Consider the following 144,179-nt stretch of genomic DNA (forward strand, 5'->3'; position numbering starts at 1 on the left):
AGTAATCCATGGGACAAATAAAAAAATGACAGGGGAAATTGAAAAATATTTCAAACTGAATGACAATGAAAGTACAAGATATTCATTTGGGGGCAGGAGGCAATAAGGCAGTACTCAGAATAATTTTTAGCTTTAAATTCTTATATTAAATAGGAGAAAAGTCTAAGATAGACAATGTAAGAATTCACCTTAAAAAGCTTTAAAAGAGAAGAGCAAAGTAAATCCCAAAATTGTAGAAGGCAGAACATAAAACTAAGAGCAGAAATCAATGTAATAGGAAACACTGAATAATAGAGAAAATTAATAGATGTAAAAGCTGATTTTTCATTATTCACTAATTATACTAAAAACATTAGCATTAATTAGTCAAATCTAAGAAAAAATAAATAATACAGATTACCAATAACAGGAATGATAAAAGTTATCACCACAGATCCTACAGAAATTAAAATAAGAAGATATTATTAAAACATATTCTAATAATTTGAAAAATCAGATGAAATGGAAGTTTCTAGAAAAATGTAACTTATCAAAATTGGCAAAGATGAAACAATATCTGAATAGCCCTATTAAATAAATTGATTATTAAATCAAAAACCTTTCCATAAAGAAAACCCCAGTTTCAATGCTGAATCTCCAAATATTTGAGAAAGAAATAAGACCAATCTTACATAAAGTCTTTCAGAAATAGGGAAGGAAAGAACAGTTACCAATTTGTTTTATTATATTATTTAATAATATATTATAAAATATGTTATAAAAATAAAATTGTATACTGACATCCTCATGAACAAAGATGCAAAAATTCTTAATAAAATATTAGTAAATCAAATCCAACAATATATAAAAAGGATAATATATCACAATTAAGTAACATTTTACCCTGGAATGCAAACTGGGGTAACATTTGAAAATCAATCAGTATAATTCATCATATAAACTAAACAGAAAACAATAGAAATGTTATTTCAGTAGATACAGAAAAAATATTAGGCAAATTTCAATGTCCATTCATTATTCAGTTAACATCTGAATCATGAACATAATCAGTAAATACTGAATGTTTTCCTAAAGTTTAAGACTAACCGAAGGACTCCTTTTTTGATTACTTTTATTCAATTTTGTAATGGAGGTCTTAGTCATTGCAGTAAGGAAAGGAAAATAAAGCATATAAATCAGAAAAGAGTAATGCTATCTCTATTTGCAGATGATGTGATTACTTATTTATAAAATGCTAGAAAACCATGGCTGGAAATAATAAACTTTTAAGGTACAAGGTTAATATACAAAATTCAATTATATTTTTATATGCTAGTAACAAATAATTGGACATTGGGAAAAGATTTAGTTTATAATACAAAACATAAATACCTAGAATAACTTTAACAAAAGATGTGCAATAACTCATCACTAAAAAAATAGAGAATATTGCTGAGAGAAGTTAAAGACCTAAATAAATGGTGAAATACAGTATGTTTTTGGATTACAACACTAAATATTGTTAAAATTTAAAATCTCCTCACATAGACCTATAAGTGCAACACAATCCCAATCATCATTATAGTGGGATTATTTTTGTAGAAATTGTTGAGCTGAATCTAAAGATTATTTTAAAATGTGACCTAGGGTAGCCAAAGTAATTTTTAAATGTTGTTAATTCAAGAAATATTTATTGATGGGTGCTATGGAACAAAGTAATTCTAAAACAATAAAAACCAACTTGGAGTACTTAAATGATCTGATTTTAAAACTTAATATAAAGCTATAGTAATCAAGATAGTACAGTATTGGCATAAGGATAGACATAAATCAGAATAAAGAATCTAGAAATAGACCATAAGATATATGGTAAATTGATTTTCTACAAAGGTGTTAATTATTCAAATTTATTGATATGAAATAGTTCATTTTCTCATTATGTTTTTGATGTCTCTAGCATCTTTTTGTTCTCTTTTTCATGCCTGTATTTGTACCTTCGAACTTTTTTGTTGTTTAATCTTGCTAAGGGTTAATTTTATTAAAAAAAATTTTAAAATAAACATTTTGCTTTGTTAAATTATCTCTATTGTATATTTGTTTTCTCTTTCTTTGATTTCTGATCTTATCTGCATTGTTTCTTTCCTGTTTTCTTTACATTTAATTTGCTAATTTTCTTTTAGCTTCTTTAGGTTGATGCATAAATAATTAAATTTGGCATTTTTTCCTTAAATATTAACTGAAGTCTAAAAATTTCCCTCTAAGCACTACTTAGCTGAGTCCCACAACTTTGAAATATATATTTTCGTCAGCATCCAGTTCAGAATTTTTCTAACTTCATTCTGGTTTCTTAATTGGCCAAGAGTTATTTAGAATTACGATGCTTAATTTTCATGCATTTGTGGATTTTCTAGTTATCTTTCTGTTATTTATTTCTAGTTTAAATTCTTTGTAGTCAGAGAACAATCTCCATAATTGTAATTTTTGTTGGTTAGTCTTGATGTATGAGCTAACATGTGGTTGATTTGAATATTTGTACCATGTGCATTTGAAAATAATGTGTATTCTACAGTTAAGTGTACTATATTTTATATAACAATTGGGCTAATTTTATTAATTGTGTTATTTAAATATCAAATATCCTTATTGACTATCTTTTTCTGCTTGTTTTATCAATTATTAAAAAGATTTATCCTTTTTTGTTTTAATTCTTCACTTTTAGCTTGATATATTATTAGAAAACTTTATTTTTATTTTATTTCTAAATTAAATTAATTTTGATTTCATTTTAATGAACACTCAATATAAAATTTACCCTCTTAACACATTTTTAAGTATACAATGCATTATTATTGACTATAGGTACAATGTTGTACAGAGATATCAAGAGCATATTTATCTTACTTGACTGAAACTTTGTGCCCATGGATTAACAACTCCCCATTTCTTTCTCCTCTCAGCCCCTGGCAACCACCATTCCACTTTTTGATTCTACAAATTTGACAGTTTCAGATACTTCATGTAAGTGGAATCATGCAGTATTTGTCTTTCTGTGATTGGCCTATTTCACTTAGCATAATGTCCTCAAGATTCATCCATGTTGTTGCATATTGTATAATTTCTTTCTTTTTAAAGCTGAACCACATTCCATTGTATGTACATACCACATTTTCTTTACCCACTCATCTGTTAATGGACATTTAGATTGTTTTCATTTCTTGGCTATTGTGAATAGTGCTGTAATAAAATAGTGCTGTAATAAAATTAGAGTGCTAGTATTTCTTCAAGATGCTGATTTGAATTCTTTTGAATAATTTTCCAGGGTAATATGTTTGATCACATGGTAGTTCTAAATTTTTGAGGAACTTCCATATTGTTTTTTATAGTAGCTGCACCATTTTGCATTCCCACCAACAATGTACAAGGGTTCCAATTTCTCCACGTCACTGCCAACACTTGTGTTTTGTTTTCCTGATAATAACCACTTGGACAAGTGTGAGGTGTTACCTCATTGTGGTTCTAATTTGCATTTTCCTGGTGATTTATGATGTTGGGTAACTTTTCATATGCCTGTTGATCATTTGTATTTTTTTGGAGAAATGTCTATTCAAGTCCTTAGCTTATTTTATTAGTTATTTTCTATTTGATTATAGGAGTTCCTTATATACTTTTGAAATTAAGCCTTTTTCAGATAAATGGTTTGAAAATATTTTCTCACATTCTGTATGTTGCTTTTTCATTCTACTGATTGTTTCCTTTGCTGTGGAGGTTTGCAGCTGAAACTCTTTGAACATTTCAAAATAAATCTCCTTTTTCTGACTGAATCTCTGAGTGGCTATGCCTTTGTAATGATTTCTCTTCCTCTGTATTATACATTTCTCTCCTATTACCATCTCTTCCCTACTCTGCTTCACAATTCTGGGGAAAGATTACACAGGAAATATTAGTGAACTAGGCTTGTGTCTTGATGGGTTAGATGGTTCAGAACCATGGAGAGCAGCCCATATGGTTCAAATTTATAACAGTCGTGATCTGATTATGGCAGGTATTTGTTGGATCTATTTTAAATCCTATATGTTAGAGCAGAGCTTAATATATAAGAAGTAGTCAATAAATATTTGTTGAATTAAATGAAATGGCATAAATTCTTTGTAGTGGAATCAGGCCATGCAGGTCTATGAACACTTCCTCAGCTCTTGCTACGTGTCACCAAATTGCTTTTCGAAAATGGGACATTAATTTACACAGACACCAAGTAAAACTTCTTTGATTTTTATCTTTATATACTTCACTCATTTATCTTTTTTATGGTAGTTGACATATGATATTATATTAGTTTCAGGTGTACAAAATAGTGATTCAACATTAACGTTCCTTACAATATATATGATTACCACAATAATTCTAATAACTATCTGTCACCATACAGAGTTATAATAATATTGACTATTTCCCCTATGCTGTACATTACATCCAAATGACTTTTTTTTTTTTTCATAAGAGGCAGTTTGTACCTCTTATTCTCTGCCTTCTGGCAACCATCAATTTGTTCTCTGTATCTATGAGTCTGTTTTTTTTTTTTTTCTACATTTAAGTGAACAAAATGACATTCAAGGGTCTTTTTCTGTCTGACTCACTTCATTTTGTATAATACCATTTAGGTTCATCCATGTTGTCACAAATAACAAAATTTCACTTTTTTGATGACTGAGTAATATTTAATTGTATATATATCATCTCTTCTTTATCCATTCATCTATCAGTGGACACCCAGGTTGCTTCCATATCTTGGTTATTGTCAATAGTGCTACAATGAACATGGGGTGCATATATCTTTTTGAATTAATGTTTTCATTTTCTTTGGATTAATATCCAGAAGTAAAATTGCTGGTTGTATGGTAGTTCTATTTTTAATTTTTTGAGAAAACTTTATACTGTTTTCCACTTCACTTGTTTATCTTATGTGGGTAATAAGATGAGTGCTTACCTGTTCACTAAAACCTTAAAATTTAAGTGGGGGAATAGATGTGAAAACAATTATATTACAATGAGATTGATTCTATATTAAGTAAGGTATGCTATGAGACTCGTAGAGGAAAATCCTATAACTAGACTTGAAGGTCAGAGAATTTTATCTCATAAGAAAGTAAAATTTGAGCTGAATATTGAAATAATAAGAATTAATTAGCAAAAAAAGGATAATGCAGAAGTAGTGGTGGAATTAAAAGAAAGTTTTATATAAATTTCATTGCCTATCCTTACCATAATACTTTTTATAGTACATGGCATTAGAGCAACAATGAACACTTAAAACAACTAATCCTTTTACCTTTAACAGAGAGAATAATTTATTACATCATGTAGAATTGAAGTTTGTACATCTATTAAGTATGGTGCAAAATGAGTAAAGAGAGAAGTAAGTGTGTGTGTATGTGTATAAGAAAGAGAAGGAGAAGAAGAAGAAGGGGAAGGAGAAAGAGAAAGAAAGTCTTGGGAAAAAGACTAGACTCTGTAAGAGAAAAGAGGCTGAGATGAAAAGAACAATAAGAGTCCCAACTGAGGAAGGAACTTTGGTTTAACATTTCTATTTCTGTTTGCATCAAGCCAAGTTGTACTTTAATTTCTGCCCTTGGATTTTATGAGAAGTCTATATAGTAACATTTTGCTTTCCCCTGTATTATACCTGAGTTATTTGAGGGGGTCTCAATTTTTCTGTAACTAAAGCCTTAAGGAAAATGTGTTATAATTAAAGGGAGTTAATAGAGAGAATTAAGAAAATTTAAGTGGTTCAAATACGGTTTTCATATAAATGGAATCATATGTAGTTCTTTGTGACTAGCTTCTATCACTTAGCATGTTTTCAAGGTTCATTCATGTTGTAGCATGGATCAATATTTCATTTTTTGTTATTGCCAAATAATATTCTATTGCATGGCTATATCGCATTTATTTATTCCTTCATCAATTGATGAACATCTGCATTGTTTCCACTTTTTTTTAACTGTTCAAGGTTTAAAGGTTTATTTGATGTTTTAGCTGGTATGACACTTGGATAGTTGGCTTTATTATTTATATGTAGACATTTCTTTTTACATTATATGCCAATGTACCCTACTCTGATACATACAGTAAACAAAATAAGATCCTTTAGAATAGTAATGCACAGGACATGCGATGTTGGATTTATACATTGGATCCCAGGATGATTTGTTTTTTTTAAATGTTGTGACAGAAAACTAATTTGATTTTTGTTTCATGCAGATAATCAACTATTAAAGCACAATTTATTGCATAATCTGTCCTTCTACATTGCTTTGTTTATGTTTCAGGTTGGTCTATCCTGCAAATCTCTATTCTATTCCATTAGTTCCGTTTGTCTACCTCTGTCTTTTAATAACTGTATTATAACTTTAATATGTCTTGCTTGTTTGTAGATAAATCCCTGTACCTTTTAAACCATTTTCAAAATTATTTTAACTATTCTTAGAACTTTGCTCTTAAATCTGGATTTTAGGATTAGTTTATCAAATTCTGTAAAATCTCTGTGGGTATTTTAATTGGAATTGCATTGAATCTCTAGATTATGCAATTCCGATTGGAACTGAGATCTTCATGGTGCCTCTGTCACTTTCAGTTGAGGTTTTTTGCATGTCTATGTCCAGCTGATAAAATCCAAGTCAAATAATGATGACTTAGCTATAAGAGAAGTTGAAATTTTGAGTTCTACCTTCTACTTTTGGGAGGGCAATTAAAGAGAAGACAGTCACACAAATACGATGAAGGCACACTATATATTTCTTATTGTATCATTTCTTAATAAGTATACAGTAGTCCCCTCTTACCCACGGTTTTACTTTCTATGGTTTCTGTTACCTGTGGTCAACTGTGGTCCAGAAATATTAAATAGAAAATTTTAGCAATAAACAATAAGTTTTAAGTTGTACCCGTTCTGAGTAGTTTGATAAAATCTCATGCTGTCCCACTCTGTCTTGTCTTAGAAGTGAATCATCCCTCTGTCCAGTGTTAGTCACTTAGGAGCCCACTAGGTTATCAGAGCAACTGTGGAGGTGTTGCAGTGCTAGTTCAAGTAACCCTTGTAGTAGCCTAAATCTGTGTCACAACACCTGTCATTCACCTCACTTCATCTCATCATATAAGCATTGTATCATCTCACATCATCACAAGAAGAAGGGTGAGTACAGTACAGTATGATTCTGAGAGAGACCACATTCACATAACTTTAGTATAATGTTATAATTGTTCTATTTTATTACTAGTTACTGTTATTAATTTATTACAGTGCCTAATTTATAAATTGAACTTTATGTGTACAGGAAACAAAAACATAGTATATACATAGTATATAAACAAAAATATAGCATACATATAGGGTTTGGTACTAACCATGGTTTAAGGCATCCACTGGGGGATCTTGGAACATATCCCCCACCGATAATGAGGGGCTACTGTAGTTTTGTTTCTTCCTTTTGAAATTCTATAAATGTTCTTTTTTTTTTTTCCTATAGCTGCTTTTGGAAGAGCCAGAAAAGTATTAAATAGAAACGGTGATAATGGACATCCTCGACTCATTCTGATTTTAAAGGGAATAATACATTCCACTATTAGGCATAATACTGTGGATTTTTGCTACATAATCTTTATCTGGTTAAGAGTTTCCTTTTATTTATTTTTTTGAGGTATAATTAATATAACAATATTTTTGTTTCAAATGTATAAATAATAATTCAATATTTGTATATATTGTGAAATGATCACCACAATAAATCCACTTAATATTTGAAAGTTGTTAAGAGAATAGATCTTAAAAGTTCTCATCACACACAAAAAATTGCAACTCTGTATGGTAATGATGTTAACTAGACTCTGCCTATTTTTAATTGGGTTATTTGTCCTTTTTATCATTGAGTTGTAATAGTTCTTTACATTATATTAGCTTTTTTTTTTCCCTTGTATAACTACATTTTTGGTACCCAAATCCAGTTTTTGGCAGTATTTACACTATCAGATTTTTATGAGATTATATTAGATATATGATTTGCAAAAATTTTCTCCAATTCTGTGGGTTGTCTTTTCACTTACTTAATGGTGCCCTTTGAAGCAGTTTTAAAAATTTGATTATGTCCACTTTATCTCTTTTTCTGTTGTCATACCTGAGAAACCATTGCCTAATTCCAGGTCATGAAGATTTACCTTTATGTTTCCTTCTAAGAGTTTTATAGTTTTAGTTTTTACATTTAAGTTTTTGACTAATTTTGAGTTAATTTTTATATATGGTGTGAAGTAGGGGCCCAACTTTATTTTTTTACATGTAGATATCCAGTTGACCCAATATCATTTGTTGAAAAGACTATTTTTTCCTCCTCTAATTGTCTTGCTACACTTTCAAAAATCAATTGCCCTTAAATGTAAGAGTTTATTTCTGAACTTTCAATTCTATTCCATTAATCTGTATGTCTGTTATTATGCCAGTACCACTCTGTCTTGGTTATTGTAGGTTTGTAGTAAGCTTGTAGGTAGTGTGAGTCATTCAACTTTGTTCTTTTTAAAGATAGTTTTGGCCATTCTAGGTCCCTTGAATTTTGACATGTATTTTAGGATCAGCTTGTCAATTTCTACAAAGAAGCCAGCTGGGATTTTGATATCAATTTGGAAAGTATTGCCATCCTAATTACATTAAGTCTTCTTATCCACGAACATGAGATGTCATTCCATGTGTTCTTTAAGTTCTTTTAAACTGCATATATTTTTTAACTTGCATAGGAAATTAGCTTAAAAAAAATGTATATAGCTTTTGAGGACTGCTATATATTTTAGCAGCTATTCCTTTTATTTTTATATAGAGAAATAATTTTTAATGTGTTAGAATTAAAAAGTACTCATTAAAACGTCTATTGTCTTAAATAATATCTGAAAAAGGAGAGATAAATAAATAAAAATAAATTTTAGTTAATATGTAAACTGAGGAAGTATAATGAAAAGTGCTTGAGACTGGAAGTCAAGAAACTGGGAATCTTTTACTAGCTGTGTGCCTAACTCGGCATATAACCTTTGGAAAATTATGTTACCTCTCTATTTCCTCAGATATAAAATGATATTGTAATTTTTCCTAAATAGAAAATCATGTGTCTATGCTACCAACCTACAACATGGCATGTAACTGTGTATTTATTTTTAGACTAAATCTTGAAGATTAAAACATTTATAAAGTTGTTTGGAGTTGGGATGTTCAATATTTCCACCACTACCCCACCCCCCATATCTTTATTTTACATATTCAAATCCAGTTTTTGGAAGTAGTATATGTAATTTAAAACTAAGCAGTAATATTATCCCCAACCTTAGGAACATAAAGGAGAAAAATATTTATAAAAGATTTTTACTTGCTGCAGATTAAATTAGAAGATTTATATGGAGCTTAAATACCTTAGAATGCAAAATTATGGTTATGATTCATCCTTAAAATAATTGAGAAATGGATGCTATCTCTTGTAGTCAGAATTTTAATGTTAATAAGTTATTTTAAAACATTCAGTAGGAAGCTAAGCCAAGTTAGGCCTGGTTAGTACTTGGATGGGAGACCACCTAGGAAGACCAGGTGCTGTAGGCATAAAAAATAAAAAAATAAGAGATTGCAAGCTGACGAGGTCCTTGCAATCTGTAAGGTCAACCAAGGGTTGCCTTGCCTAAAACAAAAAAACAAAAAAACAAAACAAAAAATTCAGTACAGTAAATAAAATTAAAAGTGCAGGGCAATACATGGATTATATGTTTAAATCTTTATATTTTTCGTGTTTTAAAGTAATGTAACATAAAATCTTTCAGCTTAAGAAACGTTTAATGTGAAAATTTTCTGAGCATTTATTGAACTCTAATGTTCTGATATATAGGTAGTTATCTCCTATATGAGAACTATGTACTCAGGAATTAGAACTGCTTTATTCGTTTTTAAAGCCAGTACTCAATAGCACCATCTACTGTTAACATAATGAACTTTAATAATAGTAGGAAGAAGAGTAGACTTTCAGATTGCAATGAATATAAGAAATCTTTTAGTCCCAGCTTTCTAAGCTTACAGATAAAAAATGTGAGGCTCAGAAAAGGTAAGTAACTTGTAAAAATTCACAGATTTCTTGCTAAAGTGATATATATTATTGCAAAGTAAAATTTCTGTAGGCACTTTCAAAGCAAGAAAATGTATGGAAAAGCAATTTATCCTAGTGATCAAATCTCTAGGGTTAAACACTGAGCTGGTTCTGTTTCTGGCTCCAGTGCCGTGTCTTTGGGCAAGTTATTAACTGCTCTGCGCTTCAGTTTCTACATTTGAAAATTGGCGACACATGCTTTTCAGGGTTTGCGTGAGAAGCAAAAGTAGTAGACAATCTATGTAAAGCATCATGCTTGCTCCATGGTGATCAATAATGGTGACATTATTTTTATTCACAAGTGGTGGAACTGCTTTTGAATCCAGGCCTCTCTGACTTCAGTGTTTATGTTCTTTAAATTTAACCACACCAGCCATCAGAAGAGACTGGCCATATTATACATACGAAATAAAACAATCCATGAATGTTTGATAACACAATATATCAAAATGTAAGCCCATTGACGTAGCATAAGTTTTACGGGAGTCTTTGACTTGGGAGAGAAAAGGAAGCTGGGTCTCATCTTCAGTACTTGGAAAAAAGGTCCTTAGCTGCTTTTGTTATTTTGATATCTTGTCCAGCAAGCATCCTCTCTTGGATCCTATCCTATCCTCTTGGCCTTGAGGGTAGGCACATGGCTAAGGCCTGGTGGATCATAGCCCTTCATTTTTCCTGAACACCATGAATGGTTCAGAAGACATGTGATACAAAACAAAACAAAACAAAACAAAAACAGTGTCCAGAGGAGTCGTAGAAATGAGAGGTGTGATATCTTAGACTCCATGCAAATACTTTCTGCAAGGATCTCATTCTTAATAAAGTATGTTGGAGACCCTTGACTGTCATCCCATATTGACTCTCCTCCTTTTCACTTAGCAACAGAATCCAAGGACCTACATTTTCCAGTCTCATGTGGAGATAAGTGTGACCAATATACTCACTGGGGCCAGTAGGATGTGAGTAAAATTGTTGAACTCTATTTCTACCATTTGATCTTAAACCATTAGTCACATGCTTCTCAATTCTCTTTTCTCCATTCTCACAGGCTGGAAAACAAATGTGGCAATGATTCATCTTTAACCTTTAGGTGAGAACAACACCTTGGAAAATGAACACCTTAGACTAGGATAGACTAGGAAATATATTTTTACAATGAAGTCACTCACTGGAATACACTGAGTGGATGTGGTGTTAGAGTTTAAAGTAAATGCAAACTTCCATTTACTTAGAGGAAGACAAAAATTCATTTAGGATCAGCCTTAAAAAGAAATGAAGTACTGATTCATGCTATGACATAGAGGAAACTTGAACATGTTATGCTAAGCGAAGGCGTTCAGACGCAAAGTCACATATTGTATGATTCCATTTATATGAAATGCCCAGAATTGATAAATCTATAGAGATAGTAAAGCAGTGCCTGTCAGGGGCTGGTGGTGTTATAGGGGGAGGGAGTGACTGCTAATGGACACTAGGCTTCTTTTGGTGGAGATGAAAATGTTCAGAAATTAGATAGTAGTAATGGTTGCACGGCTAGCTGAATATACTAAAACTCACTGAATTGTATACTTTAAAGAAGTGAATTTAATAGTATGTGAATTATAGCTCAAAAAGTCCATTTAGGCTAAACTGCCCTTGAAAGTCCTTAAAGAGTCTAATACAGCTAGTTTTACTTTTAGTGTAATAAATATATTGCATTTTTAACATTTATTTTGAGTTGAGTACTAAAGTAGTATGCTTGCATTTAGGAGCCTTGTTACAAAAAACTTCGGTCATACTCAGTTGCATGAGATTCTCAAAATACGAAGTGCAGGGATTGAAATCAGAGGTATTCAAAAGGGAATATACATACCCCTGGAAGTACCAAAAAAATTTCCAGGTGGCGCATAGGTTCAGATAATTTTAAAGAAATGAATTTCCAGGTCCTCAACTTGTAAGTATTATACTTTCTAAACTGATTCGTGGCTAAAGCTGCCATGTCATTATATCCTACTGTCATTTCCTACTTCCCATTTCTCAATTTACAAAAGGCATACCTCTCATCTGTTAAGAATTCTTAACCATGGTAAAAACTTCATGGTGCTCAACAATCCAACAATTTCAGTTACTGATGCTGGGAAAACCTCCTTTACATTAAGGTGCGTAAACCACGATAGAGTGTTGCATTTTTCCCTGTCTTATACTTTTGGTATATAACTCAGAAGGAATTCAAACAATTGAGTGACACTATAGTAAAATTCATTTCATTCACTTCCATGTACTTAGAGGAACAATTCATAAAAATGAAAACTAGGAATAAAAGCCAGTTCAGGACTCCATACGCATATAATTACTGGTTTCCTTTACCTCCATCACTATGAAGTGAACACCATAGCAGAGGGTAAAAAGGAAGCGGCTGCGGAGAAAACGACTCGGACGTTTGCAGGTACACCCCTTCTGTATGATCAACAAAAATGCAGTAGCGTCAGTTTCCCTTTACTCGTGTTAATTGCAGGACTCACAAGAGTCCACATTTCTGTTTACTGGTTAAGTCCACATTCTTGGCAGTCCGTTACTAAAAGCATGGTTGTGTTTAAACGAAATATATGACCTGTTTAGGCCAGCTCCAGGGAACCCTCCAAGCACCGGGACTAGAGGGTGGGGGCTGCACACTGTCACCAGTGAGCAGTGCTCCTCAGCGCTCCACCGGGAGCGTCAGAAGGGCAGGACGAGGAGAGAGGGCTGGAAGCAGCGCAACAGCCACATCATTTGCCCACTGTTTCCAGGGACAGCCTTTGGGGCTCCAGACACGCCGCTTGGCGTGGAAGGAGAGTAGGCGTCTTCGCCACTGTGACAACACGGATCTCGAGCGCCGGCCGGCCGGTAACCCTTGCGCCTCGCTTGGGCCTTGCCGAATACCTGCGTGAGAACCAGGTCTAAAGTCGCGCGACTCCCCCGCATGGCCCCGCCCAACACACTCGTAGCCACACCCCAGCCCCGCCCAGTGATGGGGCCACCCATTGCACTACTTCCGGCGCTAGCCTTCCAAACGGCCTCCGTCGCTTTTCATTTCCTTCTCCTTGGCTCTCTTCTTCCGCCCCTATCGCGTTCTTTAACACCGTCACGTGAGGGGCGAGCGCGGGTGCTGTCGGGACTGGTACTGCCGGTGGGTCAGGGTTCGGTCTCAATATGGCGGTTCCGGTCGGGCAGTGACCAAGAATTTGCTGTCCGGAGGATTATCTGCTGATTGTCGGCGTTTCCACCTATAAGGGTGGAATGTGAGGACGTCGGGGAGAGCGCCTAGGAGCGGCGGTGACGGGGAGGGGTCGGTGGTGTGTGTCCCGTGAGCCGAGGCTGCGGCGTCTGTTCCTTCTCTTGGTCTCGAGGCTTCAGTGCGGGGCCCCGCCCGGCCGGGCCAGGCCGGCGGGCGGCGGCAGTAGCTGCTGCAGCCGCTGGATCAGCCTCTGAGAGTGGGCCGGAGGGCGGGCGCCGCCGTTGCCTCTCCCGCGGCGATGGCCCAGTGTGTACAATCAGTGCAAGAGCTAATCCCGGACTCTTTCGTCCCCTGTGTGGCCGCGCTGTGCAGCGACGAAGCTGAGCGGCTCACTCGTCTAAATCACCTTAGCTTCGCCGAGTTGCTTAAGCCCTTCTCTCGCCTCACTTCCGAGGGTATGTAGACTTCTCCCTTTTTCACTGAGCTCCCGCAAAGCCGGGGCCGGAAAAATAAGTTGGGGGCGGGCAAGGAAGAGAAGGGCTATGTTTACATCGCGGAGCCGGTGGAGTGGCATCTGGGGCTGGGGCTCCGCGGCGTCTTCGGTGGCGGCTGGAGGAGGGGCCGTGAGTGAGGTTGTCAAGACAGTGCTGCCCTAATCTCCAGTTTCTCTAGGTACTCTCTATCCCCGAACAAGCCGGACTGTTAGGTAATTACTGTAAAGAAAATCGTGAGCCCCAGAGAAAGGCATAGAAAGTGTTCTCAACAGCATAAGAAGGACATTAGAAAGTTGCACGACAGATAACGGTAGGAAGATGCTGCTTCTTAGACCCAAGACGAATCATCTTCCTCTGGTGTTAAACTGGGCCTTCAGAGTTGTTTTGAACATTACATGCTTCTAGCAATCTCTCTTTCTAAGCTTCTGTTTAGTTAGTTTACTTTTTTCCTTGAAAATTTAAACATTAGGTATATAATAATTAATCTCAAGAAAATAAAAAGTATTATAAAAATAATAAAACTTGCAACATCCTTTGCCTAATGGACAAGTTGTCGTTAATTTAATCTAGCTAGAGCTATCTAGATTAATCGGAGTGGAAAAGCCCTTAAATTTGGTTTTTCAGATAAAAGATAAATGAACAGAATCGTCTTTTATGGAGAGCTATCTGTTTTCTCTAGCTTTAGATTCTTTATTAGGGAAAACTAAGTGTAATAAAACCCCAAAAATGATTTAACCGAAGTCTTTATTGGTACTTTGCAAACAGAACATAGCAAAGTATAGCTAAATTTTTTCAGGTCTGTATAAAATGCAGCATTTATTAAAAAGCTTTGTCAAATGAAAGACTATGTTTATTTGGTTATGATTAATTCTCCACACAAAAAAAGTGATGTGCCATAAATGTATGTATTTATATGCTACAGGTGTGTATTCTTCTAGAGACTAGCTCCATTATAAGTTCACTTTAGCATTTAAAGGAGAGGGAGCTGTCCAAAAAAAACACGAAGTTTGGGAAGTCTTGGATTTTCTTCAGCTTGTACCATCACCAGCTCCTCCAGTGTTGTACTGTGTCGACAAGGACAGCAAAGTGCCCTACATTCTTAAAATCTTTAAACAAAAACAAAACACATGAGAGCCAGTTTGACTTTGATGTGTGTACTGTTTTGCTTTGTTAGTAATAATGCTAATACTTGATACCAGCTTTATGTAGCTTTCTCTTTTAGTCCTTATTGAAGCCTGTGAGGTAGTTACCGTTATCACCATTTTAAATTTGAAGACGTTGAGGCAAAGAGATGTTAACTTGTCCACAGTCTTAAATGTGGGAAAGATTTAAAAACAGGCAATGCGACTCAAAACAAGGTATTTTTAACCAAGTCATCTCCTGGCAATGTTTAGAATTACTTGTTCACACTAGAGAGCAGCACTGTCCAATGGAAATATAATGTGAGTTACATATATAATTTTAAATTAGTAGTCACTGTAAAAAAAAATAAACAGGTGAAATTAGTTTCATTAATATATCTTATTTAACCCAGTATTTCCAAAATTTTACCATTTCAATATGTAATCAATATGAAAAATCTTAATGAGATATTTTACATTTTTTTGTTGCTATCTGAAATTTGGTGTGCATTTACACTTATATTACATCTCACTGTGGACTATACATATTTCATGTGCTCAAAAGCTTCATGTGGCTGGTGCCTCCTGTATTGGATGGTGCAGTGAATAGAAGCTGAAATCAGTTTTCTTCTGATTTCCTTTTGCACATTGCGAAAGATTTAGAGGAGGAGTATAATGAGTTGGTGGAAAGGAAGGAGGGTCAGTGTTTCCTGATGAGGGGGATGAGGTTAGAATATTATGGACAAGAGGTATAAATTATGAATTATGAGTGGTTGAGGAACAGTGAGGAAACTGTCCCTATCAGTACAGAAGAATAAGGGAAGATCATAGATAAGAGAGGATCTTGAATTCTAGGAAAGGGATTTTGCCTTTCATTTCGAATGGTAACTATGACAATATTAGATTCTTGAGCAAGGGTATGAAATATTGTGAGAGATAAGAGTTGATATAAATTTTAAAATTTAAGATGATTAGAACATGAGCTATGGGTGATGGCATTAGAAATCTGGCAAAAAGGACTTAATTTTTCATGTGGTTTAACTTTTTGCTGGTAAGTTTGGGGCTCTTTACCATCCAAAAAAGGCTGCTTTTTTGTCTTAAACATGGGGATTCCTTGAATTATGCTGAGACTTAAAGAGTTTATATTCATTATTTTAACACAAATTTTGTGATCCTAACACTAATTGAGAAATTTACAGTGGCTGTCTATTTAAAAAAAAAATAGTGGTAGTGTTACTTATTCAAACCTTACTGTTTTTGCCATTTTAGTGATAGTTCTTTGATAATTCTAAGCTGTTCTAACATACTATTTAGACATTTATGAGATTTAAGAAAATTTCAAACGCTAACTTTTGAAAGTACTTAGCTTTCATTTTTGAAAATATTTTAAAATTCATTGTAAAATAGTTTAAGGTATTAAAAAGATAAGAATAGAATGTAATTTTAATTTAAATCTTGAATATTTTCTGAACCATCCTAAGTGGCAAATTAGACTAGAGAATGACTTTTGAAGGATATTTAATGCCTCTAGTTTTATGTTTCTTTAAAAAGTTAGAAGTATTTCATCAGTCTTAACTACCATGTTGGTGTAACTAGGTAACTAACCTCTATGTTTTTCAAGTACCAAACTTTGAGTGAAATTTAAGTCAGCTTTTCAGAATTAGATTGTTTTTGTCATTTTTGTACAAGTTTCAATTTATTCAGCAATAGAGGTTTTCTTTATATGGTAGAGTAAGAACATGAAAGATATTTCAATTTTCAAAATATATTCCCTAGAACACCAGATGTGTTATATGCTCCCTAAAGATGAAGTTTGTGATCAAATAAGTTTGCTTTAGTATAGCATGTGTTTGGGAGAATAACTGTCAATTAGCACGTTAAAGGGAAGACCTGTTATAAAGAGACTTTAAAAACTTAATTCAGTATTTCCCAAATTTATTTGAACATGGCATCAATTTTTTAGAAACAACTCTTATCCTGAGGGAATGGTAATCCATGGAGCAGCACATACTAGGAAATATTACTGCATAATAACAGTATTCAAGAAATATAAGGTAACATAAATAAAAGTAAGATAACGTAGTGTCGAATATTACTTTGAAATTGAGATGTTATATGACATAAGGTCACCTTTTGTGCTGTTATAATCTGAACAAAGCTTTAATATAATCATTTAGTTCTGAAGCTTTTGAATTTTGTGTGTGATTTAAGAGCATTTCTCTTAATCATTCTCAGCTCTTATCTTCCTCCTTATTAGATTGGTTTTGCGATTCTCCAGTGTATAATTATTGTTGTGTAACAAATAACCCCAACGCTTAGCACTTTAAAACAAAAGCTTTTATTATCTCCGTTTTTCAGGAATCCAGGAGTGACTTAGCTAGATACTTCTGGCTCAGGGTCTCTCTTGAGGTTGCAGTGGAGCTACAGTCATCTGGGGCTGGAGGATTCTCTTCCAAGCTTACTCATATGGTTGTTGGCAAGTCTCACTTACTCACTGGAATGTTGGCTGGAGACCTGGGTTCTGTGCCATGTGGGCCTTTCTATAGGCTCCCTAAATAGCCATCCCTATGGCATAGCAGTTAGCTTCTCCCAGACTGAGTGATCACAGAGAGAACCCAGGATAGAAGCTGTACTCTTTTATAACCTTATCTCAGAAGTGATATACCATTGCTTTTGTTTTGTTCTGTTGATCACATATATTAACTCTGGGATATGGGAGGGGACTACACAAGGGTGTGTATAACAGGAAATATCAGGATCATTGGGGGCCATTTCAGAGGCTGGCTGCCACACCTATTAACTAATTTCTGGATTTATTAGTCGGATTACTTAATAACTGATAACTCCATTCTGAATATAGGGCAAAACTAGAATATTCTTTTTGTGTTAACACTTATGAATACTAAAGATAATTAGCCAATTTAAAATCTTAAGAGGTTTAATATGTACATGGCTACTTATGTTATTCAACAAGTATGGACCAACTTTAAGAAGAATACTTGTATGTTTCTAAAAGGATCAAAAATGCACCATAGTATTCATGGTTTTGGTTTCTCTGTTTAATAGACCAGCTGGAAAGTTTAATTAGGGAGAGAGTCCTGTGTGTGTTTATTTAAATTAGAAAACATAAACAATTACAGAAGAATGCAGAGAATACATCCAGCTCCCTTCTACCCAGAACCAACAAATATTAACCTTGTCTTTTTTGCTTTGTATCTTTTCCTGTCAAACATCAAACATAGATGCATTTGAAAGCATCTATGAAAGATGAAAGACCTTTTTACCGTTCCTTAGTCTCATTTCCTTCCCTTCTTCATTATAATGGGATGTACATGTATTTTATCTGTACTTTCTGTACATATATTTGTAATGTAAGTACAAATATTCATTCCATATATAGTATTTAAAATATATTTTTGTTTTTTGTTTTTTAATTAAAAATTTAGAAATCAACAGAACACACAGGAAGTTTAAGAAGACAGTTTTTACAGATGTAACTTTATTTAAAATATAGGCAGTCCTGAACTTAAAACTTTGGTATAAAGCATTTTCCGGTAGGAATAAGTGTCATTTCTTTTTTAAATTGTACCCAAAGTCAGTTTTCCAGAATTGACTCTATTTGTATATGATGAAATAGTGTATATTATACCTGCTGCCTCCCATCACATCCTGAGCACGTAACTGTATAGTCAGGCATGGTGGCGTTCAGTGCTTTACACTTATTATCTCATCTAACAATATCTCACCTAAATCTTTAACCCTGCGAATTAGGTATTAGTTACATGTTATGGATGAGGAAATCGAAGAACAGAAAAGTTAAGTTATTTAGGATAACCCAGTTAATAAGTGGTGACTTGGGATTTAAAATAAAGTCTAACTCCAAAAGTTGAATCCGTAATCAATATAGTGGGCTGCTTCTAATATTATTATAGAAACTAATCATTTTATCTGATTATATTTATATGAAGAAATATGCTCAAATTTCCTACTGTGCACAGCGGATACTGTCTTCTTGCTATAATCTCCTAAGAACCTATTCCTGGGACTGAAGCTCTGAACCACTGGTTATAAATCCCATAGACAGGCAAGACCTATTGCAGGTTAGAGGCAAGAGGTATTGGGGCTGGAGAAGGGATTTGAGCATTGATTTTTTAAAACAGATTTTTGTTTTTTAGAGCAGTTTTAGGTTAACAGAAAAATTGAGTAGAAACTATGGAAAGTTTCCATACACCTTCTGTTCTAACACTCATATAGTCTCCCCCACTATCAACATCTTCACCAGAGTGGGCATTGATTTTTATGATAGTGGAATAGGGGCTGAGAATGCAAACAGCACAGTAGAGGAAGTAGAGGAATCCCAATTGTAGCATTTAATTCCCTTTTCTTCCCCTTTTACTGTTTTCAGTGTTGATACCACAGACTTCACACTGCCCTGAACCAGCCTTAGGGTGAAGTGAAAATTAGAGATCTGGTATGGATGGTGGTTGGCTGCTGGCAACTCCAAATGGGGAAAGAAAGGACCTACCGTAGCTATGTTGTGAGCAGTAACATTGAGGGAGAAGGTTACTGTCTGGCTAGCCTTTTTGGTTATAAAGGAATGTTGTAAGTCAGTTGTACTTATGGAAGATTCTTCCACTTGGAATTTCTGGTTTCTGATTTGAGCATCCTTTTTGTTTGTAAACCAGTAACCCAATTTTTTATTATTGTTGGGTTGTTATGCATTGTATGGAATTAATTTCAAGTTTTTTCTTTTTCTTTTTTAAAGTTCATATGAGAGATCCTAACAATCAGCTCCACATCATTAAAAATTTGAAGATAGCAGTAAGCAACATTATCACCCAACCACCTCAGCCTGGAGCCATTCGGAAGCTTTTGAATGATGTTGTTTCTGGCAGTCAGCCTGCAGAAGGATCAGTAGCTAATGTGATTACGGCAGGAGATTATGATCTCAACATCAGTGGTATGTAACAAGGTTTATTATTATTTTTTAAATTATTTTTTCTTTTTTAGAAAAAGTAATTCTGTGACTTGGAAATCATTCAACAAACACTTAAGTGCTTAGAGCCTGGAAATTGAATGTTTGAAATAAACAGTCTTTACCTTTAGGGAGGTTACAATCAAGTGAGTAGGCAGCCATTTAGACTATGAGTTACATGATTTTATTTTTTCATAATGAAAACATTTTTGTAGTTCTAATTGTAAAGCTAATACAAACTCGGTGAGGACAAGAACTTTATTTTATTCCCAGTACCTAAAGTAATACCTAGAACATGGGTATAATAAATATTTCCTCAGTGAAAGAACTATTCTTTTGTGACATAAGTAATACTCAAATAAATAGAATCAAGTTTATTGTATTTTTTATCTTGCTTAGTGTTAAATAGAGAGAATGTTTATAATGTATGAATAAATCTTCCGAGTGCTTCTAAATCTGACTTGAATGGTAAATATTTTCATAATAAGATTGGAAGGTGAAATGATATAATATGTAAAATGAGTTAACAGTGTTTGGTGTGACTTTCTGTATGAAAAAGACTTAGTAGAGGGACATGGGTTCAACTTTTAGAAGGATAAGATTGAAAGTACATAATCTAATTCAAGATATTTTAGCAATTAATAAAATCTTTTTAGGTCACTACAATTTATAATCTAATATTTTAACACCTCTTAAATGCGTACTTAGAGATTTTCCTCTAGATACGAAGAGAACTTAAGTGGTATGTTTTAGGTTATAAAGTTAATTGGTTGCAACTCCTATAGTTAGAAATATTTGGAGAATTATTTTATTTAAATGTTCATAATTTTTCTTTTTATGTTAATTCCAGCAAGATAAGTTAACTTGACAATTTTAAAGTTAGAATTTTTACAAATCAAAAGAATATGAATTCAGGGTACATAAATTGAGCAGTTTTTAAGATGAGGCAAAATTTGGATTTTTGGGAGAAAGTGGTGAAATTCGAACTGTTATTTTCCTGTCATCAATGGGAAATTAATGTTGAATTGTGAAGGATAGTGAATCAAATGCCAGAGTGTCCCTAGTTTTTATACTACTATAGCCATTAAGGATAACTCAAGTCACTTATTCACACTCAGTTTCATTCTTTGGAAACCAGAGAATTGGGCTAGATTCTTTCTCAAGGCCTCTCCTAGCCTTTAATCCCGTGATTCTATTTTATAGAGTCTTTCACATTTTTGTTATTCATGTAACAAATATTAATTGATTTCCTACTATATGCTTTGCATTGAGACATAGAGATGAATAAGACATGTATGAGTTCATAATTGGTGGAGAGACAAACATGTAAATCAGTAATTATAATACATTCTAATTTACAATACCTTTTAAATCACAATACATTGTAATAGAGATATGCATGCCATATCCGATATGCCAAAGTGCTGATGGTACACAGAGAGGGATTTACTATCATATTTAAAAAATAAAAAAAATTTTATACTGCAGATATCTTTCTAACCTCCAAAGCTCATAACACCTTGTATTTTTAAAACATTAATTTAGCAAAATGATTTATACACATAGACATAATGCTAAAAAGCTTACTATAAGGAAAAAACAACAGTGATCTGCTCCCTGTACTCCAACCCACAAGTTCTTTTAGCGGTTTTTATTTTGTGTTTCAAAGTAATATTTTCATATGGCTATCTATAGTTTGATCAGTTTAAAATTAATATATTGATTTCTCATTATAATTGATGAAGATTTAGCTTAATTATTTCCCTTCTTCCTTTTCCCATCTCTCTAATGTAGTTTTCAAATTTTTGGTTAATATTCATTATTCACTATATTATGATTAAATATTATTCACTTCATTGCTGCACCAAATATTGGGATTTCATTCTATTCTTATAAAGCATTTTTTTTTAGAACTTAGTAATTGCCTTTTAAAAAGTAACTTGAGCAGAGTTCTTTGTATCTCTCACTAGTCTCTCAAACTTCAGTACGTAGCCTCTTAGTAAGATTTTCTACATGGCAGAGTACAGTGGAAAATCTCAGTCTTTCACCTTCTGTAAAAGGAAAAACCCAGCTCTTCCCTACTATATCTTTCTTTCCTGTGAGTCTCCTTTACTACTCACACAAAACATTTCCCTTCTGGTCACCAAATAATTTGAGTTTTTTTTTCCCCACACCACCAAACAATTCTTGGACATCATCAGAGTGTTCAAGAATCCAATGCAATTCTAACACTACCTGGAGATAGTATCAGAAACCTTAGGTTATGGGTTCAGTCCTACAAGATGCTCCCTCCCGACACCCTACAAAAACTTCACTTGTTAGTCACAAGCCCAGGTTATCACTTGTGCTTCTGACCAAGTGGCTATAGATTGGAGGTTCCAACGACTGCCTTCTCGGGTCTGATTAATTTGCTAGAATGGCTCATAGAACTCAGAGAAACATTTTACTTACTAGATCACTAGTTTATTATAAAAGAATATAACTCAAGAACAGCCAGATGGAAGGGATGCGTAGGGGATATGGGCAGAGGATGCAGAGCTTCCATGCCCTCTTTGAGCATGTCACCTACTCTTAGCACCTCCACATGTTCACTAACTTGGAAGCTCACTGAACCTTACATTTCTGGGATTCTTTATTTTTTTAAATTTTATTTATTTTTAAAATTTCAAGTATACAGTATATTGGTTAGACATCTATATAGTTCATAAAACAATCCCCCCAATTGCACCCTCCTTCTCCTGACCCTCTACCTAGCCAACATATTAATGCTAACTGCATTCTCTATGCTGTATTCACCATCCCCAAGACCATCCATCAGCTACTAATTTGTACTTCTTTAGCCCTTCACCCCATTCTCCCAGCCCCCCAAATTCCCCTCTCTTCTGTCCAACACCAAATTGTCCACTATATTTGTGAGGCTGTTTTTGATTAGTTTGTTCTTTTTATTCCTTAGGTTCCACATATAAGTGAAATCATATAGTGTTTATCTTTCTCTGTTTGACTTAAATACCTTTTAGGTCCATCAAAGCAATATCTTTTTCCATCCCCTTCCTTTTCTTATATAGGGGTCTTGTTTTCTTGTCCTTTGCGGCCACTTTATCTTTTGGTTGGAGCACTTCATTCTTTTCCATTTAAGGAAATATAATTGATAGGAATGTAGTTGTTAACATTCTTTATTCCTGTTTTTGATACATGTTTTTTTTCTTCTTAAAGTAGTCTCTCCAACATTTACTGTAATACTGGCTTGGTGGTGACAAATTCCTTTAGCTTATTTTTGTCTGGGAAGCTCTTTATCTGTCCTTCAACTCTAAATGATGTAGCTTTGCTGGATAAAGTGTTCTTGGTTGTAGATCCTGGGTCTTCATCCTGTCGACTATTTTGTGCTAAGCCCTTCTGTCCTGCATAGTTTCTTTTGAGAAATCAGCCGCCTTGTAGGTGATTGTTTTTCTCTTGCTGTGTTTAATCTATCTTTATATTTAAACTTTGGCATTTTAATTATGCTGTGTCTTGGTGTGGGCCTCTTTGGATCCCTGATTTTTGGAATTCTCTGAGCTTCCTGGGTTTTATGTCCATTTCCTTCACCAGGTTAGGGAAGTTTTCCATCATTTTTTCTTCAAACAGCTGTTCAACATCTTGATTTTCTTCAGTTATGCTGATCAGACGAATATTTGGACCCTTAATACTGTCCTATGTTTCTCCTTAAATTATTTTTATAGTCTTGGCATCTTCTCTCTTGCCATTCCGAGTGTGTCTTTGGCTTTCCCGTCCTCGAGATAGGGCATTTGATCCTTTATTCACTTTGTTTATTCCTTTGTTTATTCCATTTAATTCACTTCTCATCTCAGATGTATTCTTCATGTGGTTCTCTTTTATAATTTCCATTTCCATTTTTATGTTTTTTATATCTTTGTTGAAGTTTTCACTGAATTTTTCTACCTTTCCCAAAAGTTCATTGGGCATCTTTATAACCAGTGTTTTGAACTCCGCATTTGTTAGATTACTTGACTCCATTATATCTGGATTTCTGTTCTATTCTCTTATATGGTTTCTGCTTCTTTGTCTTCCCATTTTGGCTGCCTTTCTGTGTCTGTTTCTATGTACTAAGCAAAGCTCCTAAGTCTCCCAGTCTTATTAGTGTGGATTTGTGTAGTAGGTGTCCAGTGGCACAGTCCTGAGAGGAGTTTAGCCCAAGCCTGTTCCCCCTGGGATCACCTGTTAAGATTCAGCAAGTAATCCACAGGTGTTGTGCTTATAGTTGCCTCAAAAGGCTGCACCAGAAACCGAGGCCAGCTGCCTCTGGTGTCAGTCTAGGCACTGCTCAGCAGTGGGTACCTGACTTGCTGAGGATACACCTGGATGTGGCTTGGGCGGGGCCGCAAGTTGGGGGAGGCGGGGTTTCAGGGAATCCTCTGGGTGGAGTGACCTCTGTTATCGTACAACTATGGTAGTGCTGTGTCTACGTACTGGGAAGGGGGAAGGCTCAATGGGGAACAGGATACAGCTGGCATTTCTGTACAGAGAGAGTCTGGCCTCGGCCCTCACTCCGACAATGTCTCCCTGGACATTGTGCACAGCCAAATCGGCACTGGTGCTAAGAGTGAGCAGGTCCGTCACCATGAAAATCTGCACGCAGTCGCGGCCCCTTGAAGAGGCTTCTGCCGCTGCTGCAGCCTCCATCTCACTCAGCTGCTTGAGACCGGACAGCCCCACATCCTCTCCCCATCCTACCTTCTGCCATTGCAAGGTGATTTCCTGGACTTCTTCTCCCTAGTTGTATGGCTTGTTCATCTAGATCCCAGGTGATTTTTCCTTAATACCATCACAACTTTGATTTGGTCACCAGAGGGATGAACAGAGCTTCTATCATCTACACTATTTTTTTCCTCTCTCCACATTTTTGGGATTTTATGGAGGCTTCGTCACGTAGGCATGATCAATCACTAACTCCATTTTTAACCCTTCTCCCTTCTCAAGAGAATCAGGGCCGGAGCTGAAAATTATGTGTCTAATGAACTTGATTTGGTCTTTCTGGTGACCACACCTCATCCAGGAGCCATCTAGGAGCCCACCCAGAGTCACCTCATTGAAACAAAAGACACTCTTACTACCAAAGGAATTACAAGGGTTTCAGGAGCTCTATGCCAGGAACTAGGGTGCAAAGACCAGTATATATTTTTTATTCTCTCACACAGACTTAATTTATCAGATAAGCCATTTATCAAGATCTCCTTGAAGTCTTCTCTTTCTACTCCATGTATTTTTAATGGGGAATGATATCCTTCAGTGCGGGGAGGATATGATTCTTGGGGGCAAAAAAACCATAACTATTACAATGGTTTGTGGCTCTCTAAAGGACTATGGTACATAAATAGATACACAGTATATCTGTGGTATTATTTTAAAGTTTTTTTTTTTTTGGCGGGGGGAAGGACCAAATAGGAAAGAAAAAGGCTCATGGGGGAGATAATGAAATAAAAGTTGCAAAACACTGTTCTATTCCATCTTGGACTGATTACTCTCCAAGGAGTGCTATACAGAGGTCTGGGGATTTCTTTTCCTTCACTTCTGTAGTCTCTGATTCATATCTTTTTTGTATATTTTCTTGATTTGGTGGAGGACATCTCCAGTAGCTTCCTTAGAAAGGTTGCTTAGAAGGTGAAATTTTTGACAAAATGAATGTCTGAAAATATTCTTATATATTTGATTGGTAGCTTGACTGTATATCTCAGAATTGTTTGACTTTCTTGTAGTTTCTAGTATTGTTGTAACACTATGATATATATCCCACTTATTCCCTCCAGCCTTCGGAAGTTTTTAGATTTTTATCCCTGTTATTTTTAAATTTCATGTTGGGCCGCATTTATCTCACTTTTCATTCAGTGTATTGAGTAGCACCTTTTAGTCATGCATACTCTTTTGTTCTGAGAACTTTTTTGTATTCTTTTCTTTGTTAACGTCTTCCCTATCTTTTCTGCCTTTTTTTTTTTTCCTGGAACTACCGTTAGTTGGATGTGGAACTTACTGAGTTGCTCTGTTAATGTTATCTTCTAATATTGTCCATTTCCGTCTCTTGTGTCTTTTGTTTTACTTTCTAGGAGATATCCTTGAGTTTTTTCTACCCTTCTGTTTGAAATGTTAATGTTCAGTGTCCTGTTTGTTTTTTTTAACTTTCCTTGTTCTCTTGATTTTCTTTTTTGTATCATATAGTTCTTATTTCATGTTGTGGTATCTTTGCTCCGAGGATATTAATTGTTGTCTTTAAGTTTTTGTCTATCTTGTGATTTTTTTGCTCATTTGTATTATTTTTTAGTTCATTTTGGTTTCTTTTTCAAATTGGAATTTACTTTAAATGTCTGATGAACCTTTGGTATTATTTTCTACTTCAAACTGAGGCATTAAAGCCGTGACTGGCATTACAGAACTTTTCAGCTAATGGACTTCTTTATTGGGTAGTGAGGCTGTGAATAGTCTTGAAGGTTGCCCAGCTTTTATGACTTACAGTTCTTTTATATGGGGCCATTTAGTTTCTCCAGAGAAAGTTTCTCAAATCTGGTATCTGGCTGTTTATATACTGGGGGTGGTCTTATTATTTTTTAAAACAGTCTGTTAAAGTGCTTTGGTAGATAGTTTGTAGGAACAATGTGGTCATGATTTGGTTGTGAGAAGTTACTATATCTAGTCTAGGTACATTACTTATATTCTCAGATCCCTGCCAACATCTTCACATAAGGAAGGATTGAGTACTATTTGTCTTTAAAAGCAGGTGGAGGCACTACTATAACTGAATTCTTTAGGCAGATTTTAAAAATCTCAAGTGATTCGGATAAACTGCATACCAGAAGAAAACAGTTTCTTCAGCTTCTTTCTCTGCTTCTTTAAGGCATTTTCCTTCAGCTCTATTGTTATGTTGTTCTTGAAGACTGGGAATGTGGTATGCTGAAGCATTGAATTCATTTTAATAAAATTCTCTTATAATACTCTGGAGATTTAAGAGTGATTTTGTCCATTTTAAATAAGATATTCTTTATATGTCTAGAAATATGCCTCTAATTTTTGCCATTAATGTCAGTCAGCATACTTTTTACCCATTCTATTTAAGAAATAGGTGTTAGATATTTACCTCATAAGCCTAGCTTAACAGTGTCATGTTTTCATTAGATCGGTCAATTAAAGCTAGTGTTTCTTGGTACAGTAATTGTAAAAACACTTTGATGGAATTAAAAGAATCCTCATTATACACAGGTATTTTCTATGGTAGTCTCAGTTTTCCAGATTGTGCTCACTCTACTCCTTGCCTATTATTTTTTTTTTCTACTTAGCTACTACTGTTTTGTATTTGTCCCAATTAGTATGTCTGTCTAATTTTTCTAAAACAGACGTTATCTGTCCTATTATCTTTTTTATTTATTATACTTTTATTTATTATACTTACTCTTGACTTACAATATTATCTGCTAAATTGAGGCATTGTTTTTGAATAGTATAATTTGGGTTGCATCTTGTTTTTATAAGAAAGAAGAACATGTTTTTCCCCTTTTAAGTGTGTAGTACACTTTTTCTGGTTGCTTTCGTACTAATTGCTGTTACTCTCTAAAATACCATGATACTTTGGAGAGTAGTCATGTGTAAATATTTTTTAGAGGCTTGTTTAAATCTTTAATATTTTTTTCTAAATTTTTACTTAAGAGCTTTAAAAAAGTGACAATTATTTAAAATATGGCTAGGGCAGGATATAGGAACTTAGTGTTATTTTTCCAATATCTTGAAATATTTTGCTATTTTTCATCATCATCTGAGTTACTTACCCTTTTACCAATTATCAGTTACTCTGAACTATAAGAAAGTGGAAGAATGATGAAATTGCCTAGAAAGATGATACAGTAGTGAAATAAGTCATCACTATTATATAATTCTTGTTTTAAATTTTGTGTTACCCAAAATGTATTGCATCTTGTTTCAGAATGGTATAAAACAAGTCTGGAGACCCTATCATTGTGTTGTCTTTGTTTTCATTTTTTTTTTCTTTCACTGAATACAGTTGTAAATTGAGACCTTTTTATTTTTAGTCTGTTTTGGCAAAGAAAAGAAAATTTGACAATGGAAGATAAAAATTTTTCACAATTATTAGACAAATCAGGAGATGAATGTTGTAAGACAGCAGCATTCTAGACTAGCACTGTTCAGTAGAAATATGTGAGCCACTGATATAATTCTCAGTGTTCCGTAGCTACAATAAAAATGTAAAAAAAGGTGAAATTAATTTTAATAATACATATTATTTAATCTAGTGTATATGAAAGAGGGTGGCAGATGGAGCATTATGTCCTTTTCTAGCTCTTAGCTTCCTTCCTTACCCTTCCTTACCAAGTCAAGTACATTCTGCATAGAGAAACTGGTAGGATATGTGGTTGCTCTTTCAATTCCAAAGAAAGATGGAAAGGGGTATGGGCAAAATACTGACTTTATCCTGAAATAAGTATGAGAATTTCTGAAGAGAATTGTCACTAAATGTTCATGTCTTTTGTTAATATAAAACATTTAAAAACTATTATTTTTTTCCACTTGGTGCAAAAATGTCATTTGAATAAATAAAAAACAGAAAGATACCCTTGATTTATCAATATGGAAGATAATGAAGGAGGACTTGTTAGCTCCTTAAGGAAACACGAGGCCGAAGGAAAAACTTACCTTATCAACCTGAATATGACCTACCTGAAGGATAAAATCCACTTCTGCCATACATATTTAAAAATTTTTCCTTTGTTTCCCGGTGTCTTCTTGCACCAGTATTTAGAAAGATTTATTTCAATTTAAGCACTTGTATACGTTTTTTTTTCTATTTATTTAATTTTTAATTATACAGACATTTGTGTAGTCCCAAAGTCAAAATAAAACAAGGTGAATTCGGTGAGGCCTGGCTTTTATCCATGCCCTGTCCTCCTTCTCATTTCTTCTCTTGTCTTCCTTAGATGTAATAGAACTTACTAGACTTGTCCTTCTATTGTTTCCTTGACAATATGAACAGATACATGATGTATGGCTCTTTATATTTTCTTACACAAAAATGCCTTTCTACTGTGTTGCCTTTTTTTCACTTAATATATGCCAGAGAGCACTTTATAGTAATATATAGAGATTTTCTCTTTTCTCTTACAGCTGCGTAGTACATCCACTTAATGGATATCCCCTCTTGATGGACTTGTGGGTTTTCTAGTCTTTTATTACAGATAGTGTTGTAATGGATAGCTATTTTAGAAGATCTCATTTGTTTATTTGTAACTCCCCAGCTCACCGTGAAGCAAAACCCTTTTCATATGTCTACAGTTTATCTGTTATTTGTTAAATTTAAGCAACAAATAGAAAAATAATCAAAATAAAGTCATTTCCTCATATCTGTGATGATTCCTTCATATTTAACTGAAATTTTCATTATCTGTTATTTTTCTTATCATTAGTACTAAATGAAAATGTACATTAATTTTCTAGACAGAGACTAATTTTGACTGATTTTGGGGGAAGATATATTTATTGGTTTGTGAGAAAATTCTTTTCATATGATAGGTAACAGACTAGTCTAATTTTTTCCACTTTTCATATAGATTATAATATTTATGGGAGTATTTTTTCTCTTCTATAGCAATGAACATGGCATTGTTACAGTAATAGCCTCCTAAACAAATATGGGTTATTCTTATAAAGCATTTGTTGGAATTTTTTTTGTGTCTATGGCACCAGGTTAAATATGCTATTTAGTCAAGATGTATAGCTTTTTTCTTCAACTTTCCAAGTCCTTTAATATAAAGTAAACAGAAAATATACTTGCTGTGTTTTCAGTGACTAAGATGAAAACAAAAAGTATATAAAATTTGGTAATCAGTGTAAGTAGCTAGGAATAGAGTATTCTTTTAGTAAAACTATAATTTAGATAATCTGCTTAAACCTAGTGAAATGACTAAATTTAAGTTCAGATTTTAAAGATAGAATTGTAATGTAAAATGCTTAGCGTGGAGCAAGAGAGATTTGACATTTTAAGAATCACATATGCATGTATACGAAAAGTAAAAATACACATCTTTGTATTTGATTATAAGGTAAGTATGCTTTGAAATTCCAATTAAAGAGTTTTTTTTTTACTGCCATACTCAAGTAATCAAATTGTAAAGTAGAGTTTCTCATTCTCACCACTATTGACATTATGCGGAATAACTCTTTGTGGTGGGGAACTCTGGCGTGTTCTTTTCATTGTAGGATATTTTGTATCATTCCTAACTTCTTTCCGTAGATGCCAGTAGCATCCCCCTTTTTATCCCTAGTTGTAACAGCCTTAAGTATCTCCAGACATTGCCGAATGTTTCCTAGGGTCAAAATCACTCTCAGTTCAGAACCAGTGTTCTGAAATGATATTTATGAAAAGGAGCGCCTTATGACAACATGACTAGTGGCAGGGGCACAAAACTTTAGTTCTAAAATCTTTTTACTCACATAGGTAGTATTTATAGTTAAGTAAGCATTAATAGTTAAGTAAGTTGTGGGATTATTGTGTAGGTTTGAGAATAAGTCAGTTTCATCTTTGCAAATATATATACTCCCATGTACATTGAATATATTTGTGTATATGGCTTAATATACACATATCATACATATATGTTAAAGCACAGGTGAAAATGCTTGTTATGTATCTTTAAGCATAAGTGAGAAGTGTTTGCTTATTGCTAGATATTGCTATATTTTATGCTTTTTAGGAGTATGGCCTTGAAATTTTGTCTGTTATAAACTGTATTGTGGGATTTTAACTCTTTTATATGTGGTTAATTTTAGCTACTACTCCATGGTTTGAATCTTATAGAGAGACCTTTCTCCAGTCGATGCCAGCATCCGATCATGAATTTCTGAACCACTATTTAGCATGTATCCTTTGACTTTTGTGTTCTCTTAAAATTAAATGTTTTGGAAGTTGTTAATTTCAGAAATAGTTGTATGAAGGCAAAATTGTTGCAGGGATATAGAGAATGGAGAAACTTTTTTTATTGATGATGCTTTAAGTTTTCGTTATTGTTGTTTCGTTAAATGGCATCCTAGATACAGGACTGGTATAATAAATTAATTTTTGATTACAAAATAAGAATATTGAGGGCTTGCTTATTGTTTTCCTTTATCCCCCAACTCTAATATTAATTTCATGCTTAGTAAGTTTTTAAGCCATTTTAGAAAGAGAAAGGTATACTGTCAGTGTTAACTGCTTTTGATGATTGCCTCAAAATCAATTACTTTTGCAAAAGCTGATGTTTAAAAACAGTTTACCATGTTTCTTAGTAACCTGTTTTATAGCTGTTAACCTCTTTTTTAGTTTTTTTAATGAGGTTGAAGAGAAAAGTTAAGAGATAGGATAGATTATGAAACTGCAGTGAAATGGAATGGAGAGAAGATGCAGCATTAATGTTTGTTATGTTGATAGTTGTACAGTTTTGGTATTGTCTATTTTCGTGGATTTCCTTATTGATATATAAATTGCCTAAAAACAACAGTGCAAAGTATTTTAAGATTTAGAACCTTGAATTACTTAGAAATGTTGGAGAAATTATTTTGTGCTTGCTGTGAAAACCTCTGAAATCAGATTTTTTTTTTTTTAGCTCAGAATATCTTTCTAAAGTTTATTTTATTAGCATAATATTTATCACTGAGCGATAAGTGATAATTACCTTAATAATACGGTTTACAAGGTATGTTGGTAGCATCGTCTGGTGAAGCTGAACCTGTGGAACAGTTTTCAAAGTTGTCACAAGAACAACATCGAATTCAGCACAACAATGACTATTCCTACCCCAAGTGGTTTATACCAAATACACTTAAATATTATGTACTTTTACATGATGTAAGTGCAGGAGATGAACAGAGGTAAGCTTTATATTTTTAATTAACAATTTTTTTCTGTTAAATGATTTAACTTTAATTTGGACATGGTTTATTTAAATTTTAGATATGCTTTTCATCTAAGAAAGTAAAAATATATTAATAAAACATTTAACTATATCTTTTAATCCAGAATTATATTTAACAGCTAAGTCTCTTTGTGTTAGATTTCATTTGCTTACCTAAACTTTTCTTTCAACATATATCTCCGTTAGTACAATCTTTGTACAGAAATGCTTGTCATTTTACACCTATAAGTCTAAGGTGTTAATTCTTACTTTATATAAAATTATTTCTTAGTTTTTCTCTTTTCTATCCCAGTTTTCCTCTAACATTTCACTTCCTGGCTGTTGCTTATAGGCGCTTCATTTTTCACTCTTCACTCTCTTGTCACTTTATATTTTTAGGCTCGATGTTTTTCACAGTCTCAGAAACATCTAAACATTTCTTTCTTATGTTCCCTTTAATATTCATTATTAGCGATTTGCTGTAGTCCTTTTACCTTTGGGATAAGTGAATAACTTATCTTTAAAAATAAATTCTTAAAAAATTAGAACATTAAAAGCAATTTTACTTATGGCTTTGGAGTTTATTTTGACTTTTGGTTCAAGATGTGGTTCAGATTAATCTCTTGTTTCAAAGAATTATTTAGGATATGCAGTTAAATAATTATTTCTCACTCTTGTTCTGAGCACCACAAACCATCATCTTTTTAATAAATTTCCTCTATAAAACCAAATAATTATTCTGAGAATTACTAATATTTAGAATTTTTTGAAATCATAAACAGTCTGTAGCCTGAAATCATAAACAGTCTATAGTAAAGTATACTATATAAATAGAAATAGTTTGAACTAGCTATTAAAATTAGTTTCTATCAGTTGAATATGGTATATGTCTTTCATATTGAATGATTGTAACTAAGATGTTTAAGAAGTAATTCACATATTAGATCAGTGGCTTTTATGTTTAGCAGTATCATTGGTAAAGCGAACAGAAGTTTAGTTTATTGTACTTGAGTGTGTATACATACACATATATTTGTACTTATACAAATTTATAACTATATCACTTATCTAGCCTTAATTTTATAGTGTGTAATATGATTTAATTGTTTGCTTGGATTGTTATTTATATAGTATTAGCATCTGCATTTGAATATGAGATTTTTCAGCGTTTTATTTGCACCAGATAGCTGATTGATTTTTTAAAAATACCTTTTCAAACTAGATTAGCTCTAAGTACCAAAATTTTACTTTACATCAGAGTGTACTGTTTGCTTCTTAGGCTGTTTTATCATTTGCATTATCTCCCGCCAGCTATCAAGTTTAGTTAACTTAAAATATAGAAATCAAAATACTTTTTGTTAATCTGAAATATAGCTCATAGATATAGCTATCCATGAATATCTATAAATTTTGCAAGAAAAAAGGATGGATTTTACGTAATAAATACCTTGGTTGCTCTTATTTATTGAGTTTTCTTTCTTCTTTTCTTCCTCTGTACTGGGTTCCTATGGAGACAGCCAGGGGAAGGGTAAACTGTGGTAGTAGAGGATGTTTTGTAAGTTTTTTGGCGCTATACTTTTCTGTGTTAGCGCATGTTTTTCAGTAAATGTCTTAGAGAAAACAGAATTTCCTAAAATTAGTTCTCATAGTTGAAAGAATTACTGATCTATAAGTTTGCAGCTGTTCTTTGGAAATTCATAATACACATTAGCACATGGAAAGCTGAGAAGTGATTTACTGTAAATAAACTGTTTGGCTTTGTTTACTGTAATTCCCCAAACTAGTTTGACCACCAGAATTCTCTCTTTGAATAAGAGAGCAGGATTAGCTTGCAGAATTTTCCCATGAAACACAATTTAAGTAACTCTGCTTTATAATGATATCTTAGCTAGCTAACTTTCAGTTAAGATCATGGTCTTAATTTTCATTTTTAAATATATTCTATTTCTAATTTTCTACTCTGCCTTGGGAGATTATTTTTGCATTTTTTGATATTTTAATATCCTTTATTGCCTAAGACGTGCTACCCATTTACTACAAACTTTTTTCCCCGTATTTTAGAGCTGAATCCATTTATGAAGAAATGAAGCAGAAATATGGAACTCAGGGTTGCTATTTACTTAAAATTAATTCTCGAACATCTAATCGAGCATCAGATGAACAGATACCAGATCCTTGGAGTCAGTATCTCCAGAAAAATAGTATTCAAAACCAGGTATATGTAAAAAACAATGAAGCAAATCACAGAAGCTATAATTCAGTTTTATGGCATAATGGTATCACTGTAGAATTTTTTATGTCTTGGTTTACCTAGTAGAATTATTAATATTAATTTTGGAATCTGGCTAGTTTTTGTCTGTCACCATGGGAGCTCTTGAATCAGCGGTTCAGAAATTCTTTTTAACTAATAATAATCTCTTATGTGTATTCATTTCCGGAATATAATATCTGTGTTAATTGATCTTTTTCTTAAAAAATGAAAAGTGAATTATACATTAAGAATTGATTGTCTAGACATGTAGAGAATGGAATTTTTGACTTGTACATTTAATTCATTATGAATGCTTACAGTCAGTTCTTTATTATCCACATGCTCTGGGGTTGCCTTCCTTCATTTTCAACATGCTGTTCTTATGGCCACCTTTTGGAGCTCATACTTTTTAGGTGGGTGGGCTTTTTTCTCTAACTTTACTCTGATTTCCTTTTTTTCTGAATTTGCAGGAAGTGTTGGTTCTTCCTAATCTCCTTTCTTAACCTAGAGTTCTAGACTAATGTTAACTGTTATCTGTTGGCTGAAGCATAAGTGGGTGTATGGTTTCACACTATCAAACTTATATGCCACTTGGTAGTACTCAAATGACAAGTTTCTATGATTAGTTCAGATAATCAAGAGTTGACTGTTTTTTGTTTAGAAGTAGGATTTCTTAAGTAAATGGAAAATATATTTTGTATAATTAAACTATATACTTTTTATGTGATTTTAAAAAAATATCAATTTTAAATTTTATGTAACTTTTCTGATATAACTATGATTTAATCATCTGTTTATTTGCCTTATTTTTCTTATATATGTAATTTTTGATTCAGATATAGTGCTATACTGATACTTTACTCACTTAAATATTGAGGTGATTGCTGACCTTCTTTAAGATAATGCTGGGAAATTGAGAAAAAAATAACCAGTTGAATGTGAAGGGGCTGTATTTTTTGAAATGGTTTTTTCAGGGCCACACTCAGAATAGGAACAGTATCGAAATATTCAGTAGAGCCAAGCATCTAAGGTTGGGAAAGGCAACATAAGTCAGATTGTTCAGTTTGAGAACTTTTAACAGATAACCAGAGCTATCAGCAGTTCTGTAGCTTAGAACCCTAGAAGTCCAGAATTGGAGGATAGTTTAAAGGTTATAAAATCTAACCTTGTTCTAATGCTTTAATTTCCTTTAAACCTACGAATGCTGTCATCTAGTGACAGTACACACTATCTTCTCAGGTGACCCTTCCCATGTCTGAACAGTTTGAAGTTCAACCAAAATTTTCTCCTTTTGCTTGTACTCAATCCTGCAAGAACCATATCAGTTTTCTGTTAAGATAACTTTCAAAATATAGGGAGATGACTCTTATGTCCCATTTTATGTGTTTCAGGCTAAATATACCGAGTTTTTAAAAATCTTTTTTAAATGATAGTTTCAGAATGGTGGTTTCAGACTGTTTCTTGTCTAGAGCACTTTCCTCTTCCTAAGTTCTAGTTAATATATTTCCCTCAAAGTGTGGCACTCACAATAATACCTAATATTTAGTGGTCTCCTGGAGTAGTCTGGGTATTTTTAGTTTGTTTTCTTTGTTGACTGAGGAACCGGCACCTTTGTATAAAATAAATATTTTGATATATTCAGAATGCACTTCAACCTAGTTAACACCAGGTTCATGACCAGGAGATTTCATACTATTTACCCCTGGCTTGACTCTAGTAGTTTCACTCTCTTGTCATTATTCTTTATGTAGACACATATAGAGGAATTCGTATAGACATATACTTACCACATATAAACAGGTAAACTGAGATAGAGATAACTGTAATTCAGAATAATTAGGATACTAGATCGAATGTGACAGGGAATTTAAGAATATAGTATGTGTAGACTAGAGTGCTAGGAAAAGATAACATGAGAAAAGTTAAGAATTTGGAGGATTGGAAGAAAAGAGTCTTGTGGTAGCAAATAAATGAGACAATTAGCAGAGCAATCGTAGTTATTAATGGATTTAGTGGTATCAAACATGATTAACTATAACTGCTAATGCTTTTTATTTTGTTTTGATAGGAATCATATGAAGATGGCCCTTGTACTATAACTTCAAATAAGAATTATGACAGTAACTTGCTTTCATTGGATGGATTAGATAACGAAGTCAAAGGTCTTGATATACTTTCTCTAAGTTTCTCTTTTGATTGAAAATATGCACTGTTGTCAAAGCATGCTAATCTTTATAGATAAAAGATGAGGGAAATTTTCATAAAAAAGGATAATAGGCAAGTTAGCTTTTCAATTCTGAAGATTTTATTGAATTGAGGTTTTTTTGACATTTAAAATTTGTTTTATATATCAGATTTATTTTAGAAAATTTTGTAGAAAGCAGAAGATATGTACAGCATGAACTATTTCTAAAATTCACATGATTTTAAGAGTCTTATTTTTGTATTTTAAATTTTAGTTTTGATGGTAGCTTTAACTTTTTTTGTTGTAATTTTTTTTATTGCTTAGTTGTACTATTTGAAAGTAGTTCTATATATTATTTAAAAATTATATTTTTCTTCATTTATTTAAATGAATTTAGAATTTCTGTTATGTTTAACAAGTATTAATCCAAGTCCTGTAATTTAAAGGGGAAAAGATTAATGTTACTGTATCTTAGACTTCTAAGAAATATAGAAAAATGATTCCAACATCCTTTTTTTTTTTTCTTTAGCAATATGGTAGTAATATTACAATTTTCTGTTGCATTCCGAGAGTAAAAGATAGATCTATTTTTCAGTAGATGGCCTACCAAATAACTTTAGAGCTCACCCACTTCAATTGGACCCATCCAGTGACACTTCTAACAGCATTGATGGCCCAGATCATGTAAAATCTACTTCATCATTACACGAAACAAAGAAAGCAAATATTGGAATTATTCATGGTGCATGTTTAACCCTTACTGATCATGATAGAATTCGACAGTTTATACAAGAGTTCACGTTTCGGGGCCTTTTGCCACATATAGAGAAAACAATTCGGCAATTAAATGATCAGGTAATATTTTATTTTTTGGATTAGTATTTCTAAAATTTTAGTAAGTAGTGAACTTGAGAGTATAGTAGTATAAGTTGTTTAAAAATATTTAAAGTATTTGAAGTTCTTTTTTTTATAGATAGACCAATATCAGGATTTACTAACATTACCGTCAGTAATGAATTCTGTTAAATCTTATTCATTTCACTAGGGATTTTGCCATCATTGGACAATTTTCTTTAAATTAGTGTTGTTAAAATGAACATTTTCTCACTCTTCAAGCTTTTTACTTATTTATAATATTTTCTTCTGTGTGTAAAATAAAAATATTAAATTCTCATATTCGTCCATATATTTTATCTTTTCTCTTAGCTAATATCAAGAAAAGGTTTGAGTCGATCTCTATTTTCTGCAACTAAAAAATGGTTTAGTGGCAGTAAAGTTCCAGAAAAGAGCATAAATGAGCTGAAAAATACATCTGGATTGCTGTGAGTGAAATATTATTGTTTTTGTTTTTTCTGTCTTTAACTCTGACTAGTGTCCTCCAAAAAAATGACTGTTTCTTCACTTTCTGAGTTTAATATTGGTCAAAACTCAGGTAGATAAGAACAGTGATGAAGGTAAATTTTATTAATCGAAAAAACTTTTAAGTAATTGGATATCTAAAAATTAAGATAACTGGGAAAAGTTACTTTACTGTGGATCTGTTTCCTTATTTGTAAAGAAATGGAATTAAAGTCGGTATTCATTAATAACTTTATTGAATTATCGAGGTTTTGTGATTCTAAGGCATAGCCTATATTTAGAAAATTTTTAATATAAAATCCTGTTTTAAGGGAAAATGAAATTAACCCATTTTGGATTTTAATTTTTTCCCCGGTTGTATATAAAAGTGGAATTAACGTGGAATTAACCATTTATTTCATAATTTGACCATGGAGAAAGTGCTTGCCTGTGTTAAGTTCTCATTATAGAGCTATAAATTATATAAATGTAGATATGACCATCTGTTTCCAGATATCTTTGAGACTTGACATTCTCTCCTTGGAGGTAGAATTCTTATAAAACAAGATTAGTTTTCCTCATGTTCTGGACAGTTGAGCAGCTGTTAACACATTTTTATAATGTTTAATGGTTTAGGGGTCATAAGTTATAAATTACTTTCTTAACTTATTTTGTATTTATAGATATCCACCAGAAGCACCAGAGCTTCAAATCAGGAAAATGGCTGACTTATGTTTTTTGGTGCAGCATTATGATCTGGCTTACAGTTGCTATCATACTGCAAAGAAGGATTTTCTTAATGATCAAGCAATGCTATATGCAGCTGGTGCCTTGGTTGGTATTCTATAGTATTATAATTTCTTATTTTTGCTATCATAAATAATGATTTCTCTTTATGAAATGGCAAACAAAATATGTAGGGATAAAGAGCATACAATGCTTTATAATTTTTGAAATAATTTATTCTGAATTGATGGATTTTCCACAAAATGGTCCATTTAAACATGGTAATTAATACATGAGGAGTGATTTTTTAGTTTTGATTAGTACCTTAACCTTAATTTCAGTTATATTCAAAGTATAGTTTTTTTTTAGAAAATGCTGTTAGACTTCTTGAAAAAAGTCTTTAAATTGCTTGAAATGTTTTTTTCTGATGTAGGACTATATACTGGTTAAGACCATGTACTTTGGTGTAAGACAGACTGTAATGGAAATTATTGAATGTTTCTAAGCCTCACTTTTCTTGTCTGAACATGTGAATCCTAATGGCATAGGATTAGATGAGGTATACGGTTAGCACACTGCCTTGTACACAATAAGCTGTCAGTAATCACTGGCTGCTAGTTTTTATAAATATATATAAATCTAGGGGTTTCAGAAAGAATTTTTTATACTTGTTGCCTTATAGTATAACCTTATAGTATTTTTGAAAAGTTGTCATAAATAAATGTATTATCTGCTTTCCCTGCTTAATAAAAGAGTAAGACTATCACTGGTATTTTCTCCTTAATCTTCTTAAAAATATGTAAACTCATAAACAAAAGTGTGAAGAACAAAAATGTGTAAGAACTCTAAATAATACTTCATTGGGTAATTATGTAGACACTTGTTTAATTGCCTCATTTTGCATTTTTTTCAATCCTATGTATGTGTAAAACTAAAACCGATAACTTAAAAATGTAAAGCTAAAATAGCTGTTCAAGTGTTTGAAAAATTATATGACTTGTTCTTGTCTAGATGTTCTCTGGTCTTTTATTATAGTCATCTAGTATAAGTTAATGTGATCTCACAATACCTAGTGTTATTTCAATAATACCTTCTAACATAGGTATAAATATAAAATTATTAAATTTTACATAATATACCTGCAAAGTGAATGTTTGTATATAGGTAAAATTTTATAATAAAAGTATGGTGAAAAATTTAATGATTTTTATGGTGCTTAAGCTATTTTATTTTCATCTATAGTATGATAAATACTGCATTTCAACCATTTAGGTGACGATATTAGTAGCAGTTATATGAGAAAGCAGTTTAGCATTGGCAAATAAGGGCATATCTGCTATAACATGTATGTACTTGAAAATCTTTGTAGTCTGTAAAAGTTGCCCTAAAAATAATAGGGCTTAGAGAAAAGTAGAGTTGGAACAGCCCTTTTAAAACCTGTGTATCTTTGTAACCACAGCATGTACACGTGCGCATAGACACACACACACACACACACACACACACACACACACTCACTCACTCACTCACTCACTCACTCACTCACTCTACCTTGGGAGGTAACCTATATAATTTAATTAGGCTGAGGTCACCCCATCAGGGCTAGAGGTTACCTTAGGGAATAAAAAACCCCTCAAAACCAATATGTAAATCTTGGCTGAGAGTAGGAATGGGGAGGAGGAACTCCTACTCTGGAACATGGAAGGAAGTTCAGCCTGCCTTGAGCCAAGAGTTGTGCAGGGCTGGCACTATACTTCTCTGTAGAGAGAGCTCGTGAGCACCAAAGTGTAGGCATTTTTCATCTGTATTTCCTTAAAATACAGATGAAAAAAGTTTTGCCTGGGCAACAGCTTGAGCTCATGGCTTTATCCTTTGCTGTTGAAGGTTATAATTTTGTATTTGCTATTTTCGATCTGCTGCCTAAGAAACATTGTTTATGTATGAATATAAATTTTATTTGTACGATACTACTCCCTATTTACCATTAACATATTAGCTAATTGATAAGGTCATAATGTGTTGTAGTAGAACAGACTGTACTGCCTGCCTTTTTTAGATAAAGATTATAGGAAATATTTGGTTATGGTAACTAGAAAGTTCAAATGTATACATCATGGCAAAAAGCAATAATAGGAATTCTTGAGGAAATATAGGTTTTTTATAGTTTAATTCGTCATAATTAAGTGATGGTTGAGGTGATCGTGCCATTTCTTGATGAATATATTTCTTTATAAAATATATTAATCCACTATTATAGAATATAAGAAATGATTTAATGGTTGATTATTGAAGATTGTGCAGTAACTTGGGTTGATCATTCTGAATGTTTTTACTGTATTTGTAAAAATGATGTCAATTTTGTTTAAATGTATATTGACAATATTTCTTATAGAAATAAAATGGAAAATAACTTAGAATTTGGGACATTTTTTCTACAGGATTTTTTCTTAGTACACTTATTTATATATACAAGTTAATATATAGTTCATATATGGTAAATGTATTTTTATATAGTATTGTATACAATATATTTAATATATATTTGACATTTTTTAACAATATAGAACTGTGTGTACATTGTGTGTGTTAAAATATAAATTGGTTAAGAAAACATGTTTCAGAGCTGTAGAATATTTCATCACATGGATATGACATATTTCCATTAGGTTTATTCATTAAATTTTGGAGCAGACACTGCTGGCTGCTGGGAATACAGAGATATTCTGAAACAGATATGGTTCATATTGTCTTGGAACTCATATTCTTTCAGGTTAAAGGCTTTCATCATGTCCTAGTTTTTAGATAATTATTTCTATATATTTGTTTAAAAAAATGTTGCAGAGAAATACATTTATTCATTCTAAAAGTTTTTTCCTCTGAATTTCTGAAGATTCCATTTATTTCTAGTTAATTTTTTATTAAAACTTGGTCTATGAGAGCATAAGCATGAACATAGTAGGACATTTTACCAAGAAAGCCAAAACTTATAATTTAATTTCTAAATCTTTTAGCACCATTGTATATTATTTGAATTATTAGCTAAAGTCATAGATACTGACAAGAGAATGAGTTTTGAAAATGAAATAAAATACCTAGAAAATTGACAGTAATATAGGTCTGAGGAATGGTTTTTGTGCCTTCTGTAGGATGCAGGATATAAACGAGAATGTGAAAATTCTCGTATAGGGCAAGCTGTTGTGAGCTCTGTTTTCATATTTTGATGCCAGCAGTTGGAAAGAGATGTATTTTATTTTGTCTCTCTCTGTGGTCCTATCATTGATCTGTTTTCTACTTACTGAGGAATAGAGAAGAACAGGGAGGGAGGAGTAGCAGAAATCTTAAGCTTGACTCGCTTGGTAGTTGTATATATACTAACTCAGAGTGTTTACTACTAGGTCTTCTTGAAAAGCTCATTTAAATACTAAATGACAGACTTTGGAATTTGACTAGAGAATTTAAAAACTGAAAGCATATAAATATATTTTTCAAGTCTGCATTAGGCTATGAAATTTATACATGTGCATGTATTAAAAACAAATTTTATTCCAATTTTTAGGCTTCCTGAATGCTAAACTACAAGAGTATTTCCTCTTTTGAAATAGTATAAATAATGTCTTTTCCTTTAGGAAATGGCAGCAGTATCAGCTTTTCTTCAGCCAGGAGCACCTAGGCCATACCCTGCACATTACATGGATACAGCAATCCAGACATACAGGGATATCTGCAAGTAGGTGACTAGAATATTTGTGTTTTATCCACTTAGAGGTAAATTTGGCATTTATATTGTTATTGGATATAAATGTGTTTTTGTTTTTTTTTACATTGAACTTAACTCCTAAATCAAATAATAAAACACGTGTTTTATTACATTCTTTCCTATTTTGTTTGGATTTGTGGTTAGGAATTTGTTATATGTAATGTTGAGGTTACATGTTATATTGAGGGTGATTTGTATTGTGTTAATATCTGACCTTAACCACTGTTTAGCCAGGTATTAGCTATTTTGAACATTCCTTGTTAAATGCGCATAACACAAACAATTAAATAATCATCCAGGGAAGAAAATGAGATGTTTTTTTTACACACAGTGAGTTCTATTGGAACTCTATAGAAGTTAGAACTCATTACCTGTAATGAGACTATGAATGATCCAGAAGTAGTCAGAGGAAGTTTCATGGGATGTTTGAGGAATAGGCCTTGAAAGAAAGGTGTTTGGGGTTTGAGAGCCATGAAGACATTTCAGAAATTGTGATTGGCAGGAATAATGTTTCGATGCATTATTACTAAAGAAAGGGAATAATAGAACCCTGGCTTGGTTAGGGTGATTGTGAAATGCATTGGGTGGTCAGTTTGGAAAGGTGGTTTGAGCCTTAATCAATGTGGGGAGCCTTAACTCTCATTATTACTGTTTTTAAGCTGTAGTTAAGAGTCATGTAGCAGTAAATGGGGAGTTACTGAATATTTGAGTAGAGCCTTGACATAATAAAAGTGATTTTTCAGAAATATTAATCTGACTTTTCTATGTATCATGGGTAGGTTGGAGGATGGGTTGCAATTGTCTTTTATAATGTTGAAGTATAAGTAGTATTAGTCTTAGTGATATGTTTCCAACACAACACTAATAATAATAATTAACATTTATTGAGGGCTCAGCATTTGCCAATATGCCAAAGTAATTTACATGCTCATTTACTCTTAAGCCTGTGAAATGGTGGGCACTATTATTCTTATTTTACAGACGAGGAGACTGAAACTTAGAGTTTAACTTGTCCAAGGGCATGCAGCTAGTAAATGGTAGAGCCTGTATCAAATCCTACCTATTATGTCTTATGTAATCTGAGAATATATTTGGAGATTCTGGCAGGTGATACAGTCTCCTGTGAAAGGGGAACCATTGAAGAGTCTGAAAAGGAGAGATTCAAAAGGTAGAGGATCTAGGAGAGAGATATCAGGGAAGCCAGAGAAGTAAAAGAGTTTTAAGAAGTTGGAACATTCTTTCTGGACAAGATTTTTCTTGTCTGCATGAAACACAGAGCTTTTGGAGAGATGCACATGGAATAATGCAAAAAAAAAAAAAAAAAAAAAAAGGATAATGTCTAGTAACCTGGATAGCCAAAAAAGCCTTGGCAATTCAGTGTAGTCCTTTTGTCCACAGCAGAGTATATGCTTTTTCTAAATACACTTAACTGTCATGCATTTTACTTTATAATCTTCATTCTAAGTTACCATAATTGGTAAGATTTATCATCAATTTAATGGATATTTTAGGATAATTAGAAATACTACATTAATTATACATATCAATTTTAAACAGCTCGTGTCTCAGAAATATTAAAATGTAAATAAATTTTCTTAAAATATAGAAAATACAATATTACTTTTGCAAATGCCCTCTTCTTCGAATGCCAAGCTCCACTTTTTAACTGATGAGATTCTATTTATCTTTAAAATATTTTCTTAAATTTCTTTTCTTTTATGAAACTATCTCTTCCCTCCTTTGTCTCCCCAGATCATAATAAAAATCAATCATAACCTGTTTATTAACTTCTTATATCAGTTTCATCTTTTAGATAGGGATTTTCATAGAAATATTTGAGTCCTCAGCATTTCCATTGGCTGACACAGATGATTTTTTAAAATGTTGCTTAAATTAACAACAAATTAATAAAGTCCTGGACTTGGTAGGTTTGTGCCTTAATTACTGACCACCTAGGGAAATAGGTGAAGAATTAAACATAAATAAATAAAACAATGATGTTAAGATTTAAGGAAATTTATAGTTTACTTAAGGAAACTCTTTAAGGACTGAGCATATTTGTGCATGTGTGAGTAGGAGTTAGTCTTTTATCTTCATTAAATCATTCTTAGATAGTCATAAATACTAACCCTCTAAGAAAAACCATGATTTTATAGGAAGTATGTGGCAGATCTGTAATTCTTTTTGTAATTTTTAAAAGTGGTAAATTGTAACTTAAAAATATCTCTGTTTAGAATTACCTTCAAGTTAGTATTTTTTGGTTGTAATTTTAAGGTCAAGTGGTAGTTTGATAAAAGAGTTAGAAAGCAAAAAGAGAAAGATGTTGCTGCTGTTTCCCAACAAAAGGGTTCACTGTTATAATTTTACAGTAAGAGATTGTTTTCATTTAATTTTCTTATTTTTAAGAATGAATAAAAATAAGAATTAGATTACCGATGGTAGCAATCCCCCAAGAAAAATCAACCTATTGTGTTCTCGCAAAGAATTTTTACTTAGGAATTAGGTAACATTGGTCCCATGCTCTCTCTAATTGAAACTTCTCAATGGTAATACAAGAAAGAAAATGCTTAAATATTCCTAAAAATAGCCAGTGGAATGAAACACAGATAACCAGAGTTTGCAATGAGGAAGGAGAAAGAAATACAAGTAAAATGTTTATATTCTTTTCTATTCAGAATTTTATTTAAATAGCTGCTGGTTCAGAGATACTCGTTAGGTTCTAGCATTTTGCATACATGAAATGTGATTTTGCATTGTATTCTTACTACAAAATAATATGTTAAAAAGTTTTGATGGGTAATGAGAATTTTTAGGGTTTTTTTTAACCTTTTTGGTAAGTAGAAAACAAGGACATAGATTTCTTTTTTCTCAGAAATTAGACTTGGAAACTTTTATTGAACTATGATGTATTAAGATATTATTGTGGTGCTAATTACATTTTTCATCTTTTTTTTTTTAAAGGAATATGGTATTGGCTGAAAGATGTGTATTGCTTAGTGCTGAAATCTTAAAAAGCCAAAGCAAATATTCAGAGGCTGCAGCTCTCCTAATACGGTTGACCAGTGAGGTACTGAAACTGTGTAGTATTTAATCAGTATTATTTCATAATTTTTAAAAAGTGTTTCTTTTTTCTTGAGAGGGTGTGCAAAACATAAAATTCAAGGGGAATCTTTCTTTGGGAATTTATAACATGACTACTTTAGTTATTGAATTAATTTTAAATGCAATATTTTATAAACTGATTTTACTTAGAGTTTAAGTCCACATTATTATTAACCATAAACATGTATTGTACATCTTCTATGAATTAGCTTCTGACCTATGCATAACAATATTTAAAGTAACATGAGCGTGCATCATTCCTAATAGAAAATTGATGCTTAAAAAGAGTAATCACTCAGGATTTTTAAATCTTATTTCACTAGTATGAACTTAAAAAAAAATCATCTTAATTATTATAATATAGATATTATGATTATTTCGAAGGGAGAAAAAGGAATCCATTTATAGTTGCTGTTTAAGGTTTATGACACATTAAGTTGCTTTGACTCCAGGCTTCGAAAGAATGGTAGTAATTCTTTTATAAGTATGGTTAAAGATGCATTTTTTTGGATGAATGCTTAAGAACAAAAGAATAAAATCAAACACCTTTGTTTTGCCCTTTAAATGTTAATGTACACTACAGGTTTAGTCCTTGGACTGATTGCTGTACTTTTTACTCTACATGTTTTTTGGGTGATCTGTTTACATGATTTTCTCAAATCTGTGTCCAGCTCTGACTCTTTGAGCTTTAGATTTGTACAGCCAACTGCCTTTTAGACTTACCTACTTGGGTGTTTCCAGTGCACCTTTAAGTTGACATTTCAATAACTAGATTCATAAACTTTCTTACCTTATAGATTATGATCTTAAATTATGTCACAATTAGCTAGCTCCTTATTTGCTCCAGGCAGAAATTGCTTTAGATGCTCCTATATTTTCTTGTCAGTAACATAATTTGGCGGGGTGTTGGTCCGGGTGGTTTACGTCTTAAACATGTTTTCTCTTTATATCTCCAAATATTATACTTGTCTCTTTTTCTTTAATCCCTCTTCCTACTGTTTTGGTTCATGTCCTTTTCCTGGACTGTGTGAGGCCCTTTTTCTTCATCTAATTCACTAGTCTTGGTATCGTTCATATTCTTCAGATAGTTGTTAGCAATACCACAGGTTTTCCTAAGTATCTCTGTCCTGCCCTCTCATATAATGCTTTACGACCTGACTTATTATATTATATTGGAAGTTATATTTAAGCTGTTAGCTTTCAAGGTTAGGGGACTGTGTTGCCTTTTATATTTTTATCCCTAGTGCCTAACACTGGGCTTGGCACATGGTATATGATTTACAAATGTTTCTTGCACTGAACCATTAAATATTCTAAAAAGATTTCTGTAAGATAAAACTAACGAGGTTAAGAGATAATATTAAAAATGTTTAATAATTGATATTGCATGAACACTTACCAATACGAACAGTTGCCAGACATAAACTATTTGGTAGAGCTGAATATAGGCTCTTGAGTGTGTTGATGTTCTGCATTATAATAAATAATCTTAACTTGGGTTTGAATATGTTGCTCTGTTTTTCTACCTAGGGTTTATCAGTGAATGTTAAAGGAATTCATGGCCTAGAGCGTGAATAAAATTTCTTTAGAGCAAATTCTTCTATCTGTATTGTAACCTTGTTATTTTGTCATTGTTCTCTTTTCCTTTCCAACTCTTTGTTTTCACCTTTTTCAAACCTGGATATTTTATTTTGTCATGAAAGTCTAGGAAATTTATCCTTTTCATTTACTGCTTTGGGGTGATGTGTGGAGGGAAGCGGTGATATGTTTCCCCAGAAATTGTGATTCTCAGTGGCCTTTCTGCTATATCTTTCAGATATTTCTTTTAGCTAACTTGAAAATAAAGACTGCTAGGTATACTATATATATTTATGTTAAATTTGGACTAATTTGCACTTATCGTATATGGATAGTGAACTGAGTTACACACTCTTGATATTCATGAATTGTATTTCTTAGATTTTTGCTGATACCATTATAGCAAAAGACAGCTGTGAGGCTTGAGTGAAAAGAGTTGTGCTTTGACTTTATTTTTTGGACTGCAAATTTATGGGCAAGTGAATCTTATACTTGTTTTATTATGCCCTGGCATTCTCAGCATGGAAGAGCAAACCATGATAAATGATAAAACATGCCACATTCACCAGCATGTAGGATAGTATATCTGAATTTGGTGCTTAAGACATGATGCTTTTCCTCTACTTGTGTTTGTGTTTCTGTGTTGAATGTTTAGTCTGTGCTTATAGCCCTTTTTCTTTGTTACTGCATTTCAGTACAATAAATCTGCTTCTCAGGGATAGTAATAACAATTTTGAAAAGTTTCTCCAGCTTAGGACGGACTGTTCCTGTGGTAAATTGATCAGCTTTATAGCACCTTTTCTGTTAACCTTACAGTTATGCAAAGAAAAAAATCTTAGAGCCATCTTTGAGATTTGATTCGGTTAAGTTTGTGCAGCTGGTGCCTTTATCAATTGTGTTTTTATGGAAGGGTTTATTGAAGCCTTAGCTTAGACTGTTTTTTCTCTCTATATTTATCCTCATATTTTACGCTTTTGTTAAAATTATCTCTTGGTTGCGGGCAAAGTTAATAGGCTAGAGTTCCTGTTAAAGTGGTATCACATGTTATTTTCTTAGTTCCTTATGGCATCTACCTGTATAGATGTGTATATATGTTCATATCAGAGATATGAACTGCCAGTAAAATAAAATTTTATTCTTCACCTCATTCTGAGTCTCTGCTTTCTAAATAAAACTATCACTGTGAAATTCTTTAATTTTTCTTCCATCAACCCTAATGGCAGTTATTCTTTTCGGGGCTTTTTTTTTGTTGCAAAACAATGTTTTTTCCTACTTTAGATGTGACTATAAGAGACAGGGACTAACAAAGAACAAAACTGCAGTGAGATAAAAATGTAGGGTATTCAGATCTGCAAATTGATTCTTTCTGCAAATTGACAGCTTTACTGTATGCAAGAATAAATTTTGCTTCAGCTAAATTAATATATGCCATGGACTTCTGAATTGCTTCAGCTAAATTAATATATGCCAGGTCTTCTGAATTGGTCAGCCATTGAGTGTTAAATTTGAGAATGTTGAGGATTTACTGTGCTGGTTCTTAACTAGATTGTATATTAGAATCATTTACATACCATCAAAGATACATAGGACATATTTCTTATCTTGATCAGAATGTCCAGGGTGGCTGCCCATCCAAGTCTTAAAATTTCATGAAGCGTCATTGGCAATTAAATACATATATATATATATGTATTTATGCCGTGTGTGTGTGTGTGTGTGTGTGTGTGTGTGTGTGTGTGTGTGTGTGTGTGCGCGCGCGCGCGCGCGCATGGGCATGGGCATGCTAGGATAAACTTAAAAATTTATAGGAGTTAAAGAAAATGCGAAACTATTGAGAAGCCTAAATAAAATAACAAAATAGAAGAAATAATTAGAGAAAATTACCTGTTCCGTATATTAAAATGTATTATAAGGCTATAGAGATTAAAACTGTTTACATTGATAAGAATAGACAATAATGGAATAAATGAGAATTTAAATACTACATATGATTAGGTGTCATTTAGTGGGAGTATTATGTTATTCAGTGAATGGTATTGTGACATCTAACTAGCAGTTTGGATTCCTTTCCTATTCATTACATGATAATATCATTACAGCTGAATTGAGTTATATTGCGAAAAATACCCCCCACCCCCCCAAAAAAACTGGAAGAAAGTACAGGAGAGCATTTAAAAAAATCTAGGAATAACATCGTTTCTTAGCTTGATGCAGTATCTTGAAGCCATAAAGGCAAAGGTAGTATGTTTGACTACTAAAGAATGGACCCTTTCATGTCAAAACTGGGAAATACTATTTGCAAATGTATGACAAAGGCCTGATATTAAGTGTACAAAGGGCTCTTACAAAGCAGATAATCACAAAAATCCATTCACAAAAGAGTATAAACAGGCAATTCAGAGAAAAAGTACAAAGACCTTTAAATGTATGAAAAGATTAACAGCCTTACTATTAAAAAAATATATGTTGAGAAACAAAGTGTTGTCTTTATTTTATTAAAGGGGTAAACATTTAAAAAATGACTTTTCACTAAGTAGAGTGGAAAATACACACTATGTTGATGAGAATATATATTGATCCTACTTTTTTTTGTAGCAGTTTGGCTATCTTAGAATTTGAAGTATGTGCATAGCTTTCATTAACTCAGTTCTACTTCCAGAAATTTGTCTAATAAAAATATTTGTATAATTACTCAAATGTTTTTAGAAAGATGTTTGTCAAAGCATTTTTTGTAGTTACTGAAATGCGAAGCAATGTTAAATCAATCAGTTGGACACTTAGTAAAATATAGTACATTTATATAATGGAATACAATATAGCTTCAAAAGAAATGAAAGATGTAGATGTCTTGGAAAGATGTCTATGATATTAAATTTAAAAAGTTAGATAAAGAATACTCTGTATAATACCACTTATGCATAAAAAAGTATGTGTAGTTTTAACAACCTATGTGTTTAACATATAAGCCTATATATGATATATGAGAGAAATGACACACTAACACCAAGTGAGTAATAATAGTTACCCCTGTCAAATCTGATGAGGGATGGGATGGGAAAGATGTTCACTTTTTTCCTTCAAACATTTATTCTTTAAGAAAAAAAGAGTCTGTTAATTTTTTTTAAAAGAAAGTGTATTCCTAAATCAGAAATAAGCTCTCTAGCTTCTTTTAGAGAAATAATTCTATTCTGATGCAAATCCTTGGTTAAGAACTGCTTGTTAATTGTATATTCCTGATTTTTGCACTTACTAGCTTTTGGATTTTATTTACTAGAAAAATTATCTGATTAGTTTTTGAGGGGGTTGAAACAGATATCTATTTACTGAATGCTTTTAGAGTGTTTCCTCAGATTTGTTTCAGCTCTAATATAATTTTATGATTGTTAAAGAGATAGTTATAATGATCTATGAACACTTTTTGCTATAATTATAATTTGTTGAAATTATTGCATTTAAAGTCAATGTTTTCTGTTTTCAACTTTCCTTGGGGAAAATAATGGCAGCAGAACACATGGAAGGGCATGGTAAGTTCAGCTTGAGAATAGCTGAAAACCTAGAGAAAGTTTGATGAAAATGTTGTTGATACTTGATCAGCAACCTTCAGTACTTTCTCAGTTATTTTTAAAGTAATGATGACTCTTTCAGTTGAAAAAGTTGTCCTAATAGGTGAGGATATGAATGCATTATGTATTTTTCATAGACACTATTGTAAGATTCAGTTGAAGTGGAAACTAATTCAAGTTGTACCATTTACTAATGTACTAAGAGCAGGTGATAATCTTTGAAGGGGAAGCCTTCTGAACTTGTTAATAAAACGTATTTTGGCCTTCTTGAATTATAGCAAAAATTGAGAATTCATTTTTAATACAGTAAAAATTGATAGAGGATAAAGTATTAGATTAGATTATTCCTTAATCTACACACATTCTGTTTTTCCTTTTTTCTTCAATGGATAGAAATATGCTCTTGGATGGATGGAAATATGGACATCTAATTTCCAGAAGAAATTTGATTGATGTGAATCTATTTTTTTCTTTGCTCTGTTTTCCGGTTTACCTTTAATTAGTATACCTGTATTAAATTCCCAGTTTATATACTTTTTTGCCATTTGAAAAAGGATTACATTTCTCCAGAGACTTTTTACGTGGTGCATATAATAACTAGACATTTAGCTTTATGAAAAGCAAAAAAAAGTATTTCATGGTGGAGAAGTTTTTGAAGGATTTTTAAAAAATGTGTGCTTATTGGAAGAATCATCAAGATTAGATTACCCCTTGATCTCTGCCCTCAGATACTTTTAAGTTAAACATCGAATATGCTATATATTATTTTAAGAAAATTAATTTGTTTCACCAATTATCTTTTTTACTTTTAACTTTGTGAAACTAACCTTTTCTTTTAAACATTCAATAGGATTCTGATCTTCGAAGTGCACTTCTTTTGGAACAGGCGGCACATTGCTTCATAAACATGAAGAGTCCCATGGTTAGAAAATACGCGTTTCATATGATCCTGGCAGGCCATCGCTTTAGTAAAGCAGGGCAGGTGAGTGCATTTTCTTTAAAAAGAAAATTATTTATTTATTTTAATTTTTATTAGAATTTACTTTATAAATTCTAATTTGTTGTTTGTTAATTTTTTATGATTTAATATTAATCTTAAAAATGGATAGAAGTTTTGTTTCAAGGTAATGTGTTATATTGGTAAGGATATGAATTTGGATTTAGATAAATCTGGGTTTAAGTCTTGATCTTTTGTTCACTACTTAACTTTGGTAAACTTCTCTGAGCCTCATTTAAAAAAAATTTTTTTTTAAATAAAATTTGGAATTTTGTCTCAATTTTTGTAATGTTAAACCAAACCATATATATGAAGGGCCAAATATTCTTAACAAGGATTGAACTCTCCCTACCTCGGCTCTGGTCTTCTGTTGTTTCTCAGAGTACTTTGTAATGGCATTTACTAAATATTAAATGAGTAGAAATCTTCTGTCTCTTGTCCCTGGAAGCAGTTGAGTTGGAGGGACTTTATTAATTTAGAGAGACATCTCCATCCCCAGTTGTCCCTTTAAGCATTAGTTGGAGGGAGCTTTGCTGGAGGCATAGACTGATAACCGTAGTGAGATGGTGGTTTGTTATAAATAGATAGAAGTGTGGATTCAGTAATCATCTCTCTATTTCAGGGAATCTACGGGTTGCTGAGCATATACCCATAAAATCAACATGCTCTTGTCTCTTAAGGAGCTTTCTATCTAGTAGGGGAATATGAGGATTTTTTTTTATGTGTTACTATGAATTTTTATGAACTTACTTAAATTTTTCAAAGTTTGTGTTAACCAAAACATGCCAGTGGTTTTAATTGTATGTTACTTTAAAGGTACAAAGAAATGAAGGTGTTCAAAAATTATTCTCAGCATAATACCTTGTAGGTCCATCCATGGTATTACAAATGGTAAGATTTCATGAAATAAGTCAGAGAAAGACAAATTTCATGTGATTTCACTTGACTATGGAATCCAAAAAACAAAATAAACAAACAAGCAAAACAGAAACAGACTCATAAATACAGAGAATAAACTGATGGTTGCCAGATGGGACAGAGGTTGGGGGGCTGTGTGAAAAAAGTGAAGGGATTAAGAAGTACAAATTGACAGTTACAGAATAGACATGGAGATTTAAAGTACGGCATAGGGAATATAGCCAGTAATATTGTAATAACTATGGTATCAGGTGGGTACTAGACTTATCAGGAGTATTACTTTGTAAATTATATAAATGTCTAATGACTATGCTGCACACCTGAAACTAATATAATATTGAATGTCAACTGTAATTGAAAAAAATTTTAAAAATTACTCTCAACTTCTTGTGAAAATACCATGATTTTTAAGAATCAACATTTGAAGATTGAGTTCCTCCCTATATTTTTAGTAACTGGCAAGTTAGAAAATACGTGAAGTAGCAATATGTTAAATATAAAACTAAAAATAGTTATAAAATTAAATGTTTTATTATAATAATTGATACACTCCATGAATTAGAAGTTCTCAGGCTCTAAAGTGCAAAATAATTAAAAACCGTAACTGTCATTTTTAATGGCCTTTCTTCCATAGTAAATACAAGTGCATCTGAGATACATTATTCCATTGTTTATCTTTGCATAAAGTGTTCTATTCCAAAATTTACAAAACATATTAAACATATAGTTTCCTTTGCTTAGGAAAATTATATACCCCATTAAGAATGGTCTCTTATCACTTATTTTAAAAAAGTCATCCTTTTTCTACATCTTTTGCGAATGGTTTCATTTGTGAGAATGATGATGTCATTGGAACTGGAAACAGCTGCTTTTGTATTTACCTTCTGAAATTACAGGGCATATTGCTTCTAGCAAATGCACAGAAAATTAAAAATGCTACACTTGTAAAAAAAAAAAAAGGCTACACTTGTGGTAGGATGAGATACATTTGTTATCTGGCCTAGTAATCATTTCTAATTGCAGTTATGCATGGAGTTAATAATTCCAAGGTAGTTAGTTGGTTTTGCTATTTCGTGACCACTCTTTTATATACCCCAAACCCAGAAAGTTCCATTCTCGGACAATGTGTAGAAACCTGAAAGTATGACTTGGAATGCAGATCTACTGGAAAAGCAAATATATGTGTTACTAAAATTGGTCAAGAACAGTATCTTCCTTGGAAGACAGGGTACATAGAGCACACACACTTGAGGCCAAGTTGTTTCTTAGGAGCACCAGATTTTCATGACATTTCCATTATAAACAGGTGTGTATGTTGACTAGCATGAGTGAGGACGACAGAGTAATGCCATTTCTCTCAGTCCTCTCTGAGAGTTCATGCTGAATTGCTTATCTTGTCCCCCGAAATTTTTTATAGTTTAATTATTTTTTCATTAAGAATATCAGCAAGTAAAAGGCATTTAAAAAGTAGAACTGGTATTATAAAGATTAAAATCAGTAAAAATAAAATTTAAGAAAGTGCTAGGAAGGGTGTATGTGTTTGTGTTCAGAATGTCCTGGACAGTCTTTCTTATTTTAAAAGGTAGATTTTAAATTTTGTTACCTTTTAAATCTCATTAGATGCTTTCCACAAAATCCTTAAAAATGCACTTGAACTGAACACTTAGACATATTCAATTATTTTTCTGTATCTCTCAGATTTTAAGACTCAGTATCTGTCTTCCTTTACTAAATGCAAAATGGAGATTAGTGTTGTTTTTTTCAAGAAACATCACTTAAAAATTATTTTGAAACAGTCTCAAACTTAAAGAAAAGTTACAAATACAGTTCAGGAACTTTTGTTTACCTGAGCTATTTGAGAATTAAGTTGTCTACCTGGTGCCTTATTACCCCCAACTACATTAAGACATTTTTCCTATCTCCTAGAAACAAGAACTTTTCTCCTGTATAACCAATAATACAGCAATCAAAATCAAGAACTTAGTTCCAAGACAGTACTACTATCTAATCCTCAGGCCCCATTTGGGTTTTGATAGTTGCCCCATAAATGTCCTCATAGCAGAAAGATCCTGTTCAGAAAGATCCTTTGACATTTGAAGATTACAGGCCAATTATTTTGTAGAGTGTTGCTCAGTGTAGGATTCTGTGATGTTTTCTCATGATGAGATTCAAATTGGGTATCTGTGTAGGAATATCATAAAAGAGAGACTATGTTCTGCTTATGGTGTGCTGTCAAGGGGCACATGATTTTGATTTACTTTCATTTTCTCTTTATCAAGAAAATGTTTCTTTTATTAAAAAAACACAATTCTGTCTATACATGGTACAAAATTTGTAATCTACCCTGGGGAGGGGAATGGGTACAAGAGAACATTCTAAAGCAAAAGGTTTAGTGGAGAAAGGCCTCCTTGTTGGCATCAAATCCCATTTTTAGGGTGGAAGTTGAGTTCACTGGGTAGCAGTGATAATGTGATTAGCATGAAATATCTACTCATGAGTGTGGCAGGATGCAGCAGTTGGCAAAAGAAAAACCAAACTATCACTACCAAACAAACAAACCACTAGTTTAAAAATGCACATTGGTATATAAATATATATATACATGAATACACCATATACTCACACATGCAGTTTTAGCGCACACAGGGTATTTCCATTCTGCCCAATGCAGTGGTGTAGAAAGAGAGATGACCATAACAAAATTGAGACTTCATAAGGTAGCCCTCACTTACAGGCTAAAAACCAAGCCTCTAACTAATCTACAACTCCATATGCTACTACTGCTTTGGAAATTCCCAGATGGCTTTTCATGAAGTAATTATTATTCCTGACATTTTAGACTTCCTGCTCTTGGACAAAGCAGCTGCTTGCCTGCTTCAGGATTTCTTGGTTTTAGTAATAATTGCAGAGAGGTATTCCTAAGTGTTAATTTCATTTTCCTTATCATTCCAGTCTTGGAAGAACCAGTTACCAGTTACTTGATTGTGTGTGTATTTAGTTTTTTCGTCTAAGAGAAATTTGGATAGTAATACTTTGTTTTGTTTATTTTCTTACAGAAAAAACATGCTTTACGCTGCTATTGTCAAGCCATGCAAGTTTATAAAGGAAAAGGCTGGTCTCTCGCAGAAGATCACATTAACTTCACTATTGGGCGCCAGTCCTATACTCTTAGGCAACTGGACAATGCTGTGTCAGCTTTTAGGCATATTTTAATCAATGAAAGTAAACAATCTGCAGCTCAACAAGGGTCCTTCCTTAGAGAATATCTTTATGTTTACAAGGTGAATACTTATTTTCAAGAGTAAACGATAACATATTTAAGTCATTTTCAACAAAAGGCATATTCAGTGCTATCTAGTAGGAGTCTACTAAAATGGTTTTAGTAGAATATATATAATTATCTGTTATAATAAAGTGTGGCAGGCTAGGCTTTTTGGTCAGAGAGCTGAGTTGCGTTTCCCTTCCACAGTTATTTAAAAGAGATTTTAACTATTCCGGTAAAGATTTGATTTGTAGCTGTTCTTGGAATCTTAAAAAAAAAGAAAGAAAGATGCCACAGGCTTTCTGGCCTATTCACTGTGTTGGTTTGTTTGCTTGTGTGTGTGTTTTTTTTTTTTTTTTTTTTTGAGTCATAATTGATTTTACAATAGATTATGTCCTCTTACCATTCTTTGGAAAAGTATGTTCGAAAGATGAGGTATAGATCTGTGGCAAATTATTATAGTGTAACCCAGAAAAATTAAAGGAAGGAAAAATATTTCCCTGAGACAGATGGATAGGAAATATAAAGCATTGTTTTATGGGAAAATTGGAAGTTGTAATTTTTTTTGTCAAGGCCTATGAATAGTGAATATTGTATTTATGCCATGCAGAAAATAATTACCCTTTTATACTTGATTAATTTGAAATTACAGGGTTAGAATTTTGGTAGATAGGATGCTGTAATGAGTCACAGGAAGTAAAATGCACACCAAAATCATGTTTGGAAGTTTAACGTCCAAAGAAAGCTAACTAACTAAATAACCTTAGGAAGATTCTTGTGGGCCAGAATAAGTGATATCTAAAGTTCTTCCTAGTTGTAAATTTTATGACTGATGTGTTAAGTAAAACTAATATTTCTTTATCTTAATATCTTTGCTTAACATGTTTTTAATACCTTACGTATTAAAAAATGAGGAAGCAAATATGAAGAAAATGGAGTTTTCTCTAATTCTCTTTTTTCTTTTGTATTTCTTCTAGAATGTAAGTCAGTTATCACCAGATGGTCCATTACCTCAGCTTCCGTTACCATATATTAATAGTTCAGCCACACGGGTTTTCTTTGGCCACGACAGACGACCTGCAGATGGTTAGTAAAGTTTTTTTTTTTTGGTCTTGTTACCTAGTGACTTTTTTTTTTAAGTTAGTTTTCTTTCTCAATCTAAAAAATTATGTGTACTTGTTAAAGAATATTTGAAAATAAATAATTCTGTACCATATCGCCTGTCTTCCTACCACCTAAAGTTAACCACAACTTCAGTATTTTACCTTTCAGTCTTAAAAAACAATAGCAGCAAACTAGCTGTAATTGTAATGGCTTTTCTCATATAATATAAAGAATGCTCGTATTATTATATAATCTTTATAAATATTTTTAATGGCTTTAAGATATTCCTTTCAGTACATGCATATAAAGTATTTTAACATTTGCTTGTTATATAGACTATTTCCATCTTTTTGCTTATATAAAAATCATGTTTTAATAGACATCTTTGTGTGTAAAACTTGTTTTCTTAACTTTTTATTATTGAAGTTTTCAAATAAATACACACAAGTAGAGAGCAATTACCAGAATTCTGCTGTTCTTGTTATAAGGCTTTTTAAAATATAGGACTTTTCCTCAGGGATTGAGCCTTACAATGGCAGTACTGGGCCAAAAATATAAATCTGTTAAGGCTCTTGATGCATGTTAAAGTAAACTATGTAATTATAAGTATTTTTATATTTGAGCTTAATATGTTTCTTCTTGAGATCTAATTTAGTATTTTATTTAAAAAGTATTTATCAGGATTTTTATATCAGCATTGTTTTTAATAGCAAAATATGAAATAATAGCAGAGTATGAATTGACAGATTTTGTTATATTAATATAATGGAGTCATGCTATAGGACATAAGTGAACTAATTCTACATGTTTCAACATGGATAATACCCACCATATAACGTTGAGTGAAAAAAGTTATAGAATGATAGATCAGATATAATTTCATTTATATATTTCAAACATACAGAGCAATTCTATGCATTGTTTATATATACACTCACATATGGTAAAGTTAAAAAAAAAAAAAAGGATAAGAATGCTATACTTCAACGTTGGAGTAGTTCCGGGAAGTAAGAGATGAAGAATCAGGGAGGATTCCACAGATGAAGACATCAATTCTATCTATAATATTTATTTTATAGAAAATATTTGGGATTATATGACAAAAGTTGACTTTTGTTAAATTTTGATATACAATAAAGCATTATTCTCCATACTTTATTCATATGTTTGAAGTATTTCCTATACAATTATTTGTGGAAGACTAGGGAAAATGTATCCTTTCAGCGTCAGGAGGAAAAGACGATGAGTATTATAAGCAAAATTCCAGTTAGGCTAAAGTTAATAAGAGGATATTTTTCTCTCAGATAATTGGAAATAGGTAAGTGTTGAGCGTGTATAATTCTTTGGATGACTTAGATTTTTATTTAAAATACGTTTCATTTGAGGGTCAGTATTAAAGAACATGTGCATTTAATTTTACGCCCCCCCTTCCCTCTTTAGGTGAAAAGCAAGCAGCTACTCATATAAGTCTTGATCAAGAATATGATTTTGAATCGTCTCAGCAGTGGGAAGAACTTGAGGAAGAAGTTGTGGCCTTGGTTAACAAAGGAGTAATTCCATCCAATTTCCATCCCACACAATACTGTTTGAACAGTTATTCAGATAACTCGAGATTTCCTCTTGCAGTGGTAGAAGGTGATATACTTGAATTTTTATACATTTTTTTGTTTATTTTACTTACAGCAGATTCAAGATAATTTTCTGTATGCCAAAAATCACTGGAAGCTTGGGGTACAAAAATAAATTAAGAACTCATAATTTAATGAGCTGCATTTATAGAACCAAGCAGTGGTGGCTCTAATACAGATAGATGCAATATGCAGTTGGTAATCGGAACAGAGAATGCCAGCCATTCTTAGTACAGAGAAATTGGGGAAATCTTCTAGAGAAGGTAGTTTTGAAACTGAATCTTGACTAAATGGACATTTACAAGTTGGCTAAGGACAGTCTAGGCAGAAATTCAGAGCTATGAAAGCAAGGTCTGTTCATAAAATTGAAGCATAGGGTGTAGTATAGGGGTTTATTGACGTTATTCATTTAGGCATTTTTTTTATAGAACCAATAACAGTGGAAGTGGCTTTTAGAAACCCTTTGAAGGTTCCACTTTTGTTGACTGATTTGTCATTGCTCTGGAAGTTTCAACCTAAAGATTTCAGTGGAAAGGATAATGAAGAAGTTAAAGAACTAGTAAGTTATTAAAAGGTATTTGTAATAAGCATGTTTTCGTAATAGCCTAACAGTTGCTATGATAATATTTCAACTTCTCTGTTCAGTGAGCTATACTTACTCTTTCTTAAGCTATGTTCCCTAGTTATAAAAACTATGTTATATGCTTATTGTTGAAAATTGAGAATACAGAAGAATATAAGGAATAAAAGTAAAACTATCTTCTCAGTATTTAGAAATAACCACTTTAGCACTTTGCTGTATTTCCAGTCATTTCCCTTTGTATTTTTTGCTCATATATGGGATTGTCTGATATTGTATATGGTGTTTTTTCTATTCTTTGTTGATTTAAATGCATATTTTGGTTATTAAAATATCTTAATATTTTGTTTTGCATAATATTCTATCATATGGATGATTTATAAGCTGTTTTGTTTCATTGGTAGTTATGGAAGTTTTCATTTGTTTACTGTCATATTCATTGGTGAAAATTTGGGTGCATAGTTTTTTATCCTGATTATTTCTGTAGAAAAGATTCCTAGGGCTAAATATTTTAATACTTTATCGGTTTCCAAAAGATCATACCAGCGAGCTTCTCACCAGTAACACATGGGGTCAGGTATCTCATCTTTGCGACATTCGCCATTCTTATTTATTAAAAAATCTTTGATTTGATAGTTTAAAAAAGTACCATCTTACTATTTTACTTTTTATCTCATTGATTTCTAGTGAAGTTGAAGTTCCTATATTTGTATCTCTGTTTGTTAATTTTCTGTTCATACTCTTTATGTTTATAATAAGCTCTTTATATATTTAAGATGTTATTTTTGAAGCAGGAATGACTTGAACAAAGAATTTTTGTTACCCAGCTGATTGTAACGGAAATAATTTGGACAAATACATTTTTTTTTACCTAGTTACTTGTTAGTTTATTTACCAATATCTATTATGTAAATTTTACTTATTTTTAAAATTTTATTTATTTATTTATTTTTATGGTGACATTGAAATTTTACTTCTGTATATTGCCTTGCTTATGTGCTTTAATAATATGATAAGAATTATTTTGGAACTGGGAAATATCCCAACATTTTAGAGCTGATTTATGAAGGGAGAATTTCAAAGAAGATGTCTTTTGTACTAACTTTCTTTTGAAGTATTTTGATTTTTTAAAGATCACCTTTTAAAATCTTGCTGGTTAAATTAATTGAAGACATTTTGTGATTATTTATGCTCATTATGAATAGTTTGAAAGATTGTGATTTCCTGGGTTCTATTTTGGCTTGAATTTTAGCAAACCTCAATCATTTTTCTTTTTTTGTTTTGCTTTTTTTTCCTTAAATTTTTATTTTTTCAGTTATAGTTGACATACAAAATTATATTCATTTTAGGTGTACAACAGTGATTAGACATTTATAGAACTTACAAAGTGATCACCCTGATAAATCTAGTACCCCCCTGACACCATACATAGTTGTTATAATACTACTGACTGCATTCCCCATGCTATACTCTACATTCCCATAACTATTTTGTAACTACCAATTTGTACTTCTTAATTTCCTCTCCCTTTGACCCTAGTCCGGCAACCATCAAAATGTTCTCCATCTGTGAACTTGTTTCTGTTTTGTTTGTTCATTTATCTTGTTCTCTAGAATCCACATATAAGTAAAATCATATGACATTTATTGTTCTCTGTCTGACTTGCTCTACGCAGCACAATACTTCTGGGTTGATCTATTTTGTTGCAGATGGCAAGATTTCATTTTTTATGGCTAAGTAATATTCTATTTGTGTGAGTGTGTGTATACACACCACTTCTTCTTTATCCTTTCATTCACTGATGGACACCCAGGTTGCCTCCATGTCTTGGCTATTGGAAATAATGCTGCAGTGAACATATGGATGTTCATGTCCCTTCAAAGTAATATTTTGGGTTTCTTTGGATAAATACTCAGAAGTGGGATTTCTGGGTCCTTCTTTGTCTCTAGTTAGAGCCTTTATTTTAAAGTCTATTTTGTCTGGTATAAGTATTGCTATCCCAACTTTTTGTTTGTTTCCATTTTCATAAAGTATCTTTTTCCATCCCTTTACTTTCAGTCTGTGTGTGTGTCTTTCAGTCTAAAAGTGAGTCCCTTGTAGGCAGCATATGTTAAAGGTTTTGTTTTCTTATCTGTTCAGCCATCTGTGTCTTTCGTTTGGAGCATTTAATCCATTTACATTTAAAATAATTGTTACTAGATATGTAGTTGTTGCCATTTTATTGTCCAGATTTTTTATTTTTTCTTAAAAAAGTCTCTTTAACATTTCTTGTACTACTGGTTTGGTGGTGATGAACTTCTTTAGCTTTTTCTTGTCTGGGAAGTTCTTTATCTGTCTTTCAGTTCTAAATGGTAGCTTTACTGAGTAGAGTAATCTTGGTTGTAGGTCCTTGTTTTTCATCACTTTGAATATTTAATGCTAGTCCCTCTGGCCTGCAGAGTTTTGGTTTGAGAAATCAGCTGACAGTCTTATGGGAGCTCCAGTGTGGGTAACTTACCTGCTTTTCTCTTACTGCTTTTAAGATTCTGTCTTTATCTTTAACCTTTGGCCTTTTAATTATGATGTATTTTGGTGTGGGCCTGTTTGAGTTCATCGTGTATGGGACTCTGCATTTCCTGGGCTTGTATATTTATTTCTTTCACCAGGTTAGGGAAGTTTTCTATCATTTCTTCAGATAAGTTTTCATTTCCTGCTCTCTTTCTTCTCCTTCTGGTACCCCTGTGATGTGAATGTTGGTACACCTGATGTTGCAAAGGCCCCTTAAATAACTATTCTCATTTTTTTGGATTCTTTCTTCTTGTTGCTATTCTGTTTCGGTATTTTCTATTTTCTAAATCTCTGATTTGGTCCTCTGCTTCATCTATTCTACTGTTGATTCCCTCTAATGGATGCATTTCAGTTATTGTATTCTTTACTTCTGACTGGTTCTTGTTTATGTTTTCTTTCTCCATTTTTATGTTTCCTGTCTCATTGTTGAAGTTCTCACTGAGATCATCAAGCATCCTTATAACCAGTATTTTGCGCTCTGCATCTGGTAGATGGTCTTTCTCCATTTTGTTTAGTTATTTTTCTGGAGCTTTGTTTTTTCCTTTCATTTGGGACGTATTTCTTTGTCTCCTTATTTTGACTGCCTCTTGTGTTTGTTTTCTATATATTAGGTAGAGCTATTATGTCTCTTGGTCTTAGTAGAGTGACCTTATTTAGTAATTATCCTTTGGGGCCCAGTGGCACCATCCCCCTGATCACCTGAGCTAGGTGCTCCATATGTGTCCCTTATATAGGTTTTTCGTGCCTTCTTGTAGTTGAGCCTTGGTTGCTGTTTGCACATCATTTGGAAGGATTGACCCTCACGCTGATTGGTTGTGCGGATTGGCTGGTGACTGCAGTGGAGGAGCTGTTGTGCAGGGGCTGACCCTACAGATCACGATTTGCTTTAGTAGGATTTTCTTTAGCAAGGCTCTAGAGCCTGCCCAGTCTACTTTTTGAGCGTGTTGTTTGTGGACATATTTGGGTGGTGCTCTGGTGTGTTCTGAAGCTGGCCACCAGGTTTATTGGTTCTGGGGCCTCTTAGAAGGGACTCTGTTGCAGGCCAAGGTCAGCTGCTGAGTGTGCCTGCCAGGGGTCACTTGGTATAAACTAAAAAGTTTTTTGCAGATGGTTGCCACTTGTGCTGGGCTTGGAGGTACTAGGGAGAGGCTAAGCTGCCATCCGAGGCAGGCTGCTCATAGTGCTGGGCTTAGGGCTGCTTAGCAGGAGGTATGGAGCACACTGAGGCCAGATGCAACTTGTCTGGGTTTCATGAACCTTTGAGAGGTTTTAGGAAAGTCTACAGCATGAGCCAAGATAGGTCTTTTATATGGAAAAGCCACCGGAAGTGGCTTGTGGGCCTGTAAATTGGGTGGGATCTTAGAGAATCACCAGGGCGGGGCTAATGGTGTTAGCCAGGTTGATAGAGGAGACTCACATAAGGTGGTGGCCTGTGTCTACACACTGGTTGAGGGGAGGGCTCAACAAAGGAACTGCGGCTTCTGCCAAAACTTCTTTCTGGGAGAAAGCTTGCCCTCCAGCCCTTACCTTTAAGCCAGATAATTCATTTCCCCTGTGTCTGTCCTGGGCATTTTGCCCCAGAGCTGGACCTCATAGCAAGTGAGTCCATCAGCAAGCAAGTCCATGCATGGGACCTTTAAGAGGAACGTCTGGGACTCCAGAGGCCCTTCCTCTCACTCAATCACAATCTCCTTTATTTTTCACATCCGGGAGTTGTGGGGGCTTCTCTTCCTGGCACTGGAACCCTGAGCTGGGAAGCCTGGTGTGGGGCTGAGAACCCTTGCTCCTCAGGAGGGACCTTCACAGCTGAGTATCCCTCCTAATTCTCAACTGCCACCAGCTTGTTTCACACATCTCTGTCCCTCCTACCAGTCTCAGTGTGATTTCTTCTGTATATCTTTAGACTTCTGTTCAGCTAGATTTCAGGCAATTTTCTTTGAAGGTTCTGTTAAGTTGTAATTTTGATGTGGTCGTGAGAAGAGGCAAACACAGGATTTACCTACTTGGCCATCTTGACTGGATTCACGTTTTTCTAATATCTTATGGATACCTGGAGTACAAATTAGAAGAGTATAAACTTTACTCTTGGAAAAGTTTTTTTTTTTTCATTATCACCTTTTTAGGTATATTAGTCTGTTCAATAATTAGATTTTAATGGAGGTATATTAAAGTTAAATGAAAATTTTTATTGTGTACAGTGAAGTTATACTTCTTCCTATAAATTTGGAACTCTTTAGATTTCTTTATGAGCTTTGATCAGTGAGACTAAGATGCTGAATGGGAATATAGGGAAAAGTAATCTTTATTTTTTTTGGTAATCTCATGGTAGAAGTAAAACAGTGTTTGTGAGGATCAGGTTTACTCCAAGAGTAAGCCAGTTAATTCTGCTTTGTTATATGACTAGTGACTATAGTCTCTTAAAGATGTCACTAATTTGGAGTAGATGGGCCTTTTTTGCTCTCTCCACTGCTCTTATTGTCCACCAATCCTTTATACATTCTACAAACTTCCATAACTTTTTCTGTATGTAATTAGCCAATTCGGAAAAGATGAAAAAATTTGCTCTAATTGCAGAGTTAAATTAAATGGTTATTTTGGCCATTGTTGATAATGAGCAGCTGAACTTTATCTCTTGAGGTTTTATCCTTTTGGTGGCTGCAGCTTTGAGTAGATCTCTTATCCTCACCACTTGAGTTGGACTGAATAAAATGGAAAAAAAGTCAGGTACCTACTACTGTATGGCTTTACTACAGTTGTAAAAATAAAAACACTTTGCATACTGCTTAGCACATATAAAGAACTTAGTAAATGCTAACTATAATTATTCTTAAGTATCGGTATATAGGAAATGTTAATAATATGATACTTTATTTATTAGAATGTATATTTTACAAAATAAATTATTTTTTAGGTAACAAGTGAACCCGAAATGATTGGAACTGAAGTTATTTCAGAATTCCTAATTAATAGTGAAGAATCTAAAGTGGTAATTGTTTGATTATTTTTCTGTCTTAAGCCTTTCTAAAAGTAAGATGAAAACATTTTAAAAATTAGTTTATTCAGTTTGTTTTATATTCTAGTTTTCTTAAAAACTAAAATATTAAAAATTAAGATACTGGAATTGCATAGAAGGAAATTGGTAGAAAAAGTAGGTTTGCTGTCATCTTTGGTTTGTTAATTTCCTAAGAAGCCTGATGAAAAGTTTCTGCTTTTTTCTTATGGTCAGTATGATATTTGACCTGAATATCTTGATTTTTATTAAAAGTGTCGATGAGGATTCAGGCTTTTAATTGTTGAATTTAGAGATTTTCTTTTGAAGAAACTGCTTTCCAACAAGACATATTAATTGATAATTTAAGTTTAGGTTATGAGTTTATATTTCTGCAACATTACAGAGTTTAGGAATTGCACTATTTAACATATTATGAAAACAGATAATAAGAGTGACTTAAATATCTCCACAGGCAAGACTAAAGCTCTTTCCCCATCACATAGGGGAGCTGCATATTCTGGGAGTTGTTTATAATCTTGGCACTATTCAGGGCTCCGTGACAGTAGATGGCATTGGTGCTCTTCCTGGATGTCACACAGGTAAAACTATAGCATTGTTAAATAGTTACAAAAATAATACTTAGTTCAGTCTCCGTAGAATAAAATGAATGAAAAAGAGGTATTTTTAAAATAAGTTTAATGAAGTTTTAATAAAGACATTTAGTCAGATGGAAAAATGAAAAATTTGAATTATTTTAAACTCTGCCATTGCTTCAAAAATAAACAGCTTTATTCCTTTCTAATGTATTATCTTTTGAAAATTTTTAGGTTCTACTCTACATATTTTTCTTTTGCGTTATTGATCCAAGTTTAGTAAAGTCTAACCAAATATATTCTAACCATTGATTCAAATGTCTGCTGCAAGTATAAAAACCATCTTAGTTTTTATTTTCTGAATTTCTAATTTCCAAATATTATCTTTTTTATAAAACATAATACATATTAAAGACCAGTGTTTTCACATTATTGGATACTAAACACCTTAAAGTCTGTTATCTGTCCTGTAAAGAGAGTTGGATTTTATTAAGTTGATATTTTTGGTACCCTAGATGATATGTTTTATACATTTTAGAAGAGTAAAGCTAAAAGATACATGTTTAACATAGTTTACTTTTTTTTTTTTAAATTTAGAGAACCCTTCTAGATCTAATATTTTTTATTGTTATATACAGTTACTCGAGTTTAAGTTGACAAAATGTCAGGGAGTTTGCTATGAAATCCCTTGGTTTCAGCTTTTCATTTCAGTAGATAAGTTTTATTTAAAAAAAAAAAATAATAGTCATTGGCAGACTTGAATTTAGTATTTATAAAAGCTGATTATTTTGGGAAGTATTTTTGGAACTCTTGGAAAATTTGTTGGCACATTTAGCCTTCAGTTAAATATTTCTACTTGTCTGCATTTCAATGATGATTCAATAGTTTTTTTTTTTTTACAATGTAAACAGAAGTAGAATGAATTCATAATAATTCAAAAATTTTTTAAAAAATTGCACTAAAATTAAATATGGTATTCTTCATTTTAGTGTTACATTTGTAATTCTTAGTTGACAAGCACCTTAAATGTTATTGTTAAGTTGATATTTTTGGTACCCCAGATAATGTTTTGCACATTTTAGAAGAGTAAAACTTAAAACTACAAGATACATGTTGACAAGCAGCAGCCAAGGTTCATTAATAAATAATCTCACTAATTTTTTGCATTTTTTAAGTAAGTTAACTGGGTGTCAAGAACTTTTCGATGCTCCTTTCCTTTCCCACTTGTACATACCTGGGATCTTAATCAGTACAGCAGTTATCATTGTCAATAAAATATATCTAATTGCTTCATTTAAGCTACCAAATATATTCATTAATACAATAATTTATATGTTTTAGGACGTTAGTGAGAGAACACCCTGAATTAACTATTAAAATAAATTACATCTTGTAAGGAGAATTTGCATGATTTAGTGTAGTTCATTACTTCACAAAATGCTAATAGGAATCTGGATCAAATGAAGTATGGGAAATGCTACATTATATGTCTGGTCTGAGAATATCACAGTGACTATCAGCACTTTAAAGGCTCTGAGTAGTCCTCTAGGAAAGATAGTTGTATATCCTAGCATTTTTCACAACTACATACACTGCATGGAAGCTTTTGGGAGAAATCTCATATGAATATTATATGAGTTTAATTTTCTTTGTGTAATCTATTGAGAAGATTTATAATCCAGAAATAATTCAAATTAATATATATATTTGAATATGAGTAAAAGTGAAAAGTTGATCTGTTCAATATTTTGGAAATTTTTTCCTTTGAAAATAGATCTATTTTCATAGCACGAATCAAAGTGTTGGTCCCAATATAGTTGTTCTTTCAGATCTTTTTGGTTAATTGCCATTATGATTAAATATAGGTTTTAAAAAACTTCTATTTAGTGATACATAGTCTTTCTGCAAAGTAAATGAATCCTAATAAAATGAGAAATTAAGCAGCATAAAATGGGTGTGGTTAAACATGAAAATAAAATGTGCTTAATTCTTTAGTTAACCATACTAATCAGTAATTGTCTAGAATTTTTCTAGAAATAATCTGAAATTTAGGGTATTTATCATATTCAAGCTAAATTGATATCAGTTAACATACCAAGTTATTTTAGAACATCAGTTGTCTTGTTTTTTATTTCAGGAAAACATTCGTTGAGTATGTCAGTCCGAGGGAGACAGGATTTAGAAATTCAAGGTCCTCGACTTAACAACACAAAAGAAGAGAAAACATCTATTAAATATGGTCCTGATCGACGTTTAGATCCCATAATTACCGAGGAAATGCCACTGTTGGAGGTATTTCACTTTTTAAGTTTCATGGACTTAATAATTTATTTGTTAGGTCAGGTGATATTTTGAGTAAATTGATTTTAGACTTTGACGTTATTGATATTACATTGAGCTGTACTTTCAAATTATTAAGCTAGGATTTAAACAGATCTAATTTTGCAAAGATAATTATGTAACTTGGCATTAAGTCATAGCCAGGTTATAAAACATAACACTCAATATTAATGGAAATTGGGAAAACACTTCCGAAAGAATACTTGTTATTAATCAAATCAGTGGCTTTTTTTTGGTAAGATATAAAAAGATATAAAATAGGAATTAATGCTTATAAAAAACGTAAGCAATTTAGATAAGTATATGAATAAAAAGCAGTTTTCCCTTCACCCTCTTTGTGTCCCACCCCATCCTAGTTTCCTGCCATATGAATTAAAGTCTTTTAACTGCAAAGATAGAAACTAATGCTAGTTTACATAAGCCAAAAAAAGTAAATATATTATTTAGTTCAAAGAGTAAATATATTATTTAGTTAAAAGATATTGGAGTATCTTGTGGAAACTAAGGTATTACAGAATACTAAGTCTCACAAAAGAATAAGGACTCAGCAGCTCCAAGGAATGTAGCAGCAAATGTTTTTAAGCCTTAGGAAGTATTGCTTTTGATACGACCTTAGTCTAACAACTTCCAGTATTTGTGCCACTTTATATTACAGATTTCAAGTTTCTCGGAGAGAATTCTGGCCTACATTGGATTAGGTACACTGAAGCAGGTTTAGTATATGCAAGAACAGTGGAAAGTGGTCCTTCCTCTTGCATTGCAAATTTCTCTTCTATGGAAACTCCACTGAAGTTACAAGCTTAGCCATTTACCTTCAAAAAGTACCAGTGATACCAAATTGGTGTTTCTTTTCAAACTTTTCATCATATACTTACATCTAGTTTTAGTAGTTATAGATGGAATCATACTGCACATTCGATCCTGTGACTTGTTTTTTGTCTTCAACAACATAATTTAGTTTTTTTCATTCAGTAAAAACTTTTTAAACAGCTAAATATGTTATTCCTTTATTTAGTTACATCGTAATATATTTTAAGCATTTATCTGTTGATAGGTGTGGTTCTAGTTTTCATCATTACTGACAGTTTTTCATTAAACATTGTGTGTATATTTTGTCCATGTTCTACTTTAGATTAGACTTTAGAAATGGAATTGCTGGGCCAAAGTATGTAAATTTAAAATTTTGCAATATACTACAAAATTACTTTCAGCAAGGCTATAATAATTTGCACTTTTCTTCAGAATGGGAGCGCACATTTCCCCACATCTGTGCCATACTGGATATTTTCAGGGTTTTTTTTTTCTTTTGCAAATTAGATTGGTGAAAAATGACATTGTTTTTATAACATTTCTCTGATAACTGATAAGGTTGGCTAGTCTTCACATTTTTGTCCATATGATTTTCTTCTTTTATATGTTCATATGATTGCCTGTTAATACCCTTATAATTGGGTGTTATTTCCCTTCTCTCATTGTATGATTTTTATGGGTGCTATTCCTGTACCTTTGGTGGTGAGGGTAGGTAACATACTCATGAAAGTGATGATGTGTGTGTGTTGAGGGGAGGGTATTGCTGAACTGTATATATTCTGCCCAGGTTTTACACTTGCATAATTATGTTGCATTTAAAGAGTTGTGTAGGGCAAATAAAAGGCTTGTAGATTGATTTTAATGCTAGTTTCTGGTTGGTAAAGATTTTGCACATATTTTAGCTTTGATTTGGTGTGTTTTACCATGAAAGACTTCATGTTTTTAACTTACATGAAGTCTTATCTAATAGTCTTTTACTTTGCTGCTTCTAAGTTGTATGATTATGTTCAGAGACTTCCCTAGTCAAAACTTTTAGTTTTATTTCTTGATGTCTCTGGTTTTTTTAAATCCAAGGGAATGTACTCTTCTGAATATCAAACTTTGTTTCTAATTCCAATTACCCGTAATTCAATATTGACTACTCATGCCATCTTTCTAGTTTAGTAATATCCTAAAAGTACCCATAACCTGTTTTATTTTGTTTTGTTTTCTTTTTGGGTGCTATGCCAATTTTATTTGGTACTATTCTCTCCTCCCTTTCTGTGTTAATACCATACTCTTGCTTTAACATTTTTTTTTTTTTAAAAATCTGGCAAGCCAAGTCCTCATAATCTTTTATTTTTTTTATTATACTTGTGCTATTGTTATTGTCCAAGTTTGTCAAATTCCCACAATAATGAATTAGATTTTATTAGGATTGCATTGCTATGGATAGGAGTTCTAAGACTAAAAATGTATTGAAACGAGTTGGGATCTAAATGTTACTTTAGGGCTATTCACCATTATAGTTTAGAAGTTACTAACAAACATTTTGCTTGGAATTGAATATATTATTTCAGTGTTCTTCAGTTATTAAGATTATTAAAATGTACAAATGTGCAGTCATTCTCACATTTGTTATGGATAGAGCTTTACCTTTAGGCTTCTGCCTAAGTCTCATCTCTGATTATCTGATCTTGGCATTTTTCTTTACTTATGAAATGAGGAAAGTTGAACTGATGATGTTTCATTTTAAAATTTAACAACAGTCTTTAAATTTACATTGATCTTCTTTTTGATACTGGTAGTTCCTAACTTTTCTTCTTGCATACCACAGTGATTTTAAAAAAAAAAAAAAAAAAAATTAGTTGTTATAGATACAGATGCAGTTCTCCTTGAAGAGGTTTTTTTTTTTTTTTTTTTTTGGCAGGGAACCTCATATTCTACATAATACAACTGATGTTTGGTTGATTAAATGAAAATAAAAAAACAATACATCCACAGTCTTAACTATTTTACCTTAATTGAAAACGTATAAGTGTACATTTATTCACTATTCTGGGGGTAGTGGATTTGTGTCAGGCCTTTTCTCTGAGTTCTTTGCGTTGGTGTGGTTTTCCTAATAAGAATTAGATTTTGTCATTCATGCACTCAACCACATCTGTAAGTTGTCATTTTAAGTTTCCAGTTTTGGTTGCTTCAGAGTGGGAATTGAAAGATAATTGTCAAGTAGTTTAAGTGCAATATAGGTCTAGATTTTATCGTTGGATAAAAACAATACTTTCAAATGTAGATGGAAGCAGTTTACATAATAGTTAATTTTTTAAAATAAGTTTTGGAACAAATAGCGACTTGATAAGGAGAAGAAGGCAGGTATAGTAGAAAGCCTGAAGCCACTAATGTTCAATTCCATGAACATCACTCACTGTTTTCTGCTAAGATACTAGAGAAATTGGTTAATCCAACAAATGTGATACGATGGAGGTCAGTTAAGAAACCTTTTATTAACAATGATAGCTGTTAATACTGGTAAAAAATTTTAGACCATTCCTATTCCTAATATCTTATGTCAGAAATATTTTATAGAATTTGAAGTGTTTAAGGGAATAGTGGAGGAAGTTACCAATCTCTACAGTGTCTGATGAAATAATCACTTATATGTATTTATCAGAGCAGGAGAGGATGAAAATTACTGAAGTGGATTAAGAAGAGATTAAAATTAAAATCTCTTGTGTTTACAACCATTTGTATAGCATGCTGAAAGCAAACAGTGTGCTATGAGCTATATCCACTTACTAGAAATATTTTGTTCTTAAGTCCAATTCAGAAAATGGTGTCATTCCAAAACTTTTTCTTCATTTATTTATTTTGCTTTTTATTAGGAAAAATTTTAATATAGAAAAGCAGAGAGAAAAACAGTCCCTTCAAGTTCCCACTGTCTGCATAGGGTTTATGTTGTATATATGTAGTTTATTCAGTCAGACTAGCATAATAGGGTTTGATTTGTTGTTTAGTCATTTGCTGTTACAGATGAAATCACAATGAATAACATTACGCATACCATTTTGTATTCACATAGATCTTTAAGATAAATAATAGGTGTTGGTCTTCTTTTCCATTTACATTGAAGCTATCACAAACATCAGCTGTTTAGAAGGACTTTTAGCAACTGTGCATGTGAGGCTTTAAAGGCTCAACATAATATATTTAAAGACCCAACATAATATATTTAGTAAAACCTTTACTCCGAAGATAGCATTACATGGTATTCTACACACAGTGTATCACTGGTCTTATACCATCACCTTTCTCATTTTATCAATGTTGTAGCCTTCTAAATGGTATCCAGGTGTGTCTGTATTTTAGTGTGTCTTTATGATACTCTCACTTGCTACTCATGCAGCTGTTTCTGATATAACATCTCAAAATTGAGATTCCTCTACAAATTTTAGATTATTTGACTATTTGGCACTTGCCAATCAGTACACAGTCAGTGTCTTCAATATAACACTATCTAGTTTATTTTTCCTATCTTATTAATCTGTTTTGGATTTCTACATTCTGTATTTTGGATTTCTACATTAATCCCTTGTTTTCTCATATCCATTTTTAAAGCTTCTGATTCAAATTTTAACTGATTCCTTAAGACTGTTGCCATAATGTAGTTCCATTCAAACTTAGATTAAAAAGCACAGGTATTTCTACTGGATTTTCATAACTCCTTTAGGACTGCTAGGCACAACTTTATTAGAACTTTTATCTTCATACTGTTATCTTTATATTTCTCCTTTTTTAGGTACTGTGTAGCTTTGACACTTAAACTTAAGGATCCTTTAAATGCAAATAACTTACTGGGTGATTTTATTAGCCCATGTTTCTACCTCTTTAGTACAGGTCCACAATCCTTTATCTGAAATCCTGAGGCAGATGTGTTTTGGAAATATTTTTTTGTCTTAATTTTTAGAAATTGTGCGTGTACATACATGCATGTTTATATCTAAAGTGTTACTAATTCCTATTGGGTTTGTGGCAGCACCTGGTTATCAGGCACGTTTATATTGCTTGAGTGAACCATATAAATATCACACTAAATGGAAAAGACTAAAAAGCCTCTATTAGTCAAGTCAGCTTTTGCTCCCATGTGAGTTGCTAAAAGCTTGAGGTTCTTCTGAGCTTTTGGGATTTTAAAATTATGGATCTAGAATCATGAATCTGTATGTTCTTCCCTTTTAAGACCTATGGTGTATCTTTTTATTTTAATGACGTATAAATTAAGTAGTTGAGCTACTTTTCAAATTAACAGTGATAAGGACTTCTTGACTGATAATTATTTAGTTCACATAACCATGTCAAATTACTTGTAACTTTTCTTGTCCATAATCTACACAGTCATGAAAATTTTGCCAATAGCCCTCTTATTATTGACTTTTTACTTTTAATTTATAACTCTGAAATCTGATGAGTAACTTTGGTCTCTGTCTTATCCTTATTTCTGAAACAGAGTTGTTAATTGCACATAATCAGGAAGATATCAAAGAGAATTAATAAAATACTTGCTAAACCTTAAGTAAAGACTGCAGCATCTTAAAGTGTTATTCATTAGGGGTTTAGAATTTTTAACAGACAATATAATAATATTTTTTCCCTCCAATGCAGGTGTTCTTTATACATTTTCCTACAGGGCTTCTCTGTGGAGAAACGCGAAAAGCATATGTAGAATTTGTCAATGTCAGCAAATGTCCTCTTACTGGATTGAAGGTTGTTTCTAAACGTCCAGAGTTCTTTACTTTTGGTGGTAACACGGCCATTCTAACACCACTAAGTCCCTCAGCTTCTGAGAACTGTAGTGCTTACAAGACTGTTGTGACAGATTCTACCTCTATGTGTACAGCACTCACATCATCAGCTTCTTCTGTTGACTTTGGCATTGGCATAGGAAGTCAGCCAGAGGTGATTCCTGTTCCCCTTCCTGACACTGTTCTTCTACCTGGAGCTTCAGTTCAGCTACCAATGTGGTTACGTGGGCCAGATGAAGAAGGTGTTCATGAAATTAATTTTCTGTTTTACTATGAAAGTGTTAAAAAGCAACCTAAAATACGGTGAGTATTATAAAACTTTTTTGATCTATATTTAATATATGTGCACAAATTCAAATAAACATTTTGATATTTGTTAACATGTTATTGTTAATTAAGAGATTACCACCTTCCAAATTTTGCATATTTATATCTAATATTGTCCCTACTATAAGTTCCAAGGGGCTGGAAGTGGAAAAAAATTAAGCTACATTAATCTTTTTTGTGGCTTTTCTATCTATAAATTTGATACATGATTTTATATAGCTAAGTACTCTGGCCAGAATTATCATAATAATGAAATTCACAGGTACCATTTGTATATGAAGACAACCTGCCTACAGTCATCCTGTTTTAAGAAATTTTGTTTTACTTTTCTTTTTCCCTTGTGCCCTCCCTTGCCTCCCACCCCGAGAATGGATAAAAAGAATGTATTTGTTGAACAGATGTTTTCATGGGGATCACTGAAGAAATCAAACCTAAATTGTATTCACAAGGATCTGCGTGGCCTATTCTATTACATAGCAGAATTTTTTGTGATAATGCAGTTGTCATATTTATAAAATTAACTAAGAGTGATTGTGTTACATTTGTTTTATTTAATAGAGTATTTAAATGTCTTGTAAGTCTTACTATGAGGACAAAATGATATGGTATTTGTAAGCATAAGTACATTTTAGATCCTCAGTAAGTGTTAATTCTTTTCAAAGAGATGATAGAGTACTCTGGCCAAGGCAATCAGGGAAGACTTTACAGAATGTAGTAATGGTAAATAAGGTTCCAAAGAAAGTAAAGATTTCAGAATTTTGATATTTAGGGGTATAAGTAGGCAAGTGAATAGTAGTGGGTCTTCCAGGGAGAGGCTATATGTATGAGTGAAGATTTATAAGTTAGGAAGTATGAACTGAATGAGTTAGTTTGACCACAGTGTAAAACGTGTAAAGGAAGCAAAGGGAATTAAATCTTGAAATGTAAAGCTATATTGTGGAGGGCCTTGAATGCCAGGTGAAAGTTTGGAGTTTACTTGGTAGGTGTTCAGTTTTTTTGGAACCACTGTAATAAAAGAGGCATAATCAGGACATTACTATGTGATTATTTTCATATGCTATTAGGTGAGTTTAATGAATATGGAAGAAGCTTACAGTGGGGGAGACTAATAGTTTCTTTCCGAATTGAACCGAAGTTAGACCAACTAGATAATTTTACTTTATTATATTTTTTTTTGGAGTATAAATGCTCCTGAGAGTAATGAGGTTTTAAAAGGTTTATTTGGAATTAGAAAATCATAACACAGGGAGAATTTTTATTTCTTCAGTCACAGAATATTAAGACACACTGCAGTTATTTGTACCAGCCGATCTTTGAATGTACGAGCCACTGTCTGCAGAAGTAATTCTCTTGAAGATGAGGAGGGCAGAGGAGGCAATATGCTACTCTTTGTGGATGTGGAAAATATCAATACTGTAAGTTGATTTAAAACTAAATTATGTTTTTAATTATATTTAAAGTGTTTCCTTTGTTTTTAGTAATGGATTTTTTTTCCCCTTCACAAGACAGCATGAGCTAGGAATTTGGGAATATTCATACAGAACAGAGTGTGAAAACATCTTATTTCTCCTTTAGTAATGTAATTTTAAATCTCTCTTCAAATAAAAGGATCTGGTAGCAATAGTATGGTACTATTGATGTATAGCCCTATATTCTAGTAATTCAGCCTCAAAAAGATCTCTTAAAGTGTTTTCTAGTCTCACCATTGAGAATCTATCGATATAATTAAATTTATGAAGTTCTCTTAGGATTTCACATTGAGCATTAACTTGATAACCTTTTACTTACACATTCACTTACACATTTCTGATGGATCATTTCCTTTATATAAAACATTTCAGACATTTTACCATTCCTGTTTTATGTATTCTAAATATAAAAATAAATATTCTTGAAGAAGAGAATATTATCTTGTGATTATAGGATCTTAACTTCACATGATTCAGTTCAGATACTTATTTGAAATTGTACTTATTCCGTAATGTCCTTTACTCTTGTAAATTTGTGAAGTCAAATATTTCTTTTTTAGGATATTTAAGGTCAGTGCACTAATACTTTGATCTTCCAAAAAGTTCAATATTTGTAAGAGTAAGACTATTTTAATAACTTCAAGTTAGCTCTTATTCAGGAGAATAAAATTTGTATACAATTTAAATAACTTTATGTACATTGGCTGTATATTGGAATTCAGTTTTGTGAGTTTTTAATTTGTTTTTATGCCTTAATGGGAATGGGATAGTTTGGAAAATTCAGAAGGAATAAAAAAGAAAATGATACAGCAAATAATTTTGTATCTATTAAACATTACCAGTAGGATAGATTTTAATAACTGAATACATTTAGTATTTTAGAATTCGCCACTGAGAGTACATTATAAATATATTTGTTAGATGAAATGTTGACTTCTCTGTTTTAAGAATGTTTAAAGAAGGAATGAAAAAACATTAGCGTCTGAATGTTTTCACTGGAATACTCTAAGTTAGTGCTCCTAAATCCTGAATGATTATTTTATTTCTTTTTAACAGAGTGAAGCAGGTGTTAAGGAATTCCATATAGTACAAGTATCAAGTAGTAGCAAACACTGGAAGTTACAAAAATCTGTAAATCTCTCTGAAAACAAAGGTTTGTGCCTTTTTCCCATTTCATAGTAAATTCTGACATCTTCATTGCTTGATTTTTTTTTTTCAGAATAGTACCATAACATAAGATTATTGTTACCTTTCTTATAATTAACTTCTTTAAGCATTAAATTGTACTTTCATTAGTTTACATGACTGTAAATCAGATCACCTATTTTAATCCGTTCATTTCTATATTCACATCTTTCTATTTGCATATTTTCCTGCTTTTATTCAGTTGTAAAATTGGTGCCTGAGTATAAGATCACTATCAGAATTTCAAACAGTACAGAAACTTATAGAGTAGAATATGGAAGTTTCTCTTTGTTTCCTTTGACTGGCTCTTCTGTGTATTTCTTTACCTATGTAACATTCAAACAAAAGAATATATACACTTGTGACATATATTCACAAATTATTTTTTAGAATGTTTCTATCAGTTTATCATCTTGCCAGTAATATGAGAGTATCTAGTGCTTATAAAAATGGAGTGAACCTGGAAAAATAATATTTGCTCTTTCTGGTAAAGAAGTGTATGATCCATATTCGAAAGCTATAAAAATGTTTAAATCCTTACTAATCCTCACGATTATCCTTATTTTGGGGATTTATACAAAGGAATTAATTTAAAATATGGGAAAATCCATATATTCAGAGCAGTTTATTGCAAGATTATACTTGCTAGGGAAAAATTTAGTGTGGCTTTAATGTAAATTAAGCTGCAACCGAGACAATTCTGTGGTTATTAATATATGTTAGCATTTTAGAAGTGTCTGCAATGGTGGGAAAATGCATCATAGCAAAGTATGTACATATAACAATATTGGTATAAATCATGGGCATAAAGAAATACAGAAAGGAAATGAAGAAATAGTAGAGTAGTGGGATTGTGGGCTTCTTAACCCCCAAATTCTTATCTTCAAACTTTTTGTTTATCTTGTAATGTCATACACACACACACACACACACACACTCTCTCTCTCTCTCACAAATATGAAGTTCAAGAAAATTTAATTTTATCTTTTTTAAGAGCTAAGTGAGATTTATTTCATTGAGATGAAAGCAAAGACATTTTTTCACCAAACATTATTTATAATTATGAATTATTTTCGAATTTGAGGTGGCCTGAATAATGAATTGCTTTTACCATGTTGTAAGCTGAGAAAGATCTATGAAAATTTCTCTTTTCTTCCTAGATGCCAAACTTGCCAGTAGGGAAAAGGGAAAGTTTTGCTTCAAGGCAATACAGTGTAAGGAAAAAGAAGGTAAATTTATTGTACTTGCACACTTTCTTAATGGGCATTTTATATTTCATGCCAGTGATATAATTAGTTTGTTTTTTCCTGTTTTTTAGTTGCTGCACAGTCCTCAGAAAAATACACCTTTGCAGATATCATCTTTGGAAATGAACAGGTATGCAAATAAGCACAATAGCATTTGAATGAAAAAGTCACAGTTCTAGAATATCTGACTATTTTGGCAAAACTATTGCTTTAGTAATCCCCAAATTCTTTGGTGGATGAACTCGTCAATTTTGTTGGGTTTTGCAACTTGACTTCAAACCCCAAAACAGACCTAAGATGCTATATGGACTATACCATTTTAATCAGTTAACTTTCTTTCGAGAGTATCAAATAAGTATAATTCTTAGGATTAAAAAAAAGAAACAGGATTATACAAGGTAACCTATTAGGGTAAGTGGTCACAGTGAAACATATAGATGATAATCCTCTGGAATTTGATGTATCAGATGGTTCTGAGGCCCAGATGATAACCTTTTTTGTGACTTTAAATGCATTATTATCTAGGGCAGTGATACTCTAACTTCATTATATGTAAGAATCACCTAGAGCAGGGATCCCCAACCCCTGGTCTGTGGACCAGTACTGGTCCATGGCACGTTAGGAACCGGGCCATGCAGCAGGAGGTGAGCATCAGGTGAGCAAGCAAAGCTTCATCTGTATTTACATTCACTCCTCAGCGCTAGCATCACCACCTCAGCTCCACCACCTCAGATCGTCAGGCATTAGATTCTCATGGGAGTACCAGTTCCTGATGCCAAACAGGTTGGGGACCACTGATAGGGTGTTGGTTTTCAAACTTCCAAAAAATGTGCTTATGAGTCACCCGGGGATCTTGTTAAAATGTGTATTCTGATTCAGTAGAAGTGGGATGAGACCTGATATTACAGTAAGCTAGCTGCTCGGTGATAATTGAGGTTATCAATTTGCAGACTCTAATTTTGACCTAGAGAATTTTGTATAAATAAGAACTTTGCCTCTCTATATCTAAAGCTCTGGTTCATTACCTCTTGAGTGGAGTTTGGGAATATGCATTTTTAACCAGCCCTGCAGATAATCTGAAGAGGCAATCTGGGATCTACTTTGAAAAATACTGAACCAAGGGTATAAAATTCCATGTAGTCTTGTGCTGTTATGGTATTATTTCTTCCTTGTGCTCTTCTTGATAATTCTTAACTTCCTTATACTTTTGTATTTCTCTTATTATTTGCTTTTAACTTATCTTTGTGGCTATCTTTTGATCATTTGAGGAATCAACTATTTAGAAGTAACTCAGAACGCAAAAGCCCAGTAATTCCAAAACAAGTATGACTTTTGGAGATACTATACTTCCTGAATGGTTGAATTTAGCTTTCAAGACTTAAGTTGTTTATTTTGTTTATTTCGTTTTTAAAATTTAAATCCCTGGAAACATCATCAGAACCCTTAAATTAGATTCAGGTTGTAATTTTTATTGTATTTGTTGCTAAATAATTTTGTGTGGGAGCACTGAAGAAGGCAGAAACAAAAACATTTTCCTTTTGATGAATCTCAATGGTTGAGTTAATAGAACTTAACCAAGCACTACAGATCAGTGAGAAAACCTTGGGGACAATTGTTTACCAGAAAAAGCTCACTCTTTCACATGGGGAAAATGTATATGTTTATTAATATTTAATTATTAACTTGAAGCTTAGTATCTTTATAATACAGCCTGTAATGCAGGGAATCATAAGTGTAGAGATTTTACTATGAAACATAATATTCCATTAAGAGAAATCCTGTACTTCTGAATCCACTTAAAATTCTTTTCTCATGTTCTCTCTCTTTAAGTATAAAAGCCAAATTAATATCAGTAACACTATTTGCATTCTGTTTTATTGGATGTTGACTGGTGTTCTAAGTATTTGAAATACTTAGAACTAGTACTTGTTATTTTAGTAGTTCAAAATTTTCAGCAATTTATTATTATTTTCTTAGAGCTACCCATTCATCCTCTCTGGATACTTGGAATGTCAAACCTAATATCACGGCAGTGCAGATTATTTTGAGGTAACAGGTTTAAGATTCACGGTAATTTGTACCAGTATTTTAGGTGTCCACATCTTTGTGTGGCCTCCCTGTATTCAATCAAATTGACAAGAAATTATTGAGTAAGACTTTGGAGTATATATAAATTATAGAAATATGAATTTAGCAGGGTATATGTAATGGAAAACAATTATGTAGACACGTGATTTCTTTTAACAGATAATAAGTTCAGCAAGCCCGTGTGCAGACTTCTTTTATCGAAGTTTATCCTCCGAATTAAAGAAACCGCAAGCCCAGCCATCAGTGCATACAGAAAAACAGTCAGTGGAGGATGCTGTGAAGTTAATTCAGAAGTGCAGTGAGGTGGATTTGAATATTGTTGTATTATGGAAGGTATGTGTTATTAAATTCTTTCACCAAGCCCTGCTTATTGATACTTGATTCTGAAGCTGAAGAACAAATGTATGTTGCTATTTATATTTCTTCTGCTTAAATTTTCCAGTTTCAATATTAAAGTTGTTTTAGAACTTTTTAAACAGTTCTATAGTGACCTTTTCTGCCTAAGGAAAAAATTCATTCGAATTAGATGACTTTATTCAGTGTTATTGTTACTTTTAAGTGGTAATGAGAATATCGTAGACTTAATAAACTCCATGAAAGCAGGAATTATTATTAAATCTTTGTTATGGGCATTTTCAAACACTTAAAAAGGAAAAATAGCACCAAGAATCTCTCGGTACCCATTACTTAGGCTCCAACAGCCATCAATTTGTTGCTAGTCACCTTTTATCTATTCCATTTGCTTATCTCCTTTGTTTTACTTTTACCTTTATATTTTGCCGTAGTATATTTTTTATGACATTTTCTCTGTAAATGTTTCTATATGTAGTTGTAGCAGATGAGGACTTTCTCATTTAATATAACCCCATAATATCATTATCTTAGCCAAATTAACAATAATTCTTAATAATATCTCATTGTTGCTCTATGTTAATTTTTTCCAGATTAGTTAAAATATCATTAAAAAATTTTTTTTCCAGAAAATCAGATCCAAGATCCACACATGGCAGATCAGAATGAGATTGTTTAGGCATTAGTCTTCCTTGAAGTTACCTGAACTATAATACAGAAGAAGCTTGTTTTTCATAGTACACTCTTTTGTATCTTATGCATATATTATTATTTTTTAAAATAATTCTGTGAAATTAATGATCTTGCCAAGGAATATCTACCGGAACTATGTGAAAGGGTTTGATTTTGTGTTGTCTGATACAAGGGCTTGCTTAAAGATATGCCCATAGTATATGATCAATACATGTATTTTTAATTGATTCAGGTTTTCTAGAATGTTCTTTTTACTCAATCACACATTTTTAGTAAACTTTTTTGAAACCATGCTGGCATAAGTTTTGTGGGTTTTTTTTGCATGTTTCAATAAAATTGCTTTTAAGTAAATTGATACTTTCGTTGATTATGGAAGATGTATTCAATATTAAAAATAAATTACATATTATTAGCTTGAAATAAAATGTTCTTGAAGCTTAAAATCAAGAGGATTCTGTTTTCAGACTCAGCAACTTTGCCCTTAATGTAAACCAACCACCATTAAATAAATGTATAATAGATACTTAGCATTTGCGGCTGTCACCCCTACAGATTCCTGCCATGTAAACAGTGTGTATTGTCTCTGAGACAGCATTTTGTAATGTATCCTCTGTACTCTACTCATTGTTAAGTCCACAGTAAACTTGGTTGGGGAGGAGGAAGTGTTATATTTCTTAAAAATGGCCCTGAATAAAAACCCACGACCAGTATTGCTAATCATATGAAGAAGAAAACCAAGATTGTGGTGCTCCTTCGCTAAAACATAGAAGTTTGAATAGATTAACAAATGGGTTATTAAGTTTGGTAGTGGCTAGTATCTATGATAAGTTTATCATTTTCTCATTTGAGAAAGTGGTATGTTTTCTTTAGTGAGAGCTCTAGATAATACAAAAATGACTCACTGAATGGAAAAAAAAAACTTGAAAAGTAATTTAAGTTGTGGAGTGGGATGCACAGAAGCATAGGACTCTTGAATAAATGTGATTCAGGAGAAAACTAAGAGCTCAGACAACATTTTTTTTGAAAAAAAGTTGAAAAGAGGGCATAGGATAACTCAACCATTCTTAACCAAATATAAAGGTTTGTTTTAAAAAAAAACTTTTGTGCTGGTAGGAGAACACATTAGCGAATTATGCATGGCTATGGGTGACATTTACATGATCCTATGAGACTACTGAAAAAGACATGTGACATATCTCAGGACCAGCTATCAGCCTCTCTTGATTAATGGTCACACCATCAGGTGTTTAACTCTTGCATTTCTGGATCGTGCATGGATAGATACTGAGCAGATCCTGGGCTGTCCTAGGCCTTAGTTGCAGCACTACTTCAAGTGTGATCTGTGGATGGCAGACTGTCACTAGTAAGGATAAATTACAGAAATTGTAAAGAAACATTTAGAAACTTTTAAAGCATTTTGGCTGAGTAATTTTGTCTGTTGAATCAAATAGTAAAAAAATTGGGCTTGTCAAAAAAAGTTAAGGCTTTGTATTTGCATAATATAATAACAGTATGTCAGAGCCATTTAGAGATTATATGTTCTCTTAGAAGCAGTTCATGAGGAAGAAGAATTATATGCTGGAACAAATGTTTTGATAATAGATGAAATCAGTTCACTATATAGGAAAGAAAAACCTTTTTTCTTAAGCTCATGTACTTATATTTAAGATATCCAAGGGCATGACATGTCAACGTATACCACTCAGGATTGTCCTCACTGATTTAGCTCTACTATATGATAAATATAGGGGTATTTCAGAAGCAAGCATATAAGAAGAATCCTTTTGCCTTTACATTGGCATTCCAGTAAAGAAAAAAGTTTGTGTTATAGTACTGTTCTTTTCAACAAGTTTATTAAGAGTTTAGAGAAAATTAGGAAAGATTTCAAGATGTGTCTCTTAGATATCCAAGCCAACTGTGTTATTGAGGCAAAAATAGATTTCAGCAGATACTTTATATATTGAATGAATAAATGTAGAAATGCTGACAAGCTATGAGTGTTGATAATTGATAGATATTAGCCATCATATTTCTACCTTCTATCAAATATTGGTTACTTTTTTTATGGTGACATTGATTAACTGTGTTGGTTACTTTCGAGGTTACTGCCAAGCAGGGTGACATTTTTCTGCTTTATATCTTAGGCTTACGTAGTGGAAGACAGTAAGCAGCTTATTTTGGAAGGTCAACATCATGTTATTCTTCGCACTATAGGAAAAGAAGCCTTTTCATATCCTCAGAAACAGGTAATAACAGAGTTTGGTTAGGGACTTTCTATAAACTTGTGGGATTTTTTTTGGTTGGTTTTTGTGTTTTTAAAGGGGTCTGTTTTGTGCAGGATTTTATATTGGAATTTGAGTTGGGGATTGGTGGCAGAAGACAGATTAAAATTACAAATGAACACAAATTGCTTTTAAAATTCATTAGCACCTTATAAGAGTATTAAGATGCATTTGTGCTCTTGAAGTTTCCTAAAATATATTCTACATTGTCTCTAGAATTTATAGTTATAAAAAGAATTGATTTGTTTGAAAGGAAGGGAACCGTGTTCTCTGTATTTCTTACTTGTAACAGGCCCACATCATTGCAGAAATCCAGGGGGCATAACCTAAAATGTAAAGGATGGCCCCTGGAATTGTGCAGTAGCTGCTAATAGTGTTAAGTATGTTTTCTTATCTTCTCTAAAATACGATTTAATCTTACCAAAAAGTTCTCATACTACATGTGAACAAAGTTTAAGCATTTAACATTTAATCCAGTAATTTCAATAGTTACTTTGTATTGTATTTATAAATAATGAATCTTAATTTTCAAGCTTTTCTCCCCATTATTTTTGACAACTTTTATTTTGAAATAATTTTCAAACTTACAGAAAAGCTGCAGGAATAATAGAGAGGATTCTCTTATACCTTTCACTCAGGTTACCAGTAGTTAGCGTTTTACCTTATTTGCTTTATCATTTTTCCTAGTTACCTTATTTGCTTTATCATTTTTCCTAGTTATGTACATATTGATTTTTTTCCTTGATCATTCTCAAGTAATTAGTCCCAAGTAAAATGCAGACATCCTGCCCCTCAGTCCCTAAATACATCACTAAGTATCCCTAAGAACAAAGATAATCTTCCATATTCATAATAATCATGATTAAATTCAGGAAGTTTAACATTGATGCAGTATACAGTCCATATTTAAATGTCATCAAAGTTCTCAATTATATCCCGATAACTGTTTGTTTTTTCCTATCCAAGATGCAGTCCAGGATCATACATCATATTTACTTTTCATGTCTCTTTAGTCTCCTTTAATCTGGAAAGTTTCTGTGCCTTTGTCAGTTATGACATTGACATTTTTGAAGAGCGTGGGCCAGCTATTCTAATGTATAATAATACCTTTTTGGATTTTTCTTATGTTTTCTCATGATTATATTAAGGTTATGCATTTATGGCAGAAATACTAAATAAGTGATGTTATGTCTTGTCATTACATGTCATTCATTACATGATATTAGTTTGTCCCATTATCAGCGATGGATCAGTTGATTAAGGTAGTATCTGCCATGTTTCCCTACAGTAAAGTTACTGTTTTTCCTTTTATAATAAGTAATTTGTGAGAAAATAATTCTAGACTATGTAAATATTTGATTTCTCAAAAAACTTAGGTCCACTAGTTTTAGCTGCCATTGGTGATTCTATAATTTGAATGAAGTTTTTATTTTGATGGTTCCTAGTGGTAATTTTCTATTAGGAATAATGAAGATGCCAAATTTAACCCTAACTCTATTTCTTATATTAAGAAAATCATTTTCTCCCTTTGAATAATACAAAAATCCTGAATTTTAGTTGTAAATGTCATTAATTTTTGATAATTTGAAACATCTCAAACAATGGCAAGATTAGCACTTAGAAAATGAAACAATTACTTTGTATAAAATGTAATCTTGTTATATTGTCACTTTATATACTGCGTATGGCATATCCTTTTTATTTCTTTATATTTCACCTTTGAGATATTTTATATTCTCTTTATAATTAACTGAGCTTGGGAGATGTAGCAGTTTTCATCATATTGTGAATAATAGATTTGAAGCCTAAAGACTTTCAGATTGATGACCTACTGCAAATTACTTGCATAACTTGATGGACCTTAGCTTACTACTCACTTATAAAACAAAGATAATAGTACTTTACACCTTCCTCTCTTGTGGTAGAACTGTCATCAGAATCAAATGCTTATTGTGAAACGACTGTGTAAATTCTTTAGCACTGAATGTTGCTACTCTTAAGCTGAGAGAGAGGGAAGCTCTTCTAAATATTCTCTCAGTAAATTAGCTTCAGGTTTTTAGTCTCCTTTTATGACCATTATTCATGTATTTTCCTCCTGATAGGTGGTATATAGAAATTTATTCAGTATAATTTAGAAGTCTCAAACAACAGCTTGTTTTCTTTGATGAGTAAAATATATTTAACAATAACACATATTTTGAACTTTTTATTAAAGTGTAACAAATATAGAAGTGAATAGTTCAATGAATTTCACAAATTGAAGAACACTCTAATATATCTAGGATACAGCGCAAGACATAAAATATAACAGCACCCCAGAAGTTCTGCTCCTGCTCTCTTCCAGTTACAAATTTTCCCTCCTTCAGAGTAAACCTCTAGTCATTTTTCTCTAACTTGTATGTACAAAACAAATTTAGCTCTTGATTTTGCAGCTATATAGATTCATGGATCAGCAAATGTTTCCTAAAAACAGCCAGATAGTAAATATTTTAGGCTTTGCTGGTCTGAAGGTCTTTATATAATTACTCATCTGTTGTTAGAGTCCAAAAGCAACAAAAGTAAACATAGATAGACTGTGGCTGTGTTTCAACAAGACGTTCTTACAAAAACAGGAGGCAAGCTGAATTTAGTGCATTGGCTATATAGTTTGTCAGTCCTTTTGTAGATCAGAATCTAATTTGACTAGCAGGAAATAAAAGAATCAGAATTTTCCTGGATGGTGAAGGACAATGTAGGAAAAATAACCAATAAAAAAAAGAAATGAGACATTATTTTCTGTTTTATTTAGATCATGATGATATTTATTGAAATGTTTACAGTATACCTGACACTAGCTATATTAAAACTTAAAATGCATGTTGACTTTTAGTTTCATGGTTGAAGCACGATAATCTATCTATAAAATGCAGCAATCTATTTTCAAAATGAAATCTTAAGGCAATTTTAGTTCTTCACCTATTAAAACAGATGTTATACAACTGAATGTCTATAGCTTAAGTACTAAGCATTTTACCAGATAAGAACCACAACAACTTCTGAAATTGTTATTATCGTGAACCTGTTTTTACATGAGGTATAAGTCTTAACGTATTAAATAACTTATCAGGATCACAGAGCTGAAATGTACAGTTGCTGGAATTCAGTTCTAACTCCAGCACATAATAAATAGGGAATGAATAAATGATTCCAGATACTAGGTTTTTTTAATCCTAGATTATATTGCAAATGATTTAAACTGTTTAAATAACAGCATAAATATTATTATTTATGCTTTATTGGTTTTAATTTTTTTTGTTTATATACACTGTACTTTAACAAGGCAATGTTTTTGTTGTCATTTTTTCCTCAGGAACCACCAGAAATGGAACTATTAAAATTTTTCAGGCCAGAGAACACTACAGTTTCGTCAAGACCATCAGTAGAGCAGTTTTCTAATCTCATTAAAACAAGTCTTCACTATCCAGAATCATTTAATCATCCATTTCATCAAAAAAGGTTTGGTTTGTGTGTGTGTGTGTGTATGTGTTAAAATTATTATACAATATGCACATTTATTTGTTTATTTAAACAATGGCATTAACACAAATATTGAAGAAGAAATTTAGAATACTATTTAGTCTGTAGAATTGTTCTTAAGTAATTTACTCTTTACTGTGATTACTAAATGTTGCTGCTGTGGTTAAAGATGGATGTTGCCTCAGCCACCTCAATTGCCAAAAGTTTTCTTTTGATGAGCAGGTTTATCATTAAGTCAAAAACATGAAAAAAATTATATTATTTTGTGTTTGTTTTAGACTCAGAAATTAACCCTAAGACATGACTAAAATATAGACACATCAAAATTCAAATTCAGACAGCGTTATTTAGTTAAGATTTATTAAATGGTAACCTCCCTGAGGACTGGTGTATTTGTAATTTTTGGTAAATAACTTGATATAAAACTTAAGACTGTAAAAATAAAAAGTCCTAAATCAGATGACACTTCAAAAAGTTGCTGGTTTACAGATATAAGAAAAGATGGAAAGAAGTCTGTTAGAACCAGTCTGCAAGTGATAATTGAAAGTATGAATTTTGGAAACGTCACCCTGAATACGGGTGGGGCTGGAGTGGGATAGACCAGAAGGAGAATGGGGACCTGCAGAACAATGACAGCTGAGAGAGGAGCTAAGGAAAAAGGAGTCCATGAAGAGGACTGGTTGAGAAGTAGCACTCAAATAATTAGGAAGAAAAGACCAATGAGGAGAAAATGGTGTCTCAGAGGTTGAGTGAGAACAGTTCAAGGAAAAAGAAGTTGTTAATAGTTTACAACCCTGCAGAAAAGTCAGATAATAAGTGGACCAAAAAGTTATTCTTTGGTTCTGACAATAAAGAGATGATTTTTGAGAAGAATGTTACTCTATAGTGGGGGTAGAAGCGTGACATAGTAGGTTGAGGAGAGAATGGGAGATAAATAGATAGGTAAAGATGCTGGCATAGATCACCCTTTCAAGAAATTAGGCTTTGGGGAATATCCATTCAATACTCTTGTTTTCTTACTAGCTAAGATACGGATGTTTATATGGTCTTGAAAGAAATGATAGCCTACAGGGAGTGCAACAGAATCCTTAGTAGATGGAAAAATATACACACCAAAGATTGACAAGATTAGCTTTGGACTGAAGAAATGTCCAGCTTACTATTGAAATAGGGAGAGAAGAAAGTAGGGAGAAATTTTTAATAAGTTTACACATTATAGAGTGCCTTCATTTTAGAGAGCGTTTATAGGAGCAAGATTAACTAACAAATCAAAGAAATTAGGAAATAAGAGAATAAAGGGTAGAGAATGTTTTAAAAGTGAAGTTTGAGGAGACTACTGAGAATTAAGAGAAGAAGCTGGCTAAGGACGTGCAGAATGAGTGCTAGGAAAATTAAGACCTTTACAGAGACATAACATCAGAATATATTTAAAAAGTAACTTAAATGTGCTAACCATTTTTATACCCTTTCATTGTGAAATGTAACACACAGAAAAGTGCTCAAAAATAAAAATATATGGATGCAGTGATTTATTTTTTTCACAAAGCTGACAGTCATTTAATCACCTCTATTTGAGAAATAGAATATTGCTAGCATCTCAGGATCCCTCAGTTTTCTCCCTTCCAATCCACCTCCAATATTAGTGACTACGTTGTTGCTTCCCTTTATATTTTTTTCAACTAAGTATACATCTTTATATTTTGATTTTTGTGAGTTTTTGAACTTTATTATGTAAGTGGAATTATAGAGTATATTTTTTATGTCTAGCTTTTATTTAATGTTAGTAATTATCAACCATTGAATGAAACTGTAGAATTTTTATTGTCATATGAATATGTTTAACATATCATAATTAGTTTATTTGCTATTGATGGATTTTTATTATCTTAGTTGAATTATTTTGAATTCTGCTATGAATATTCTTGGATATATATCTTTTGGTACATGTATGCTTGCTTTTTTTTTGTATATTTATCTAGGAGTTTTTCAAAGTAGTTGTACCAATTTGTACATCTGCTAGTTGTGCATGAGAATTCCTTCTCTATATCTTCACTAATTACTGCTGGATTTTTAAAAATTTTAGCTATTTAAGTTATTTTTTAAATAACTTTATGGTCTTAAAATTTTGTGTAGGTCTGAATTTTGCTTGGTACTCATTCTGTGTGCCTTTGATTGATTGACAGATGTACTCATGATCACCTGGGGAAATGTAAGAAATATAGTGCTTTAGTCCTATTCCCAAAGGTTGCAATTTGATTGGCCCAATGTTGTGGGGTCTGGATATCCAGATTTCCTTAAGCTATATAAGTGATTCTAATGTGCAGCCCAAGTTGAGGGGGCAAAAAAGAAATGTTTTATCACTGTCGAACATATCTTGACTTCACCTACTTTCATGGATAGTTTTGATTCCATGATGTTTGATTTTAACCCACTGTTCTACTTTGTTTCTGTTTATCCGACCCATCCTACTTCATGTGTTTTCTGAATATTTTAGATTCCATGGTTTTTTTTTTTTTAACTTTAGTGGTTAAATCATTGGCTGTACTTCAGAGGCTAGATTATTGGAGTTCTCTACATGATTCTCTTGAGGTTTAAAGCATCATAGAATCTGGGCAGTGCAGGAAAGTATGTGAAGTAGGACAGGTTTAATCAAATTAAAGTAGAGCAGTGGGTTAAAATAAAGCATCAGAGAATCAAAACTGTGCATGGAGTATGTAAAAATAAAGCGGGTTTGATAAGGATAAAGTGGCAATTTTTTCCACCTTGCCTGCACAATAGAATTACCTGAGGAATTTTTTAAAATCCTGATGCTCAGGCCAATACAGAGTCTCTGGGAATAGGACTCAGGCATCTGTATTTTTCAAATGTCCTCAGATGATACCAGAATGCATCTATATCAGTCATTGTTGCCACAATAATGCTTCATAACAAACCACTGCAGAATTCAGTAGCTTACCAGGCATTTATTTCTACACTCATTGGTTCTATAGGTCAGCTGCAATTTGACTGAAGCTCTTCTTCAGCCACACATATTTTGGGCTCAGTCCAAATGGGCAGCAGCTACGTACCTGGAATATGTTTTTTCTTATGGCATATTTCTGGCATACAAAAAGTGAGCCATGATGTGTAGCATATTTAAGGCTTCTCTTTGCATCAAAGTTATTAATATTCCATTGGCCAAATAGCCTCACATTCACAACCAACAAGGATGATCCACAGTCAGACAATGGGAAAGTGATGAGACTAACTGCTAAACAATAATTACAATTACCACAGTAACCAGGGTTGAGAATTATTGAAATAGAGGGTCACATGATTGGGCACATTCTTTTGTAACTAAAGAGCAGAAACGTAATTGAGTGAGAGACCTGGAGAGATGGGAGATGATGGTCAGAGAGTGAGTGACTGTTATTTCAGAAGAAGCTATTTCAGGTGACCGAAAAAATATGATATAGTCATGGAAGTCAGATGGCTGAATCTTTAATAATACTCATGGTTATGAAGTGACAAGTCAAGGATTTGAGAGGGAGGTGATTGAGTCATCTACCTAGACAATGAAGTTGTCCAAAAGGATGACAAGATTTGGGATTGAAAGGAAAAAATGCAAACTCATGATGAAGCTTTTAATAAATGAAGCCAATATGTGATAATATGGATGAGAAGCCAGAAGGGTGTTTTCCTCTAGGTGGTATGCCTTTACTTGACAGATGTATTAGATGAATGGGAGTAGGAGGTGAAGCAGTTTCCTTCATCTTTACCTCAGATATTTCAAAGTACTCATCCCTTTCCCTCCCCCAAAAGTATCTCTATTGTGCTGAGTTACTGTCACTGGTTCTAGTTTGTCAGTATGGGTTCAGGAAAACAGAACAAAAACCTTGGAGTATTTTATGACAAAGCGGAGGCATTTTTATGAGACAGATAGGAGGGAAAAATCAAGAAGTGGCAATGAGAACTACAGTCGTGATAGTTTCAGACCCAAGATGTGGAAGATGTTAGAAGAAAAACAGCATCTGTTACTGAGGGCTATAGAAGAAGCTGTGTACTCAGCCAAATTTCAGATAAAGTAAGATGTATAAATGTGAAGAGAAGAGTTTGGGGATCTAGAGGAGTGTTCTTAATGTAATGTAGAAATGTGGGCAGGAATGGGACAGTAGTATGTTTGGTCATGGCAGTGGAACTCAGCAGTAGAGCATGAGAATATGAGAAAGAATAGGTGACCAGAGGTAACAGAGATATGAATCATACTGGGCTTAGCAGCCATAGATTTTCAAAATAAAAAGCCATTTAGATAATGTTTATGGAGCTTTTGAACATTATTCTCAGCACTTAACATATTTGATCTTATCTAATCACCACAGCAACCCAAGAGATGGGTACAATTGTTAATCCCAGTTTACAGTTGAGAAAACTGAGGTACAAAGTTGTTGAGTTGATATTTGAACCATAGCAGTCTGACTCTAGTATCTAGATCTTTAATCATGACAAATTTTGATGGTGGGGGCATAGGTGTCAGCAGTTTGATTTCTAGGCACTATTTGTGGCTCATCAGATTAGTATTTTAGAAAAACTATTACATAAAGCAGTGGTTTTCAAAATGTCCCAGACAAGCAGCATCATCATCTTCTGGGAACTTGTTAAAAATGTGTATCTCAGGCCAGATCCAGAACTACTGAATCAGAAGCTCTGGGAGTAGGGCCCAGCAGTGTTTCTTAACAACAGGTTCTCCAGGTGATTCTGGTGCACACTTAAGCATGAGAAACACAGATCATACATGAGAAATACCCAACATAAAGAACGGATTGCATCGTGGCTCTAAATTAGAGGCTGTTGCAGTAAACCTTGAAGTTTTAAGGAAAATGAAGTTGGATCGAAGTAACCAAGTTCCAGAGATGTGTGGGGGAAATGAATGACAGGAATTTGTCAAGAATAATAGAAAAATTGCTAAGTGGAGAGGGGTAAGGAGGCAGTAGGCCCTATTCCAATTGAAAGTACTTAGGATAATGCTTGAGATTTGCTGGACTGGATAGGGGTACTATTTAGTGACGGAGGAAGAGGTGGAACGAAGATAATGAGTTTGGTTTGGGACCAGGAAACACCCAGATGTTCACATTTCTTTTTTTACTGGAAGCATTTAGATAAGTCCTGGAGAATTTTACATTTCAGGATCAGATGGGAACAGAATAGGAAAAGTTGCTTTGGGTTTTCTTTGGGTTACAAATTATGCAGTTGGAATTTAACTTTCAATGAAGTGCTTCAGACTGGAAACCTACTCAGTAGTCTTGCTGCCCTCCTCTCCAAATGATAAGTTTGTGGAGGAAGTAAGGGCATAGCACCAGCACAACCTAAGGATATGTTTTTATCTTAGCTTTTGTTGAGGAAAATCTGTTATTTGCAATATTGTTTAGAAAGTATTTCTCAGTAAGAGGGTGTAAAATTTCTGAAAGTATGAATATATCGTCTGAGCAGAATTTTAAAGTTATTTTGTGTGAGTTTATAAGGTTACTATTTTTTCTTTTTTACTTTCCCTGTGTTCTTTGTGTTTATAGAGTAAAATATAAATGGGAGTATGTAACCAGATTTCATTTGTGCATAGGTTATATTCGGTCGTATTATGTTCTTGGTTTGAAATCTGCACCAGTCTGTTCATATGTCCTTTTCTGTTACTACCTGTCTTTTCTCATATGTGTTAATAATTTACTAATTATAAAGTGGTGTGAGAAACTAGGTTGCCTGAACAGATGTGTCTATTTGAAAGGGCTCTTCTCATAACTTATATAGAAATGATTTTCATTTTCTCCAAAACATGATGGCTTTTATGCATGTTTGATAGAGAAGCAAATGATGGTCATTCTAAGCCAAGTTCTCAAAATTAATTATCAAGAAACAAAGAGAAAAGGATTGGTTGTTGGCATTTTCATGATTTATTTTTTTCTCCATTGATCTTTTGCAGTTGAGATTATTTACTTTTGTTTTTCATTTTGGGAAATAATCACCTAGAAATATTTTAAGATTAACTGTTTTTTAAGATTAACTATAATAAGTTGAAATAAAATGGTTTGTGAATGTATACTGATATTTATTCAGGCATTGTATTAATATATTTTACTTCTTATTTATACAATTTGGCTTAAATAATTTTGGAATTCATTTTTCCTTTAATTTGAATCAGATTGTTTTTAAGGATCATATGCTCTTAGGTCTTCTTAAAGAGTGTTATCTTCTTGAAAGTTGGTTTTTGGGGGTTTTAAAAAATACACAGCTAATCTTTTTTGTTTATTTTCTTTCATAGCCTTTGTTTAGTACCAGTCACCCTTTTACTTTCCAATTGTTCTAAGGCTGATGTCGATGTAATAGTTGATCTTCGGCATAAAACAACAAGGTAAAGATTTATTTAGTGCAAGATTATTTTGTAGTTTAAGATTGAGAACAATTTAATATTTTGAAGTTATGCAAAATACATAGAGATAGGTTACTCAGGCATGCCCTGATTTTTTGTTGTTTATTACAGAAGTGTTATAGAAGAATTACGGAGGATTGTCTTAATATTACAGTAGTGACAAAATAGAAAGCAATTTCTAAAAGCAGCAAATTAATTTGGCCAGAGACAAAAATTTTTATGAAAGTTTATTAGTGATAAAGAACTCTAAAATTGAAAACCAGCAAGTTTGTGATAGAAGTTTTATTTTTAGTTTTTTTCCCCCTTGATTATAAATAATACTTAATTTAAAAAAAAATAGGTCTATACTCCCAATTTCTGATACTCCAAGACTTATACACTTTTTGGAATTCAGAAATTTATGGATTTTCAGAAAAGTAATGTGTACACCCTAAACAGGATCCAGGGCAGCTCTCTGAAATCCAAACACATTTCGTGTATGCTTATGTGTATCATAAATTAACTAATGCCTTATTGGTAGATACTGGGTTGCTTTTTAATTTTTCAATATTATAAACAGTTTCAATATTATATAAGCATTCTTGTATACACATTTTTATGTACGAATAACCAGACATATTCAGGTTTTAAATCAGGTTCCATCTTTTACTAGATGCTGTTTTGAGTGTTAAAGATAATTTACTCTTAGCATTATACTTAGAACATAGTAACTATTGATAAGTGTTAGCTATTACAGCAATAGTAGTAACAGCTGTTGCCATTTTTGTTATTAACAGTTAACTTCATAAAATGATTTCTACAACTAGAATTGCTAGATGAAAGGGATATGTTATTGGGACTTTGGGAAAAAATTTTTGAAGAAAAAACCCTCCAACTTACCTTTTTCCTCCTTCCTTAGTCCAGAAGCATTGGAAATCCATGGATCATTTACGTGGCTTGGACAAACACAATATAAACTTCAGCTTAAAAGCGAGGAGATTCACACTTTGCAGCTGAAAGCATGCTTTGTCCATACGGGTGTTTATAATCTTGGAACGCCTAGGGTATTTGCCAAGTTATCGGACCAAGTTACAGTGTTTGAAACAAGTCAGCAGAACTCCATGCCTGCCTTGATCATCATCAATAATGTGTGACAGCTTGCAAAGTTGCACTGAAATCCACAGGAATCCGTTTTATTTTACAGAATAGGTTTTATAGCAGCTTTTGAAATACCTAACTTGTTCTGGACGTTGGTATTGGATCACTGCAAAATACTTTCGACTTGTCAGTCTGTTGACACGCAAAGCACGTTGGACTAAGAATACTGATATTCTTTTTTTGTATTTCTTTAAACCTGGTAATAATTTACATGCTCATAATACAGAATTCCAACATATCCATGCACCTTATTAAGCCCCATCTTAAAAACCAATGTCTAAGTTTGCTGTTACAACTTACCAGTGATATATGACTATTACGAGATGATTTTGAGGAGGGAAAGGCCTGTTGGCAATACTCTGTTAAGCCATTAGCCTATAAATTCCAGCTTTACTGTGAAGTTCAGTAGAGTGTTAAATACAGATTTTCCTGTCTTGCTTCACAATTCTCTAAAATCATTTTTGAACTTTGGTTATAGAGTCATCATACTTAAGTATCTGGTAGTTCTTATGGCTTATACATAACTTTGTAAAAAGACAAAATTTTTTTCTGATGCTTTGAATATAGTTTTGAAAGGAATTTGACTTTTTTCCCCCTCATTCATCTCAGCGTAGAGTGCACTATTTCACAATATGAGATCTTTGTCATTTAAATTATCTATTCTTTATTATGTAACTTTAACAATTGAGTTGATCTGTTTAAAATATAAATCTCAAGTTAATTAAAAATAAGCTTTTCAAAAATGTATTATATTTATAACAAATGTACTGTAAATAGAATAAAGACATGCTATTCACTGTATAGATTTATTAGAAGCTTTCTTTTTATTCTCAGAATCTAATATATTCTTCATTTAACATGAATGCCAACCATATGGCAGGTGCCAGACCAATTTCCTGAGAAAACATTATCCTCTTTGTTTCCAAAAGTGAAGTATAGTTTTTATTCCTACAGTCCCTGGTGGCCTTGTTATACATAATCAAATGAATAATGTCTATAAATGTGTCATGTCTGATGCCCAGTTACAAATTTGGATAATCCTTTTATATACTGGGGGAAAAGAAGATCATATTTATTGAACCTCTTGAACCATATTGTAGACTCTGATGCTGGTAATGGCACATCAGGAAATTTAGCCTTCCTACTGAAGGAAAATGTCTGAAAAGAATGGAAGAAAACATATTACTAAAAACAAAATGTTGTCAATATAATCAGTTATTAGAGGACCAAAATCCAGAAGAAAGTTCAGAGAAACATAACCATCATTTCCACTACTTTTCCTTGGGAGCATTTGCCCGCTTAGGAAGAAGCAGCTGAGAGGCAAGCCTTACATTTGACATACTTTGAGACAAGAAGTATAGGTCAGGAGGATTAATCTGAACTGAAACAAAGAAAGGAAAAGCATAGAAAATAGACAAAAACAATAAAAAAATAAAGAGGGTCAGGAACCTACTAGATTCAGTGAGAAAGTCTTAACTTGCTTATTTGTAGTCTTAGAAAAAGGAGAAGAGAGAATAAGGGAAATTCAGTATTTAAAGAGAATCTTAAAATTTTCCAAGATGGCCATCAAGTTAGAGATTCAAGTAGATCAGTAAATCCCAAACAACAAATAGAAACATATCCAGACATAACATAGTGCTGAAATTAAAGACAAAGGAGGAAACAATCTTGAATACAGAAGACAAAACTTGAATGGTAACAATAATTCAACAAATAGCTGACTTCTCACCAAAAATAACTGGAGCCAGAAGATAGTGGGATGTCTTCAAAGGGTCGAAAGAAACTAAAGGCAAAACCAAAATTCTGAACTTAGCATGACTACCTTTCAAGAACGGAAGTGAAAGTAAGATATTTTCAGACAAATAAAACCAGAGAGTTTACTTCCAGGTGGCCCTAGAATAATGGTGTTTGCCTAAAGCGAAATCTTTCCATTCATTCTCCAATTAAGTATACAAAACAAGAAGAGCACGTGAAACCACACCTAACTTTTAGCATCACTAGACTGAGCATACTACTAACCTTGACTGTAAGAAAATTTAGCAACTGTATACCACCTAGCTATCTCCAGTTTCTACTGCAAACCTTTGTGGTGAGTGAAGTGGAAGACAGGAGTCCAGAAAGACTGTGGATAGAAGTTAAGAGAACAGAGGTTTAAGAGTGAGTTGAAATTAAACAAAAAGTAGACCCTAACTGTAAAAGTATTAAACGAGACCAGTAGATCAGAGCCCTGATGACAGGCAAGGCATCTGAGGCTTTGCCATGGGGCCTTGTAGGAGCAGCAAGAAATAGGGACCATTCATCACGCAGCTAAGGAAATGCCTCCTAACAGAAATTACCTTTTAAATCAGCTACTTAGAAGACTGTTGAGTATTTTGAGTTTTGTGCAACCCAAATAACTTTCAGTCTCACCTGAAACTTCCATTAAAGATTTGTACCCTTAGGCCTCATTTCCAGAAGACAACATTAGAATGCAAATGCATTTTACCCAATTACCCTAGTAGCATACTTGAATCCATCCTTAAAATGTTTGGTTTGTTAAACAGTTTGTTAAGAGAAAAGCTTTAAATGGAATGGGACACAGGAACAGTGCCTAGCAGGGAGGTAAGAAGTGCTGGTGGGATGAGCAGGAATGAGTGACAGGGCTCTAGAGGAGGAAATGATAGGATGCTGAAGGAAAACTTTGCCCGTTTTCATAATTTTTCTCAGAGTTAACCCTGTTCAGTGATATTCCACTGCATGTTCCCAGCATTATTAGGCTATAGTTTTTCTCCTCATTAGAAAGTTTGTATGTCTTATCATATACTCACTCCCTCAGCCCGTGTTTATGTTTTGATTATTAAGCTGTGATAGAAGAGTCAGCTTTACTAACTTCCACAGTTTTCCTCAGTTCCTTACCTACTCGAATTAATTATGCTGCACTTGGTGGCAGGAATGGACACTTCTGAGAAGTGGATGCTTGTGCAAGGCAAAAACAAGTGTTCTTTTTTGCATGTGAATGGTTTGTCTTAGTTCAGTAAACTTTCCACCAGGATGTAGTATGTAAAACAATCTGAAATCTTTGGAAGAATATTAGTATCTGTCGATTAGAATGTTTGGTTTCATGATCCAATTAAAAGATGGGCAGAGGACCTGAACAGATACTTCTCCCAAAAAGACATACAAATGGCCAAAAGATATATGAAAAGATGCCCAACTTTGCTAGCTATTAGGTAAATGCAAATCAAAACCACAATGAGATACCTCCTCACACCGATAAGAATGTTATCAACAAGACAAGTAATAAGTTTTGGAGAGGTTGTGGGGAAAAAGGTACTCCCATATACTGTTGATGGGAATATAAATTGGTAGTCACTATGGAAAACAATGGAGGCTCCTCAAAAGATTAAAAATAGAATTACCATATGACCCAGCAATCCCTCTTCTGGATATCTACCTAAAAAATTTGAAAACATTTATTCGTAAGGATACACGCACCCCAATGTGCATTGTAGCATTATTCACGGTGGCCAAGACATGGAAACAACTGAAGTGTCCTTTGATAGGTGATTGGTTCAAGAAGATGTGGTACAAATATACAAAGGAATATTACTCAGCTGTAAGAAAAGATGAAATATTGCCATTTGCAACAATATGGATAGATCTTGAGATAATCATGCTAAACGAAATAAGACAGAAAAAGCTGAAAACTGTATGATTTTACTCATGTGAGATAAGAAAGTGAAAGTAACAAATGAACAAAACAGACAAAAACTCGTAGACACAGACAACTGTTTAGTGGTTACCAAAGGGAAAGGAGGCAGAGAGGGAGGTAGAAAAGGGTAAAGGGGGTCAAACACGATGACAGAGATTTGACTTCGAGTGAGATGATGTATTATAGAATTGTACATGTGGAGCCTATATAATTTTGTTAAGCAATGTCATCCCCATTTTTTAAAAGCCTGGCTTCAAAATAACTTCTAACTAGAAAAGGGGCATTAGGCTGCAAGAGGGACAATAGGGAATTTTGATGCAAAGCCCTGATGCAGATAGAGGAGGGCAAGGAGGGTGTTTGGAATGGAGATCTCTGTAATTGTAGGACAGGATGTGGGGTGGGTGGGAATGGCTTCTGGGGAGCCAGGCTCAACCAAGTCTGGAGCAGGTGGGGCCCCAGCCCTTGTGCCATTGGCAGCTGCCATGATTTGTTCTAGTAACCGTCCAAGGGAACAGCTACACAGGAGTGAGGAGAGAGAATTCCTGGTTTTGCTCGTTCAAAGAGACTCAAGATTCAAAACCTTGGGCCCAGAGCAACTCTTGAGAGCACGTTTGCTCGTCTGCGTGTTTCCTTGCAATGCTGCTTGCACTTCTATATCTTTCGTGGGTGTCTGGCTTCTCCACTCCTGCCCTGTGCTTCAGTGTGTGTGGGGCAAGGTTGGGAGGAAGGTTACATCTAAGGACACATTTCCCTCTTGGAAGCTGAGGGCCTTGGGCTTACAAAAAAAGCCAGAGGAAGAAAGTGAGTGAGAGAGGCAGCATCACACTACACTGGTGCCCTGGAGCGTGTTCACGCCACACAGGAGAACCTATTGTTAAATCTTCAGGAATTCTGTGAACCAATTGTTAAACACGGCCACTAAAGAAAAACTAAGTTGTACAAACTTACAACTGAATACATGATATTAAAAATAAAGATAATAAATACTCAAAATTCATTACTTCCTAAATATTTTACTATTACTTACATTCCCACAGTTATTTATATCTATTGTATCTGTCAACAAAAAGAACCTGAATCACTGAAGATATTAGAAAGATTTTTATTTATGGATCTTGCTGAGGACTGTGTAGCCTTAGAGCAGAGCTTCAGGAAGCCTTTTTCAAAAGTGTGAGGTGGGGGTGCTTATACAGGCAGAGAAGTAAGCTCAAAGTACAGCTGGTCCATTAGTTTCAATTAGGGTACATACAGTCCGATGATGAACAGTTTTGCATCAAATGGAAGGAATGTACATAAAAGTTAAGGTTGAGTTGCTGTGCCCTGGCGTCAGGAAGTTTTAATTAGGGTCTGGAAACAAATTACTTTGAAACTCTTTGAGGTGATTTTTATCAGGATCTAGAAAGAACTGGTAGTCTGTCATGGTTGGTCTTTAATGTTGTAACTGTGTATGTCTCGTGTCTCATTCGTTGATTGTCCCCCATGGTTTGTGCCTTCGTAAGAATTTAGGAAAGCTCACTGTTCTTCCTTGGTTACTGATTAAGTCAGAAAAACTGAAACACGGTTTCCTTTCCCTTTTCTATATGGTGGAAATACTAAATAATGGTGTGCTGCTGATCATCAATTCCCAACTCCACATTCAGTGACCGTGCTCAGGGAGCTTGAAATTGGCCATAGTGGGGATATTTGCTCCAGGGAGATCAGCAAATGCTACTCATTATGACATGACTTACTGATTTTTACTGTTTATTCTAGACCTAAGAAAGTGGAGAAAATATTAATAATGGTTAAACTTAAAAATGTTGCATGCCTGTAGCTGTTGCATTATGAATAGCGCAAATAGTATCTGAAATCTGTTATCCATGTCAGCGAGGGAGTTGCTCATGTCATTGATGAACAAGCAGGGGTCTAGCATGTGTCTTTTCACATTCCTCTTCCTCTTTAATGTAAAGAAAAATATCAACCAACATTCATACTGGAGTTACTCTCATTTGTTAATTGTAATGTAGGTTGGTTATACGAGAGCTCAGCAAAATTCAACAAAAGCCCTCTGTGAGAATTAATGAATTATATAGAATTTACAGTAAGAGTATTGCATTTTATTATTATGTGTGAATTGTATGCTGAATAGGATTTTATATCAGTTTAAAAACTACCCCGGTGTTGAAATGTAACTATCAGCACATTTCTGGGTGTGAGCACAGACCATGAAAAAATTAGTGTTCTGACATCCATTAGCCAAGACCTAAGGTATCTTATGGGATCTTCCAGCCTTTAGGACTCCATAGGGCAGTGGTTCTTAAAATATGAGCATAATCATTGGGGTAGCTTCTAAAAATGGAATTCCAGAAGCTACCTCTCCAGCAATTTGGTCTCCCTGCCTAGATCAGTTTTGTTGGCCTAGGTTGAGTGAGGAATCTTGTTTTCGTTGTTGGGATTTTGTTTGTTTCTTATTGTTCTTAAGTCTTAAAATCTGTTTTGACAGTCCCTTTTCAGAAGAGGAGACCTGTACACTACACTTTGGGCAACATTGCCTCAGGGAGCCTGATACGCGCTGTGTCCAGCTGCAGATTTTCATAAAGTTTGTTTCTATCAAGTTTTCAGGCACATCATGGAAATGTTATTATTCTTTAGAAGTTAACTGGATAGGGCAATGATTTAACCATGCCCCTAAGATGTGGCAAATTGTTCAAAGATTAATTTTCTACTTAAGGATATTAAAATAAAAAGTGAGTTAGCAATAGCTCTTTTGCCCAATTAGTGAAACACTTAAGAAGGCTGGGTTGACATTCAATCCCAGCTTGCTGTCAATTTTATTATTTCTTTGTCATTAATCACAAGTAACTATTAATCTACTAGCTTTTAGTGTTGTCAGTTTTGCCATTCACAATGATTTGGTTCTTAAGGTCAGATCTTTGTAGCTCTATTGGGTATATATAGCTATACAAAGGATGACCACATAAGTTTTCACCAAAAATGAGACATTTTGAGGGTGAAAAGGGTGCTATTAACAATTACAGTGGGACAATGGGCATAAACTGGGTCTGTTCCAGGCACACCAGGATGTGTGTTCATTTTAGCCTCAGCTCTGCTCCCTCTTGGGCTATCTGCTGATTGGTGTGTTATAATGAATTCTGCGACATACAAACACTGCACAGTCACATAGCAGTCATATGGCTTATTTCTTAGATGCCCAAGGAAGTCCTAGTTCCCTGCCTTTTGAGTAGAAATATTCAGTCAATGTGATGATAAATGGTAATATTCAGCTAACCTTCAGGTTGTAAGTCAGGTGACAGAATTCTCTGGTAATTTAGTGACTGAACCCAGGACCGCATTAGCCCCAGGCCAATAATGTCACTCCAATAGTCAAAGGCTACTGGCCTAATGAGATTCTTAAACTTTCTTTATGAAAGCATGGAGGAGCTTGTACAATATTTCTAGCCAATACACACACATATCTTGAACACCACTTATCTCTCTTTTATGTTGATTAACAAACTCACTAATGCTAATTGAGACTGCTGATGTTTGAAAGGTTTTTAGTAGCCACTTCTGGATTATGGACAGACCAGTGTTTTTCAAAGGCTAAATCACTACTTCAGGGTTAGGTACTTCAAATGTTTTTTATCTGCTCCTAAGTGATTAAAACTAACAACTTACATATATGTCATACTGTCTTTGGTGAAATATTTTAAAGTAAGTTATACTCAATATAACATTTGATCACATGCATTTCTCCTAGATTAATAAGAACCGTAAAAGACTTAAGTCTTTAAGCACAATATTATAAAATAGTATTTCCCAAAATGTGTTCCACTGGATAGGATGTCAGTAGGTATTAGGTGAAAAAGAGTTCCCTAACTGAACAAAACAGGGAAATAATGGAATTAAACAAAATTAAAGAGGTTTCTTTATTGTTCATGTGCATGCGTTGTGAGTTCCGACACATTTGCTAGGGACCAGCCCTTCTTAGCTAAAGTATTTTTCAGAACTAGTAAAATGCTCATATACTAGAGGATGGAGAACTTTTTCAGCAAAGTGGCAGATAGTGTTTTGGCCTTGCAGGTCATTCAGCCTCTTGCAACTAACTATTCAGCTCTTCCATTAAAATACAAAAACTGCCAGACAATATGTAAATGAACACTTGTTTCTGTAAATTAAGTTTTATCAGCATGAACACTTGAGTGACTGTCGGCATACCTTGGGAACCTGCACAAGACCAGAGAACAAAGGAGAAAGAAGCATAGGGCGAAGGGAGGCCTCATTCCTTCCTTTCTAAGGCAGGCTTCACTAAAAAACCTAGCAGGTGATTCCTTAAACCAACTATATCCACTAGAGGGCGCCAAGAGTGCAATTTTGCATCAGTGTCATCCACACTATTTGCCTTTAAAACGTTGAAATTAGCATTTTATTATGAGGTAGCACTTAGTGGAGTTGGGATTAGCATTAAACATATATATTTTTTTGGCTACAGAGAATTAGAATCAGGCAAGTTATTGATAATTTACCACTTTAGGGCACTAAATATATTAACCTAGAAAATATTTCATAATTAAAACTGTTACTGACTTTTTAGTAGTCTTTTTCTCATCCAGAGAGTCAAGATGAATGTGTTTTCTTGAAACTTTTAATATTTTAAGACATTGTAAATTTTTATTGATCAGAAAGTCATTTAATCTGTCATAATGCAATCTAAAATGGAGGCTAAAATAGAAAATTGTCAAATCAATAAAAACTCTGATAAAAGATGTGGGCAAGAATTCCTCAGTCCCCGCTTGTTGGCTGTGGACAAACCTCTTTGTTTTCTTATAACACAGGAATTTTTTAATGGTATATTTAAGCGAGACGTGAGTTTTAAAGTGCTTGGAACATGTTTAGTGTCCAATGCATACTGCATCATGGCTAAACGGCAATTTGGTTCAGTCATTTGAATAGCTTTCTGAAGTACTTCAGAAAGTCAAAATCTGGACTGTTCAGAAGTTGGCATAAATAATCTTTCAAATTTTAAAACAGAATTTGCGGTATTACAAACTAAAACATTGACTTTAAAATTAACACCATAATTGAGGTATCAAGTGTACTACTTAACAACTTTAGATCTTTAAAGGGAGGTTGTAATATTTTCTAAGTAATAAAGTAAGGACTTATGACTTGGGGCAAATGAATTTACTTGTGGATAATAGACCATAATCTCTGCAAACAAGACTGCCTTGAAAGATCTAGTATGAATGGCTCCTAAATCAAAGTATCCAGGTTTTTGAATCCATGGCGTTACTCCTTACCATAAAAATATGAGACCTTGGGAACATAAAAGTAACTTAACCACCCACCTTAGTTTTCTCATCTGTGTGGTGGCTGAGATAGTTCCCATGTCACTGTGGTGTTGTGAGGAGCAAATGACTTAATTGCATAAATTTCTTAGTTCAGTGACTGACAGGTGGTAAAGACTCAATAAATCTATTACTTTTTTAAAGTTCTATAAAGTAAAATAGCAGGGTAAGCAGATTTTTAAAAATTTATTTTTATTTTTCAATTACAGTTGACTCGATAAATCTATTATTTGTAAACAATTTACTTAAATTCCATTTGAAAATGCTCTTTGTAACTTCTCTAATAGATGCAATTTCAAATGGCTGTATGAACCATAATTAATTCTGTTTATAGCAACCATTGAGCTATTTAAGTTTCTGATTTTGTTCAAAATTATAGTCTTTATTTTGATTGCAGGCTTGGACTGCACATACATTGACCATGAGCTTTGCTTCCTTCATATCATCTCTTAATACTTAGAGTAGTAAGAACACACATTAGAGATTCTTGTTGAGGTGAATACAAGAATGGAATTGATTAAATTGCCCATTGTCTAATGAAAGCTGAATAAATTTTGTGACAAACAGTGCCAATGTACAATAGCTCTTTAGTGCCTTTACGATAACATATATGTAATGTTTTATAAATGACAACCATTCATAATCCTGGCATTTAGTTAAATAATAATGAGCTTTTAAAACTGAATTCACATACTTGTATGCGTAGGAATTCATTTGTAACAGTCGTTACATTAAAAATTTTTGTTAACGACATGGGTACCCATCGTTTTTTACTATACTTGTGCTGTGTAAATCCAGTCATCTCTTGATATTTGAGGGGTCTCTTTATATGTTTTTGCTTATAAGGAAACTTTTGTTTTCATTAGAGGTTTAAATCTTGTAGTAATATATATAAGGGAGCATTTGATGTGATTCTCCCATCATGTCTTTGCTCATAGCCTCAGTATGACACTTTCTTATTTTTTGGTTCCTTGCACTGTCATATAATATTTTATCTTAAAACAAGTAAGTGATTCAATAATGTTATTTTGTCCAAAAAAAAAAAAAAGGTTTCCCAAAGCATTGCAACTGTTACTACCAATTAAAAAAATTAGGTTATGACATGTTCTCTAAAATTTGAATGGATTATATCCTCCCAGCGAGCATAAGTTGATTATGGCTGCTACTTAACCACATATTTTGAAAACTGCATGCTTTTTAGGCCATATTTCTGGAAGATTATACTAGAATCTGATAGTGGTGGTTGTCTATGGACTGGAAAGTTGACTCCTTTTTACTTTGTGTTCTCTGTCACTATTTACATTTCAAACCATGCAAATATCTTTATTTTTAAAATTAAAGTAATTAAAAACAATTAAAAGCTAATTTCTAACCCCTACCCCAGATTTTTTAATTTAGCAGATCTGAGTAGGGAATCCTGAAATTATATTCAACAACAAAAATGTTTACTTTTTAGGTTTCCTCAGGAACTTGACATTTTTATGAATGTGATGGTAGAGCTGAGAATTCTCTCCTTATTTACCAGTTGCTGGTAATTACTGTAGTTTTCACATTAACTAGAGTAACAATAATCTAGTTTTACTTTTAAGTAACATTTTTGGGTCAATTCTCCTTGCTAACAAGGAACTGGCATACTGTCAGATTTCTCAGGAATTATTTTACACCATTTGTAAAACTCATGGACAAAACATGGCCCATGTCTTCATACAGTGCCCAATTGTTTCACTCTCAAGTACCAGGGACCCACACTCCACGTTTAACAGAAGCTTGAAACTTTGTTGCAAGGGAGGATTGTCGTACTGAAGCGTAGCCCAACAGCAACTGAAAACTGAATAGCAGACATCCTGCACAAGTCCTTTGATGATCCCTGTTCCTGCTCCTCATCTCCCACTGACCTGTTGCACCAGGTTCCTCTCAGTGGTCTGTCGGCCAAAACTCCCTTTGGTCTGCCTCCTGAAATGCCAAAGTCACCCCTTATTAGCTGTCAGTTGGAAAGAAGGGGACTCTGCAGGGTGCAGCAGAAAATGATTCTATTTTCCCTCCTGCTCCCCAATACACACAAACAAACCCAACCAGATCCACTGAAGGAAATGTCGGGAGCCATAACTCTTCCAGTCAATGTCCTCCAATCACTTTAAATCTTAAGAACAGCCTCTATTTCAATAATTAAAAATCCCAAGCACTTTAATAACTGGCATTCTGAATTTTATGAAGCTGAAGGTTTGCTTCTCTCCTGGGAAGTCTTAAATTGGGGAGGAAGGCGGCCAACTTCTTCTCCCTTTTATGTTGTGTGCTTCTCCCCTTCCATCTCGGTACACCTGGCTGCCTCCAAATCTTACAGAATTTGGGTGAGAGAACAGAGTAGGAGAAGCAAGGGTAGGACTGCAAATTGGTGCAGCCACTATGGAAAACAGTATGAAGGTTCTTCAAAAAACTAAGAACTGATCTACCATATGATCCAGCAATCTTTCTACTAGGTATTTACCCCAAAGACTTGAAAACTCATATTTGAAAAGATATTTGCACACTGATGTTCATAGCAGCATTGTTCACAGTGGCCAGGATATGGAAGCAATCTAAGTGTCCTATGATAGATGATTGGCTAAAGAAGCTTTGGTACATATATACAATGGAATATTACTCAGCCATAAGAAGAGATGAAATTCTGCCATTTGCGACAACAGGGATGGACCTCGAGATAATCATGCTAAGCGAAATAAGCCAGACAGAAAAAGTTGAAAATCGCATGGTATCACTTATATGTGGGATATAAACCTAAAAGCAACAAATGAACAAGACAAACAAAGAGAGACTCATGGTCATGGACAATAGACTAGTGGTTACCAGAGGATTATAGACTAGTGGTTACTAGTGGGGTGGGGGAAGAAGGGGGAGGTAAGGTAAAGGGAGTCAAATATGTGGCGACAGAAAGAAATCTAACTATAGGAGGTTAACACACAGTGTAAACATATATATGCCTTACTGTTAAAGTGTACAGCTGAAACGTATTAGATTTTGTTAACCAATGTCACTATAAAAAAAATTAAAACATAAAATAAAATGACACGAAATAGAAAAAAAAAAAGAAATAGAAAGGTCTCAGCTCACAGATGCTGTGGTGATCTGGCCTAATCTGTTCCCTAGGCACACTGCCTGGGAGCTCGTTACAACCGACTGTCTGTCAGGGAACGCTTCGTGGCTTTTGGGAGACCTTCCATCACTGGATATCTCTCATCTAGAGTTCCTCAAGTATGAGCGAGACCTCCTCGCTTGGCTGTTTATGGTTGTCTCTTTCTCTCTGGCTTCCATTTCCCACTAGGTGAAGGCCTTTTAAATCCAGCTGCAGGATGACTTTCTCTTGCTCATGGCCCACGTCTAGTACTTTGCCCCATAAACTTCAAAGGCAGACTATTCCCAGTGCAGCTGCTATTCCTTGCTCTTCTATCAGAGGGACTAGCTACACACAGTTTGTTGCCTTTAGCCTTTTCCAGGCTTGGGCCTGACACTCACCTCTCTTCTCTAGTCTCCATGACACCCAGGTCAAAGTGTTGAGAAGTTTCCTCTGTAGCCCAACTCTGGACAGAACGCTCTTTATGACCGTGCGGCGGATGCTGAGTCTGCTGGAGGCCGGTGGCCCCCTCTGTGAATCCCACGTAGGCTGTTTAGTACCTCGCTTTGGGAAACGGGACTACTTTCTACCTTTTGTTTTATTCTTGGAATTTGGGGACATCAGTGAAAATGAAAACATAGAGTCCCATTTTAACAACCACTTCATTTATTTTACAGAACAATTTAGGTTTCTTTGTTTCAATATTACTATATATTGGCCTTTTCTAAAGGGTGATACAACAAAACTGACCTATTGAAGTTTTTGTGGTGGTTGTTCTCTTCTTGAGGAATTTTACTTTATTCTACTCTATTTTCTCTATTCTAATATAATTTTATTCTATTACTCATTCCCATTTTATTTTTCTCTATTTTCTTAGTCTTGTCCTCAGTATTCCTATATTTTTAGCAGTCTCTCTTATTTGTGCTGCTTCCAATGTAGGTTTCATTTGTACCCCGGTTATATTTTTATTTTCCACTTTTTTCAAGTCACTCTCGTCATTGTGTCCTTGTGATCTTATATCTTTCTGCCTGTGCTGTAGTTATGTAGAGGGGATTGGTTCGCTGTTTTATAATGTGATGGGTATATTTTTTATTGTATTTTCTGCATACTCTATAGCAACATTACTCAGATGATTTTTCTTGTTCTTCCTTTTTTTCTTGTTCTTCCTTTCTTTCTTGTAGTATTTTCTTTATATATTCTGGGCTGGTTTATAAACTCATCTTTAAAAATAATGAGTTCCTTGGCCAACTATTTTCAAGAAGTTCATGGGAATGAGGGTTGTGTATGTTTTATAATGCTGTGTTCAGCAATTTTCCTTACGATTGGTGGGTCTATATATTGAGAAATATTAGCCTTTGCTATTTTTTAGCCAACCAAGATTTATAGCTATAGAAGTTGCTGATGAATATTTCGCCTCCACTTGGCCTCATTGCAAGACGTTTTTCTTACAAAATGGCTTATTGGTATAACTTTTTGTTCAGCCCGGCCTTCTCTGTTTTTCTTCAGATTCCATCTCAAACAAGAGAGATTCTCATCTTGACTTTCAGGACCCTTCTGGTTTTCCTCCATGACCTCTGATGCTCCTTCTAAGTTTCCTTTTTAAGCTCATTTTTCTTTATTTAACCATCAACAAATAGTTTGTCAAAGAGGAGGCTGGTTTTGGCACAGCGGGAGATTTCCGTTAAAGAGGGAGGCTAGATGCTACCCCTATTTTTTTATTTTCATGCTTTCATGGAATCTTGGGTTAACAATTATAGAAAATCAAAGGGAAAGGGCTTTTTCTCCTAAATTTTTTAAGGTGCCTAGTTATGCACTTAAAAATTAACTGTGTTCAAGGACTAGAGGAATTTATAAAGAAGACAACAAAGAAATAACTGTAAAATAGAAAAAAAATTCCAGAATAATGAGATAAATGAATTTTTAAAAATATTCTTATATAACAAATGAAAGCTAAGCCTAATGCTATTCTTTAGAAAGCTATTCTTTTACTATGAAAAACAGAATTTCAGACTCAAGAAAAGTTCATGAACATCTAGGAAATATCTGTTAGTCTAAAAAGAATTGCAGTTTGAGAAGAGTCGAAGCTTCTTGTCAAGTTTAATATTTAAAACATTGGGACTATCTGCCTGGCAGTTACATTTTTATACTGCATATGTCACATTAATATATTGAATCAATCGGAAAATGGATAACCGCAACTCAGGCATAATTTGTAAAATAAATGATTATTGCTATAGTAATAATTAGTGTAATAATTTCTATGTTCTTGTACAGTAATTATAATTTGTTTTAAAATGTAAATTTATGCTTCCCATATAGGAACTAGGAATCGAATACTTTTCACAAACACACTTTTGTCAATTGTAATTATTTTTAAATGTAAGCTTAGAACCACAATTTTCCAACCAAAATTCCTCTCTGAGCTCTGACTCTGGGCATCTCCACTTCTATGCCCCACAAACATTGGAACTCAGCAGTGTTCTTAGCTACCCTTTCCTCCCCAAGCCTGACGCCCCTACCAACGTCCTTGGCTTACAATACCCTTCTGCCACACATCCAAGCCAGGACACGGAGACTTGTTTCCAACTTCTTCATCACTCTCATGCTCCACACCCAATGAACTGCTGTATCCTATTGATACTACCTCCTATCACATCAATCTGTCTACTTTTCCATTGCTTCTCCCAGACTCCCGGCTTCTGTGGTGACTAGTCTGATTTACTATCAACGTTATCTAATGGGCCTAACCCTCAAGCAATCCATCTCCAATCCGGTTTCCAAATTACACCCAGAGAATCTCTCAAGGGCAAATCTGATCAAGTTATTTCCTTGTTTGATACTTCTTTTTCTTAATAGAATATCTAAACTCCCAGCAGATTCTTTGTCCTAAGGCTTATTTTCAACTCATCTTTCCCCATGCTTCAATCTAGTATCTATGCTATTTTTCAAAACAATGTTGGGCTTTACCAATGCATTGTGCTTTCTCTTGCTTCTGGGTCTTTGTATAAACTCTTTTCTCTGCTTGGAATGCACCCTCTCATACACACCTCTGAGACTATCCTAGTTGTTCTTCAGGCTTCCAGTTAGGTCTCTTTCCTGAAGCCTCCCTAAGTCCCTAAAAGTAGCTGCTATAGCTCCCAATGCAATGCCTACTGTATTGTGTCATATATGTCACAGTGAAGAATATCCATTCTCCCCCTCTTTCACACAGTGAAACCATAAAACCTTATATATTTAGATGGCAATGCCTTATCAGCATAAAGAATTCTCCAGTGAGTAGATGTGGCCATGTGTTTAACTTTCAGCCTGTGGCATATAATTGAAGTATCATGTGTCACTTCTGGGAAGTATCCTTAAAGGCATGGAGTATGCCTTCCTTCTTTCTTTTTATCCTCTCTAAAGGCCAAGATGCCTTCAGCCTGGAATGGCTGAAGCTGAAGCCAAAATCTTCAGCCACAAGGTGGAAGCCATGCATTGGGAATGGAGTAAGTTAGTAGGAGCCCTTGGTCCTAATGATTGTGGAGTCCACGTAGTAACCTGGGACTGTTTACCTGGAATTTTGTGAAAAAGAAATAAACTTTAATTTTATTTAAGCCATTGATATTTTTACTGAACATAACCCTAACTAATAAAACTGTATAGCCATTGCCAGAAAGGTACGTTGTTTCCTCTAAGTGTTAATATACTTGAGGGCAGATATCTTATTTACCATTATACCTCTAGATCTTAGGACAGTGCTGGCCACAGACTATAGACCAAATATATTTGGTTAAAAGTATTTGTTCAATGAGTAGATCAACCTGATATATTTATGGAGACAGGCTGGTTTAATGTGCCATATTTTATTATTTAAACTCAATTTTGAATACAGCAGTTAATTTGGTTGAGTTTAGCACTGCTGTTGTTGACCAATTTCCCCCCCAAATTTTCCATCTACCAGCTTTTTAAAACCTAGTCTTTGACCAGGTTTCCCTCCTCATCTCCAAATCCACTTATCTTAACATAAGTCCATCCTGGCTGCACTTGTTTAGACAGCTGGTGCTCTAGCTTCTGGGGCCACCTCTGGCCTTTGGGCAGGTAATAGGCTTCTCTTCAGCTGCAGTTTCTCCTGTGCTGCTTGACCCCAAGTGTGGCCAATCCAGGCCCTTCCTTAAGGCCCCATAGCACAGCTGATACTGAGCTGTATCACTGAAGCAAGAATTAATGGAAGGCTTGCTGTTAAGAACACAGACTAGAGTCTGTTTTCTAAATGGAGTAAAATTGCCCACATGGTCAAATTTCCTAATTTAAACAAAAGTTTAAAGTCCAGTCTTCATTGATTCATTTGACTCTGTGGGCTTCCACTGTTTGATTGGGGGACAATGTAAATTCAAACTGCTGTTTATAAAACATTTATAACTTTTATAATAAGCTATAAGTTAACCTGCCTGACCTTCGGAAATGTTAGCTTTATTGTCCTGTACACTAGCTTCCAAGGCTGTTTACTGTACAAACATCCTGGAAAAGGCAATCTGAACTCAAAGGCCAGGTAATGCTCAGGCTCGCAAGACATGAGGAAATGCAAGGGACCCATGGAGAATTGTCTCTCTACAGAAGGCAGCTATTATGTCCCTTGAGCGTACCTTTCAACATTTAAGAAGCTTTCTTCAATAATGTTAAGAGTAGCAGAAAGCTTTTAGAATGCACACCACCTGGAAAATTATCCTTAGCATGTAATCTTAAAGGAAAAAGGAAGTGTTATGTCAAGAAATTGTTAGGATTGCTAGCCAAGAACCAAGGACTATGAATAGCTTTGAAAACCATATTTATACCCTCTAGTATTATATGATAATTAGAAAAATTTGTGCTAGAGGTTTATTTCTTTATATTACATATCAACTGTCTGATGATAATCAGAAATTCTTTGCAGATAAAGACAATTATTGTTCAGTCTGTCCTCAAATGACTGATAACACAATTCCAGAGTTCCCGATATTCACACAAACTTTTCTATTTGGGGAGGCCGACACCTGGCCCACAGCTTGTTATTTCCTTTTTCTTATTCACCATTTTGGCTTTGCATGCATTCAAATGTTCTATATTTAGCATAACTCTTCCTCCATATGAGGCAGTGTAACACTGTAGAGAATTTTTAACTCTTGCCAGGTTAAGTAGCTTTACCTTTAATTCCTTATTTATGACAGAAATAACACAACTCTCATATTTTGTAGTATTTTTAATTCTTTCGTTTTTTATGAAGTATTTTTAATTCTTATTTTTTTTAATGTAATGGAATAATATGATAGGAATGATAAGATTCTAAAAAGAAAGAAAGAGACAAGCTGACCCTAACCGAACAAATTAAACTCTGAATTTTACATCAACTTTTAACTCTTTGTGACTTTGAGAATTCAAATTCTACATTCTCCAATTTGTAAATTAGAAAATGTCATGTGTATGTGTATGTGTGATATACACTTTCTAGTTTGTAACATCAAAATACTTATATGCATATACTTATCTAATGATTCATAAAAGAAGCTATTTTGAAAATTAGAATTATTTGCAATGCTCAAAACAATATTGGGACTGAGGATGAAGTTTTATACAAACGAAGCCCTCTCATTTTTTGATTTAAATTAAGTTTGAATTATTACCTGTTATATTTTCTTAAAGCATATGCTCTTCTATCACTGCCATTTTGAATGTTAACATATAAACTCAAGAGCTGCAGGAGGGTGTCTGTTGACAGGCGGAGACCGACTGCCGCTCCCAAGGGTCTCCCCAAGCAGTTCACTGCCTTCAAGGGCGTGTTCCACAGCCCTGACTTCTCATTAATTTGGCCTTGACAGAAACTTCAAAAAAGATTCATTCATTACTTATATAGACTGAGGTATGAGCGCGCACACACACAGCTTACTTGCCTGCACACACACACACACACACACACTCGCACACACACTGAGGTGAATGTGTAATGTATACCCATTTATTAATCAATAAAAAGCAACAGCAATGACAAATGGATCGGAATGCTCACGCCGTCAGATCTGTCCTTTGGCATCTTGTAGGCGAGGTCCAAAGGAAGCCAAATTATAATCCAAATGTTTGAAGAGTGCTGCGTCAGAGCAAAGGGAGTGTTTTGGTTTGACTCGTTAATGGCATTGACTTATCTCAATCTCCATGAAGAAGATACATCTTGGATAGAAAATTTGGGAGTAAACTGTCAATAAATAGTGTGTCTGAAAAGTTTGCAAATATCCAACCCTCCAATCTAGCTGACTTTGGAACAAAGGACTGAAAAGTGATTGTAATTTAATAAGGGGGAAAGCAAATTATATGAAACCTGGTGACCAGAGAGCCGAGTCTCTCTGCGGTCAATACCAGGCAGCACATGACAGCAACATGCGAGTAGCAGTAGAACCTCACCACAGGCTGGTCCTTGTTCCACTTGTTGCTGGTGGTGTTAAGCAACTATTAGTCCATTTTATTGTGTTGAGTGTTTAGTGATGACTTCTTCATGAAGGAACAGAGATTTAAAAAATTGTTTACCTTTGAGTAGAGTGCAATCCTCTCAAGGAGCGAGAGAGCTGCAAAGGAAAATTTATTAAAGGAATGACAGTGGCCAAAGGGAACAGGTGGGAAAAGAGAGATAAGAGAGAATTGGCCGGTAGGGGTGGGGCGCGGGGAGGTGGGCGATTGTTGCCTTCGCTCTCATCCCTTCAGTTCTTTCCCCTAATGTCAAACTCAAGATAGAAGGTGGCAGATTCTTCTCTCCATTTTTCTCTGGTATCCTCGAATTAGGAATTTACAGTTTCTCTTTCAAATCACTTCCCTCCCCCATGCTTTATAGGGCAAAGTACAATTAATATAGAAAGATTTCTGGGACTTTGGCGCCTTTTGTGAGAAGATGACTGGGGTGGGACTGACAGATATCGGCAACAGGATCTGGGCTTTAAGAGAAACTGATAAATAAGACCTGGAGTTTTTGTTAATATTAATCTGACTGCTTCACAGCATAAAGACAACAGTCCTTTTGTTCTCATTTAGAGATAAGAGGACAGTTGATATTGCCTGAAGCGCTATCGCTGTGAAACAGGATTGGAGAACTAGAAATAGAAAGTTAAATTATTGAAAGAGGTTGATAGAAATTGGGCACATTTTCTGACACTGTTTAATGTGGGAGGTGGGGAGAAGGTGTTCAGATGAGCAGGGTCTGGAATATGCTTTCAGACATACATTCTGAGTTTTGATCACATGTATCTTTTAAAATCTCAATTCTGTTTCCTAAGTAGGTTTCCCAGTGAAAAGATATATTTCTCATTGTAAATGTTGAAATTGGCTTTCTGCATCAAATTAGCCTTATTTGAGGTTGAGTGTTGTGACCCAACAATGTTGTGACCTGTTATTCCCTGGGCCTAGTCATCCCAGGATGAACAGAATGTTGAGATTGCATAACTGCAGAGTGGAGGTCCAAAGTCCGGAGTATTTCTGCGTAATTCCGAGATATTTCTTGACCTCCTATTCCCTCACTATTTCAAGATATAAAAACACTTTGGAAAAAATCTTTTAAAAATGGACATAAGCAATATCATATAATTTGGTGCTATATAGGCTTATCTTGCTTGGTGTAATAAATGTTTCCATTTAAATGAGATAATATTTGTTGATTTGTTGTGCAAAAATTTCTAAGATGATAAGTTTTTATTTCTGATTGATCTGTAGTTGGCAGGCCCCTACATTTCTCTGCCTCAGCCTTTTTTTTTTTTATGTAATGAGTGAACCATAAAACACACACACACATACACACACACATACACCTCTGGGAGTGGGATATCGTGTAGAAAATTGTAAATCCATACAAAAACCACTTAAACAAAAGGACTGTTTTTATTGAACCAAACTAAATTTAATGTATGTACTCATCTTCTCTATCTGGCTATTTTATTTTTTATTAAACTGATAAGAACAGATACTACACATGATCTTAGCCAAAAGGCCAAGAAGAGATCTATTTGACTATTTTAAAACAAGCTGTTATAGTTCCAGTGTGATAAGAGATGAAACTTTGAAACCTACCTCAGGTTGGTTTCTTAAGTGTTTTAAGCTCCATGAATTACCGCAATCTGGTTGGCTTTCAGCTTTATAGAGTTAACAACCTGATTATGAATGCCCCATAGATTTGAGTCTCTAATAGAAATGATTCATGTTATTCAAATTCACAAGAGTGATATATTAATTAGACTACTAATTCATTAATTTTTGATTAGGGGTATTCTTTTTTAGTGCTAGTAATATTCAAGACCACTATGCAGTAAAAAATCATCTCAGGTTTTTGTGGCTTAAAGCAACAATAATCAGGTATTATCCCTCACAGTTTCTGTGGATCAAGACTTCAGATGATGCAGAGGGGATGGCTCATTTCTGCTTCACCATGGCTGGTACCTCAGCTGGAAGATTGAAGGCTGGGGGCTAGACTCACTAAAGGCTCAGTTTCCCACAGGTCTGGTGGTTGATCCTTGGTTTGTCTGACACCTTAGCTAGGCTGTTGGCTGGACCATCTGAATGTGACTTCTGCATTGTTTCACCACGTAACAATACACCTAACAACCAGTGATAAATGGTTGTTATTCCTTTCTCCTCACAATTTTCTCTTCCCAGGACCCATAGGACTTGGGCTTCCTTACAACATGGTGGTCAAAGAATTTAAAAAACCACCACTCTGGGCATCTGAATTCTTAATCAGAAGAATTCAGAGCTACTGATCCAAGTCTTTGTGCTTACCATTTTAACAAAACAACTTTCTGTTGTTTGCTGGGACAATCCCCAGTGCCACCTAATTGGAAAAGGGACCAGTCACAGAATATGAGCACCAGCCCAGCCTGTGGGGGTCTGAGGATTCCATGCACTCTCTGCTACAGAAAAAAATAAATCTCTATGTGGAGAAGACCATGATTAGTCCTGAATTTGAATTTTATTGCTTGTATGTATCAGAATCCTTCTTTCCAGCAGTCTGGAATAGCTGTCAGGGTTACCTGAAGGAGTCTGAGAACTGTCTGGCATGTGGAATCTCCTAGCAACCAGAATCTTAGATTCTGTCAATAAGAAGATGCTTCATCATAGAGATGTATAGAGGACATAAAAACCAGGATTTTTTGGATGAATGTATGTCCTTTCTGGATTATTTACCTTCTTTCTGATCGAGCATCAAATATGTCACTAGGCAAATCATATGAATTTTGGATGTTTCAAACATCCCCATGTTCCAAAATTTTATATAATTTGGTGTGTATTTGGCTGGGATTGTGGATTTTGTTTCTATGAGAACATGGTAAAACCCAACAGATGTAGCAGAATTATTCTAAAGCAATTAGCTGGGATGGCAAAAGGTACAAAAGAATAGTCATTATGCAAATATAAGGCCACTAAGTACCAGACTTTCGAGCATAGATAATGTCAGAACCTGCTTTAGACTCGAAGGAAAAGAGAATAGATGCATAATGTTTTCTTTCAGCAAAATTCACCCCTTTCTGACTGAGCTGTCCCCATTAAATCAGTCTAACAGATTTTGTTTAACAACAAAGACCAGCAGATTTCTGATGTAAATGATATCCATCTCTCATTCTGGCTTGGTTTCATTTTAATGTCTTCCTTCTCAATGTTGAAGGTTTTTTCTAAGTTTTCAGGGTCACAGAGATTCAAGAAAATAAGCAAGGAAAATAATCTATAGCGTAATCCATTTCCCACCCATTTTACATCTCATGAGCTTAATGTGGGTTTGCAGAGATAAAGTGTATCTGTTTTGCTTCACCACCTAACAACCAGTGATAAATGGTTGTTATTCCTCTTTCTCCTCCCAATTTTCTCTTCCCGGGACCATTCAGGTTAGTGTCAACTTGCCTGAGGACTCCTTGCTAAAAGAGAAAAGAAATAGGTGCTGTAATTCTATAGTTCAGTTTTTCCTTAATCGAAAAATCTTAAGACAAATAAAGAATGCTTGCATCACAAAGGGCTAATAGGGAGAACAATGTTGTTGTGAGATTTCTACATATTCCCGTAACAGTCCAGGCACAGCACCTTGAATAACCATGGCAAATTGGGAGGAATGTAAGGGGAAGGATTTAGAAGCCAGCAAGAAAGAGAAATGACAAGATGAGGCTTGACAAGACAGGGACAGATCTGGTGAGCATTTTGTTTTGGATGACAGTCCTATAGGGCAAGTTTCTTTAACTTGGAATCTGAAGTTTGGTTGTAGATCAGTTCTGCCACTTTCAGGCCCTTCAGTGTTGCCTGAGGGCCCTCTCAACAGCTGGAGTCTAACATATCCATCTTTGCTCCCTGCACAGGTGACTACAGCAAATAAGACCCCAATGAAACCCTCTGAACTATAAAACAGAAGCCAAATACATGTGACTTCTCAAGAGGGTTAAAAGATAAACTGAGGCATATTAAAAATTTGAAGAGTTTGAACAAAATATCTATTGGAATTGGACAGCGCCAGACTGGAAGTGGTTCGGAGCACTTCACTGACAGGAGCCAAAGAAAAGGCTTACATCGAGAAATGCAGTAGCAAAGGAAGAAAATTATTTGATTGGCTATAGCTTAAAGGTTAGGTGGCAGTTTGTCATTAGATGTCTTTAGCATTTTTGATTTCATAGCCTTGGGGCGTTTATGGGCTTCGGTTTTGGTTTATTTAAGTAGGCTGCCAGGACATCAGAGTCACATCAGTCTAATGGCCTCCTTGTTTAATTAATTTAATAAGAGCCACACCCCAAAGGGAGGAAAGGTGGGGCCCATCTGGGAAATGAGGAAGCAGTTCATTCTGCTCTCCCAGCTTGCATCTTTGCTTCTCTGTAAACCACGGCTTTCAAAAAAGTACTTTCTGGTGACTGAATTTCTTGGATTCAATGTTTCTTCTTCCTGGCTGAAACCTAATGAATTCCTCCTCATCATCCAATACCCTTTATTACCTTTCATGCAGACAACATTCTCTGCCCACCTATTCTCTCTTCAAATAAGCTAGTTTCCTTTTGCATCTGGTCAATCATCAGTTGCTTTTCTTCTGCTTCCTTCCTATTTGAGAAATTCTAACCTCTAAGGTGACTTTGAACAGAATGAATCATGTCTGTTGTTTTAATTTACTGGTTTTTCACTCAGGGGCTAATATGGAATCTCTTTCTTAAAAATTAGTGGGGGTGTCTCACAGTCACATCCATATATATGGCATCGTCAGAGGGTGGGACCGTCTAGAAATGAAGGTTTTAGACTTAGAGGACTGCTGACCATTGCAATCGCCCTGTAGGAGCCATGGAGCTCATACTGCTTTGTGAGTGTGAGGATTTCTCCCTGCAAAGAGAATACATGTCAATCATCCTGAGGTAGGATGGGGGAGAGGAGAGGACATCCACTGAGGTCCAATTTGGTCTAAACTCAATTTGTGGGGTAACTAAATGCCTGGGGGCATGGGAGTTGGTGTTGAAGGCGTTTCCTGCACTGTGGCAGTCTGTGGCAAGCTCAGGGATTCTTAAGGTTATACAGTAATCTCTGCGTCATTTTCTGTGTTCTTTACTTAAATTAATAAAAATCACTGTCTGGTCTCAGCTATTCTCTGGGCAATTAGTGGCAACAGGATCCCCAAGCAGAAGACAGAGTGGAAGCATCAGAGTGGTCAGCATGAGGGGCAGCTGACCACACCAGGGAGCTATTTCACGAGGCTCATTAGGGTTGCAGACACAGGGACATGTGGTACAGTTTGCCAGGAGCAGTACTCTGGAAATGCCTGAAAATCACTAGGAAGGCACTTTGAAGGAAGAAGGCTGGTGGGCATTAGAGTCATAATAAACTGAATAGACAAAGAAGTTAAAGCCCATTCTCAGGTCACAGACCCATGTAACTGGCAACATGAGTCACAGCAGTGTCTTTTAATACTTTCCACTTCTCTTTCTTCTAAAACTGTGCTCACCAAGTGACTTTCAAATAATGATTTAGCTTCCTAAATACTTTCCAATGGAGAGAGAAAACACTACTAGCAGCGGTGTGTATTCCAGCTGTCCTGCAGGCTTTATTTTTGCTTTGTTAGTCGATATGTTCTAGTTCATATAGCAACCTTTTATGAGTTTGGTACATTTGAGTCAGCCCTTAAATGATTATCTAGTGCATACATGAGAAAATTACATTTTTGGTCCTTCAGAGTGGAGAGTGAGATCCTGGGCTGTAGCTTCCGTATGAGTCCCCTTGGGCTCTCACGGCAAAGTCCACAGACTCGGTGGCTTAGACGACGGAATATTATTTGCTCACAGTTTTGGAGGCTGGGTGGTCCAAGATGAAGGTGTTGGCAGGTTCGGTTTTTCTTCCTGGCCTGTAGACAGCCATCTTCTTGCTGTGTCCTCACATTTCCTTCCTCTGAGTGTGCATCCCTGGCGTCTCTTCCTCTTCTTGTAAGGACACTGGCCATATTAGATTAGGCCCTACCTGATGATTTCACTGAAACCTCATTACCTTTTTAAAGGCCCCATCTCTAAATACGGTCATGTTGAGTGTTACGGCTTCAACACGAATTGTGGGGGATACAATTCAGTCCACACCACCCTCCCTCCGCTGTCCCCTCACATTAGGAACACCACTCTGTGGGGCTCAAAGAAACCAGCTGTCCCTAGACTATCCTTCTCTACTGACTCTCTCTGTTGACTATGTCACCTCCCCATGCCTTCCTTGTCACCACTGATTGTCATGAGTCACCACTACACACAATGACTCTCGGCCCTGGAATCCAGTCTTCCTCTCCCACCCTCCCTCATGCTGTAATCAAGCCCTATGGCATTTGAATTTCTTGAAAAGTCCAAGCTGAGCCAAGACTATACTAGACTCTTGGGATGACTAGAGGAGATGTGAGATTAGAAACTTTCACTTTCTTTCTTTTCTTTCTTTTTCTTCCTTATTTTTTCCAGTATCCTCATGAGTGTGGGGAGAGACTAAAGTGGCCACTTGATTTAGAGAAGGGATGGCTGCTTTCTGGTTTCATCTGTTTCCTTTCAGCACGATATTCCAAGAACAGAGATAAACTGGTTGTGGGGTGAATGGAAGTGGCAAGTACTTTGAAATGTTTTGTTACATTTTTCAAACAAAAGTCATTGACTACTATATAGAGAAAATGAGATTCATAGAAATGTATGGGAGAGAAGTTACATTAAGTGTCTCATAAATTTTATGGCTACTGTTTTGATCTACCTGATAGATTTTCTGGTGTAGAGACTTCCGTGAGGTGGAATTTCTTGTTTCAACAAGAGCCATGATTAGCATTCAGATAGTTCCCAGGCACCTCTGAAAGTGAGATAAAAACAGAGTAGAACTTTTCTTTTAAAAGTCAGCGGCCACAAAGCTCTCCATTTATAATGCACTTACTATCCTCATCCGTGTTGAGTTTTTATTATTTTAACTCTTCTAATTATTTAAAGATCAAGGAGCAAAATTAATACAATCATGGATATAGATGCCATGCTTGTAATTTTCAATTTTTGTATTATTTCTCTGACTTTTCTTATGTTATAAATATAATATAATCTGATTTTTGATAATCAGTAGTTTTTAATGGCAGTTTTTTTTTTTTTTTGGTTCAATGTATGTTAAACAATTTATTTGTAACAAATAACATAATATGTGAAATGGATAGGGGAACATTGAAACCGTTTCCTAATATTTACACTCACATTATTAAAACACAACTTCCTTAAAAATATGTTTCTTCAAAGTCCTGTCAGCTAGTGCTCTTCAGTCCCCATCTCCATTGCCTCTTTCCCTGGTAGACTCTTAAAAAACTTCTAACAGGAACCAGAGGATCAACTATTGCTCACTGACATTCATTTTTATAACTTAGCTAAAGAGTTATTAATCTCCTTAAGTCAAGTATATTCTTTTTGGCACAATTAGCTTCTTACCCCAAGTGATCCAAGTGATATTTTCCTTATGGATTCTTTCAAAAATGCCACTACTGGCTGTAAGTTCCAGGCGAGAACATTGTCTCACTGGAGTACAATAGTGTATTGGTTTGCCAGGGCTGCTGTAACAACGTATCACAAACTGGGTGGCTCAAATAATAAAAATCTATTGTCTCACAGATCTGGAGACTAGAAGTCTGAAATCAAGGTGTGAGGGGAAAAACCTGTTCCATGACTTTCTCCTTGGTTTGTCGAAGGCCATCTTAATGTTCACATGGCTCTCTATATGTGTATCTGATTCTAAATTTCCTCTTGTTATAAGGACACCAGTCATATTGGATTAGAGCCCAACCTAATAACCTCATTTTAACTAAATTACCTTTGTAAAAATCCTATCTTCAAATAAGGTGACATTCTGAAGTACTGGGTGTTAAGACTTTAACATATCAATTTTTTTGAGAGGGGTGTCTACAATTTAATGCACAATAAGTATCATTTTCTAAACTTCCTAAGGACTCTTATAGATCTTAACATCTATTTATACCAAAAAATATACATATAGATTAAAACATTTCATAGATAATTTTTAAACCTACTCATTTAAAAATAATAAAGATCACACATAATTGGTGTTTTATCACAAGACCAAACATATTTAGAAATTAGAACAAAGATTCATACATGGATAATTCTTTTTTAATAATGCATTCTTTCATTGACAGAAGATGGCCTCTTTAGAATCTTAGTTTAACAGCATTATTTATGTAAAATTGCCATATAATACACTGCACATATTTAAAGTGTGCATTTGGTAAGTTTGAAATATGTAAACCCTTGTGACACTATCACCAGAATCAAGATAATGAACATATCCTTTACCCACTACACCAAGATTTTCCCTGCCCCTTTGTCATTTCTTCTTCCAGCTCCTCCTCAACCCCTCTGTTCCCAAGACAATCACTGATCTGCTGTCTGTTATACATTAGCTTGCATTTTCTATAATTTTATATAAATAGAATTATAAATATGTACCCTTTTTTGTCTGACTTCTTTTAATCAGCGTAATTATATTGAGAGCCGTCCATGTTACAGACTGTTTCAATAATTCACTTTTTCTTGTTGCCGAATAGTATATTCCAGTTTTTGGATATACTACAATTTGTTTATCCATCTACCTGTAGGTGGACATTTAAGTCATTTCCAGACTTTGGCTTTCGCAACGTATCTAGCTAAGAGCTGAGTTTTTGTGAACAAGTCTTTTTATGGACATATCCTTTCATTTCTCTTGGTAAAATGCCTAAGAGTAAAGTGGTGGATGGATCATAGATGTATGTGGAACTATTTAGGAAACTGCCAAAGTGTTCTCCAAAGTGACTGTAACATTTTAGATTGCCACCAGCAGTGTAGGAGAGTTCCATTTCCACCACATTCTCCCCAACATTTGATATGGTCAGTCCTTTAAATTTAGCCATTCTACTTATGTAAGTTGAATGTACTTATGTACTCCAAAGTATTTGCGGGGTCTCTACCACTTTTGTCAATTGAGTCTTAAAAATGCCATCCGTGCATTTCACTAAACCCAATGACAATGTGGTAAGCACAGTGGAAGTGTTATAAAACCATCCAAACAGCACAGACTTGTCGAAGCGCTTGACCAGTAAAATGTGTTTCCTGATCACCATGGAGTTTGAGAAGAGTTCCGCAGGTAGAGACAATCTTTTCCAAAAGGATGTTAGCCACAGAACAGGCAATAGCTTGCTTACAAGCAAAAGCTCCAGTCCCATGAGAAAACACACAGACCAGGACTAAAACATATGTATATTCGTGACATGGGGGAAGCTGTATGAAGTCCACTTGCCAGCCTTCTCATGGCCTGTTAGGCTATTTAAAACACCTGGGAGCAGTGTGAAGAGGCTTCCCTGGGCTGTACTTCAGACAAGTGGGACAAGTGAGGCAGGCACTTTGCGTGGCCTTATTAATATTTTCCTACTTATATTGAATCATAAATGTTATCATTTTTGCATATAAAGTAGTCAGGAGTGGGAATTTTAGAATCTCTGGTAGGATTGGGTTATTATTGGGCCTGGACCAGACTTTCTCTTTTTATCAAACCAACAATGTAGGATTTCTAATCTTGTTTTTCATTTTCTGAGGCCAGTTGTTGGACTACTCTCGCCAGTTCTTCTACGTTATCATTTGGAGAAATACTCCTTTGGACCATGAGAGGTTTCACTGCTTAAGGGCAGCATTCCCTGTGGAAGTTTCAGCAAGGCGATTTCCTTTAGCTTCCAGAGAGTCAAGTTTATAATGCCCTGGGATCTTAATAATAACTAAAGCAGCAGGTAAAAGTATAGCATCCAATAATTCCTGAACATACTTGATCATTTCAAATTTTATTTTGGCTGGAAATAAGGATGCTGTGTTGCTTCCACAACATTTCAAAATCATGAGCTACCTCCAGAGCATATCTACTCTTAGAATAAATGTTGGCGGTTTTCCCCTCGGTGAGGCTGCAGGCCTATGTAAGTGGGTATAACAGCTTGTGGGGCTGCAGTAGCCAAAGGCAAAGGTGCTACTTCAATTACACTGACGAGGGTGATATTGCATATTCAGCACAATACTTGCCATTGTCATCTTTTAAATAAGGACCATCGGTGAACCATGAGAAGTCAGTGTTACTCAAAGGAGTTTCCTGCAGATCATCACGAGGGGTCAGGAGGTGATCCATTCATGTTAAGCAGCTGTGAGGAGTTTCGTAGGTAACAGAGGGGAGAGTAGTAGCAGGGTTCAGGTTATTACAATGTGAAAGAGTTAGAGCAATTAACAAAAAGATTTTATAGGAGGTGAGGAGTCTGAAAAATGTTAAATGTGATGAAAATTCAGGAGGGCTTCTACTGTGTAGGGTACAAGGATGGTTAAAACGAATCCCACAGCAATTTTCTCAGTGGCCTTAACCAAAAGGGCAGTGGCAGTAATGGTTCTAAGGCAAGGGGGTATCCCGGTGCCACAGAGTCCAGCTGCTGGCTGGGTTGATGGTGGTCCCCATGCTTTGGTGTGAGTGCCCTAAGGGCATCCCCTTCTTGTCATATACAAAAAAGGGAAAGGGTACCTGATAATTGGGATGCCCAAAGGCAGGTGGGATCATTAAACTCTCCTTTAAGGCTTTAAATGCTATACTGTCTTGTTCTTCCCATATAATTGGGTTGGGGTTGTTATCTTCAGTAAAACATGCAGAGGTTTGGCCATAAAGGAGATTTGGGATCCAATTTTGTCAATAACCAACTACTGAGAAAACCTCACAGTTGAAGTTTAGCTTTTGGTCTGGGGAAATTTAAGACATGAAGACTTTCTGAATCTACGTGCAGCCCTTGTTCTGATACCAGATGCCCTGAATATTGAACCTGGCTTGGGCAATGAGACAATGAGTTGTTCTCTTTCCCAACTGAAAGCAAAAACGTGGCCACCTTCATCACCTGGAATGATAAGAATGCACTACATAAATCAATCACAGTAAAGAATTCACTTTCGGTTGAAATGGATGTTAGTAGCTTGTGAGGTCAGGAAAGCAGGGTTTCCAAGGATAACAATGTTGTTTATTGCTCCTGGACAGACCTCTTATCCTTGTTCCTTGGGTTTTCTCAGAGGTAAAATAGGAGTACTAGAGGGGCTAGTGCAGGGGATAATGAGGCCCTGAGTCTTGCAATCATCTGTAATGAGTTTTATACCTTGAAGGGCTTTTTTACTTATGAGGTATTGATTGATTCTGGTAAGGAATTTTGAGGGATCTATTTGAATCTCGATAGGAGGTGCACTGTGGATTCTGCCAATATCAGTTGAAGATTTGGCCCATAAAGAGTTCGGTAAATGATTCAATAGGGACAAATGATCCGTGCTCCCAGATTCAGCTCTAGTGTCATCGAAATTGAACAAATAAGAGATGTTGAAGTGTCATTCAATTCGCCTGATTGGCTATTTGATGGCTACTGTCAAATTCTAGAACTATTTCCCCCTTTTGGGAGAAAAAAATTCTAACATGATACTTTTCTAAGAAGACTCAGCCTAATGAATGAATAAGAGCAGAGGAATTAGGGAGAAAGGATGAGTATTTCTCAAAGGACTCAAGCAAAAAGGGATAGATTCAGAGACAGGAGCCTGATGAAGTTATTAGAGACCCACCACTATATGTACTGTTTTAGTACTCTCAGGCAGGGGCTTCTGTGTTGCAGTGAGGTTATCACCCAGAGCGTGGCTCTGATGTCAGTAAGGACACAGAGAGGTTCATTCCCAACTTGGAGAGTGGTTCTCTGTGCCGATGAAGAGGAAAGATTGGAGAGAGCCCCTGTAGTTTCTTGGATCCCCATCATGGGGAATTAGGAGGACATTGGAAGGGCTAGTTGAAGGCAGTTGGAGTGCTCAAATTTGTGGCAATCTCTTTTACAATGTCCTCGTTCTTTGCGTTTTCACACTCTACATTTTCACAATATGTCCAGGCGATTCATATGCACATTACTATTTGCAAAGCACTGCTCCAGAATACTAAGGAAAGAGGAAATTTGCTTCATGCATACTCCTTTGTCATCCACCTGCTTTCTGTTGCTTCTCAGTGCTTCCACCTCTGCTGTGGGCCACAGTTTGCATCCTTGCTGGCAATTGCTCAGAGCTCCTGAGCAAGTCTCCCATTGGAGGATGCTGTTCCTTCCACACCAGCCAGAGCTTCAGTAAGTTTTCCCTGCAGTCCAATTGAAAAGTGCAAGACGTAAATCCATCTAAGGAGGTCCACCTGTGAAACCCCTCAAATCTTAACCTCCCTCCCCATCCTCCAGTCCACACCCCTTTCTGAGGGAGTCTTCCTAAAAGCCCACCCCCTTTAAGAAATTCTGATAGGGGCTGATGATTTGGCTCCACGTTGCCTGCTCTTCCTCATCAAACCCTATCTTGCCGTCCAGAGCAACCTGTGGGATGTAGTAATCTTCAGCAGATTTCTCAAGTCCAACTTAGTCACTTTTCAGTAATACCAGTGAGGAGGTAGACGTGGGGAATTAGAATTTAAGCAGTGCAAGCCAAAGGTGTACTTTGCAACTCTCATCCCCACAGAACTATCAACCATAGGCTTTGCCACTTCAAGTCTGGTCCCCTTTGTGGTTTCTGTGCCGGTGTCAGACACAGATAAGGCTCTCCATTCTTTCAGACCTTCCAATGGGTAACTAGTAAGTGTATCTCTTACACACACACACACACACACACACACACACACACACACACTATGCTCCCAAGGACAAATACTGCTTCTCACAGACATGCCAGTGTGAATCCATACACCTTTTCCTATCTGCAGAATGCTCCGCACATTTGCTTCAGCCAACGGTAGAGTCATGTGAACAGCAAACAATGGAGGCAGCTTCCCCTGTTCCACTTGCCCTTCCCTGACTCTGCCTTGGAATATCTCAAAGAGCAAATCACCTAATAATGCTCATTCCTAAGTTTATCAAAGACCTGGCAGAAGGTCTAAAATAAAAGGTGTTTTTCTTTTTCTCCCATTTCCCTATTTTTAGGGCCCCGTCAAATCCTCAGGCACTTTTTGCGGTGAGCTCTATAAGAAGAAGAAAGCTGGGGTTGGCATCTATCAATCTCAGGACCCTAAACATGTGGGAGAGGGCTTGATTTTCATCTTCCTGTTAGGAAGTAGTTTTAAAGAAATGCGGTTGTTTCTGAAACCAACTTCCAATTCCATATCACGAAAACTCTCGGCCACGGTGGCTAAGCAAGTTGTCAGTTTTGCATTCTCATCTGTGTTCCTGTTTTGGGCTCTACTAATATTTTCCTGTTTCCCACATTATCATTTGCTACTCTCAACTGCACTAATTTATCACTTTCTTGCATTAAGTCTCTTAACTACAGAGGTAAACAGTCCATTATTCATAATTTCAAAGTCCAAAAAAGTCTGACAATGAAACCCTAGTAGCAAAACTGTCTTGTCTTGATCTAATTTGACAGCCCAACCGTGCTTGAACAGATGGAAGGCTATGCACACTCCTTATCCCTCCATGCGGCATTCGTGGCAGAAGTTTTACTGTGTTTCCTTATAAAGTGTTGCTGCAGATCCTGCTAAGAATGCTCACCGTTAATTGGGGTTTCACTGTATTCTTTTCAAAAAATTGAAAACTTCTGAATTCTGAAACACAACCACTCCAAGGAGTTCAGATAAGAGATTATGAATTTGTGTTGAGAGTTCTCTGTATTGACATCTGCAAATACCTACATTTACTTTAGAAATTGAATCTTTATCTCATTTTTTCCAAGAAGTCTTTGCTTCTCTCCAATGTGTTTTCCAAAAGTCTGGTTATCCATTACTATAACGACACAGGAATGGATGCCCAAGATCACAGCTCTTCTTCTGCCTGTGTTAACTCTTTGTTCTATTTCTAAGTCTAACTATGTCTTTATGGAGAAGAGTCACTCCTGCTGGGGTCTAAGGTGACTAGATTCCCCTATTATACAGGACCTGGATGTGTCCCTGTAATGTCATTAACTCGTTCTCCCAGAGTAAGGGCTCAGAGCTTTACCACTTCATGTTCACAATGATGTTCATTTTTCAAACAGGGATTATATTAAAAATGTAAATCTTGACAGTCCTAAGGAAGGAAGATCTAGATATCTGGCTTGAGAAAAATTATAAGTGCTACAAATAAAAATTACATCATTGGTGATTTTGTTTAGCACTGGAATTAATTAAAAACATGTTTTTAATTAAATAAACACCAAACTGAAGTCATGCTGGTTAACTATACCTACTCTATTTTGGAAATCAGTTTAGTTTCTTTGATTATACAAATTGCCCATTTGGGGCAGGATTTCACATTGTTTTCTATAATTAAAATGTCATGCAATCTTGATTAAAAATACCATGCAACGTTAGTTCTCTAAATTTTCCTCTGTTTTGAAATAATTTTAGAAAAGAAACTTGATCCAAATGTTTACCTGGTAAATATTGTTGAGAACCTATTCCACGATGGGCCCTTCTGTGGGGTCACAAAGGTGAGTAGGACACATTTCCTATTTTTTAAGATATTTACTATTAAGAGACATGATACTAAAAGTGGGGTATACTGTGTAAGATACAAAAACCTGGTCCTATTGGGCAGGGAGAGTGGTATCTGCATTTGACTTTTGGGTTTGCCCTATGTGGAGCTGAGTCTTAGAGTTTCAGAATCAAAGTAAGTGTCTGTTTTACTTATATTTATATTTAACTTTTTCCATTAGGAGACAGTATGGAGATCTAGAACGATTGGCAGTCCTAACTCTGCCATTAACTTTCTGACTTACGGGATCTCCCATCAGGCAGGCTTGTTAAAGGCATCTCCAGTGACTATAGTTGATAACACTGGATTGTATATTTGAAATTTGCTAAGAGAGTAGAATTTAAATGTTTTCCCCATAAAAAAAAAGAAGGAAAGAAAGAAAGGAAGAAAGAAAGAAAGAAAGAAAGAAAGAAAGAAGGAAAGAAAGAAAGAAAGAAAGAAAGAAAGAAAGAAAGAAAGAAAGAAAGAAAGAAAGAAAAAGCAGTAAATATATGAAGCAATGAACGTGTTAATTAACTTGACGGGGGGTGTATTCTTTCACAACCCTTTCACAGTATACATGTATCAAATCATCATGCACTACACTTTAAACATCTTATAATTTTATTTGTCAATTATACCTCAATAAATATTTAAAAAATAGAGAAAGATTGCCTTTGGAGATGTGTTGGCAGATAGGCCCAAGGGTTGGAAGACATCAGATTATGAGGGACATTTATCCTTCAGGTAGAAAATCATTTAAAGATTTAAGCAGGGAGTAAAAGTGGTCGATTTGTTAATAAGATGATTATCTTGGCTCCAGGGTGGAGGGTAGATTGAAAAAAGGGACCATATTCTCTCACTCGTGGAACAGTGAGAGGGAAATCTCTCTTTAATAAATGTTAGAAAGGGCGTTCATTTTTCACAGCATCCTGATTGCCAGAATCTTGGCAGAGGGCTATGGTAAAAGTAAGAAATCACGATCAATATTAGGGGAAGAGCAAAGCAAAAAAAAAAAAAAAAAAAGGAAAAGAAAAGTATGTCTTTCTAGTCTCTAACAGTGCTAATTGAATACACAGCAATTAAATTTCTAATGGAAGGCATTGCTACAAAAATCGATCACAGTGTAAATATTGGAAACTCCTTTCTCTTTCTCTGAAAAGGTTTTATTTCTTTTTACTAAAGCTTATAGAAGGCTGGGGATTTATATGATTCATTCAGGAGCAGTTCACTGTAGCAATGCTTCAGAAGGATAGACAGTGAGATGCACCATTTGATCTCAAGAAATTCTGTCATTTGACTTCCTTTACAATGGGCAGGGTAGCCTGATGTTATGTCTTACTTTGTGACTGAAGTCTTCCATTGTTCCTGGGACAGAAGTTATTTTTGTTTCCTCTCATCTCTTATACACATACATGAAACATAAGTATCTGTTACTCCTAAAAATATCCCTAGTCCCAGGGCAAAACAGGCTTCGGAATTATTTAATTTATGCCTCTTAAAACCACAGATCTTTTTTCCCCCAGTAAAATTCCATGTAGCATATCAAACTTTTTACCTTTTACTCTCTTTCTCCTTATCATCACCTATATTTTTTTTCTTTTGAATAAAAGACTCTGAGAGGCCTAAGTGGCTGACTATGAACTCTCAGTTTTTGTGCCTCTGGACATGTTTGTTTTGTTCTCCTAAAAGATTACACTAAAATCCACTTTTCTTGGTATGTGTATTCTAACTTAAATTAGGGATTTGTTGTATTTTAGGATTTCTGGATTAGTCTGGCTTTAATTTAAACCAACTCATTCAGAAAAAATTTCCAAGCTTGTTCTAATAAGTTTCCTTTCACATATCAGGCAATCATCTTATTTTATTTGGACAATTTTTATGTTTTGACTTGATGTGATAGGTCTGTGGGTTCATCTAGCAGCATAAGGCTTAGTTAACCTTCTGTCTGTATAATGATGCCTGGTATTTCTGCACTCTGGCAAATCTTTCCCTTCCCATCAGCATTTGTATTTAATGGCAAAAAACTTCACCCAGGAATTTCTATAATACCATAACAAAATAAAAGTGTAGACCACAAGAAGTAAAGAGCATAAGCTTTTTTTTTTTTTTTTAACAGAAGAAAAGCAAAGCTTTATAAGAAGGGAAAGTATACTTCCAGACATGGAAGCGGGCCTGAGCAAGAGAAGCATGGCTCAAAAGGCAGCATAAGCTTTAGAACAAGATGCATCCATGTTTAAATCCTAACTCCGCTACTAATAAGTTATATGACATTAGGCAAGTGACCCTTGGGTTTTTCTTCTGAAAAATGGTGTAATATTCACCGTAAATGGCTGTTTTAAATTATTAATGAAACAGAATGTCATGTCATGCACCTAATATGGCATCTTCTAATGAAAGGCTTTCAAGTCGTTAAACTATTATTATTACTCTCTTTTTCTTTTATCTCACCTTTTGTATTTCCCCCAATATTTTTCTAGTTTGGAAGTAGCTTTCATTCAACATTAACAATGTGGACTCTATTTTAATCTTTCGGCTACTACTTCCTTTTGAATATCTAATTCTTCCTTCCTGGTCTTAATCTGTTATTCTGATTTTTCTCTAATGATTTCACTGTGTGGATATAATATTCTTACTTTATTTTTCCCATTTTATTCTTCCTACTATTTGAGTCTCTTTTTCTTCTCGATTGGTTACAATGACAACTATGATCAAAGTTTCCAACTTAAGAGGTGAACATTGTTAGGGATCGTTATGTTTTTTAAGAAACTTGCAGTCTATTTTCAACTTCATGTCAATTGAAGTTGTTATAATGTGAAATTAGAGGGGTGTGCATGAGAAACAATTTACATCTAACATGCCGGCTCCATGTTATCCTCCTCTGTGAGGCTTAATTACAGAATGTCATAGAACAATTATCACAGGATCTAATAATGAACTTCATTTGTAATGGAGAAATTTCTTAATGATCAGTCTATTGCAGTCAATCTTGCTGATGATTTTGGAGGTTTATAAGTCTTGAAAGTTACCTGAGAAATTGCAGCGACTTACTTTAGGTAAGAATATGCTTCTCTTCCTGCCTGTGCTCACAGAATTTATGCTGTATTTGCAAAATAGAACTATAGTATTAAACGCTCTATAATATGTTTTAATTATAAGAGAATAGACTATTTGCTCTTCTCAATCACTTACCAACAGAATTTATGTCATATCAGCAGATGTATTGTGAGATTGTGTGTTGTGAGAGGCGTCAGCAGATGTGATGTGAGATGTGTGATGTGATATGTGAGATTGATAAAAAGTGCTTCAGTCATACAGTTCAAATCATCATAAGAGACTACTAGATTCCATCTCCTTTATTCTCATACAGATTACTCTGCCAAGAGGAAGTGAAGTAGTAAAGAAATCTCGGTGAGAATGCAGATCAGAAAAGCATTAATGTGAGGACATGTCGAGAAGTCTCTGTAGAGGGAAAAGAGGGGAATAGGAGCACAAAACGGAGGAAAATACAAGAATCAGGCAAGCTGGGAAAGTTCTGTGAGTTAAAGGAAATAAGTGAAGAAGAGGCAAAGTAGGTCACTACCCAAGAGAAATAAGACAATACGTCCTAAAAGAGTTTGCATGGAATAGGGGCTGGTCTGAGAAGTAAAGGGAGTCAGCAAAGTCTTCAGGCTACAACAAGAGCAAAGGTGGATCAAGGGGCAGCTAGTCTGGCTGGACCAGAGGGTGAGGGCCACAGGAATACACCATTAATTAGAAATATCTAAGTATTTCTGTAACACCCCCAAATAATAGTATAGCCGATTTGGTGATTGGGGTCAGGTGGAGGGGGTTGGCGAGTTGGGATGCATAAACTCAAGAAATGTAATTATTCCTTTTCTTGCCTTCTAGTAAATTTGGGGGTGGTGGTGTGGAATTAACACAGAAATTAATTGAGCTTTATAGAACAATATCAGATAATTATCCCAAACAATTATTTAGTATGCTGATTTGGAGGAGATCTTCCTATGATCCTGTCCAATCCCAAAGCTAGAGCTTTCTTACCCTCTCCCTTGATTAAAGATAGAGACATTCCTTTCCCCAGGAAGACGGAGGATGCCAGGCTGCCTCAGGCCCAGGCAATGCAGACCTGAGCCTTCTGGGCTCCTAGCCCTGCCTACAACAGCACGATGAGGCCTCTCCCTAGTACATTCACTGCTGGCTGTTCACAGCTTACCGGTGGAGTGAGAGAGAAATGGAGAATCTGAAGGCAGACTGAGAAAAAAAGAACCATGCTTGAGCCCATTCTTTGCCCCTCACGATCTCCAAACAGGCAAGTCTATCCTTGTTTTAAGGCAAGCAGGGAGTTCGAGGCAGGGAGGAGAGGATTGAAATATTCTTTTGTACTTTTCCTTCCTTTTTAGGGAAATAAGAGCAGCATGACAATAAGCATTCCCATTCCCCCAACTGCACACAGATCTTCTGTGTAAAAGGTGTCATTTCTACAAATTAATCTCTTTTAAATTTAAGTGATGAGAAGATACTAAATCTAAACTCTGTTTAGCATTTTCAAGAAATCTTGAAAAGTTGTTGCATATCGTGGAAATGTATACAGAGATATACAATATAAGGCCTTAAGGAAAAATTATCCTATTAAACATAAGATTCCTATGATGGGGTGAAGGCAATTTGAGAAGAGAGGTCTAAAAAGGATCAGCACCATTTACATAGGATGTAGGCTCCGTATTAGAGAAAGAGTGAGGACCACGTGGAGATCACCACTTATAGTTAGAGGTTTCAAACTATGTTCAGATGGTCTTTATTTTTAACTATAATTTTTAAAGTTTGAGATCAATAGATTCTCCATTTCGTTTAAATTGTAACAGAGATAAGTCATAATGAAATAATTTCTACTTTAATTTTTTATGCTGAGGAACAGGCCATTTTGCTAATTCTATAATCATATCAACAAACAAACAAATTGGTGCTTATTCGATTTATTAGAAAATTTGAGATCTCACTTGAGCAGCTGGCTGTCTTTGCCTGCCAAAATAATTGTAATGAATTATCTAATTTCTTAAGTAAATCAATTTGAAAAAATCTTAGATTAAATGGATTTGTGACTAAGAGGCAGAATTATTAGGTTACCCTGTTTCGGGTACCTGAGAAATATCCCATTTTGGAGCCTGGAGCTCTATTAACAAATTGCACTTTATAATGAGCCCTTCTTTGATCATCAGTCAGTTCTCAAAATTAGCCAGATGAAACAACTTGACTATAACACAGCAGTTTGAATTTGAGAGCCAATATTACATTCGATTAGTAAACATGGGATTGGATTTTCAGTTCCTATTTTTAAAGGGTTGGAGTATTTGTCATATCCTGGCAGCTCGGGCCCCGGTGCCTAGCCCGTCTACTTCTGATCATAAATACAGAAGCTCAGTGGCCTATCTTTCTGGGACAGCCTGAAAGAATGGCCCTAGTATGTGCTACCTTCAGATCTCACCTTCTGAAAAACCTGAGTTTACTTACACGCGAAACAGAAAAAGATACCAAAAGAGCTATTTTTAATAACGATGTTATAAACAAGACTATCTGATGTCACTAATGATCAGAGTCTAAGACCCTCCTTTTGGGGCCAAATTCACTAATAGTTCTAAATCTGCGTGTCCCACAGGCTTTTACTGGCATGTGCTGCTCCAGACAGACTCTGCAGGCATGAGCCCTTCAGTGAGTTCCACATTCAGGGATATAAACCTTTCCCAGGCTTGAACCACCCACAGGTGGTCTGCAGAATACTTTCTAACCGGAGGCCTCTCTGTGTCTTGCACACAGCAGCAACTCCTTCCACAGTTCTCAAAGCGTATGAAAATGGAGCTTGAACACCTCTTTGCTGTTCTGGCCACTACCTAGTTATTTGAGATGAGAATGAATCGCCATTCGATCAAGAGACTTCTAAAAACTGCTACTGGATAAAAATGGCAGTGTTAATAGATGATTAAATAAACATCTTTCCCATGGCCACTGAAAATCCCCAAAGAAAGAATAACAGGGCAAAAAATTATATCAGGGCCCAAGCTAATGAAGTTCTCAACCATAGACGATAAACTACAAAGAGACTCTTCCAGATGAAGTACAATTTAAACCAAAATGAAAGAATACTCCAGGAGTACATTGCTGTGTGCTGGGGGTGTCAGGGTAATACTGAAGTTTGGCTTAGAGGAGCAAGGGCTGGATGCATGGATAGATTTTGACAAAGATATGAAATCCCCTAAAGTATTCTTCATGAAAGATTGCCAAGAGTGGCAAGGCTGGAGGGTAATTCTTTCCAGTTTTATTGAAGTTAATTGACAAATAAAATTGTAATATGTTTTAATGTGTACAATGTGATGATTTGATATTCAAACACATTGTGAAAAGATTTGGAGGGTAAATTTGTCCACAATGCAGTGTTGGGAGTAAAATGGGCTCCTCAGCCAAGCAACGCCATTTGTTCTTTCTCCTTTAAACCAAGGGAGCAGTCAGAAAGAAAGGCAAAGACTTCAGGAATACCGATTGAGGCCAGAACCTAATGAAGTGAAGTGTAGTACTGTCCCTCTGGGCCCATCTGGTACACATAGCACAGAGTCTTCTGCAGGAGAGGGATGGAGTGAGGAGAGGAGAGAGCAGGGCTTCGTGCAGGGAGACACTGAGCTAAGTGATGTCTGAGCAAATCCCACCAGCTGCCAATACCCATGGACCTCTTTTGGTGGTTTTCAAACTCAGCAGCACATAAGAATCCTCTGGAGAACTTGTTTAAAATACATGTTCCTGGCCCCCATCCCAAGAGGATCTTGATCAATAATGAAGCCCTAGAAATGTGTTTTTCTTTCTTTCTTTTTTAACCAAGCACCTGATACTTCACTAGCTATACTTGGGAAACACTTGAATGTTTATTTATTAAAATGGACAATAAATGGAAAATAATGAAATATTTGAGCTGGATTAGCAAATGGAGGAAATGAAGGTAGAAATAGAAAATTAGAGAAAATGGCCGCTAGTGAACCAATTTTAGAATCTAGAAAATGAACACTAGAAGTACATTTTAAAAGAAAAGTAGTTTATTAATTAGGAAGTAAGGCTGTGCATGTGAGCGTACACACACACACACACACGCACACACATACACACACATATACACGAACTATAAAACCATGGGTTTAATAACATTTAAACAATATGCAGGCATCATATTAAGAGCTTTATATGCATTAACTCATTTAATTGTCATCACCTCCAATGAGGAAAATTCTTTTGTTAACTCTATATTAAAGATGGGAAGGAATGTAGACTTTGAGAAGTGAGGTAATCTGCTCAAAGTTATAAAGCTAGTAAGTTCTGGGGACAGAAAGCCAACCAGACTTAGGAGTCTGTTCTAACTACTGCACTATTGTTTGTACCACACTATACTTTGAAGAGATCAATTAGAGTCTAACAAATCTGACTGCGAAGAGAGAAGACATCATAATAAGAATGAAAAATTAATTCATTCATTCCTTAAAATAATATATTTATTGCATGTCTATCATATGCCATGCTGGGCACTTGAGGTTTCAGCAGGGATGATGAGGGACAAATTCCCCCACTCTCATGAGACTTACATTCTAGTTAAAAAAGCAGAAAATAAACAAACAAACACATAGATATTTATTTCATGGAAATATGTGTTTTAAAGAAAAATAAAGCAGAGCAAGGGGGTTAGATAGGAGGCTATTTTAAGTTGGGTACTCAGTGATGGTGTCTCTAGAAGAGGACAAAAGCAGCTATGGAGAGAGCCAAGCAAAAATCTTGGGAAGTATATTTCGGACAATGGGAACACTCAACGGTGGGCATGACCTTAATGTTTTTGAGAAATACAGTCCAACTGGAGCAAGGGGGCAAGAGGGATAACATCAGGAAATGACTTCAGACAGGTAGCTTTAGCTATATTGCTCCAAAAAATATCCTGTGTCTGACTTCAGTGGGTGCCCTATTACAGAAATAATGGCCACTCTTGCAAACAACCCATGCTAATTGCTCGGGGGGTGGGGGAGGCTAGAAAAAGCATCTGAAAATACACACTATTAGTGAAGATGGGTATGACAGTTTATGTGTGTGGTGCCTCAAATGGAATTTTCAATATTAGCATGATTCTAAGATTCATTTATTTGGGCTTAAATATCAGTTGATTACACTCCAAATGTTTCTTTGTGAGTCGGTTCAGAATGCATTTTTCCAACAGCCAAAGTGTTTACATAGTAGTTTAATTTTCCAGCATGACTCCCAGAGTCCTACTTAGCACCTCTGTACTTAAATATGATAATTAAATATGATAATAATAATAGTACATATCTGGATGAGAGCATTATTTCTGTGAGAAAATTCATTCTGGGTCCTGAGTGGGGACAACTCACATCTCCCCACTCTCCAGATCTCATTCACCCCACTCTGGTTCCGTTGTTTTACGGGGTCTCAGCAGCAGCAGTGAGCTTTCTAGGATTCTTGTCGTATCGGAGGGAGCCATGAGCAGTATATCTAAGTGCATTTTGAATCCATCATTCTGGTTGCATCATGGCTGAATAAATGCAGAGAGAGGCAACACTAGAGACAGGAAGGATAATTAGCAAGTGATTGAAAAAGCAAAGGTAAGAGATGTTCAGGGCTGATACAGGCCAGGAGGATTTGACAGTACTGAGGTAGCAAAATTGGACAGGCATAAAAAATTTCATATGAAGGCAAAGAGGAAGGATGGCATAGGATGCTTTCTGGCTCTTCGTTGACCAAGCAGGTGATAGTGAACACTGATGAAAGAACGGTTTTGGGGGAATGATGATGAGTTCTCTTTTAGACACGTCGAGTTTGATTCACTCAGGGAGTATCCACATGGAAAGGTCTAGCAAGTCTCGAGCTCAGTGGGGAGTTGGAGATAGTGATCCAGGTGTCACCGCATACAGGTAACAACTAAACCAAGAGAATGCAAGGAATCGGCACTAAGATTTTATAGAGGACACAATGTCTAGGAAAGAACCTTGAGGATCGGCAGCACATAGTGGTCAGATGGAGAAGTACCGGTGAGAGTTCATGTTCTGGAAAATCAAACGGTGTACCTTTAACTGAATTTACAAAGCACTTAAACCAATCTATCTGCTCCCTGGATACTTAAAACTACTGTTCAATGATGATTGTTAAGAACATTTATAACAAACATGAAATAGGTCGCTTCTTCTTCCTTTAAATCCTCACTGAAATATGTCCTTATGTAATCATTTGCAAGGAATTTAACATCAATTAAAACAGGATTAAATAAGCAGTCTTTGGTGACCTTTTAGAGAAGACTTTTAGAAGTTAATGAATATCTGTGTTGACTTGAATCTTTTTATTGCAAAACAATAAAGTTATTTTTCCAATTTCATATCGTTTTCTTTAACCCTATTAATATTGTTAAATTTTTCATATTTTTGAAATTGTTACTAATAAGTATACCATTTTATACTCAGAAAAAAATATATCTTAGTGCTTTTAAAAAAGAAATATGTTGGAAGTAAATATGAAAAATATGTCAAAGGCTACTCTCATAAATGAATTGTCATTCTACAATTTTATTTCCTAGTTTTATATTTTTGGCCAAAAGACCTAATCTCAATTCTGTTTTAACATATGAAATTCTGTTTTTCAGAGATTTCAATAGAGCTGTGGTTCCTTCACGTTCTGATTCTTCCTGTTATAATGCCGTTCACTGCCAACGTTACAGGAACCACTATTGCCAGCTGAAATGAAGGCATGTACCCAGAGGAAAACTGTTCTGTGAGCAGACATTTCAGGCCTGTGCGCCTAGTCTAGTAATTGGAGGCCAGCTGATAAGGGGTTCACAGGAACAGTCTTGTCAAGTTCTTCTCAAAGCAGCCTCTAGAGGGCAGAAAGAATTACAAGCCCATGAGCAATTCTGTACAGCCACCCGAGATTCTGCATCCTTTCTTTAACAACATTATGTGGTATGCTTTTTAAAATTTCATTTCAAATTTATTTGTTTTCATGATATGTAGTACCAAATTTCAAAGTTACAAAAGGAATTTCTTATTCCCCAGAAACAACCAATATTACAAATTCCTTATATATATCCTTCAAGAGACTGTGTGTTGTGTGTGTGTGTGTGTGTGTGTGTGTGTGTGTATGTACTGCCTCCCTCCATTATACAAATGGTAGCATCTATACACTCTGTTTTGGTTTTGCTTTTTTTCACTCGCAATTACTTGGATAAAAGTCTATGTAGGAATTTGGAGAGCTTTCTTGTTTATGGCTATAAATTATTCTAGCTATAAAGTGACATACTTTTTTGACTATTACTTCAGTAAAGGGCATTTTTGTTGTTTCTGCAGTACTGCAGAACCTTATATGTGCATAATTTCACTTGAAAATTGAGTACATCTGTAGGTTAAAAACAAGGAACTGTTTCATGAAATGTGGGGGCCGGTGAGCCTGAAATCCATAAGGCAGGCCGGGCAGGCTGGAAGCCCAGGAAAGCGTTGATGTTGTAGTCTTGAGTCTGAAATTAGTAGAGCAGGCCAGTAGCCTGGGAACTCAGGAAGGATTTTTTTTCCTACAAAGCAAGAATGTGAGATAAAGGTTTTGTGTATAGGAAGAGCCTCGAATTAAGTAGGGGCAAGATCATGGCTGACCATAATTATAATTTATTTAGACTCTGTTGAGTAGATAATGAGAGTTATAGAAGATTTTAAGGGTAGGAGTAACAGGCCAAAATTTGTGTTAATAAGGTAACTGATTGTAATGTAGTAGATGGATTGGCGAGAACTGTTGCCAGGGATTGCACCAGGCAAAAGATTGTATCTTTTGGTGGCATATTGTTTCTTAGACTGTATGTTTGTTCACTGTGTCACATCCTGGATTTGGGAGGCCAAGATACATGTTTCTTTATTGGCACTGTCAGCCATATCACCTGGGCTGGAGTCATGCTCACTGGTGAAACATTTCCAGATTACCCAAAAGAAGTTAGGCAGTTGGGGTAAAGTAGCCCTGTGGGTCCTTTTCTTTAAACTGAATGGATTTAGGGGGAGATTTCACTGTAACTTTTCTGAAGATGGATAGGAGTAGAAAAGTATAATGTAGTGGATAAGGTTGTAGCTTTGGAATCAGAAAGTGTGGGTTTGAATTTGAAGTCTGTTTCCTATTGGCTGTGTGATCTTCAGCAGCCAATTCATCTTTGTATGCCTTTTTCCTCATGTAAAATGTAAAATGGGAATAAAAATAATACTTTTGCCATTGGAAGTACACTTAGAGCATTGCCTAGCAATATGAAATTTTAATGAGTGTTAGCTGTTGCCACATTTGTTTATATTACTTGGTGGCAAGACTATCTCTTTGGGAAAAATCTTTTGTTTAGAGTTTCAAACTCCATTTGCAAAACATGAGGAAAGAAATCATTTTAGTAGGTTGTTACAAGAATTAAAGAAGAGGTGGAATATAAAGTTGCATTGCAATAACAATAAAATCATGTTTATATTAGCTTTGTTACTTTTCAACTTTATCGCATGGCATAAGGGTATTACTTAAAATGTTTGTTTCATTTGTATATTTGTTTGTGCGTGCTTGTGAGTGTGTGTATAAAACTGAGTACTTTTATTCTTTTCAATCTTTACCACTGTAACAGCCAGTAATGCTGTTTTGCTGTTTTAATTTGTACTTTTTTGTTTATTAGTAAAGTTGAACATCTTTTCATATGTTCGTTGACCATTGTTTTCTTATTTGTGACTTGTCTGTTCATAGCCTTTATTATTTTTATATTGAGGTGTTATACTTTCTTATTAACTTGTAAAATATATGTCTAAAGAATATAACTTTTGTCTATCATGTATGTTTCAAATGTTAACTTTATATTTTTCTCATTTAAATAAATGTTTAATTTTAAATATAATCATATTCATTGATATTTTCCTTATTGTTTTTGACTTTTTTGGGTCATGTTTAAAAAGACGTTTCCCATCCCAAGATTATAAAAATATTCACCTATATTTTCCTCTATCTTAGTGTGTTTAAAAGTTTTTGTTTATTATTTTAGTCCCCTTTAAATTTATTCTTCATTTCTGTTATTTTTTGGGTCTCCCGCTTCTTTTTAGATTCTTCCAGCTTGTTTGCCTGCCTGCCTGCCTGCCTGCCTTCCTTCTTTCCTTCCTTCCTTCCTTCCTTTTTTTTATATCTCTTCTCTGAGTTTTGCAGTTTCTGCTTTGTAGATTTCTTCATAGAGACAACTTCTCTAAATTTTAAAAATTCGTGTTAAATGTTTAGTCATGAATTTCAATATTTATAATACAATTCCTTTTCTTGTCCTGTTGTTTGGCTAAACCATTTTGGAAAATATAGTGATAATTTCCTTCTTTTTCTTGTTCCTCACTATAAAAAGAATGCCCTGGGATTTCAGCATTAAATGCATTGTTATGTATTAGATATGTTGTTAGCTTCAGGTATGACCTATTTCTGCAATCAGGGATGGTGAGTACATGGCCCATGTTCCAGCTCTCTCTCCATATCCATGACAGAGGCACTTGTCCATCATGGCACTTGACAAAAATCTGCTTGCCATCCTTGTTCTAAATAACAAAGCATTTGCATTTCACTTGAAGTTAGTCACCAGACTGAGACCAGATTCAAGCTTCTAGAAGAAATAACAGTAGGAGAGAAAACTGTTACAGCTAATCCCATTGTGTATTTTCTCCTTCATCAGCAAAGAGGTGGCATCCATGACGATAGATGAGATCACTCAAGGCAGTGACTTTTATAAAAAGAGAAGTAAGTATTAAAGCCTGGGAGAAAATAAGTAAGCCCGAGTTATACCAACAAAAAGGTTAGCATTTATCTCCAGCAGATTCTGAGGACTCTGCTCAGAGATTTTAAAAGCCCTCCCTCCTTTCTCTCCTGCCTCCCCATTCCAGAAGTCCTACTTCATACTATGCCCTCTGCAGTCCTGGAGGTCTGACCTCTGGCTTACCTGTGCACATGCTCTTTGTTACCCGGAGACTTAACCAGTCATCAGCACCATTAGTCTTGTTACAAAACCAGGATAAATTCAGCGAGAACTTTTCCACAAAATAGATAACACACTTGCTATTTTCTTTCAACTCCAGGTTGTGCTGATTTAGGGGTAGGAACACATTTATTGTTTAAAAGTTTCATTTGCTAAGTGTACATTAGCTGCTATAATATGGATCTGGAAATGAGTCTGGAAATAACTTGTGAGGCTATCTGATCTCTAACCCTTCTATTCCCTTGTAAGACAACTATGTTAAATGAGTCAACACATAAGCTCACAGACTCTATTTTTACCAACTCCGATGTCTTCTTAAAAGCAAGAGCTTGATGTTTTAAGCCTCAGTCAAAAAAATTCCTTGATAAAACATTTTTTTTAGGTTGTTTTCCCTGGTCAAATATGGAAAATAATGTTTTAGGATTTTTGTGCCTCAAACTATTGGTATGCTTAAAAATTCTCAGTCTCATTACCATAAAAGAGTGAAAAAGAAAGTTGACACCAAATGTAAGTATTGGTGAATTTTGCCACACAGTGTAATAGGAGCACTGTTCAAGTGTTTTGGAGCTTCATAAAGAAAGTCACTTCAAAAATGGTTCTATATCTGAGTTTTTCTAATGAGGGTCAAATGTCTATAATAATAATTAAGTCACTCTGATACAACCTAGTGAGAATGAATTGTTTTGTTATTAAGAATATTAATTGAGTTACAACATGGAACTGAATATATGCTCTTATCCTACGCATCATCTTTTGATTGAGCATGATATCAAGACTTGTGTTTATAGTGGATACTTTTTTAATCAAGTGTCAGTATTCAGGGATATTATAAGATTCCGTATATTCACAGCTTACAGAAAAAATTAAACGTGAGACATGTACTAAAATGGTTAGATGGTGCTATGACTTCTTTAATTCTTTTGAAAATCCACATTACTAGTTGTATTTCTTAGAACTGAATGAATCTCTTCTAGCAGCACGCTATTGTTCTATGTAATCATGGATGTGTGATGACTTGGGGTATCATCAAGGAATCACTCTCCACCACAAAGAGCTTAAGGAAATGAGTTCCAGAGGCAGCTCAGCTTCTGCCATCACCTCCTGGCATTCAGTTGGTGTGGGGTAGTCATAGCTCTTCTGAAGCCTAAGAACTTAGGTGTATGGTTTCTCCTTAATTCTTCTCTCTCCTTCTCCAGGGATAACCCTTCTCTGACCCTGTTCAGTGCAATGTAGCCCATTGGGTCAGATTAGGTACAGAACTACTTATTATGTTACTGTCAGGAAATTCCAGGGCATAACTAGGCAGCTGAGGTAAATTACAGGTACAGTATCTCATTACTCAGTTTAACAACAGTTTTGAGCATAAACTTTCTTTCAGGCATTCTCTGTTATCACTCTCACTCAGACTCTTAAATTCCTGAAGACTTGGGACCTTTTGAACTCTAGGTCTCATGTCTGCCCCTTCAGCTTCATAGGTGACTGGTGGTTAAGCGAACTGCTAGTCAAAAGAGTGGCGATTGCTTAGTCAGCCATACTTTTGATGAAAAAGTCTCGGAAGTTCTCTGTTTCTGTCTCTGTCTCTGTCTGTCTGTCTGTCTGTCTGTCTGTCTGTCTCATATTATTCCCATCCTCTTTCACCCAAAGCACTAAATAATTGAATGGTCATTGAAATTGGAACCCAGAAGACCTGAATTTGGGTCCTAGGTTTGCCATTTACTAGCAGTTTTGCCTGGGAAATTCCTTTAAGTCTCTGAGCTTCAGTTTTTTCTCATTGATGAAAAATGGAGAGACTCTTTGCCTTTCTCACTTCACAGGCTTGTTATGAAGATCAAATAGAAAATAAAAGTGATAGTCATGTGTAGCTTGATATTCCACTATGGGAGACTGTGATTCCATTTAAAGAGACAGATCTAAAGGTAGCAGAGATTTGGCTAAGAAATGAAACACCACCCAGAGGCAGGTAAATTAACAATGGTCAATGGTTCCTAAATATGAATGAATATTAGAATTAGTGGGGACAGAAAAACAGTATTTTTATAAGAGAGCCATAGGTATAAGATTTCTAGATAAAATACATACTGAATGGTACATGAGACATAAACTAAAAAATTATTCATTGCTATCTAAAATTCAAATTTAACTAGGAATCTTTATTATTATTATTATTATTATTATTATTATTATTATTATTATTTTTGCTCAAGTCGGCAATTCTCAGATAATTCTTATGAGCAACCAGTTTTTGAAACTACTGACTTGGATCCTGTGTAGAGCTTGCCATCAAATGAGGGAAATGAGTTGACGCCTATATGGCAGGTTTCAGATGCTCCAGGAAGATGATCATGGCCTTTCCCCATGAGAATAAAAAATCCTGCCTCACCAAAAGTAAAAAGTAAATATCTGAGGGAAGGGTCGGAATTTCAGGTAAGTATTCATTATTTATAAAATACTGTAATCGAATGACCTAAATATAAGCTTTTGAGAGTGAATAAAGAGAATATGAGGGCTGGTCTCTGTGGAAAGAGGAGGATGGGGGCCTGACTTGTCCCAGAGCCTGGATATGGGAGAGGCTGAAGACTCACTTTGCCTACTCCCTGGGCTGCCCTGGATCCCACTTGTTCTCAGCTTGTGCAACCTCTCTCCATCCATGTGGAAGAGAAGTGGCAGAAATGGGCCTGGGTGAGCAGTAAGCCTAGCACCGCAGTACTAGTCAGTGGATCATGACAGAGGACAAAAGAACAGCTCAGATTTTCTTGTTTGAGTTCAGTGCTATACAACAGAACTTTCTGCAGTGATGGAAATGCTCTGCATTGTCCTTTATAGTAGCCAGAAGCTGCAGCCTCTCTGAATACCAGAAATGTTGCTAGCACCACTGAAGAACTGAATTATAAATTTTATTTAATTTTAATTAAAATTAAAATAATTGCATATGGCTAGTGACTATCATATTGGACATGTGGTTTATGGGCCAACATTGGTTTATACCAGAGTCACCAAACTGGCTTTTTGCTTGTGGGCTACATAGACACATTTAGTTTGCACAATCAAAAAGAAATCGGATTTAGTTGACAACATTTAATAATTAAGAAATTTTAAATGAAAACCTGAATTTCTGGCTTTTTTGGAAAATTTTGGGATATCTAGCAACACCAAGTCAATTGGACCCTCAAGGCACCAATTGACCGGAGATTATCAGTGGTTACTTTGCTTTTGTTTTATTTTATACCACACCTACTTTCCTCATTTATTTTGTCTGTCTTACTGCTACAGGTATTTGATTTTGGGCTCCTTGTTTGAAAATAATATTCAAGTTTCAGCCTTATGAAAACAAATTAAACTCCTTATTTTTGAGGTGCCTTTTACAAATATTAACTAGAAGTTGCCTTTTTCAGACTGACTAAAAAAGGGACCCAAACTCTGCCAGAGCAGGGTTGCATGCTGGATTCATCACATTCTAAGTCGATGACTAGGCAGATCCTTTTGCCTCTGTAAAACTCAGTTTCTCCATCTGTATCATGAAGCCAATGATCGTACCTACCTTATGATATTGTTATGAAGCTTTACTGCAATGAGGTGTTTATGGCACTTAAGATATGTGTTCAGTAATAAACTTAAAATTTAGAAAGTAACATTTTTATTTGAGTTATTATTTTTACATTTAGATAAAATCGATTTTGAAAAAAACTGGTGAGAATGCAACATGCATGGAAAAAATGCACTTTTTTGTTAATAATTAAAAAGTAAAGTGCTACATCCTACATGGAGAAAACAAAAGAAAAGGTTTTTTCCCATGTGTTTTCTGGGTTAAGCTCATTGATCATAGTCTAATACATTCCCAAGCATTTTGAGCCTGTCAAGATAAAATTGTCCCTTTAATACACTTTTCCTTGCTTAGTGACATTGTTAATTTGGAATTGGAAAGGAACCAAATATTAAAAAAGAAATTAAATTCAGATGGAACATAACATCATCAAAAGTCCTTAAAAATAGAGCAATGAACATAAATGTGATCACAACAAAGGGAATTGGGAAAGTGGATGTGAAAGTAATCTTCTTGAAAGATACTATGTGAAGAAAGCAAAAGGAAAGACAATATACCTACAGAGGTGAAAAAACAATGGCAGCCACAAACTGCTGCAGAAATCCAATAATAAATAAGAAGAAAATATATACTACAGTCTATATCTACATCATCAGAAGAAATGACAGATATCAGAACTTGTCAGACTTCTAATGTTTCTGTGTTTTTTAAAATGGCAGGAATTTAAACTTAAGCGATTATAAGCCTTTTAAGATATTTGGTTATGAGAAAAAATGCTTAGGAAACAAACATTTGAGCATGAGCTAAATATAGGGAAGTGAGAACAAACAGTCAGGGCTCTGCTTTCAAAGAGTTATAAAGTTGGGGAGAGGTAAGAGAGAACAGAAGCCAATAGATAAATGATGACTGGTGAAATTGGAAGGGCACTGCAT

The 144,179-nt window shown here is 34.4% G+C and overlaps 1 protein-coding gene and 1 non-coding gene across 4 annotated transcripts; one reads left to right on the top strand and one right to left on the bottom strand.

The window, feature by feature from the left end:
* Positions 1–13,234: 13,234 nt before the first annotated feature.
* TRAPPC8 (trafficking protein particle complex subunit 8) lies at positions 13,235–94,376 on the top strand. 3 transcript variants are annotated; one of them, XM_039843888.1, is made up of 29 exons: positions 13,235–13,784; positions 19,710–19,904; positions 30,738–30,827; positions 31,640–31,814; positions 33,899–34,052; positions 36,157–36,250; positions 36,869–37,128; positions 37,480–37,595; positions 38,295–38,445; positions 41,964–42,064; positions 45,056–45,161; positions 51,188–51,319; positions 55,309–55,533; positions 56,492–56,600; positions 58,059–58,253; positions 58,675–58,805; positions 64,285–64,359; positions 64,838–64,964; positions 67,096–67,250; positions 72,744–73,186; positions 74,478–74,625; positions 75,736–75,832; positions 77,025–77,078; positions 77,183–77,241; positions 79,359–79,532; positions 82,388–82,489; positions 85,875–86,020; positions 92,331–92,420; positions 93,337–94,376. In XM_039843888.1, exons 1-29 carry the CDS (start codon positions 13,628–13,630, stop codon positions 93,569–93,571), a joined length of 4,296 nt encoding a protein of 1,431 aa, XP_039699822.1. In that variant the 5' UTR covers positions 13,235–13,627; the 3' UTR covers positions 93,572–94,376. The 3 variants fall into 3 exon arrangements, with proteins under 3 accessions (XP_039699822.1, XP_039699804.1, XP_039699813.1); XM_039843870.1 differs by having other exon boundaries at positions 13,236–13,784; positions 77,025–77,093; XM_039843879.1 differs by having other exon boundaries at positions 13,238–13,784; positions 36,872–37,128; positions 77,025–77,093.
* Positions 94,377–113,505: 19,129 nt separating this feature from the next.
* On the bottom strand, positions 113,506–113,692 carry LOC120591384 (U2 spliceosomal RNA). Its single transcript, XR_005649886.1, has one exon. It is a non-coding gene; the product is annotated as a U2 spliceosomal RNA (small nuclear RNA).
* Between the last annotated feature and the right edge of the window lie 30,487 nt (positions 113,693–144,179).

The sequence above is a fragment of the Pteropus medius genome, unplaced genomic scaffold (assembly GCF_902729225.1).
Source record: "Pteropus medius unplaced genomic scaffold, Ma_sr-lr_union100, whole genome shotgun sequence".
In the NCBI taxonomy this organism is placed as follows: Eukaryota; Metazoa; Chordata; class Mammalia; order Chiroptera; family Pteropodidae; genus Pteropus; species Pteropus medius.

Coding starts and splice junctions, on each gene's coding strand:
- TRAPPC8 (XM_039843870.1), top strand. CDS start 13,628: ATGGCCCAGTGTGTACAATCAGTGCAAGAGCTAATCCCGGACTCTTTC. Junction 36,251..36,868: donor ATTAGATAACGAAGTCAAAG/GTCTTGATATAC, acceptor TCTATTTTTCAG/TAGATGGCCTACCAAATAAC. Junction 56,601..58,058: donor CGACAGACGACCTGCAGATG/GTTAGTAAAGTT, acceptor TTCCCTCTTTAG/GTGAAAAGCAAGCAGCTACT.